Source organism: Furipterus horrens, unplaced genomic scaffold, assembly GCF_987537825.1.
Source record: "Furipterus horrens unplaced genomic scaffold, mFurHor1.1.pri manual_scaffold_7, whole genome shotgun sequence".
Taxonomy (NCBI): domain Eukaryota; kingdom Metazoa; phylum Chordata; class Mammalia; order Chiroptera; family Furipteridae; genus Furipterus; species Furipterus horrens.
In genome coordinates, this window is record NW_028327177.1 from 16,000,968 (window position 1) to 16,145,146 (window position 144,179).

Consider the following 144,179-nt stretch of genomic DNA (forward strand, 5'->3'; position numbering starts at 1 on the left):
CTGACAAATGGTGGCCTCAGCCGAGGGCACCAGGTAATTGGTTTCAGACCCCAGAAGGCAGCAGTTGCGCAGCAGGCACCGCTCCCCCAGAGGCCGCAGTTTCCGGAGACATCTCCATCTTCCCCTTTATGCTGGCCCTGACTCAGGGGCCAGATGTGCTTGCTTTCTTGGATTTCCCTGCAAGCACCAAAGAATGGTTCCGGTAGAATGGTTAACGACCACTTCTCTGGCTCTCCAACACCTCCTTCCTGGCCTTTATGGAGGCTTTGCGCTCGTTACTGAATTCTGCCTGGTAGAGGGTCTAAAATCAAAACAGAACATAAACATACAATGGATAAAATGAATAACCCACAGAAGTGACCCACTGTGAGAGACGATTTGTTAACGCATCGCTCAATGAGACCAAGTTAGTTCACCGTCTAGTTCTGTGACCGATTTGTTTCCTGAATAACAAAAATGACATCTACTATTTTGTGAATATTTATTATAACTCAGATATGGTATACTCGCTCTTTCTAATCATTTTAATAGTAACCTCTCAATAAAATTATCAACAATTTAGAGATAAAAACTGACGTTATATATGATTAAGGGACTTGCTTAAGGCTGAAACAGCTAGTAGATGCTGAGTCATGTCTGATTTCCTCTTGCTTTCTAATTGTTCTGCAGTATTTGCATTGCAATGACGATTCATATATAACACTGTCAACTGAAGGGGACAAACCAGGGATAATGAAATTTAAAAAATAATAAAAACAACCCTGAGTTCTTTCTGATTATAGGGAGCTGCTGATAATATTTCACCTTAAACATCTCTACTTAAAGCTTTCCAGTTATTTATATTATGCTTTTATTGTTCAAGGTTCAGTAGTTTGAATTAGGGTTGTTGATATTTGCAACCAAAGGCACCTGAACCAATATGTTGAATAAGAGAGTCTTAATCCGAAGAGTATTATGCTTAATAAACTTTCTCAACAGAAATAATTTACTCGCCTTTTCCATTGCCTGAGTTAGAAATGTCTATGCCCACCCAATTGCCCTTAATTTGATCAGCAAGCAAATTTCTTTTCGAGAACTTATTTCCTCAGATGGGAGGCAATTGCGTTTGATAATGTCGGAGAAAGAGAAACTTTCTTCTTACCCACTTAGTTCTCCTGGCTGGTGGGATAATTCAAATGACATACAACAGACTCACAGGAGAAAATCAAGTTTTAATTAATGCATCAGGGGAATACATATAAACATAAAAACTCTAAAGACAACAAGGCAAAATGAGGTTATGTGTCATTCTGGACTGAGGAGGGGAAGGTAGGCAATTCACAGGTAGAGGAGAAAGAGTAAACATGTGGTAAACAAATTATTTCAAGGCCACCCAGACACACTGGGACACAGAGGGAACCTAACAACAGATTTTTTGCTTGGATCCTCTCTGACACACTTCATATACTTTAAGGTAAATGCTAGGGTGAATATGCTACGCTTCCTTTGGGAAGCAAGCTTTTCTATATCTGAATTCTTTAGACACATAACGGGGAGGTTAAAAGCTCATTTTGAGTCTGAAGGGCTTTTTATTCAGCTCAAAATAATGTGCAATACCAGTGCAGCACACCCTGGGGATACTGGCCCCGGACCCCAAACAATACCTATTTCATATAATCAATCATTTTACAGGAAAAATCCAAGATGCTAAAATAAACCATGCTTCACAAATCCACAGTGACTTGAAATAACTATTTTTTCCTTTTAGACATGAGTTGTGTATCTATGTGTGTGGGTGGTTGGATGGGCTGGTTAAAAATAATGTAAAAAAAATCATTATGCAAAAGGAATATCCATGAAAAGAAATAGAAAATTACTCCATTGTCCTTATAGGCTATCACTGAATTTAAAAATTAAAGCTAACTTTAATCTCCAAAAATAATGAGGTGAAGGTGAACCGAAGAAATGAGTTAGATTCAAGTCAGGATAGTCACAGACCAGGAACAGATTAATGGCCTGTCCTTTGCTGAAGGCAACATACAGCCCTAGGTGATGTGGGGAAGATCGACACATCTTGATTCTTAATCACATTCGAAATTCAGTCTCCAAAGATAAATCCTTAATGACATCCATTCACTCCCATCTCCACCTGAAACCTGGCAATCTTTAAAGTCCACCATCTATTTAAAAGACAAAAGGGTGATTTGCTCTTTGTTTTTAATACAGTTTTTTTCCCTTCTGAATGCATTTAGTCTATTTGAGTACACTAGTAAACTCATTTATTAAATTTAAATATAAAAACACCAAAGAACCTTCCAGTTCCAGATATGGGATGAGGAGAGGGGAGAAAGAAAAATGCATTTCTGTTGATCATATCAAGTTTTATTTTTTTAAGTTTATTTTGGATAAATCTCTCAATAATGAAATTTTAAATGAGCAAAGCTGCAGGGTCAAGGAGTCTTCAAGCGAGTCTCCAGTAGGATGTACTCAGTGACCAAATCAGGCATGAAAAAGAGTTAGAAGGGTACAAAGTCAGAGTGATGTGCTGCATGCAGTGTTCACATGCTTCCTGAGCTTGTTTAACACACATATATATATGTTATACATATATATGTACATACATATATGTACATATATAAATATATATATTTCAAAATTTATAAAATTTCTTTTCCATGGCTCACCTGCGCTCAAAGATTCTCACTGACCTTTGCATGTAAGCACAACATGTATGAGAGCTTACTGGTGGAAAGAAACATCAGAAGGATGAAAAAAGGAAGATTCCCTAAAACCATCTCCAGGACATACTTTGTAACAGAAATCTACTTTGAGATACTAGTTGCAAATGAATATTGTAAATCTAGTCTAGCTCTGCACAAAACGGAGTTGAATGCAAGTTGGCTTCGAGAACCTCTTTTTCTTCTGAAAGCCCTTCCTAGTCTGCCACCTGGTCTCCATCTTGTTCTTTGCTTACTTTCTTTCCCAGTGCTAATGAGGACTGTTTCTGGGATCTGAAGAAGCTATTTCTTTTTTTTTTTCTTTTTTCTTTTTTCTTTTTTTTTTTTTGAGTCACAGTTGAAGGGTTATTGCCAGTGTTAGGAAGGATGGGGGAGTCCGGTGGCTGGGGAGCTCGGGAGGGTTTGTGATGACACTGTAGGGCCGTGAGTGAAGGGAGGGCTGCTGATCCTCTATCACCCAAGATGGCCCCAGGGCTGATGTCCCCACATCCTGCCTCCTTGCCAGTGCCTGGAAAGGGGTCTACTCACAGGAGGGGAGTTTGGGGGGCTCCCAGGAGTTAGCCTGTGCCAGTAAACATACCAAGGAGGCCAGGGAGCCCGTGTTCCTTGGGGGAAAGACCTCGGGTCTTGCCAGAGGAGCCCCAGCTCAGAGTCGGGTACATCATAGTAAGAGGCCCTGAAAGATTAAAGCAAGCTGATAATTCAAAATGGGGTTTCCCAATATAAACATGGTTATAGACATTATCATGAGTAACGAAGGAGATATTTTTAGCAATAATTTTGAAAATTTTGTGCTTCATTAACCACATTTACTGCTTATTGCATAAACAAAGAACCAGGAAATAACAGGATTTACTGAACAAAAAATGCATTGTGGGGGCACACAAAAACATAACTTCCCTCTCACCTTCTCAGTTCTTTGGGCTGGACTAATGATCAAATTGACATGAGACAGATTATTGGGACAAAATGTCCAAAGTTTATTAGGGAACCATAAGATATGAGCCCCCAGGATGCATTGGGCAGTTGACATTTATATGCCATTTTGGACAAAGGAGAAGGGGGGCAAGGGTCCATTTCAAAGGAAAAGGAGGCAATTTACAGGTAGATGGCAAAGAGCAAACATGTGTAGAACAAAGTCCTGCTGGGCCACCCAGAAACAATGGGGCCCAGAGAGAAGTCTAACAAACAGGCTCTGCTAGATTTCTTCCTGTCTGCCACATTTCCATTATATTGCTGAGCTAAGGTAATGTTCCTTTCCTTTACACAGGTTAGTTTATTCTGAGTTTCTTTAGGCAGGTAAGGGGTAGGGCCAAAAGTTCCTGCTGAGTCTTTTGTTTCTTAATAACCAGTTTATAATCAATATCTCCAAAGGCACAAATTAAGGTGACAAAACTTTGGTTCTCCTCAGCAACATCAGTGGCCCTTCAGAGATTTTTTAATGTACGAGTCCCCAAGAGTGGGTATATTTTATCTGTTTTGTGTTTTGAAATATCCCACTTACCTAGAACACTTCTTGGAGCATAGCATACCTTTAGTAAATGTTTGATAAAAGACTGACTACATAGATGAATTTATTTTTTATTTTTATTTATGTTTTTTTGGTGCATGAAAACTTAGAGCAAGGAAAAAAGCCCTTTAAACTTCCAAACATTCTCCTTTTGGGGGGATTTAAGAAGTAAAGGGGAATATATGGGTGATGTCTCAGGGATAACAATGTGGGAACAGGTAGTGAAGTCAGGAATTCACCCTGGGATAGGTCAGTGGAAAGGATCACAGGCACCTTACCTCATACCCCACTTTTGCATTCTATTTTCAGCCTTACACCCCAGATCCATGCCTCTTCCTACATGATAATAGATTGGAAGGTTTTCAACAGTGATTGCTTAATATAAATCAGGTAATTTAGATGGGTTCAACTATATTTATAAAGTCATAATCCTTTATTTAATCTAAACATTTTGACAAGCTGTTGACAATTGCAAACTCCAAACCTGCTCTGAATATCATAGATAGAGGCTGGGCAGTTTTCACATGTGCTACATTTAACATTGAATGATGGACACACAATTAAAAGAATGAATACCACAGTACAATCATATTAAAGAAATCACAGACAAGTGTAAACTTTTGTGAGTATTCATGCTTAGGGAAATAAATACAAATGAATTTTTATTTTTCAGAAGGAAAGAAAGGAAGGAAAGAGGAAGGAAAATAATTATGGGATAAAGATATATACCTGTGTTTTCAAGACCAGTCTTACTATTCAGAAGAATTCTACTGACAACATGAACTTTATGCTTCTCATATATAAGGAGCATTCATTCACTATTTCTAGGTCACAATGTCTTCATCTTTCAGGTTCTCAGCAGCTGCATTTTCACACAGCCCTTGACCTACCGCGTATGTGTGCATTTCCCCTGAATATGAGATGAGATACTCATTTATTTGCTCTGGTGGATTATCCTAAACCTTGATCCAATAAGCCTGCTAAATATACAGTCAAGAACACCGTGCCTCCTAACAAATGATAAAATGAATTCAGCCATACCAGACCTGGCAGCCAGTCAAAATCAGTGACCCACAGATACAAATCAGTTGCTGTAAGACAGAGGAAGACAGTTGTTAAGACAGACAGGACAGGAAGACTCTTCAAGGACACTGCTGAGGTCGGGGAAGATTTGGCAGTCACTGGCAAATTAAACTCAATATTTAGAAATGACCACAGCCTTAAGCACACTAGTTCATCACCCTCATCAACTTTCTTCCTTACTGTTACACTAACAAGTGTGCAGCAGACAAAGAGCAACCTGAAGGGATTGTTTCTATCCAAAGGAGAAGGATGCTTTATAATGGAGACCCAGTGGAGGGCCTGCAAGAACTCTAGTCCCTCTGTATGCCTTGGTCCCTGCCCGCATGAATCAGGCACTGTTTGCATTAAAGGTCAGGAAACTGAAGGGGAAAACTGGGAAGGAAGAGCAAAAGCTGTGAGCAGAAAGAGCAATAACTACATTATTTGAAAGTATTCAATAGTGGAAATCCACCTTCTTTGATCAACAAATATTTATTCATTCAGCAAGTGTTTGAGCTCAGAGTGTATGCCAAACACAGGGGCTATTGTGGATGAAAGTGATGGACAAGACAGCGCCTTTCCTTAAGGAACATACAACCTAGGGCAGATTTATGAGGAAAAGGCATTGGGTTTTTATTTATGGTGACTTAATCATATATATATATATATATATATATATATATATATATATATATATATATATTCACATAAACAGTCTGATTGCCTTAAATTAAGGGAATGGAGGACACTTTAAGGATAATTTTCCACTGATAATGTTACCATTGGTGTTTAGCTAGATATTGAGAAGGGTAGCCAAGGGGACTTAGTCATTGAGCTTAATAAAATGGGAAGCATGAGGCTGTTTGCTTTACCAGGAACCTACAGTTTTTCCCACTTCAGGGGACCACAGCATTGTGCTCTACCAAGGAGCTTAACACTCCTCCCTTCCCCCTCTCCAGTATCCGATTGTTGAGGGGGCACAGGGAGAGGTGCTGGACGATAGAACACTAGGGGGTGCAAACCCATGAAAAGCCTGTGAAAGCTTGAGAAGTTGATTGGCCATTTTAGAAAAGGCATCTGTTCTGTCCCAAGCCTAAACCAATATAACCCCAAGGAAACAAAGAAGCTTCTCTTGCCCACCTGGTGATGTACTCACCCTTTCGTTTGTATGTTCTCTTGCCTGGAAAGGAGTGGTGGTAGGGGTGAAGCATGGGGGGAAGATGTGACCATGTGGGTCTAGGAGGTATTGGGCCACAACAGATAGTGTGGACTCCAGAAGAACTAAGCTCACTCTCTCTTGTCCACCGGGAACACACTTGCCCTGTGGGCTCCTGCATTCTCTCTCCATAGTCATGTGGCCATAGCAGCTGCATGGCCAGCAGCCATGTGGACTCTGCCACTGGAATGGCTGGAAAAAACTAAGCTACCTGGGTGGGGACTTAGCAGCCACCTGTGGGATCCCCAAAACTAAGCTTTCATATGAAGCACAGACTCTGGACACTGGCTTTTGTCTTGACCTTGCTGAAGTCACAGTTGGACTTTTTCCATGGTGGGACAGAGGGAGACGAGAGATTGGAAACCCAGGGAGAAGCTTCTATTTCAACATGACTGAACCATGCCACATGCCAGTCTTCCATGTGTGTGTCCTTGGAGTGCTTTCCTTGTGACCCCGTGGAAGAGCTTGATTTCCGCCAACAATGATAGCAGAACATGTTACCACCAGTAACAGCGTTGAGGCTTCGATATATTGTGGGACAGCTTCCATTGGAGTATTTAGTCTTTTTTAAAAGTTGTCATAATTTTACCAGATACAGTTAATAAACTTGAAATTCTCTACTCATTTGGGACAATCTATCCCAGACTCTTGGGAATATATTATTCTGGCATATGTCAGGTCGTTTGCAGATACTTTGTTAATATCTTCTACGCAGACTAACCAGTTGTTTTTTGTCTATAAAAAAGCACCCACCCTCTTGCTTTAGGACAACACTCTACATTACTAAACAAAATACTTTACAATCCAACCTAAAGGATTTGAGTTTGCATCCTTAGATCAAAGCTTGGTGTTACCCCCAAGACCGTAAGAAGTTTTTAATCAATGTCCTCAGAAGTGATTCCTCCAAAAGTACTCTGTCCCAAAGAACTTTCTTCTTTTACCCCTAAACACCACAAACAAATTTACTCCATTAATTTTAGAATAGTCCTATTGACCCCCAGTTAATCATTGATGGTTTATAAATGTTGAGGTCCCTTCTCAAAGGATCATAATTTATAACCAAGACAATTAAAAAATGTCAAAGTAGAATTCTCATTTTTCTCTTTTTGTCGATTAAAATGTAAAATACAGAGCATCTGCTTCAAAAATGGGTATCTGGCAACTCTGTGCTCTTAGAATAACAAAGAAGTTTCTTCTTACCTGACAACTCACTGTGTCAGCACTGGCTGCCTGGAGTGCTGTGCTGAGGTTGTTAAGTGCAGGTAAAGGTGCTCTATTCCCAATAAGGGATGTGGTCTTGGACCTACAGAAGTAGCTATGGTTCTGCTAATACATATTGGATATTTACTGACCCAGAGCCCAGTTCTGCCGTTTACTGCTTGAGTGAACTTTGGCAACTCAGCCTCTCAAAATATAATCTCTCAGCTCTAGAATGAGGAGGAAAACTAAATCGGTGATTTCCTAATCCTGGCTGATGGCTAGAGGAGGCCAGAGTCACATAGGGACCAGGTCTGAAATCAAGATTCCCTTGGCGTGCCCAGAATTTCTTAATCAGAATCCCTTCGGGGCCTGAAATCTTCCATTTTTCACACAGATGTGGAGTGCTATCAATGTGCCACCATGCCTGACCAGCACCAGGTTAGATGATTGTAAAGTTTTTTTCAGTTCTAAAATTATTTCCCCATTAGAGCCTAGAAAGAATAGCCAAAGCATAACTGAGTTTAGTAGGTGGTCATATGAAATACCCCTAGTGGAGAAATTCCTCTAAAATTGTGAAGAACTCAGCAAGAGTTATGAGTAAGAGTGAAGACTGAGGAGATGGTCCTTGCCTCATCCATTGTGATGGTGGAAGAGGAGTTTCCAGCCTGACTTCTGACACCCCGTGCCTGTCCCATGTTACCTCTTCTATGGGCTCCACCCTCCCATCGAGTCAGAATATGCATATGGTTTGTTGATGACCATTAAACACATCACGACTGTTATGCTTGAAGTCAAAAGGAGGCAATGAACTGAAAGTCATTATCTTTTACCCAGAAGAAATAACATTAGAAGGGAGCACCAGATACATCTTAAGTTAAGAGATTTACCTTGCTTACCCCACTTTAAGAGTTAGCAGTAGAATAAAAAATAACTTTCTTTAAAAGATTTTTAAAAGTGTATTTGTTTTTAGTGAGAAGGTAAGGGAGGGAGACAGAGGAGAGAAACATCACTGTACAGTTGCCTCTCTTGTGCCCCACCCAACTGGGGACCTGGCCCACAAGCCAGGCATGTGCCTTGATTGGGAATTGAACCAGCAGCCCTTTGTTTTACATGCCAGTGCTCAATCCACTGAGCCACACACCAGCCAGGGCTAATTAAAAAAAAAAAAAAAAAAAAAAGATTTAGTGTTTGAGAGTAATGAGGGTATGAAAAATGCTGAAGGGAGCAGTTCTATCCCATTTAATAATGACAGTAGGGATTCTGACAGAATCTCCATTAGCAATTCCTCCTTAAGATAACTTAATTTCCTGATTAAACATGCATTTCTAAATCATATTGACATTTTAAGAGAGAAACAAATAATGGTGCCAATTCTCTTGGGCATAGGGGAAAATAATTATTTTTCTCTCTGCCACTACCACCTGGCCTTTCCCACTTCTTCCTTTCTCAGTGCCAGAAAGGACCACGTAGCTCCGAAACTGTGTGAATCTAGACACCGAAGCCTGACCGGCTTGCAGCATTGGAGTGGAAACTGGCCTTAAGCAGTGAAAGAATTTTCTGGGTTGACTTGAGCAACTTACAGCTGTGTGAGGTTGAGTCTATGCGTGTGTGCCTGAGTACTGTTTATGTAGGTGCTTGGTGGCCGAGGGGCAACAGAGCAGGAGAGGATCATGTTTTCTCAGACTAAACCAGGACCTGGCACACTATGACCCAAATATGTCCCAATGTCTGTTTTTGTAAATTTTTATTGGAACACAGCCATGCTCCTTCATTTACATGGTGTCTATGGATGCTCTCATGCCACGATGACAAAATAAAATGGTTGTGACAAAGACTGGATGGCCCACAATGCCAAAATATTTACTATCTAGTCTTTTATAGAAAACATTTGCCCACCACTGGAAGATGGATTCCCTAATCTGGTCAATCGTCGTCGGCATCCGTCCGTCTCGAGAGACGATGGTGTAGCTTCTACTGAAGCTACAGAGCCTGGGCAGGGTGATATGGAGGGTCTGCTGTTGCCCATGCAGCAGACCCCCCCTCTCTTCGCAGCTGAAGGGTCCAAGGGAAAGACGGAGTCAATACAGCTTGGCTTCAGGTGCGCCGCAGGAGTTGCCGGTGTTGACTACAACGTCAAACCGCCTTAGGGACTCCGGCTCCGGATTTTCTGTCGGGGTTTACTCCCTTAGCCTTTCCCCTGAAGAGGTATGCCATATGTTATGTAGAAAAGGAGGCCACAGTGAACACAGCAGACTAATGAATGCTCTGCTAATGGGGGGGGGGGGGCAAAAGACTCCCCAGACAATGCAAGGGAGGGTCATGGGCACAGGTGGGTGCTTCAGAGGCTCGGGCTCCATTCAGAGCACTGAAGAGCTGAGAAGCTCCTTCTCTGCTCATAAAAGTTGGGAATGACCAACTCTTTTACTTTAAACAAAAAGCTCTAATTTATTTATAACTCAGTTGAAGTTCTGTTTTCTCTCTCCCCACTAGGTTTGTTCTATAGGAAGTGATTATATAGTAAAATCTTGAGCTATCAGCAGCCATTAGCAAGTCTGGACTTTGTTTTTCATTTCCCAAGTCATCTCTTTTTAGACACAATGTCATAAAAAACAAAACAAACAAATAAAACAAAACAAAAACCCAATGCATCTAGGATATTCTCAGTGATAAAATTAAGAAAAGTCCCTTTGTAGACGGGTTTGAAATAAAAAAACTTTGTATTTTAAAAATTGACCTTAGCCCCTAATTTTTCTATAGCCTCAATTAGTATTGAATTACTTCATTAAAAAATGAATTTTGAAATCTGTTTATATATATCATAAAATTCACTATAGAGAATGAATTTACTGTTCTAATTCAAAAACGAAAGCTAGAGGCTTATACTATACTAAAGAATAGAACTGTGCTTTAAGAGTCCAGCCATGTGGCTTCTTATGGATATATAATGAGTTAAAGATGAAATTCCATTTCTAGTTTGCATACATCTTGTAAAGATTGTGCCCTGTAAAATGGTAATTGGAGACTTTTTTACAATAAATATTATAATTTTTAATCCTAATATTGTAAACTATGAAATGTCTTCCATTTCCCTAACATATGTTTTTCGTCCTGTTTCTCAGTCCAAGAGACAGAAAATAAAATAAACACCTTAATGAACTCAATGCCAATTCTCCTGAGACTGAGCCTATCTTATGGACATAACATGGACCAGAGATTTTGAAGCTTCTCCCTAGAGAGCAAAAGCCGGCCTCACTTCTCCACCCAATGTGGTCTGCAGAAGTATTCAGTCTGGTTTGCCGCTAAATTGCTACAGGCCCCCAATAAGTTGCACTGTGCAATTATAAGTGTATTTGTGAAGTGTGAGTTAATTTTCCCCTTTGGAGCTGACAGTAATGCATGCCAAGATGGCAGTGAAGCTAGGGTGGGATCGTTTTAGACACTGGGAGGCTGATCATGAAAAGACGGCTCTCCGTTGGTCTTTTTTGTTAATTACAAAAACATGAGGAGCAACTCCTGTTAAGGACTCATATTAGAAAAATAATATTTTGAGTATTTCTCCCTAGTGATTACAGACATGTTATGAGGAGAAATGAGACTTTCGGGAGGGGGGGGGAGATTTTCAGGCATTGGGTGTTTAAGTGATTACTTCTCTCCAACTTGCCTGGTCAGTGTACGGACTTATCAAATGGTCATTTATTTATTTATTTATTTTGTCAATGCAAACATCCTGACTGTCATACATTCCAGTGAGGGGGAAATTCTACTGGGATCTGGATAAACTCACTCCAGCTGCTCTACCATCTGACAACCTGATGGTCATGGGGGACCTCAATGCACGTGTTGGCCGTAATGCCAAAATGTGGAAGAAAATCATCGAACCACAGAGGATTAGTCTCTTCCTGCATGGTAAGCAAGCCAAGCAAAAACTAATCCAGACAACAGCTTCAATTATAAAGGTTAGGAGAAAAAGATCCTGGATATATCATAAGTCCAAAATAACGACCTCACCCCCCCCCCCCCATTCTGTCCTTGTTTCACAGCGTAATGACAAGGAGTGAACCATCTGAATAGGCGTGAGGCCATTACACAATAGGCACCAAATCACACTGGCATGAACCTGGGGGTTGTTTAGTACCCATGATATTGATATTTGAATAAACTGAACTCATAGACAATAATAATACCTATAAGGAATTTTTAAGGATAACAGAGCAACCATCATAGAATAGAAGATCCTTTTTGGTGAACTCAACATAAATCATTTTATGCCATTTTTTGCCTCTACACATACGCCAAATTTTAAACTGCACCATGATATCTTCTGTTCCACAACGTTGCTTTTCATGGGTTCCAAATTGTGAAATATTGTAATTCTCATCGTCCCATGAAATCCCCTTCTCCTTACCCATAATATATACATTTGCTGAAATCTTGACAACTTTAAAAGCTCAGCTCAAGTGCCACTCTAAAATGTGCTCTTTCCACAATCACTTGAAATGATCTTTTTCCTCAGAAGCCTATAGCAGATTTTGAATAAATGCTAGGGACTTAAAATACTTATTTTTATTACAGATAATTATGTGTATACCTCAACCAACCTCAAAGACATTTGCTTTGTTCATTTTTATCTTCAACAACAATGGTCTTTTATATAATAAGTTCCAATCAATAGCTGTTGAATCAAAGATCTGTTTGATTGATTTTAAAACTGATTTAGTCATTGTGATATGCTTTCCAGAATTCCCGAGGACTATGTTTTCTGGCCTGAATTTGATTTCATACTTTTTAGATATTTAGAGGACAAGTGGCCAGAGTATCTGTATAGTGTATTTCAAGGATTTTTAGCTCTGATTTGTCAGGAAAATATTGGCTTTACAGAATCTTCATGGTAAAAGCTAGAGGTAGATTTACTTTATGCCTCTTTGCAAACATTGGCTTTCTAAAATACAATTAATAAACTCATAATTTCTCTAAGGAAACAATTGTTTTATGATGTGAAATGACTATTTAATGATACCTTTTCCTAATTTTCTAGTTCTCAGGAAAAATCATGTCTACCAATTAAAATTAAAGTGTTTATACTCTAAAATTATAACAAAGTCATGTATGGTAGGAAATTTCATCATAAAAGAGGAAAAATCAGAGCCTAAAAGAAGTTTCTGACAAAACAGTAGTAGAAAATGTAAGAAAAATGGTATTGTATGAAATGGAATAAAGAGTTCTAGCTTTAGTGAGAGGTTAACAACCCTTCTTTCAGTTTCTTCTTCATCAATAATACTTCCCTCCATGGAAGGTTCTGTATGAGTTCACTTATAAAAGGTCATAAAAAGTGTTTAGCTCAAACTGGATATACATTTTATGTAAAAAATGATGCAAATGCACAAAAGTATGTTGGAACTAAACTATCTTTGGGGCAGGTAAAAAATCAGATAGTTAAAAAAGATGGAATTTAATTTCCAAATCATTTAAACATACTTCACTTTCTTTTTCTTTTGTGCCTTGTTGGGATAAAAAGAAAAGACTTATATGCTTTTAATGTTTTATATGAGATTTAAGGGAATATAGCTTCTTCTCTTCCAAGGTAGACACAGCTTGGAAAACTGCTAAAATAAGCAGTGTACACCATATGACAAGGTTGTGGTATGCTCTTTTCTCTAGTTGCCAAAATTTCAAAGGATAACTTCACTTTCACTCCTGAATACTCTGGGATCTTGATTTTATTAGACTCCAAATATTGAATTTTTCTCTGTGAGGTCAACACATTTAATGACCATGTTAAGAAAAATATAACATGGCCACCTTTGGAAAAATCCAAAGTTATAAGATGGGTTTTTCACTGGATCATTAAGATTTTTTCTTCTCAAATGAAAAATGTAAAGAATTGGGGGTGGGGGTTATTCTCCAGTGAGGGGAGCAACCATCCCTGTTGAGGCTCCATCCTCAGAAACAGCACCCCACACCACATCTTGCTCCCATTACTACTTTCTTCAATGTACGCTGACAGCTAAAGTTCAGAGGTTGCTTTGTTCCCCTTGTAGTTGATGTTAGTTCAATGTTAGACTCTAAAGGTGGAGCAAATGCAGAAATTGGGGCACAGGAATGGGAGAAGGACTTTGGCAGCCAAAAATAACACGCATTTTACACTTGGGGCAAGTATACAAATTAAAAATGGAAAAAGTGGGCAAAAGTGAGATAATTGGCTAATATAAATATCTGTCAAACCTGACTTTCTCACATAGATTCTGAGCTGAGAAACAAATAAAATTGCTTACCACCACAATCCCCAAACTCTGTGTCTTTCAGAAAACCTCAGGGTCCTTTTATGAGTTTTGGCTCAAGGAATCTGGCATGTGAGTGGGAAAGAGTTAAGGACTAAGGTTTCCTTAACTATTTTACTCCAAAAATTTGTGTCTAAGGAGAACTAAGAAATCCGAATCTTCACTCATTTGGAAATAACTACAGGCAGTTGATGGGAAACTAGAAATCACGAGAATATCATGTTTTCATATTTTGAGGACTCATAGTTGAATCTGCTACTTAGATTTAATGAACCACTTTGAGTCTGCAACAGTAAATAATGATAAGTTTATGATGAGGTAAAGAATTTATGTTCACTTCAAGTGAAACTGAAGTAATTACCTGTGGCAAGCGGAGGTTTGATAAATCGCAGTATGCTAAAACAGGTCAGAAGGCTATGTCAGATCACCTTATCTCTATCAGCATGCTCTGAAAGCTTTTGTACTGAGTTCTTAGGTGTTGCAGGGAAGCCTGTTTGAACTGTGCTTCATTGAGATTGCATAATGTTCACAGGATTAAAGACTATGCTTCTTTTCTAATTAGTCATAGAAAATGTGCATTAGACTTAGGACAATTATTTCCCCCTCAGAACGATAAGATGCTTTTGTTTTTCTAAGGAGATTTTTCTTTTAGATGATGTGAGTGAGACTTGTAAGGTTACCTGGACTCCAAAACAACAAAGAGATAGCTAACCTGCTCTACATAAAAAGGGACTAGAAATTTGACAATGGAGGTTAGCATTTTGAGAAGAAAAGATGGTGAAAGAGAGAAGAGGCTCAAGAAAAAGGCAGTGAGCAGGCTCTGTAAAAAGGAAATTCCTGGGAGCACTGGCCAAAACTCAATTAATAAGGATGCATAATGGAACATTTTAACTTTTTGTAACAACTGGGATGTACCATGCTCCTATGATAAATCCTATGTGAATGCAGAGCTGATTGAAGAGTTCAGTAGCAAGATGTAAGTCCATGTTAGAGAGTTCAACAGGTGCAGGAAATAGGAACTCTGGGTCACGTTAGTCCCCAAGATCTCTTTCAAATCCTGGGGACAGTATTATTTTTCCTATTGCATATGGGGTAGTAGCTTTAAGTCGATTTTACATAAAGCTAAGGAACTGGGGTGATCACAGTTGATACGTGAGTTATTTGAAGTGTAATACTTCTATTTTTCTTCCCTAAATGTCATAGGACCACCCATGATGGATATAGGATACATGACATTTGACCATTCATACTTAAGTACCATAAGAGCGCATCAAAATAAATGGGGCTAATACCATAATCAGAGGATCTATCCAAATCATTTCACAAAATCGGCAATTAACCACAGTTTTGGCACTAAGATAATAAATTAAATTTTGGACAGATTTTATATATTTCACTTTATCCCCAAGAAGATCTTCCCATGAATGTTTTCATGTTATTTTAAAATTATTTTAAATGCCCTAAAAACCTTGGTGCAGTAAAAACAGATCAATAAATAAAATAAAATTCCAAAGTAAAATGTTTGAGCAATTTCTGCAAACCCTCAGGAATGTCTTTTTCTCCATGGGGGACAGGCGATCCCCCAATAATATGCCTGTGAATCCACCACATAACCTCATAAGAATATTTCCAAGTTGACAGTACCTAGAATGACCTGGCTTCCTTCAAGTTCCCTCTGTGGAAAGACTTTCCAAGGAGTTCTAGGAAATATCTAATCCTGACAATGCCATCATTAGTGACCTTAGAGACTATTAGGACATTCTCTTATGAGAAATTTGGCAAAAATTTAGGCTGATTTAAACCAGCCAAAGAGCAGTACAAAATAGTCAGAAAATGATCACATCAGAGCCTTAAAAGTATCAGAGACATTTCTTGAAATTAATTCCTAATTTATATTTAATATATTCTTCCTCAAATTAGTTCATGCCCAATAGCCACCAACAAGGCAAAGAACATCTTTAACCCAATGAAAACCAGCATATTTTACATCTTTCAGAATACCATGGTTAGCAAGTGAAATTATTATTTTTTTACAGTGTGCATGGTAATTAAATTTAAGCTTGAATAGAAGCACTGCATTGAGTATTCTATTTCAGAATAGAATTTGTTTAAGAAATTATGACTGACAGCTGCAGAGACTAAAATTCTTTTGAGGGTAAAAGCTCCAAAAGTGATTCCATCTTTGAACCCCAGGAAAGACAGGTTTTCGGCATATTTCAGTTGCTTGAAATCCTTACTAGTAGTGCAGGTCAAAGATTTAGGAACTCTTATTGAGAATGCGGCTGATTTAAAATATAATCATAACTACGATATTTTTAACTTAGACTTATGACTTAATATTCACATAAGCCAAGAGGTATATGTAACAGTACATTATTTAAAACCCCCAAAATATTTGTGTAACTCAGAAAATCAGAAAACATCTAAATGTAAAAATCTCCTTAATATTTTGTCTCAGTTAGGATATAATGATGAATTAATCTGATTTAGTTCACTTTAACTCATACATTACTTTTTAATCATTCATTTTTACCACTTTCTAGTATATATTTTAGAATCTCTGATATCTTCTTTGACTTTAGAAGAAAAATATATTTTAATAGTTATATAACCATCACAAATAATGTATGTTTTTCATGAACATGTTAATCTCTGAAAATTTTCACAGTTAATACTGCACTTGCTATAGAAGTTATAGAAATACTCAAACTATTTATATCTTAATATATTGAATATTACACCACAACAGCAAAAAAACAGAAGGCTTTGCATGAAGAAAGAGTGTAGTTTTTCTACCCGAGTAGTGCTGTGACATTCTGTAGCAAATTTTACCATTTTATTTACTAATTGCTTTTAAATTTATTACATGTTTAAGTTGCTATGATCAATTGTCTACTAAAAACCAGTTGCAATGAAAACTCCATCCACAATAATATTTTTTGACAATTAAAATATTGTAACAAGAAATATTTTAAAAGTAAAAGTTCATTTAAAATTAAAAGTACATCAATAAAATACTTCAAGAATTAATTTACCTAAAATTTTCTCTAAGGATATTGGAATAGGAATATGAGTTCAAAGAAGAAAACAAGTAAAATACCTGACCGGTAAAAACCAGCTCTGCAATGTGACATTTGAAAAAGCATTAAGCATAGAAATCAAAGGACCATGGTATTTAGATTTTATTGGGTATCCTTTAACGTATGATATAACTGGGTAAGTTAATGATATTAATCTTACAATATAGTGGAAACTTCAACTTTTGTAATTATTTAAACTGAAGATGAACACTTCTTGATGACAATTTTAAACCATGTAAGAAGAGCTCCATTTAATATTTGTAAATATTCCCCAGTCTAGTAAGCAGAGATAAATTCACCTTGCCCCCGTTGAGGGTGACCTCGATTTAGTACTTCCTTCAAAAAAATCAGTATAAAAAAGGAACAATCAGTTCACCATGGAGAAACCTGGCAAACGCTGTCTTAACCAGGTGATGAATGTTGCTAGTGATGTCATACGGATACCAGACACCCGCGATTACATATGATGGGAAGGACATCTCACACTTGTGATAGTCTCTCCAAAACCCATAAAGGCAGACTGATCACAAGCAAAACATTAAAAATAAGAGTTTTACAGGATACCTTCCAATATTTCTCAATACTATTAAGGTCATGAAAAGAAGGAAAGACTGAGAATCTATCACAGATCAGAGGAGACGGAGGAGACATGGCAGTTAAATGTAATGTGGAAGCCTGGGTGGGAATCTTAAATGCACACACACACACACACACACACACACGCAGAGTGTAGATCAGGGGTAGAGATCTAGTTTTATGGATGGTAGCAATGGACCACGTGAGGAAAGATTGCAGTCCAACAGCAACTGGAATGCTAGGGGTTCATACATCAGGACGCAAAACCAGAATCTAGCTGTTAGAACTGAGTTTCAAGGTTAGGACCAAGACAGCAGAAAGCAGGAATTAAAACTGAGTTCCATAAATGGAAAAACGCAAATGGAAAAACAGGTGAACTGTAAATAAAGTCTGGGGTTTAGTTACCTAAAATTTGTAAGAGATTCAAAGGGATTAAAAATTCTTTGGAGGGCAGAAAGTAAAAAATTAAAGACAATGGACCACATAAAAGAATTTTACATGTATGCAAGTTGATATGAGTGTTTTTTTAAAAATTCAAATGTTGTTTTTAATTGCTACACCCTAAAAACAGGTTATCCTGAGTAACTGTAGTTTTTAATAATTGAAACTAAAGAGAGAAAATAAATGTATGGGAGTTCAGGTGAGCCATCAAAATAGGAGTCTAATAGAAAGTTAATGACCCGAAGCCCCTGGGGGAAGTGTGCTTACAAGTCCAAGTGATGGACTGTAATGACCAAACAAATCATTCCTCAGACACCTGGCCATCAGCAGAGTGTAGATCAGGGGTAGAAATCTAGTCTTATGGATGGTAGCAATGGGCTATGTGAGGAAAGATTGCAGTCCAACAGCAACTGGAATGCTAGGGGTTCATACATAAGGACGCAAAACCAGAATCTAGCTGTCAGAACTGAGGTTCAAGGTTAGGACCAAGACAACAGAAAGCAGGAATTAAAACTGAGTTCCATTGGGTTTGGCTAAGAAAGTACTTAGGCGGTATTTTCCAAAGCAGATGTTATTGCTAAATGTCACTTTGGTCAAGTTCTTAGTTCTTCCACTTCAGTTCTTAGTTGTTCCATTTATGAAGTGGAGATAAAAATAATACCTGATACATAGAGTGGTTATGAGTATTGAGTGAGTCATTATTTGTAGAACAATGCCTGGTACCTAGTTAAGTGTGATGTAAGTATTTATAACTGAAAAATAAATATCACCAGGTCTAATAGAAGTACTTCCCCTTAGCAGTGTTGATATATTCCACTCAAATAAATTAGTTGTCTCATTTGGCAAGAACTACATAATCATATGCCAAAGCTTGGGTTGACCTACATGCCTTTTTCTCTAAAAACTCCGGAATATATCTCATTTGTGTAAGTTGACAAGCATTAAAATGTGAAAAGGTTTTCTTCTGCTTGTCTTGCATGGCAACGCTCCTTGACCTACATGCTCTGGGTAGGCACAGTACAAATAAAGACTGCAACAGAGAGTGGGAAGTTTCCAGAAGAGGCAGGTGTGAGTCATTTGCAGTATATCAAGATATGAGCACTTCAGGTTTTACATAAAAATGAAACCACTGATTAACATAATAGAGCAACTTATTTTTTTTTAATTTATTTTTTCACCGTAATAGAATTAAAAACAATTTCTATCTGTAAAAACATTTTGAATGCTGGATGACATGTGATCTGGGCAAACTAGAAATAATATTTTCTCCTGAAACTTAGTAGGGTTCCTTCACTTATATTATTGCCTAAAATTTCATTAAAACAATTCTTCCTCTTTATGTCAAACAGAAATCTGTATCAGCTCAGAAACATTATGGTTTATTAAGTGATCTATTGTTCCATAATTGAAGATTTATAGATATTTCACATATTAAAGTGCTTCTAGCCTTTAATGTACATTGCATGTCAAAAATATGTAAAACCTATCTCCTGAGATATTCATAAAACATTCTGACAGTTTCAAATGCAGTTGACTGATGGCAGAGAGCTTGGATTCACTAATGTCATTGAAGGAAACCTAATGAAATAATATATTATTTAAAACATGTTATTGTTTTTCCTCTTTTTTTATTACAATATTATGTAATGCGGATGCATATGCCACTGCTTGTCAGTTAGAACATTCGCATCAGCACAAATCCATAGCTATGAACACTGGGGATTGAGAATATTTGTTTTAGCCAAGTTGCCCTAAGTAAGCCTACCTTAGATGTGAATAAAAAAGATACTTTACAAGAGTTGCAGAAAACAACTGTGTCTAAACTTCAGGAAATCCCTTGTTTTGCTTGCTATAGTACATAGAGTGGTTTTTAAAAAATTATTATTGCAATAATAAAGTTCTGAGCAGTAGATTAAATTATTAAGTGATTTTCCCATCTTGCTGTTAGGGGAGTGACAAAGAGAGAGAAAGAAGCCTTCGATGCAAAGCCGTATTTTGATTATTTGTAATGATCAAATAACACCAGTACTTATTCATTAAATTGTTCTATTACTCATCACTTAATTTGTAGTAATCATTGAATTGATTAACAAGTGACTCATCATAAAACCAACACTTTAATCTAATTAGCTTGTTCTTTTCACCAAAAAAACTGCCATGAGTTTAAAGAACACAACATCACAACATGTGAAACATATTTAAAAAATCCCTATATACCTAGCCAGATGGTAAGTATATATCAGGTTTGGCCCCATGAAACTGACATATATGTAAGTCAAAACCAGTCAAATATCAGCACCTACAGTTGGTTCAATCTGTTATTTACAGGTTTTAAATAGAAACGATCAGTTTGCCTTCCAAATAATTTTAAATATGTAGTTATATATTTGAAATGAGAAAATTGAATTTTCCTGAATAAAATAGAATGATTTATCAATTGAATAAAATAAAGATACAATCTGACATGACTTATCAAAAAGAAAGCCCACTATCCAAATGAAAGTTTAGTGCCGGTAACACTGCACTAAAACACTAGAGAGTTCGCTCATTTTCATTATAATTGACCTACCCTCCACTAAAAAATCACGTTCAATATATGATTCTACAAAGTAAGAGGAAAATAAGATATAAAGACCCCAAAGCAACAAAGGAAATCAAGAATATACAAAATAGAACTGATAAGTTTTTTTTTTTTTTAATGGTAACATTTCTCTTTTATTTTGGTCATGGAAACCTATTTTTAATGTAAAATTTATTTTATGTACTTCAGATAAGGTTATAGAGTACGTTCCTTAACAATCAAGCCTCTCCCTTGAGGAATGGGGTGGAAGGAGAGTAAAGGTGAGGCTGTATCAAGTGTTTAGAGCATTAAGCATTGGCATTGGTCATTGGCGTGGAAAGGAAGGACATAGAACCCTGAAATGAACCGTGGACAACAATGCTGAGAAAATGGCTGGGTGGGGATCATAGATGAACTTGACCTACTTGATAATTTTTCTCTGACCAGCCCTGCTTATGCATCTGACAGGCACTTGTCTGAAAAATATGCATAATCTGAGTTGTGGCTTGGGCGGGCTCCATGGGGAAGTAAGAGAAGTAGACAGAAAAGCCTGGGTGTAGCTATCAGGAATGAGTTGATTATTCTTAACCAAAGGCTTTGAAATCTGTTTCTACAGTTACTCTGTCCTAGAGCTTGAACTGGCCATGGTGTATCCTTTCATTATCATATCTACAAATATGTAATGTTGGTAGGGCTGAAGTGGTGGATTCATCAGCATGTCCTAGATGTATTTGATATGCAGATGCAAAAAATAAACTTTAGCGATTATAAAAGCAACTGGAATTACACAGGGTGGGGCAGAAGTAGGTTTACAGTTGTGAGTGTGAAACAGAGTTTATTCTTGTATTATTATTTATTAATTATTATATTCTTTTCATACAGACAACTGTAAACCCACTTTTGCCCCCCTACCCCCATAAATTAAAGCTAAGTATGACCACTGGGTATAAAAAGACTTACCTGTGAAACAGTTTTTCAAAACTATGTTTAAAAATTAAACTCTGACATTTATTAATACAGAAGTCAATGTTGTAGTGATGATGATTTAAAATTTAATGTTGAGGACAGGCTGACTTATGCTCAAGTCTCAAATCTGTCCCTTGCTATCTTGGGCAAGTTATTCAACCTCTCTGAACCTATTTCCTTGCTTTAAAGTAAGGCTTGTGATACTAACGTCCTAAGGTTGTGGGGAGAATTGGTTGAGATAATGAATATAAAGTGCTTGAAACCTGGACAGGACTCAACACATTGTAGCTGTGACTTTCACTACAGAATTAGAGAAACACGAAGACAATACCTGATGTAAGCTCTTGCCTTAACACTACAATCTTATGTATATAATATACAACATAGATAGTTGTTTCAACATCTTTGGAGATCAAGAGTCCATGGCCATGAGTTAGAATTCAATTTCTTTGAGGTCAAGAAAATCTTCTATATGTCAACTGACATGCTGACTAAAAACACCTAAACATTCCCTCATATTTTGTCTTTGCTGATTATCTTCAGTGCAATATATTTGAGCATCATTATCATTTTTTACTCCTTTCTCTCCAAGTAAGCAATCTTGATTTTTAAAATGTTGTTACAGCTTCCTTTTTTTTTTGTCAGTACTTTTACAAAGCCCGTGCTCATGAACCAAGCTGTAATAATTTCACCAAAAGCTGATAGGGTTGCCCACCACTTACTGAAATTTACCAAAGTTAAGGGAATATATTCTAGTGGCATTTATAATAGTTTTATGTTGTCAATACAATAGAAATAGTAAACATGTCCACTTACCCCATTTCTCCTGTTCAAATGAAGGAACTTTCTCAAAACCATAAACTGATAAATCAAGCTCCCATCAGGATAAAGTTTTATTGTTGGAAGAAAGAATATTTGGGCATTAATGAAAATAACTAAGCAGAGAGTACAAGAGCAGAACAAAAGAAAAATAGAAACCAAAGTTAGAATTAAAGAAAATCTGTCAGATTTATGTAATTGAACCACAATGCTATAATCCTCAGACTACCAATTCCTGATTCAGCAACACTGAAAAATTTATCGATGGCTCTTTTTGGCTTTGTTTCTCCTTTTCCTGCCACAGAGATCCTATTACTGGAAATTGCACATAAGTTTTCTTGACTTTGTTTCTACAGATTTATTCCTATGTCAGCAGGTAAGGATGGCAAGTTCTTTGGAATCAAAAACAGCATTAAGAAAATATTTTCTGTTTCATACAATCTAACAGAATTAGAATATCGTGCTTTGAAAATTCAGTGCCTAAATAATAAGGGCATAATGTCTCTCTGGTCAACTGAGAAGAATAGTGATTCAGCTACTATATATGCTGCTTTCGAGTCACCTGAGGGAAGCTCGTGTGCCCAAAGAGAAAATATTCCTGCAAAATGTGGAGAAATGATACATGCCTCTACTCTTTGCATTCTTCAGATAAACACATTGGACTGAATGATAGGTAGAATAGGGTATTTTTTTTAACTTAGTCAAAACATATCTTTAGCTCACCATTACCACAATTTCCCCATTCCAGAACCCTGTGAGTATAAAGTCTTCAGTTGTCAATCCTAGGATTTCCTCCCTTCCTCCATTCTTAGGTCTAATCTCTTTAATTCTTAAGCTCTTGCTGAGCAAGACCACATTAATTACAGTAGAATGGGACAGACAGAGAGGAAGGACCTGGTACCTGACCTACATATAGAAGTGTTATTCCAGAAGAAAAGTATAATTTGGAAAAAGAACATGGCACATGAAGGAAAATAACATAATAACACATTACATTATAAAATACTTAAATACAAATAAAAATTTAAATCTGTTTATACAAATTTCTAAAGAGAAATATGCTGCTACCATTTATTGAATATATATTGAATAACATGTTTACTTTGCCTATACTAACTAATTTAATTACAACACATTAGGAGATAAGACACAATTATTATTGCCCTCATCTTTTTTTAAACTAAATACACTGAGTCAAAGAAAGGAAACTAACTTGCCCAAGTCACCTGCTGGGAAATGGTGGAACTAGAAGCCCACAGAGCCTGAATCCAGAGCCTGTGCTATTACCCACAGACACCAATGCAATAAGACATGTGATATTCAGAGGTTGGGAGTGATATTCAGAAGTGTGTGGGTCTGCAGCTCTAGTCAGGCAAATGGTAGATATTGATAAATGATTCAAAAGACAAGAGGCCCACAGGCCCCTGAGATTTTTAAGAGTATAAAATTAGTGTCCGAAATTTTAAGAGAACTTCTAGTCTTACAGGTCCTGAAGAACTGGAATGGTTGCTAAATGTTAGACTCAGATACAGAAAAGACATAAATCTCAATGACCTGAATTCGATGCCAAGATGGAAACTGAGACTCAGAACTAAAGGAGAAACCTCTGTCCTAAGTAAGGTCAAGGCTAAACTTTCAGCAAGAGTAATTTGAGGTTGTTTGATGCTGTTAGAGTGGCATTTTTTAATCCCAATCTGTACTGCATAAAAATTGGTCCAGAGGTGGGTGGAGTGAGGGTCTATTTTAGCCTTCAGACAGTGGTCAAACAGTTCAGTCTCCAGGCCGAGCTTGGCAGTCTTTGCAGTGTGGGCCTCGTCATTTCGGGATGGGCATGTTATCGCAGATGAGGCCAGGATCTAAGCCAGGATTAGAGGAGAGCCAAAACTAGATCTCAGGCAGCTTTGAGGTTTATTATCTTGTTTTCTGCACAAAGTCTCACTGGAATGGCCCAGACCTGCTTGTGAATCACTGAAACAAAATGAATCAGGATACTCTCTTTGACATTGATGACTGGTTCAAACAACACGCCCACACATGGGAGCTGGGATTTTTTTTAGCTCTTCCATTAGATGTGGAGCCACCTGTCATGCTGGGGCTGGGCTTGGTTTCCCAGATTTTCTTGGCCTTCCTGATTGAGTCTTTATGTCTCTATCACTACCATTTAATCCTTTGCCCTTTTAAAGCTTAGGTCACCATAGTCAGTGGTGGGCTTTAGCTCTTGGGAGCTGACAAACATCTCTAAAACTTGGAGGGATACCTTTGCTGTAAATCACGGCATGGCTTCTATTTTTTCCCCAAGTGACACCAAGTTAGAAAATTACTTCATAAGTTTCTGCATTTCTTCTTGCATAGGGGTTTGTGGGGAACAGAGTGACCAGAAATAGTGTATCAGAGCAAGTGTCTAAAAAGTGTGATGCCGTAAAAAATGATTCTACTTATCTGGATATGGTGGATTCAGTGGTAAGGCAGATACAATTTTCTCATCCCTAATCAATAACCTAGTATAAGATCATAAAAGCAGTTTTGCTGAAACCCGTTCAGTACCAAGCACATTACTGAAGCAGAAGAGATAATACTGACTCTCTGCAGGGCTGAGAAAAATGGAATCTGGAACAGTAAAAAGATCATAAAAACCTACTATAATTGTTATTACAACAGCTACCAACTATTGGGGAAAAGTTAGATGGTTACTAGAAGTCTAAAGAAAGGCATGTATATTATTTACATTAAAGGTGCAGTGTAACCTTTCTGACAGTGAGGGTTGGTATATGAAAATTTCCCTGAGTTGTCATAGGAGGTTGTGAAAATGTTTTTTTTTTTAATCTATAGTATCATGATTAGAGTAGTGGTTCATGGATGTGGGACAGCAGAGGTCAGTTCTGCCCTGATAGTGTTATATGATGGATAAGAGAAAACTGGCACCAGTCAGACCAGCATTGACGTCTCCTCTCTAGTCTTGGGAATTTGATTACCTCCTACCTTCTCCAAACTTTATGTGGGGAAAAAAAAATAGGTCGATTGAGGAATATCCCTTTATCTGAAAAATAAATACAATGAAAACTGATAACAGGGATATATAAGGTTAAGACATTGCATATGGGAACTTCCCAGTGGAATCTATGACACAGCATGCATGCTCAGTAAATGGTTCTCTTATGGTTTTGCCTTTGTGTGAGGCAATTCTGTGCTGTATTCAAGAACATGAGACTTAGAATCAAACAGGCAGGTGTGGATTCTATTTTTCGCTCCACCCCTTGCAGTGTGCCTCTGGGCAGGTTACACAATTTCTTTCAGCCGAAATCACCACATACTCAAAGTAGCATTAATAATAGCTATCTGAGTTGTGAGAGGATAAAAATGAGAACATTTTGGTAAAGCACTTTGCATCCTACCTAGGATATGATAAGGACTCATTAAATGGTAGTGAAGTTATTGTTATTCTCATTTAAGATAGATTCTTTTCTCATTAGGATTATAGGTCAGTTCTGATATAGCACTGCGAGAGCACACTTGTGGGAACATTTTCTAGGTTGGACACCACCAAACTTTAATAGAGGTAGATTCAGGTTTTTGTGTACTTTTCAAAGCCACATAAACGTTATGAGCACAAGTCATGGTCTGGTTTCCAAAGCTCGTTCTATAGAATTCCAGCTGTGTGATTCTGGGATAACACTAGTAATGTTATAGATTAACTGAAAGCATTACATGAGACTAACTTCAAAAATTGCTTAGCACAGTGCCTGATAGGAGATTGTGTGAGCTGTTACAATCATTGACGGACATGACTTCATTCTTGGGAGCTGCTTTCTTGGAGAAGCTTTCAAAAGGAATAATTGTTAGAGTTTTAAAAAGATGGTTAAAAATAGAATGTATTCTTTTTCTCAAACTGCTACCATCATGAAGTATGTTATATGTGTTTTTAGATCATCACATTTTAAACTTATATCTTTATATCCTTTCTTCTGCGGCATGTCATTTTACTTTTAACTCTCAACAACTTTAAACTGAAACTCAGTCTATGTGAAGTTTACCCTCTAATCAAAATGCCAGTTCTCTTAAAAAATTCTTTGCATTTGAGGTTTAGAATCACAAAAGAGTGGAACCCTTTCTTCCTTTAGATAGTAAAGGAGCATGCTAAAATTTTTTTTTTAAAAGACAATATTGAGTTTTAAATTATTAACAATTCAAAGACGCTTTTTTTTTCATTTTCAAAAGCCCAAACCACCAAAGCCTCAGGCCAATCTAGACATGGTAAAATGCAGCCAGCCAAGCTGGCCAGTGGTATTACTGTGGATGAGTTAGAGGAGGAATCTCCCCCAAGCAATGGTAGCTCTCAGAAGGGGGCCTGCCCTTCACAATTTAAGCTCTTTGAAGCTGCTTTTCCTTCAAGCAATGAGAAGTCTTTGTGGTGATGGGAAACATACATTTATAATTATAGAAGAACATAGTGTACGCTAGACATGGTAGAAAAGAATGCGAGGGTTTGAAGGGAAGTCTTGAAATACACAGTCTCAGTCATACAGTGTCTTTCCTGAAACGCTGGTTATTTCAACTTGTACCCGATTGAAATGTCCAGGAGGCAGTGTTCCTGCCCAGCCTCTTCTCTTTCCAGCACCCATTTGGCTCTGACCCAGTCATGCTAGGATGGCACTATCATGTTCTTTTTGTAAATACAATTGCCAAAATAAGATGTGTGAAGTCATGAAATGATTTCAAAATGACATAAATATATTCACTTGTACAATGCCTGAGAAAATGAGCAAAATGGAATTATGACTATAATAGTGACTCCTTTAAGTAAAGTTTAAGCTAATTAGCCCATCCTAACCTAAGTCATTATTTTTTACTATAAATGTGGAACTGAACCCTGATATACCTAATTTATTCATTCAAATACTCCAGAATATGGGTTAAGAGATTTTCATGTTTGATTGATTGGGGAGGGGGAAACAAAGCAAAATGAGCAGAAATATCAGAAGAAATGATGTTAGTAAATCTATTAAAACATCAAAGTAGTTCTATATTTCTACATTACTTTAATTATTATAAATACATATTGTATTTTGAAATCTCAGTAAAGAACATACAAAAAAAATAAAGTCCACAATAGACTTTAAACATAAAATAGATTAAAAAAGAAAAAGAATCCCACAACTCACCCCACAGTGGGAAGACAAAAATAAAAAAAACAAATAGCTCCAGAAAATCCTAAAATAATTTTCTATTAGATGGCATGTTGTAGGTGAACTACTAGAAGCATAAGATATTTCTAAAGCATTTGTTTCTAAGCTGATAGTCAACCCCAATCCAATCAACAATGATAACAACAAAACCCTACAGTTTTGTCCTAAGAGTTGGTCATAATTAAACAATATGGTCTAATAAAAGCATGAGCTTAAGAGTCAATTAGACCTGAGGTGTGCATTCTGGGTTATTACACACTAGCTGCATGACTCTTAGCAACTAACCTTTCTGAACTTCGTAAACTCCTATGTACATACTGAAAATAAGAGTTACCACAAAGTAGATGAGAAGCTAAAATATAATAATCTATATAACAAGCCTAGCTCAAGTACTAGAATATAGTTAGTACTTTCTCTCTCTCAAGATATATTTTTCTTGAAATTTGAATATGCTCTGAAGAGAAAAGAGATTCTTTTTAATAGGAGAGCAGCCTAGGTCACTTGAAAGGCCATTTTGTTAGCCATCTGCTTCTTTATCTTTTCTTTCTTATGTGCATGTACATTTGTGCATGTGTGTGTGCGTGTGTCCAGCCAACTATCTCTTTATCTTCTTGCTGGCCATAAATAAGCTAAGTTGGGGCAAAGCAGAGTCTGTTTTGTGCATAAATTGTTCTAAAGTTCAGTAGGTAACATTATTTAATCCTGGTTTAACAGCCTATATAGGCCATGAAAGGTAAAACTCAAAGATAATGAAGCGAGTGATTCATTGAATTGACATTATTAAAATCATATATTTCAATTTCATTACGATGAAGTAGATGGCACATTTGACTGGAAATCTTGACTAGATTCTCTTCTTGACAACATTACTGATTTATCATATGATTTTAACAGTGGCGTGTCAACTTCTTATCTTCAAAATAGAAACCACAGAATAGTTGCTTTCTTCCCCACAGCGATTTTCATATATAAATTATAATTACATTGTAAGGGCACATCAGAGAAGGAAAACTCTGACTCCAAAAAACCTCCGCTGCCTTGTGGCATACCTCTTCAGGGGAAAGGCTAAGGGAGTAAACCCCGACAGAAAATCCGGAGCCAGAGTCCCTAAGGCGGTTTGACGTTGTAGTCAACACCGGCAACTCCTGCGGCGCACCTGAAGCCAAGCTGTATCGACTCCGTCTTTCCCTTGGACCCTTCAGCTGCGAAGAGAGGGGGGGTCTGCTGCATGGGCAACAGCAGACCCTCCATATCACCCTGCCCAGGCTCTGTAGCTTCAGCTTCTCTGGAGAGGACACTCCAGCATCATCATAAGATGTCGATTCAACACGGGAGGAGACAGATACCGTGTCACTCCCGAGTTGGACTGCACAGCCATTCTCGGCAGTGCAGATAGACTCTTAAGAAGCTACACCATCGTCTCTCGAGACGGACGGCTGCCGACGACGACGATTGTAAGTAATTTGGACACCCCTGATATCAGTTCAAAATGACAATTTGAGCATCTCAAATGTACTGTTAAAATTACCGAACAAAAAGGAGTGCTGATAAAAAGCCAAAAGTTGTGTGTTGGTGGGTGGAATGTATAAAATCAGCATGGGGAGGGGGTAATGCTATGCTTTGATTTAATCACCTCTAAGCTTGGTGCGAGAAACCAATGAAAATAAGTGCCAATGTCATATGGTGTTTAAAAGAGTTGACAGCAAAAGTTGACACCAAAATCGGTATCATAAAGGTACCGGGTTATTTTCCCGGTTATTACTAAGGTTGGTCGAGAAAAACACTGAGCAGAAATGGCTCACATTAGAAATGACAATTTCTCAGTTAGGTTCCACCTGTAATGATACAAGGATAGCCAGTACCCAATTACCAAATATGACATACATAGGGTGTCCTTTGGGGAGAATTAATCATAAAATAGTTATAGGGATCATGGATAGGAACTCTCTGGAAATGAGTATCAATCATAAAGAAGGTCCAGGAGAACAAACTCAATTGGAAACTCTATGAGGGAGGAAGATCATAATTCTTCTTTACATCATAGTGCCTGGCATAATGCCTGACTTTTGATAGGGAATCAATGAATCCTTGTTGAATGAATAAACAGCATTAAACAGGAGGTAACTTTCATACACTTTGTATGAAGAAGCTGGTGTTCCTATATAAGTTACAATACACATAAATGGAAGGATATTAATTTCTAAGGCTTCTCTCTAACACAGCTACCCTGACTCCTATAATCAGAAGCGATGACACATGAAAGTATGATTAATCAAGTTTAAACACCACCTCCCTCTCTCTCTGCTCCATATTTCCCAACACTACCCCATTGCAGCCTAACATTAGTTGACTTGAGTTGTATGGAGCACTTTTCCTGAAGGACTTACTGGCAGTTACTCCTCCATTCAACCAAAGGGAGAACACACAGGCTTAAACTATACCTGGATATTGCATCACTGAAGAGAGTAAAACTGACTGGCAACATGTGCTCCCATAGCTTTCTCAGAAAGGTTAAACAATAACAATGACTTCCATTGTTTAGCATTTACTGTGTACCACACAATGTCCAGAGAGCTGTCCGTAAGTGTCATTTCAACCCTAAAATAACTCTACAAGTTGGGTAGTATATTTGTTTCATTTAGAACATCAAAAAAATAGAAATACAGAGGTGATGTAACTTGCCCATAGTGGTCAGTTCCTAAAAGGCAGAAATGGGGCTTGACCAAGGTCCTTCTGACACTAGATCAAGTCAGTATTTATAATCACCTGTTTTTCCTTCGAGAATCTGTGACAGGCAGGCCTCTTGGGACAATTAAGTCCTCTTTATCTCAACAAATCACAACTTTTCTCTTACACCTAGCACCCTCTTGAATTATTGGTTCCTTCATTTTTATTTTATTCAGGACACCTTCATTATTATAAAAGCAACCCTACTGAACTAATCAAACTAAAAAAAGAATTCCATTCAAAGTACTTAAACTCTTTGCGCTATCACAACTTGAATTATTGCTCACTCTCCCATCCATGTTTCGTACTCTCAGTAGTCAAGTGTGGTGTGGTTAGGGCTTCTACTGTCTGCCTCAGGCCCAATCAGAAGCAGGGCACACGTAGCACTGGACCTTCTCCTCTATGTCCATCTCCCCTTTTCTGTGGATAGCTGATTTTGTTTTCAGGCTGGCTTCTTCCGTATTACACGGAGCATGGCCCCTGAAGGAGGCCTGCCTTTCTTCCTTTAGGTTCATTTGAAAAACATGGCAAAACCCTAGCGTTTTCCGCTTGAGCCTACATCTGGAGCTATCACTGCAGCCTAAGTAGCAATTCTCATCAAACTATAATGTAGCTTGGGGAAAGAAACAGTTTCTTAAGAGAAAGAGGGGACTAGGCAGACAAATAACAGATCTCATTACAGTCTCATTAGGTAATATGCTTAAGTGATAAAAATTTGTAGATACTTTCAACAAAAGAAAAAAAAAAACATAAGAAATACTTCATTCTAAAGTCAAATTAGAAAGATACAAGATGAGTCTTTGTTATTATCTTCTGTGGTCCCTTCGTTGAGGGGGAAAATACCTATGGACATACTTCCTGGGGTCAAAGAAAGGGTCTTACTACATTCCCCTAACTTTCCTCGCAGAGTCCTATACATTCATCTGTTAATACATAAGGAAGAAGAGAAAAAAGGAGGAAAGGGAAGAAAAGGAAAAGGATAAAAAACAAAAGAGGAGTACGGAAGGAAAAATAAGAGGGTTAAAAAGAAAATTCCATTGTCTTATAAATCCACTGATATTTGGCAGAAAGTAAAAATAGAAAAACAAGAAAGATATAGACATATAGAGATGGGGAATTTTAATCTACACCTGCACTTATTAATTAGAATTATGTAATATTTTATTTTTTTAAGATTAAATTTCATGTTATTTGAGAGCATCATGAACTGTTCCAGGGAGTCAATAAAAGTGTTAAATTGGATTACTTACGCACATCCCTTGTACCCTCTTTGTTCTAGCTCATCAGCTGGCATGCAATTGCAAAAGCTCAGCCAGGAACCCAAGTTCTGAACAGGAGTTGTCCTTATATTCTATATTTACCCTGCTTATTCTTAAGGATACAAATTAAGAAGTGTCACTTTGAGAAAAATGATGTTTTCTAAAAGTCCAAAGTTATCTGAACCTATATGAACCTATAAAAAGTCTTGGGTTGGGCTTATGGTTTGAGGTTTGAATTAAAGCTTAGGTTATTCTTATTTTATCTGCACTAGTTTTCCATCAGTAATTATACTGTTTCTATATCTCTGTCTTTCAAAGAAGGACATTATCATGGGTTTGGATACAGTAAGAATAAACTAACCAAGTTTTCTGCCCATATGTCAAAATGAACCTGGGCTAAACACGTCTACAGGTTCAAAACCCTTTAACTATGTGTATATTTGGTTCACTTTCGTTGGTTTCCATTTCTTAGTTTTAGCAGGCCATATTTATATACCAGAAATATAACAGTAAGATACCAGGATCTCTCAAACCTCAATATTACACAAATAGGTAATCATAGGATAAGGTCACTGAAGCATGTACTTCAAAAAGAAATATCTTCTGGAGTCTTTCTTGATGAATGAACTCAACGTGTCAATTAAAATCTGTTATACTCACAGTGCTCTCTAAGTGCAACATCCCTGTGTGAGACTTTCAGTAAAGGGAGAAATTTATGAGACTGTATTTTGCACTAATGATTGCATCCTTATCTCTACCTTTTCCCCACAGTCGTTAGGATAACACTGGAGAGCCAACCCCAAGACAGCCAACCTATAGGCTAGCTATATGTCTATAAAGCATCCTACTACTATGGAAGAGGATAGTCACTAGGTTCCTTTCTTGGGGACTTAAATGGAGTAGCATGGAAATAATAAAGAAGTGAACATGAAAGCCAAAGCTTCCAGTAATGCTATGAGTCACATCAAGACCATGATCATTCTTAGATGGAATAATAAAATAATGGCCTATGGTACTGACCATTTCTAAAAGAGCAGCTATTTTCTAGTATTATTTTATTTCATTAAATTTAAATTAGTTACTATTTTTATTTTATCCTTGATGTCCTGAAACCAAAAATTTAATAAGATGAGGTATATCACTTGTATCTGAGCAGTCAGGTTTTTTTTGTTTGTTTTTTTTTTTTGTTTTGTTTTGTTTTAGTTAGTTTGTTTTTGGAGCTTGTATTCAAATCTAGATCTATATCTCTTCATAAACCATGATCTTTATTGTCATGCTGTATAGTAAGCTGAAACAATGAAGAGGCAGAAGTTAAGAAATGACACAGAGTCAGGGAAAATTTATGCCAGTTGGTATTGAGAGGAAAATGAAGCTACAGGGTGGAAAGTTATGTTAATTTAATAGTGGGGTTTCTCATAGTTGATGTACTTATATTTTTCTATATTCCATGTGAATGGAAAACTGAATGATTGATAAGACAGCACCCATAAAGTAAACTTCTAGAGTCATTTTCATTAAAAAGACAGAGGTGATCTTACCACAGAATCTCATTGGCAGAAAAGAAAAATATTGCACCTCACCACAATAAAATAAATATTTCAACAAGATTAAAATCCATTAAAAAAATGAGAACTGCTGAACCATGGCAAGTAGAAGCCACTAAACATTTTAATAAATGTTTCTACCAGGTTCTAGCCAAACCACTGAATTGTCCTATAAAGTTATGGGCATCAAGCAGGAGCTCAGAAGGGAGGAGGGACTGGTCCCGGAATGCGGGAGAGAATAGAAACAGGTGTAGGTTTCCAAAAGAGCCCAGTAAGCTTTGTGGTTCTTTCTTAGTGTAAAAGGATCCTTTCCCACCTGCTTTAAAGCTCTTGGGTTTTATTTCTTTTCAGGTAGTTTACTTTTGCTTTGCTAACTGCCTGTTCTTGTTTTCTTACCATTTTTGCTCAGCATCCTTAGCCATGCCTACTTTTCTTTAGTTCTGAAGTTGCAGTCCACACTTCCTGTAACAGACAGAATGAAGGAAATGTCTGATCTCATTATACTGATTCTCACAACATTATCTTTTTGAGAAACAAGGAGCCATATGAAATAATTCAAAATTGCACTACAAAGGCTAACACATATAGTCTTGGTAGTAGATGCTTAACAACTAAAGTTCAAGTCTGATTTTATTCTTAATACAAAGCAGTAACTTAGTTAAAACTAAACATGAAATGAGATAATTCTATCAGAGTAAAATTTCTCTCCTACTATCCTTAAAGGAAGGCAATTTTGCACAAATGACAGTAAATCTGGATAAAGGGGAAAAACTCATAGAAATAATGTTTAATTGTCAGAGAGAACTATGTAAAAGACTAAAATTGTATATAAGTGAATATCAAAAATGATTACTTCCTTTAGCAAGTAAATGATAAAGACATCTTATTTATTTTTAATTTATGATAACTTTATGTTAGTAAAACTGAATTTTGTTTAAATATTCTCTAATTTGGATGTTACTGAATCAGGTTAACATTTATCTTAATAGTCAAAAATACTAAAGATTTACTACACAAAAGCATTTAATTAGAAAATAATGAAATTAGTATTGTTTTGCTTGCAAAATATACCACAGTCACTTAGGGAATGTTATATATTTTGGTTTTATATCTGAGAGAAACAAAAATCACAAAATAAGTATGTTAAGAGATATCTGTACTCCTCTGTTTATTACAGCATTATTCACAATAGCCAAAATATGAAAACAACATAAGTGTCTGTCAAAAAAAAAATGAATAGATAAAAAACATGGGCTATATACAGGGGTTAGCAAAGTAGGTTTACAGTAGTGAGTATGTAAAACAGTTTATTCTTATATTGTTATTTATTAATTATTGTATTTTCCATAGGAACAACTATAAACCTACTTTTGCCCACCCCTGTGTATGTGTGTACACACACATACACACACACACACACACACACAGGAATATTATTCAGCCATATAAGGAAGGAGAGCCTGCCATTGGTTACAAGATGGATGACTTGAAGGGCATTGTGCTAAGTAAAATAAGCCAGACAGAAGACAAATATTGCATGGTATCACTTATATGTGAAATCTAAAACAGAAAGTTGAGATCATAGAAACAAAGCGTAGAATGATAGTTGTCAGGGACTGGGGGTTGGGGGACATGGCGAGATATTGGTCAAAGGGTACAACCTTTTATTTATAAGATGAGTAACTTCTAGGATCTAATGTACAACACGGTGACTGTTGTTAATAATACCATATCGTATACTTGAAATTTGTTGAGAGAAGATATTGTTTTGTCCCCCCCCCCAAAAAAAAGTTTGTGAGACAATAGATGTTTAAACTTGATTGTGGTAATTATTTCACAATGTATATACATATCAAATCATAACACTGTACATTTTAAATATACAAAGTTTAAGATACACATTCTTCAAAATATCTACATATGTCTCATAAGACACATTTTGATTGGGTAACTTTACAATATATCTGATCTGAGAGAGATCAGAGCATTCGATATAGATAAAATAGTCTTTTCTTTTTTCAAAAGGTTACATAAAATAATTCCCCATGTCATTCTTGGTCCTGACCATAATCCCTTCACAAAATTTTGGGACCCAGATTATCTGATCAGTGGACTAACTAAAAACTAGGAGAGATGATCCAATCCTCTGTCCTACCAATTATCCTGATAAAAGAATGGGGAAATGGCCCCTTAGTGTCTTCTAAGAGAAACACAGAATGGTTATTAAAATTCTTTAAAATATTTATGTGAAATAACTTCTAGCAGATACCTGCTGAGGTGAAAAGAACATTTTATAAACCTGGAAATGTTTAGCTTTCAGATAGACACTGAAAGTCAAGTTTGGCTCTTCAGGGAAACTAGTTGTTCAAACTTGTAGTGGTGGGCCAGTTCACTAGGGTATTTTTTTTTTAGTTCTAGTGTCTGGAAAACTTATTTGCATGGATGATGAGGGTCAGAGATGGATTTTCATATTGGACACTGAGGAAGCATTTGAGTTCTGTCTTTGTCTTTGTTCTGTCTGAGAGGACAGTGAAGTCTCCGCTCTGCTCCACCTTTTGACGGGGCACAGGCTAAAGTGCAACAGGAACCAGATGGCCAGTGTAGGCAAGTGACTGTACAGCATTTGACCCTGCACTCTGGTTTCCTTTAGGGTTTCTCTGGTCAGTTTAACCCTACAATGTGACCGGTAAAGGAACGGTTTGGTGGGGAGTTAGGTGAACAGAGATTCAGCCCTGTCACTCAAATATAAGAGCCAGAAGAATAAATACTAAAAAGGAAGTTTGCTTCTCCGGTTCCTAGGACAGGTAAATTATTACTAGGAATATTTAAAGTTTGCCTTACCATTACAGTGAAAAAGGACAATTAAGATAATACCAAAGAGATTTAATATATTATGCATCTAAATTATGTAGGTGGTTTATATGTAGTAAACTTTTTGAATGTGTATCTATCCATCTATCATCTATCTACTTACCTATCTCATAGATCTAATATAAATTTTGGTTCTGAAACCTGTATTAAGATTAGAGAATTAATAGAGATTTTATTGTTATTGTGGGAAGAAAATGAACAATGAGTTGATGGGAGAATCCCAGGAAATACCAAGATTTTTTTTTCACCAAATTGTGTGCTCCACTCCCCACCCTCCCATTTGCCTAACAAGATCTACATTTCCAAGGTCCATCAGTGGGGCCATGTGAATGAGAGAACAGACATGCCTGTACCTCCCTTTAAGTGGGGGAGCCATGTCCACTCTCTGCTCTGCCTCTGGCCTACTGTGGATGATCATGAAAACCTTGGAAGCCTGGAAGATGCAGGAGCCACAAGCAACTTGGAGGTGAGCCACCTGCTGATTAGGAAGAGGCATTTGGGTTTTACATGAACAATAAATTAACTTTGATGATATTGGTTTCATTGGAAGAGTAGCTTGTTCTACTGTAATCAATATCTGAAACATCTTTTACTTGAAATTAAACTTGGCTTGACTCAGAATAGAGAGTGAACATTCACAATAAATTTCCTCTAAAATCAGAGAACATTCTGCCAGCAGAATTCTTGCAACAGTGACATTTCTTGTCGCTGTTGTCCCCATTTTCTATTTCTCTGAAGTTAGCCACCACACAGCACTATATTGTATGTTTGACACAACAAAACAGATAAAATTTTTGTGCTGTTTAAATGTAAAAAAAAACTTTACATTATTTATTTTTACTGATAGCAGTTTGTCGTCGTCGTCGTCGTCGTCGTCGGCAGCCGTCCGTCTCGAGAGACGATGGTGTAGCTTCTTAAGAGTCTATCTGCACCGCCGAGAATGGCTGTGCAGTCCGACTCGGGAGTGACATCGTATCTGTCTCCTCCCGTGTTGAATCGACATCTTGCGATGACGCTGAAGCTACAGAGCCTGGGCAGGGTGATATGGAGGGTCTGCTGTTGCCCATGCAGTAGACGCCCCCTCTCTTCACAGCTGAAGGGTCCAAGGGAAAGACGGAGTCAATACAGCTTGGCTTCAGGTGCGCCGCAGGAGTTGCCGGTGTTGACTACAACGTCAAACCGCCTTAGGGACTCCGGCTCCGGATTTTCTGTCGGGGTTTACTCCCTTAGCCTTTCCCCTGAAGAGGTATGCCGCAAGGCAGCGGAGGTTTTTTGGAATCAGAGTTTTCCTTCTCTGATGTGCCCTGACTGGAAGATCGAACCAGCGACACTTAGCTCGCAGGCCGATGCTCAATCCACTGAGCTAAACCAGCCAGGGCCCAGTTTGTAATGTGTAGAAAAATCTGAAGTTCATGGGACCTTGGTAACACATTTTCTTTGCCTTTGATTTTTTAACTTCTTTTTTGTTTTCCATAACTTTACTAGTTACTTTGATTCTTTTACTCTAGTAAACTTATAATGAAGTTGGGAAAAAATGAATTTATTACTGATACAAAGAACACGCCCAATTATTAGGCCATTAATGATGTCAAAGTGTATAGTTAGGAAGACAGTTATCTAAATTGTACTATCAACATGCTTTACTTCCACAATGACTATAATAAGAAAATTCTCGTTCTCAACTAGAAAAGTACACACATCTTGTGAAACAAGTGCACTTGAATCACCTACTATGGGAAGAGAAACTTCTGGATTAGATGATGAATATTAGAAATATCATACATTTGTAGTTTAAGCCAGTCCGGTGCAGTGTCAGAGTAGTTGAAATCAATTTGATTTGACAAGTCACTCCCTAATCTTCTGTTAAAAGATCAACTGAGGCATATAACAATATGTAAGATGTGTTTGAGCAAAAATATGTTAGAATTTGATAGGATCCAATCTAGTAGATAGAAAGGAGCTCCACAGAGCAGGACAAAAGCAAACTTTTATAGCCATAAGGGAGTGGGAACAAGGACATTCTACTAGGCAAAAAAGCAGGTAATTACAAAGTAATTTTCCTTTAGGGGATGGCAAGGTCCCCTGGGCAGATGGCCTCACTAGTGCTAATCAGGCCACTCCTGATTGGCCAGCTTACGATCCCGTTTGGGCGAGAGTTGAATCTATAATTAAGTCTGCATTTGGTGACATGGGACTTAGCATAACTGACTGCCTTTTGGGCCTGTTGTCCTGTTTTCCACACCTTTTTGTCCTTTTCTTCCTGGCCACATATATTCTTTATTCTCAGTGAAATCACTTCCTTACCTCTCAGTTCTAATGAACGGAAGCCCTAGGGCAGTGATTGCCAAAGGCACCTGTTCCCCTGGCCCACATTCAAAAGCAACCACCTCACCTTTCCTCTTCTTCTTCTCAAATGGTTCTTCCCATGAACACTTGTTTTATCACAGAGCCGAACAGTGGGAGGAGGAGAACTGTTTCGTATGGGAGAAAGTTAAAATAGCACAATGGTTCAGAACCCAGATTTCTTCTTATTAGCTGGATGACATTTAGGTCAGTCTTGAGCCCCCATAAAATTTAGTCATCTATGAAACAGGAATAAGTTACAGGGAAAGCACTGACTATGGTGACAGTATATAGTAACTCTCAATACACGGTAGCTGTTATTATCATTTTCAGGAAGCTTTGCTATAAGGAAGACCTTTCTCAAAGCCCACGTGAAACCTTTCTTGATGAATTGTGTATGGCTGGAGAGGCATGGAGACACAGTATCATAAAGTGAAGTAAAGGGTCTTAATCATTACAATTGGAATAGTTTTACTAGGTAAGAAAACGGGAAGAAGGAGATAGGTCATATAAGTGGTAACCTAAATCATGTTTAAAATATACTCTTCTGTTAGTGGAAAAGAAACTTGGTGGTGATCATAAGTATTTATATTATTGCATCTCAATTGTCTTTTCTATGTGTTTGGGAGAACTGGTGAATCTGCCTGGGACTCTCCCTGCTTCCTCCTTGAGCAGGTTAACATTTACTCACACTTCCAACATTTAGCTTCAAGTCACTTCCTTCACAGGCCTCTAGTGACCTTTTAAAACCAGTCAAGCTGCCCTGTCTATCTCCTGCCACAGAGTCTTCCCCTCTATGAAGTTCCAGTGCAAATCACACATTGGAAGGCTGCAAACTCATTGCCTTACACTTAGTAAATTATCAAATTATAGCTGACTGCTTCTGATAGTTTTGAGGATGTAAGAGAAGAGAAACAAGCTTTCTGACCTCACAGAGCTAAAACATAGTGGCTGCAAAAAGAAGATGAATGTATTGGCTCACAGAACTGAAGCACTTGGTGGATACTTCAGAACTGGTTAGGTCAAAAGGGTCAAATATTATTTTCAGACACTGTTTTGATCTCTCTCTCTCTCTCTATATATATATCTTTGCCTCTGCTTTATTTTGTTGACCTTTTATTTCTAGATTTTTACTCATGGAAACAAGACAATCACCAGTAGCTACATACACTCCTTCAGATTATCATCTCACATATCCTAAGAGAATAAGAAAGCTCTGCCTTCCTAAAAGGACCAATAAAGCCATAGAATCAAGTTACATTGGCCTGGCTCATAATATGCCCATTTCTTAACAAATCAGTGTGGCTGGAGAGGTAAACTGCTCTACTGGATGTCTAGAGTCATTTCTCCACCTCTGGAATCTAGGACAAGGTCAAAACTATTATTTCACATGGCCTAAGATTGGGGAGTTGTGTCAATGACAAAATAAGGGAGGAACTGATGCTAGAACAAGGCAGGCATTAGGTAAAGTGTTCATTACAGACGCACACACAAAACACATACGAGTGGATCTTACTTAGAAAATATCTCTTCCATAGGTTTGTCTCCCATAACAAACTTACTATCAATACTTTAGTATTATTTATATACACATATGCTTATATTAGAACACATGTTCATGTACATGAACACAAACACATGGTAACGCACAAATTTTAAAACATTAAAATTTAACAATGAATCCAAAAAAACTAATAATAACAACATAAAGCGATACTCGTATAATGCCATAAATATCAATATACTTTTTGGTAGAATCTATACTAGCCAAAGTGCTTTAAAATTTGATTATTCACTAACTGCATTATCATGCCTTATTAATGGTCTGTAGCTATCACTATCAAGTGTAGTACAGGCATGGCTTTTTCTCTGAGTCGTTGTGAGCATTCATTTCAATGGGATCTCTGCATTTGTCTTTAACTATAAAAGGCCTTAAAGACCATATGGTTTATCCTCTTACTCCATAAATAAGAAATTAAGTCTGAAGGCTTAATACTGTGCAGAAGTTAGAGATCTGACAAAGCAATCTGCTTACATAAGACCCCAAATGGCATTTCTCAAATAGAAAGATAATTGTGAATCAAATCATATCCACCCTCATTTTCTGCACATGAAAAGTGAAAGAGTAAAGCAGAACCAGATTTATTCTGGTGGATGGTGTAAGTTGGTGGTCTAGTATCATTTTTTTGCATGTACCAGTCTAGTTCTCCCAACACCATTTACTGAAGAGGCTATTTTTACTCCATTGTATGCTCCTGTTCCCTTTGTCATATATTAATTGACCATAGAGACTTGGGTTTATTGCTTAGTTCTTTATTCTGTTACATTGATCAATATGTCTGTTCTTATGCCAGTAACAGACTGTTTTGATTACAGTATCCTTGTAGTATAGTTTGATATGAGGTATTGTGATCCCTCCTACTTTGTGCTTCTGTCTCAAGATTGCTGTGGCTATTTGGGATCTTTTTTGGTTCATATAAATTTTTGAGATAGTTGTTCTAGATCTGTGAAATATGCCATTAGTATTTTAATAGGAATTGCATTGAATAAACTCAAAATGGATAAAAGACTTAAATATAAATTGTGACACCATAAAAATTCTAAAGGAAAACATAGGCAGGAAAATTGCAGATATCCCACATAGCAATATTTTTGCTGATCATCTCCTAACGCAAGGGAAATAAAGGAAAAAACAAAACAAAACAAAAACAAATGAGACTACATCAAACTAAAAAGCTTCTCATGGCTAAAGAAACCATCATCAAAATGAAAAAGAAACTGATGGTATGGGAGAACATACTTGCCAATGATATATAGGACAAGAGTTTGATTTAAAAAATATATAAAAAACTCATATGACTCAACACCAGGAAGAAAAACAATCCAATTTAAAAATGGACAGAAGACCTGAATAGACACTTCTACAATGAGGACATACAGAGGGCTCATAGCATATGACTAGATACTCAATGTCACAAGCCATTGGAGAGATGCAAATTAAAACCACAATGAGATATCACTTAACACCTGTCAGAGTGGCCATCATTAATAAATCAACAAACAACAAGTGCTGGTGAGGATTTGGAGAAAAGAGAACCCTCCTGAACTATTGGTGGGAATGCAGACTGGTGCAGCCACTGTAGAAAACAGTATGGAATTTCCTTAAAAAACTAAAAATGGAACTGCTTTTTTGACCCAGCGAATCTACTACTGGGAATATACCTTAAGAATCCTGAATCGCCAATTCAAAAGAAATTATTTACCCCTATGTTCATAGTGACACTATTTACAACAACCAAGTGCTTGAAACAGCCTAACTGCCCATCAGTAAATTAAATTTAAAAAACTGTGGTACATTTACACAGTGGAATACTACACAGCAGAAAGAAAGAAAGAACTCCTACATTTTGCAACAGCATGAATGGAACTGGAGAATATTATGCTAAGTGAAATAAGCCAGTTGGTGAAAGACTAATATCACACAGTCTCACCTATACCAGGAATCTAATGAACAAAATAAACTAATGAACAAAATAGAACCACAGGCATGGAAACATGGAACAGACTGCAAGTGACCAGAAGCGTGAGGGGAGGGGGGATAATGGTGGAAAGAAGGGAAAGGGACTAGACAAAGAACGTGTATGAATTACCTATAGACATGGACAATGGTGTGGGAATCAACTGTAGGAATAGGGGGTGTGATGGGCAGAGGAGGGAAAAGGGGGAAAACTTGGGACCACGTAATACAATAACAATAAAAATGATTTAATGAAAAATAGATAAATGTAGAGAAACTTTGGCTTTAAAAAAATAAAACGAACCAAGTGGCCCCTTTTCTGCTAATATCAAAGCCCTCTATTACAAAGCACTTAAAAATACTATAAAATACACACAAATTATATTTTAATTATTTTAAAGCAAGAGAAGACTTTATTTCCTAGTTTCATTATGAGTTAGAAAAGGCTGAGATCATTTTAGGATTCTACCAAGTAGCAATTTATGGGGAAACTTGACTACATTGGGAAGCAAGAACCAGTAACTGATTTTGCCCTTGCTAATTCTTGAAGAAATGTGACAAGGTTTTCATATGTTCCTAGCTCTGCTTTAAATACCAAAAGAAATGAGTGAAAAGTTAAAATGCAGCATTCGGTTTCTTTGTTTCAACCCTAATCAGAATATTTCATGTGACTAATTCAAATAAGCCTCTACACAGAGCTGTCATTGTCCCTGTGTTCTTAGCTATGCCAGGGAAGACGCAGTGTGGTAATTTACATTAATTTGCATTTATTCCAACACTAAGTGGGAAAATATAGGGGAAAAGTAAAAATCATTGCCATAGTGTAAAATTGAAACCAATAATAGAAGAAGTACCAGTAAAGTAAACAAAAAAATAAACCAGATATATATTTTATTGGTTTGATAATTTATACATATAAGGAAGTTTTGCAATTTTACAAGGCTATTACACTACCAATAATAGTTTACTCCTGAAAATTTTAGTAATACATTTTATTTTTCTCCCAAACTTACTTTTGAGCTCAAGAAACTTTCAGCAAAAATATCAGACAGACTTCTCCTACGGAAACTAATTCTAAAAATAGAATTAAATCTTAGATCTCTTTTGTTTCTTGTGAATGCTTCTAATTCTTGAGTCCCTGGATTACAGACCATCCTACTTATATTCCTCCCTATTTCTGGAAGTCATTTTACATTTATAAATGACATAGATAATAACTAGAAATTGATATGATAAATAACCGTATGTTTTTACTAGGGGGTTACTTTACCCTTGCTCAGGGATGAGCCATTATGCTTTGAGATGGGGTTTCAGGAGATCTTTGTTCTTCAGTCAAAAGCTTAAAATACTTGTTGGCATTGTTATATTTTGCTCTAATTACAGAATCTTCAGCAGTATCCAGTGCTCTGAAACGTTAAGTTACTGGAATAGATGTTTTTGGGGTAGTGACAACTATAACACTGAGTAGGACTTTGAAGTGTTCAAAAATACCTCCCCACAAGATAAGCCTGAAACTGAATTTCAGCCAAGAGTCTGTAACTGCCGGAAAGTGTGATGTTTTCCATTTGTTTCTTCAAAGTCTCTTCTATGTTATTCACAGAGACAGTACTTTTATTCCAAAACTCACCTTTTCCACAATGTTTTCCTTCCATAAAGAGATTTTTGAGGGTCTGTCTCAGAGAAGACTAATATGTTATGAGTGGGGAGAAGCCAGCCAATCAGTACCTAATTACTTACTAAGCATGTTTACAGTGCTTTTAGAGAAATATGGTTCCCACAGGTTAGCCATCCCTAGACAAGACAAACCGAACGAAACTATTAGTAAATAATGCAAGTTCAATGTGTTCTTAAAAGGCAAATTAGAAGACATGAAACAAAGAATAATAATTATAGTTATGTCAAAAATGGCAGTTGAGCCATGACCAGTGTGGGTTAGCTGGTTGGGCATCATCCCACAAAACAAAATGTTGCTGGTTTGATACCTGGTCAGGGCTCTTGCCTGGGTTGCAGGTTCCGTCCTGGTTAGGGCCAGGACACATATGAGAGGCAACCAATCAATATTTCTCTCTCATTGATCTTTCTTTCCCTCTCTTTCTCCCTTCCTTACCCTCTCTCTATATATAATTTTTTAAAAATTTTTTAAAACAAGTCTTTTTTAAAGTCAGTTGAAAGTCAGCTATGATTTATAATAATGCCTCTTTAAAAAAAGTTTTACTGAGGTATATTTTTCATATCATCACCATCAATTTTAGAACTTTTTTTTTCCCCTCAAGAAGGTCCCTCATGACCACTCACAGTTAATTCCCATTCCCACCCCCAGGCAGCCACTCGTCGTCGGCAGCCGTCCGTCTCGAGAGACGATGGTGTAGCTTCTTAAGAGTCTATATGCACCGCCGAGAATGGCTGTGCAGTCCGACTCGGGAGTGACACGGTATCTGTCTCCTCCCGTGTTGAATCGACATCTTGTGATGACGCTGAAGCTACAGAGCCTGGGCAGGGTGATATGGAGGGTCTGCTGTTGCCCATGCAGCAGACCCCCCCTCTCTTCGCAGCTGAAGGGTCCAAGGGAAAGACGGAGTCGATACAGCTTGGGTTCAGGTGCGCCGCAGGAGTTGCCGGTGTTGACTACAACGTCAAACCGCCTTAGGGACTCCGGCTCTGGATTTTCTGTCGGGGTTTACTCCCTTAGCCTTTCCCCTGAAGAGGTATGCCGCAAGGCAGCGGAGGTTTTTTGGAGTCAGAGTTTTCCTTCTCTGATGTACCCTGACTGGAAGATCGAACCAGCGACACTTAGCTCGCAGGCCGACGCTCAATCCACTGAGCTAAACCAGCCAGGGCTGACCAGGCAGCCACTAATCTTTCTATATCTAGTAACTTGCTTTTTCCAGACATGTCATATAAATGGAATCATACAATATGTGGTTTCTTGTGTCTGGCTTCTTTCGCTTAATAATGTTTTCGTGATTCATTCATGATTCAGCATCTGTCATTATTTGTTCCTTTTATTGATAAACAGTATTCCATTGTATGGAATGATTTTTAATGTCAATGATTTTACAACTGTGCTTTTCAGGGCTTTAAAATCTATAAAGATTGGTGGATAAATTAATCCTTGTTTCCCCCACAATCAGCTAACACAACAGATCCTATAACTAAAAAGGGCTCAAAAACCATTGACCATATGAGATGCTGCACAGTTCATTTGTGCAATAATTCAACAAATATTTGTTAAGCTCCTATTATGCAATGGGTTCTGAAATGACAGTGGGGAATAAGAGAGATGTAGTCTCTGTGCTTATGGGCCCCCATTATGGTTCCTTAGGGGAAATGGGCTTTAAACAAATGCCCATCTTTTGGTTATAATGGAGATAAGTGCTACTATGTAAAAGTACAGACGACTGTACTTCTGTAAGAATGAGTAATGGTGGCATTCAGCCTAGTCTGAGATTCATGAAAAATGTCCTTGTAGAAGCTCTATTGAAATTGAGATCCGAAGGACAAAATATTTGGACAGGTTTAGTAAAAATAAGGAAGAGAGGTTTCTGCTCAAAGAACAGGCATGATGCATTCACAGAGCTGAAAGGGTACAAGGTGGCAAAAGTGGGGCGCTGAAGGTGACGGAGGTGAGCATGATGCAGGAGGGGCTCAGGAAGCCGCAGAGGCTCACCTGGGCAGAGCTGCAGACGGCTACTGTAAAGGATTTATCTGGAGGGCAAGAATTGCACTGAGCTGTTTGAAGCATGAGAGTAAATATAAATGCATTTGTGTTTTCCAAAAATATGACTCTTACTCTTTTAAGGAGGATGGATATTTGAACAAACACAAGTTTGTAACAGATTGGTAGAATGAGCTCACTGCTGAGGGGTTTTGCATATAATTTGTTCCTTTATAATTAATGTATTTCTACCCCCCCTAGAACTATGCTGCCAAATAATAGGAGCTCTTCTAGGTCTTTTTCCAAAAGACTTGAAATCAGGATTTTAAAAAGACATCTGCATTTCAATGTTCATTGAAGCACTATTCACAATAACCAAGATTTGAAAACAATCTAAATGTCCATCAATGTATGATACATAAAAAATGTGTTTCATATATACAATGAAATATTATTCTACCTTAAAAAAGAAATCCTGCCGTATGTGACGATGTGGATGAATTCTGGAGGACATTACTCCTAATGAAATAAACCTATCACAGAAGGACAAATACTGCACAGTTCTACTTATGTGAGATAGTTATAACAGTCATGCTCACAGAAGCAGAAAATGCAATGTTGGTTTCCAGGGAGTGAGAGAAGGGGAAATGGAAGCTGTTGTTCAGTGGGTATAAAGTTTCAGTTCTAGAAGATTCGTTAGTTCTCGAGGTCTTCTGTACAACATTGTGATTATATCAACTGATAATGACACTGTATTGTACACTTAAGTAATTGTTGAATTGAGAAAAAGTAATTTCTTAATTTAGGACTAGCTTACTTGTCTTATAGATTAGAAGGGGTTCTTGATCACTTCAATAAGAAGTTATGTTCAATCATAGGCTTGCTAATATGTTTCACTGACTCAGATAGAAATGAGAGCTTGCATGCCAAGAATAATGAATAACCCTGAGATTGGGTGGGGAATGCATCCTGCTTCCATCCTGGGTCGCAACAAGAGAAAAGGTGAGGATTTTAAGGTAAACCCACGGGAGATCTATTTCACATAGGACAATGCTAATAATTCAACTAGATAATACTTCAACCAGAAGTACAAAGGGATTCTAACCGCAAAGCAGAATAAACCCACACAAGAGGCCATTGATATTTGAGGAAGAATACAGAGAGTCAACTAGACTTTCATCATGTCAAAACGATTCTGGGCTTCTGACTCTGGCTACTGGTAAGCCTGTGTGGAGGAATGTTATTACATGGTGGCTACTCAACACCTGCTGAGTGATGTCTTCCTTCGTCATCACTGAAATTGGTTCTTTCATCTCCAGGCTCTGCAAAATGTAAACACATTTCCCTCTGCTCTGGCCTATCTGGTTGCTAGGAGCAGACTCTGAAACCACCGTGGGCGTGTTTACCAGAAACACCAGTGAGGTTGGCTGTCCTCTCAAAACAGAGCATGAACATCTTTAGATGGCCAATCTGTGATGACCTTTATTATTAGTGCCAGTTTTTATTTTTTATTTTAATCATCTACAAGTCTACTTTTGAAACATCCATGAACTACTTTAGAATTTATTGTATGAAAAATCTTGACTACCTACTTGTCTCTATCCATCAAAAACTTGGAATGGGCTTATACTAGGCATGAAATGTCTCTTTGGAATTTTACTAATGGATTAATGATGCTAATAAACATTGGGGAAAACCAAGAAAAAAAATGCTGGGATATTTATTAAGCTCTCTTCTAAGAACCTGTTAAAAATAAATGGAATTATTTAATGATTGAATGTGCTTGTTTACATTTGAAAGCTGATTAACTTAAATTTAATCTTTGTTTTCTTTCATTAGATGCTCTGTAAGTTCTCTGTCATTACTTTAATTAGATGAATTAATACAGGTTTAAGACACTTAAGCACAGAACTATATGCAAATTCAGTAGGATGAACCCAAATCTGGTTAGGTAGAAGTCCTATTTCTAATGTGTTCATCGAAAGTCTGTGACAATTTTTCAGTCTTTTTAATATACATGTTTTCAATGTATGTATGTGAGTGTGACTAAAGTCAATAAGAAATCTTAATTTATTTGAGTTCTCCTTTAAATCTCTAGAATGTACAGAACATCCCCAAAGAAACTAGAGATCCTTATCTGCATTTCATATAATGAAACTAAGCACTATGGCGCTGAGACTAAAGACAAAAATTTAAACATAGATTTGCTCCTGTAGGAGAGAAAGAAGGCTGCATACATAACCATAACATAAATTCCTTTTTAAGTACATATACATTTCTCATGTATTGGACATAGAAGAGAACTGGGGATTCATTTTGGAATCAGCTGTCTCTTTAGAACTAGATGAGTACTTAGAAGGTCTTGAATTGCAAACAATGGTTAGCCCATTGAGAGCTGGAGGAGAAATGACTCCTTTTGCTCAAAATTTAAGATAGATGTGGAAAATTTGCCCAGCTAACTTTGCTGTGTGAATTACATTATATATGACCAATTGCTAATGCAAGAATTTTAGTAACACATAGAAATAATAGACGTGAATAGCATTTCAGCATTCAGTGTTTTAAGGTTTAGCTTGAGCCTGAACAAAGTTTCTAACTTTTATTTCATTAATGATAATGTTATATGCATCAACGTAATTTTCCTTCATTTAGGAATCATCTTTTTCTTATGCACTTGCATAACAAACCTTCAACACATACACTAAGATTTATAAATATGTAATTGGGAGCATATATCAACATGAACTATAAGGTTCTTTCCTAAGAAGCATTATATAATAAATGACACCTATTAAAATGGTCTAATTAGTTTTAGGTATTTAACCAGCATTAACAGAGAGAGTCAAAACCCAGCCTACCTATACTACATATTAGCTTAATGGCTTAGGAGTAATCAGCTTTCCCAGATGACTTCACAAGGAAGAAAAGAAATAAAACAGTTTTAGAACCAGGTAACTAATTATGCACAGATTATTTGTAAACTGCCTCTCTCCCATGAACAAAAAGAATAATCTTGGCCAAACTGAACTGAAGCTCTCATTACCAAACTCACAATAGAACCATTTTCTTAGAAGAATAGTCCTATATTGTGGATGTAGTGATGAGTAAGACAACAAGCTGGATAGTAATCAAAAAACAAACTGATATTTGCTCTAGCTAATTTGAATGGCTGGGCTTTGGGGCAGCTGGGATGAAGTGTTGTTGGTTTCTATAATTTTTTTTTTTAAAATTAAGAACAGAGACCTTTGTGTGAATTTCTAAATGTGATGCTGGATTATGAACAACTGCATTCTTCTGCACCTCCTTTCTAGTAAGGATAACTTTTCAAGGAGGTCTTTGCTGCTGTCATTCTTTTCTGTTTGAACGGTTCTTGGAATCAATAATAAATACAATTGGAGAAATTGGCTGAAAATTTAATGCCATGTTTCATGTCTTCCTTGGCAATTGACAGTGTTTCAAAGTTATTGGAGTAAAATCAGACCCACGTTTCTTCTGAAACTAATTGCGTGTTCTCTAAGTCCATTTCATGTCGCATTATCATTACATTGATTGCAGTTCTGCAGTAGTCAGTAGTGGCTATTGTATACCAGGTATTAATTCATACCCTTATGAAGTATATATTATTACCCACATCTTAGAGAAAAGAGAACTGAGACTTGCAGAAGTTCAGATCTTTTCCAAGTTAAATGGCTAGGGAGAAGGCAGGAATGGATTCATGTTTGCCTGACTGCTGTGCTCTGTGCTCTTAATTATTACACTACAGAAGGAAAAAACATCTTCATGATCCTCACTTCTATGAAAGAAAAGTTGGTTGATACAAATGATGAAGATCCTGAATACAGTGAGGGCTAGTTATGTGAAGGCCAAGTGCAAAAGGCCATACCCTGGGGTTAAAGCTACTCCAGCTCCACTATATCCACAACCTGCACTGTAACCAACAATCACATTTTTCTTCCTCAAAATATGGCATACAGATAGAGATATGATGTATCTTAAACACTATACAATCCAGAAAAATGACAAAATACGTTGTTAAATAATTGCTTGACATACATCTATGATGTTTTTTCTACACTTTGTTTGGCTGCACTCTTTGATTGTCTATTTATTGGACAAGGGTTTTATGTTTCCTGTAGTGAATAAAAATATATTTGCCTTTCTTTTAGTTTAGAAGATTTTGTTTCAGCTCTACTACTTGATATTGCTGATGTCAAATACCTTTTAGAATATATGTTAAATTTTTGAAAAAACTATAATTTTCTTCATATATTAGCTACAACATTTGAAATAACTTTCTATAGACTAGCTTCTGGCTCCAGCAAATTATTTTTATTTGGAACTGTTTATCCTATGTTATCAAATTTTCTAACATAACCCTAAAGTGCATATTTTATGGGGAATTTTCTGACTTTTAAAGGTTAGAAATTAATTCAGGTTTTTGAAAATCACTATGTGAATAAATAAAATTTGTCTGTTGGTCTACAAAAGAAAAATGAAGACGTCATAATTTTATTTCATTTTATGTTTTATTTCAGCATCTATAGTTCTCCTTTTTTCATATTTGCTACTAACAATTTTTAAAACAAAAATTATATTACTGTGTGTCAATATATAACTTATAAGAGTCATATTGTCATTTTATACATTAATAATGTTATTATTTTGATACCAAAATATATATGTAGAGAGAATAGAGAGGGGTGAAATATTATTGTTTAAATTGGGATATGGCCAATGTAGTTACCCACACTCTAGGACACAGATGCAAGAGTGGGGTCCTATTTGCCAGAGCCTAAGAACAGTACTAGATTTCCAGACCTATTTTTAAAAAGTATTCTTAGCAAACCAAATAAAACATTGAAGGCTTCTGTCTGATATTAGGAAGTGGGTAGGAATATTTTTTATCATCTTTTCTATTCAACATTGTACGGTGGACTCTCAAGTGGGGAGCCCATTCAATTCCTTTTCCCCATTCTTTTCCAGGTCCTTTTCCATCTTTTCTAAGGCTCCTAAAGAGACATATTGCTATGACTCTTATCTCATGGTTCCACAAAAGTTTTCATTTGAAGAAAGACTTTCTCAACTCAAACATAAAAATCTTTAAAATCATTGCTCTGATTGCCATTATTTTAATGTATGCCTTTTCCATTGAGACTAAATTCTTCAGTTGTTTTTATCTTTTTATATAAATCATCTCCTCTTTTTTTATATTTCTTTTAAATTTTAGTAATCAAATGCTCCACTGAGGCCCCAACTAAATTCATAAACAAACCAAATTCCAAAACTATATTTTATATTTAAAAATTATCTTTAAGATAATAATGTTTACTTATTATTATTCTATGTGGTCCAGCCACTGAAGTTTCCATCTCTCTTTTCTTGGCTTTATTAAAGGATGAAGAATACATATGTGGTAAACGAAGTGTCTTCATTCCCTGCAGTACTAATTACTTGCTGCTGTGTAACAAATAACACAAATAATGTGTAGTAGCTAAAAACTACAAACACTTATTAGCTCATAGTTTCTGTGGGTCAGTAATACAAAAGTAGCTTCGCTGGGTGGTTCTCATGAGATTTCAGTCAGGGTGTTGGCCTGGGTTGTTGTCACCTAAAGACTTGACCAAACCTAAAGGATCTGCTTCCAGGATCACTCACACGACAGTTGCCAGGAGGCCTCCGCTCCTCACAGCTGTTGTTTGGAGGCCTCTCTTTAGCACATGGCAGCTGGGTTTCCCCAAAGCAACTCACACAAGAAATAGAGCAAAATGAAAAGCAAGCAGAAAACACAGTGCCTTTTATGACCTAGTCTTAGACGTGACACGCCATCATTGCTGCTTTGTTCGATTGGTCATACAGATTTAGAAAAGGGCTACACAGGAGGACAAATACCAAGCTGGCTACTGCACCTGATAATGGGAATGCCTTTCACATTCCATCTTAAATGCTCATTTCATCCTGGACAGAGTTGGTGAAAACTAAAATAGGTAACTCCAGAAAGTCTGTTACAATTTGCATTAGAGTCAGCCATTTTCATAAACTTTTAACAATGATTTTCCAATTGGCAAAATATAGCAATACTTACATTTAAATGTGTCTAAGTGTACCTAGACAATTAGTAAATATATATCTTGACATGACAGATTTGATATTAGGGTCTACATAAGTTTTTGCACTAACATTAAAAATAAATAGATGACTGTTTAACCAACTTTCAGAGTATGCGAAATCTGTAGTGGATAGTATGTGAAATTTTCTCACTTTGCAATTCAAATAAGACAAAAAATCCATGTTTGTTTTGAGTGAGTTCATTTGCCCTGAGCCTATAGCCCAGCTACTGACTCGGCCATAATTAAGTGCTAATCGCATGGGTGTGCTGTTTTGTGAGGCAGTAAACCAGTTTCCTGAGTGGACGAACAGGAGGTTGAAAGCCTGTGAGATTAACCTATCAAGGAACTGCAATTTTCTTGTAGAGGAAAAGCAGACCTACCTGTTTTTGCTGTTAGAATAAGAGTAAGAATTCCTAAAAGGTGAATGAAGAGGTCCTTTTCAAAATTGGCTATGGGGGAGGGGCATTGCTAAATGTAGAAAAGTGCTTCGTATGTCCACAGTCACTATGTTAAGTACTTTAAAATTCAACAACAAACATATTTGTCTATTAGTCAAATATTGTCTACCTATCTTTTGTACAAGCACTCAAACTCCTAAGTGTTAGAGCTGAAATGAGCTAAAATTTCATCTGGTCTATCGCCACTTCCCTATCCCACTCACACTAAGAATTTTATAGATGAGCAACAAAAGAATCCAAGAGGTATAGTCCCAAGCTACATGTTTAATAAAGAATAATGATTAAAATTCAGATTGTGTTAGCTTGAAATTGAAAGATACTGCTTGACCCTGGGAGATTTAAACTCTGTATAGTTCAATTTGCTCATCAGTAAACCAAGGAAATAATCCCTACTACATTTATAGACTTTATAGATATAAGACCGACAGTGGGAAAACATTGTCCTCAAAGAGGTTTTGTCTTTGAACAAGATAAAGTCAAGCGTTATGGGAACACAGATCTCAAATCCAATTTTCTTTCCTCCCTTTAGAACCACAGATATTTTTGGATATTCAGAGAAACTTAAAAATATATATAGTTATTCTTTTATTTACAAGTGAGCAGCCTATGAAGTTTAGAGTGTAAGGACTTGCCTGAAGTCACACAGTGTATGGCAGATCTGGGAGAGGAACCTGGTTCTTGGCTCCTTGTTCTTTATTTCTTCTTAACAATACCATGCTATCCCTATGTAATGTGTCCAGCTTATTTATTTCTCCAATTTATTTTCTGATTTCAACAAAATGCAATAGAGCAGAACCAGCTCTTTTTCTTGCTGTGGTGAATAGAGTTAAAAGGTAACACATTTTTGAATTTTATATATAATATATTTTGGCTAGTCAGCCATTCCTATGTTACCTTTAAATATACCAGGAAGATAAAGTATATATTGATAGTAGGCTTCCCTAAGGGACATTGGGACAATTAGTTCATTCTAATTAACCAAACACTTTCAATTTATTTCTACTAAACAGACCTTTGATATGGAGAGATTTATTGCTCTTCTTCTTCTTTTTTTTTTTTTTCATCTAGAAGATGTATATAGTCTGAGATCAGAAGAGACTTCTTGTACACCCAAAAAGGTTTCTAGATTGATGGGATTTTATTTGTCCTAACTTGTACTGGGCTTTAGCCCTGACCAATCCAGTGTGTTCCAAATATATTTTATTTTACTTTATTTTTACATCTTTTTTTGGACAATTGACCTGTGTCCCCATTTGTTTCTTTAGTAATTTGTGTTAATGGCATATTGCTTAAACCAAAGAATTAAGTGGGGCAGTCTGTATTGCTTAATAAATTTGCCAGAAATTGGGTAGGCCCACTTGCCTCTGTTCACGGAAAGCATGAGCATTTTATAATTTATTCTGGGAAAACCTATGAACCCTTACAAAGGAACTACTTGCTGTCTTGGACTTTGGACACCACAAAGGACTATTTAATTAGACTTTTCATTCAGTTATAACTGAAAACAGTTTTGGGTAAGAATATGCTCACTTGCAAATGAGTAGTTGGGTAATAGTCTCTTGATAATCCCTTTTTGATCAGTTGTGTTTGTGCCTCATTTTTTAATTTCTGTCTTTAATATTTTGTTTTATTAATAAAGTCTAATTATAATTCAGTCCCACACTAACAGAGATCTTTTGAAGAATCCCTTTTTTCCCCCAAGGGTCTTGACCAACTGGGTTTTTGCTGTCATCTGTACTCATTTCATGTTTAATGTTGTATGTCTGTAGCTACTTCTTCCTATCGCCCCATCTTCCCTTCAATAATGTGAACTTCAGGTAATTAAGTATTACTTCCCTCTCTCATGTACTTTAGTTATAACTAATGTGAACTTATATGAAGACAATCATAGCCATAGACACCCACTTCTCTACACCTCCACTCCTATCCAGTATAAATTAGCATATTCTCTACCTCAGCCCATGAGAGCTTGCCTAAAAGTATTATTTATCTATTCAACAAACCAAGCATTTTCTTTGTACATAGAAACATGAATGCAAGGATACACCAGGTGTGGTCCATCTAGCATAGGACATATGTAGCTCACTGAGGATGGAGATAAAGCTAGAAGAATCTAGAAGACCAGAGTCATTTGTGCTGTACATTGTAAGTGTAGTGATCGGGATGTGTCTCCTATTTCTTTGTTAAATGTCATTCCTAGTCAGTTCTAAGACTCTACTGGGTGAAATATGGAGAGTTATTCCTGTTGTACTCTCTGGCCAAAATGCTAACACATACTAGATGGCTAAACATTTCTACATTTTTTTCTGGATAAATCACATTAGAAATATCTGTAAATTTGCCAAGAATTTTGCAAATGATACTTACTATTTGTTGTATGACGTGATCTCTGATCAATATGAAAGAGAATTATTTTAAAAACTATTAAAACAGCTCTCCACACAGCTTTCCATTTGGTGAAACAGGGAATAATGATAATGAGAAAAATAATGTATTGTTTTATTTTCTTATTTAACTTTAGTTTCTTAGCAAATGTGAATTTGTATGTTTCAGGGAAGGTGACCTAAGGTAGGGACTTTTCAAGCTGTTTCTGAAGACTGAGGAGATCTGAAGGGTTAAATAATAAATAAGTAAAGGCAACTAAGCTTAAGGCATTTTGTGAAATTGATCATTGTTTTTTACATTTTAAGTTTTACATGACGATTTGAATTATTGTTTCTGAATCCAATTCCTTTTTCTCCTTATTTAAGGTTATATTATTATCTCAACCAGTAAGAATGTATTTTCCTGAGCAACATTGACAACCATGCCAGAAACTGAGGAGTTCAAACGTTGTAACTATTAGGAATACATCGAACTAAATCTATCATACAATGACCAGGAGCATTTTTAAAGAGAGAACAATATTGCTACAATTCTTCACATGTCCATTCACTGCTCTCCCCCACCCCTGGTATATAATGTATTTTAGAATTACATTTACTGTAATTCTTAGGTCCAAAATTCCAATTCCAGGCTATGTTAGCAGGTTTAGACCAATCAAAGACTAAGATATTTAGGGACATATTTTTTTTAAAAGGAGTTTTTCTAACAAAGTTTTCCTCTCATTTCATTTCCTCCAATTTAGTTCTTGCCAAAGCAAGATGACCATCTTTTAGGAATTGGGACCTTGGGAGAGGAAGCAATAGGCTTCTTATAATTTCTCTTAGCCCTTCCCTTTCATATGTATGGCCTCACCAAACTTCTACTTATCAAAGATCCAGTGACCACAGAAAGATTTTTTATGTCACGTCTTATAGCAAGAATATTTATACTTCACATTTTCAACATCTTTCAGCACAGTGAGTTTTTACAAGATGTCATAGTTTACTGTAAGTGATGAGAAACAGAAAAATGAAATATGGATTAAATCTTCTAAGTTACTTTCTGAGTCATTTTCATACTAAAAAAAAAAAAAAAAAAAAGCAAATGGTTTCTGAATTGCTCCTAATTCCTCAAACATTGATGAGCATTTGTGATTAATCTCACACATTTTATCCAGCATGAACAGGAATTTGAAAATAAATTTGAGTTTTGCTTATTAAATGAGTGCAAAAAAAAACTTTTTTGATTATGCTAGTAATCAGGACATTTATTGCTAACTCTTAGTAGCAAATGTGAACTCAACTCAATCTAATTTCAGAGTAAAGATTTATTAGCTCATCTGATCAAAATGCAGGAAAGGCCTGGTAAGGTCTTGCAGACAATTAGGTCCACAGGCAAAAACTCCTCCCAATTTCAGACTTTTTAAAAAAGTGGGACAAGAAATGTTTGACATCATAATCGTGGTGACAGTTTTTCAGGTGAATACATATTTCAAAACAGATCAAATTATACAGTTTAAATATGTGCAGCTTAATGTACTTTAATTATATCTCAATAATTTGTTTTAAAAGGGGAAGGAAGGAAGGAAGGGAGAAAGGAGGGAAAGGGAGTAAGAAAGGAAAGTTTCCAAACTTATATTCCCCAATTTGGCCCTCCAAAAGGATGGAGAATTGTACCCGTTGGCCAAAATCCCAAATGCTCTACCTGGGGAAACTTCAGTCAAGAGCCATTGCTAGCTCATAATTGTGACAAGAGAGGTGATGTCTTTGAGAAGATGGCCTCCCCCATTCCATCCACGTAGGTAGAAAAACATTCCCCCCTCCTCCCACAAAAAGGAAGTGTTGTTATAACCAGAAAAAAAAATAATGTATGTGCCCTATGTTTGAATTATGATTTTCATAAGCAAAATATCCAAGAAAATGTCAAGTCAGCAGCACTGAAGAAAAGTTTTGCTAAGAGGAAGTTTAACAAAAGTTATAACCTCTACTTTTTTTTTTTTTTTTTTAATATATCAAAGGATTCAAAACCTAAGGTCAGAATTTTCTAAGTATGAGGGAGGTCATTCAGGGAAAAGCTGTCATCATTTTCTCAGGGCAAGACAGTTTGCAGGAAGAGACATGGTTGGAGAGTAGGAGGAAAGACCAACATTAGTTATGAAAATATATTCTTCTCAAGATTCATATTTAAAGATTAGTTAATTGTTACTTCTTAAGGGCCTCAATAATCTAAACAAATATTGCTATTCACACAATAGACAAGCTTTGCAAAGTGGCAGAACATGTAGATAAATAGCGTTACCATCTTTCCCTGACTTGATAAATAATAGTAAAATACCGTGAACATTAATTGTTGGAAGAAGATAACCATTCAATAGTGCAATGGCTTTTGGTTTCTTTCCATTATCTTTTCCTTGGGAGAGTCTGAGTCATTAGCTGGTAAAGGAAAAGGAAGAAAGAAAAAAGACATAAACAAGAACTAATGTATTGTTATCTATTATGAGATAGACACTATAAGAGTTTATATATCTCTTCTTTAATACTGACAACCCTATCTTTTTATCCCCATTTACATACAGAAACTGAAGCTCAGAGAAACGAATCCAATTACCTATATTTAATCAACATAGTAAATGCTAAACCTTTCAAACTTCAGAGCTCATATTCTTTATCTTATACCAAGGTGTTTACCACTCATAATCAGGCTGAATAAGGGGGAAAAGTAGCATTCAGGATCCCCACAACCCTGGAGGTAACTACCATTATTCCAATTTCATGTAAAAAGCACAAGCCTGGGGAATTTATATGCTCATGAGTTGGTGGATTCAAATCCTTATCTGGCACTAAAGCTCAGACTTGTTCCATCTAATAAAGAGAGAACATGTGTTCTATATATGAAAGATTGTATTGTCAGAGCTTTTGATGTGTAACCTACTCTAAAAGACTCAATTTAACAAATCTATAGTAAGGTCCCGATTTAAGCTAATCACTGGGCTAAATCCTTGGATTAAAAAAGATAAAGACTTTTCTTTTTACTATTCAGGAACTCATCATCTTTTGCAGGAGACAGACTGAGAATAACCTAAAAATATCAGTCAGGAACATAGTCTTTCAATAAGACAGGCATAAACAAATTAACACCAAAGTGTCTAATTTTGCAAAACAAAAACACAGGGGAACAATTTTAACAGAATTCTTGTTGAGTTCGATTTTTCAGCTGTTTTAGACTTAAATAGGTATGCTGACTTCAAAACTGCAGTTCTTTTTTGTCTAGCACATCAAGTTTTTTCTGTATATCTTATTTTAATGTGACTACCCTAGGCTGGATCAAAACTGGATCGAGGGAAGCACTAGTGCTCTCCTATTGGCTGAGAGCAAACCTCCCAGAAGTGAGGAGCGGTGGGGGATGACCTTGGAGACCAGCAACAAGTTCATACTTGTCTAGGTTATTCAGTTACACACGAGACAGTGTGGTGAGAGGTTGTGTGCCTCTCTATATAGTGAATCATATTCCGAAGTATAGTCCGAATTCTTGTCTGTACACAAGGAGTTAGCAGAACTTATTTTTTTATTTACATATGTACTTACTTCCTTTCCTTCAGATCATGTCTGCCTCTGCTATTTTTCATCATAAGTGCCTAAACAACCCTGATTTGTTTTGTTATATCTGTGGCAGTTTCACCATTCCCAAAGGACAAACATCAGTGCATTTGTCAGGCAAGCTTATTTTGAATATTTTAAAGTAAAACTTGGTGATCAAGATAAGCCTTGTGCCCCTCACAAGGTGTGCAAGCAGTGTGTTGAGAGTTTACAGAGGTGGATGAGGGGAACACATGATAAATTGCCATTTGGTATATCTAAGGTTTGGCGAAAGCCCAGAGATCATTCAAGTGACTGTTACTTTTGTATAGTGAAAATATCAGGATATAACAAGGAAAATAAATGTAAAATAGAGTATCCTAGTCTACCATCAGCTATACACCCAGTACCTCATTCAGCTGAAACCCCAGTGCCAGTTTTCATTGAACTACCCTCTTTCTAAAAACAGGAGTATGGTGAAGAACTAAGTGAAAGCAATAATGAAGATTTTGAAATTGAAGATGAGTCAGTTCATAAGGGATTTGATCAGCATAAGTTGAATGATTTGGCACAAGATTTGGGACTATCCAAAAAAGCTTCAGAACTCCTAGCATCAAGACTGCATGAGAAAAACTTGCTTGAAAAAGGAGCAAAGTTATCCTACTTTTGATCAAGAGAAAGTGCATTTCTGCAGTACTCTCGAAGTGACGGTGGCTTTGTGTATTGCCATAACATACATGGTTTAATGGAGGAATTGGGAATTCCAATTTATAATGCAACTGAATGGCAACTGTTCATCGATAGCTCAAAGCAGAGCTTGAAGTGTGTCCTCCTCCATGTTGGCCATTTATTTAGTGCAACCCCAATTGACCATTTGGTTTGTTTTCATGAAGAATATGAAGACATAAAGAGAGTCATTGATCTGTTGCAATATCACAAGCACAATTGGATCAACTGTGTTGACCTTAAAATGGTCTGCTTCCTTCTTGGTCAGCAATGAGGATACACCAAGTATCCCCGTTTTCTGTGTATGTGGGACAGCAGAGCTCGTGAGAAGCATGGGGTGGAGTCAAATAGGACTCCAAGCTCTGATCTCAAACCTCGTGATCTAACATTCTACATGAGCCACTTGTTGACAGAACATTCTATTCGCACCTCTGCACATAAAACTGGGTCTCATGAAGCAGTTTGTTAAAGCTTTGCCAGCTGAAGGAGACTGTTTCAAGTCTCTTATTTTGGCATTTCCTAGCCTGTCTTTTGGAAAGATAAAATACCTTAATATGTATGTTTGGTAGCAGAACTTTACTACTTGTACACAATTTGACTTACAGTAACAATATATAGCCTTTATATGAATAAAATAGCTCTAAATAAATGTATATTCAAGTAATTTTTCTTTATTTTCCTTTGTATGTACATCTTGTATGACTTTTGGGACAAAGGGAAGATGTTCAGTATCTTAAAAAATTGACGTGTTAGAGAAAAACTGGGGTCATTTTTGGATTCAGGTGCCAAAAGTTAGTCAAAAACAAGTGTTAGACCTAACTCAGCGAACATCGTGTTCCCCAGTGAAGTGCATATGTGTACATCTCCTTTTCACTTCTGTTTTGATTTTTAACCCTTTGAGTGCCATGCATAATTCAAAATTTGGATCAACATGAGAAAAATTATGTCAATATATAACCTGAAGTACAAAAAAAGGAACAAAAGATAAAATAAGAACTATTCCATTGTTATTTACATTTATAGCCGTTGAAAAAAGAGTCGCTGGGAGCGACACTGGTACATTTGGGAAAATCTGTCAGCATCGCTCACAGTAACGTTGGCACTCAAAGGGTTAAACTCCTATTAATAAACCTGCTTTCTGAATGATGAGACCCTAGGTTGTACATATCTTTGTACTCTTCATTTCAAAGTAAAAGTTTCCCCTATATCCCTTATAAGATATTTTGCAACTTCCTACGATTCAAATCTTTTTCAAAACGTTTTGTCACTTCAGAGAATCCTCTGGGTCTGAAACACTAATGTTCTTTGGTCTTATATTAACTGACATATTTTTCTGTAACTTTGAACAAAAGTGAAGTCTTAAGTGAAAACATAAAAATATATAAATTTCAAACAAACAATTTAAGCAGAAGTGTCTGCTGTTAGACTTGTGACAAATCTGGTTAGGACCTTACAAGAATGATAATTAGTTTCAGAATGGAAACAATTTTTCATTCATATAAACTAGCAAAAATATTTTTTATCTCCCCATCTCAACATGAAAATCAGCTACAGTCCTGCATCACGTAATGATGAAATGGATCATTAGGTAATCTTGAGATTGTGCAAGCATCATAGCGGGTACTTAAAGCTAGATGGCACAGCCCACTACACACCTGGGCTGGATGTATAGCTTATTGCTTCTGGGCTACAAGCCTGCCTGGCATGTTAATGTATAAAGCAGCAGGAGCTTAAACCAAGCACAAGAGAAAATGATGAGATCAAGAGCCACGGTGAGCAAGAGGTATATGAGATGCCTGGCAGCATAACCCGGCCTACTGCTTTGCAACAAACTTTGTTTTGTAGTAAGTAGAAAGAGTACACTCTGAAGCAATGATTAAAAATATAGTATAGTAAATACATAAACCAGTAACATAGTTGTTTATTATCAGGCATTATGTACTCTCCGTAATTGTATGTGCTATGCTTTTATATGTCTGACAGCGCAGCGGGTATGTCTGTACCAGCGTCGCCACAAACAAGTAAAGTGTGTGTTGTGCTACAGCATTAGGACAGCTATGTGACTAGGTGATGGAATTTTTCAGCTCCATTATACTCTTATGGGACCACTGTCACATATACAGTTGTTCTTGGCCTAACCATCATCATGCAGCATATAACTGTATAAGCAAAGCTAAGCTGGCTTCAGATGGTCCCCATGTGGTTTAGAAGGTCTCCTTGACACTCAAAACACCTCCTTGACAGTTTAATTTCACCATTAGAGATTTACTCTTAAGGCTCAAAATATCTTAACCCTTATCAAAATATAAATATACCAGAGAAAAATAATATTTTGAACTTTACCAATTTAGTATTTACTCTAAATATATGTCTACTCTTTGCTACTGCAATTGCTCTGGTAGATGTACAACAGAAATATCTGCATATGCTCACAGAACTAAAATGTTCTGACAGCACTGTTTGCAATAACACCAAATGAGGACTATTTAAATAATTATCAATAGAATACTGCAGCAAGTTTCAACCTTTTTAATCTTACAGCACACATAAACTAATTACTAAAATTCTGTGGCACAACAAAAAAATACATCATAATTTTGGCTGAACTGACAGAAAAACAGGTATAATTTTGATTTATTCCCACTGGACAGCAATTGTTGTGTTGACTGTTGTCATTTTTTCAAATTTGATAATCTAAGGGGAAAAGAGGTCAGTGGCCCTAACTTAATAGTCAGGTATTGTATGTTTAAAATTTTTTTTGCGCACACCAGTTGAAAATCGCTGGAATAGTGGATAGAACATTGCAGTTTATTCCACAATGGAAATGATATTGACTGTAATTATGACAACTGTATGTGTGACTCTCACAAACCTAATATTGAGTGAAAGAAGCTAAGCATAAGAAGAGGATCTAGATCCATCCCTTGGTATCAGCAGGGGATTGGTTCAAGGACCCCTGCAGACACCCAAATCCACAGATGCTCAAGTCCCTTATAAAAAATGCCTTAGTGTTTACATATAACCTACACATATCCTCCCATATATTTTGAATCATCTCTAATACAATGCAAATGCTATATAAATAGTGGTTATAGGGTACCGTTTAGGGAAAAAAAGTCTGTACATGTTCAGATACAACCACCATAAACCTAACTGCATAGTAGATGTCAGCAACAACATAATTTATTTTCAAATATTCTCAACCCAATGTTGGTTGAATCCACAGATGTAGAACCTGTAGATACTTAGGGTCAACTGTACTCTATGGCTTCATATATATAAAGTTCAAAGAGTTCAAAGTAATCTCTGATATTAAAAGTCAGAAAAATGATTACTCATTGTGTGGGTTGCATAATGAACAGAAGGAAATCTAGTTTCTTGTTTACTCAATACAAATATTTTTATGTCACTAAAGAGCTTTAGAAGTATATTTAATGAGTACTTTTCATTTCAACTTCCAGATTGGCCTTATTTCACTTAGCTAACCTCTACTGTTGAATACTGAAATTATTCTCAATACAAAAATCGACATAGGTATGTTTTGTACACCTTAGGGTAAATTTTTAGAAGTAGAATTAATGGTCAAGTGTTGTGTGCATCTTAAGATATTGGATTTGTACTATTAAGTTGATCAGGACTATTTCTGTTATTCTTTGGGTTTTCCAGAGGGATTAATTTTGCTTTAAAAAAATATCATCAGTCTTAATTAAATTTCTAAGTACTTCTCTATAATAAATGGAAATGAGTTAACAAAAACATTTTTAAAGATATAGACTATGACATTGAAGCATATTATAAAGCATCCTTAAAGATAAAATAAATAATAGTTCACCTAGGCAAATCCACAGATGATTAAACCACTGCATTCAATGTGACATCTTAATAACAGTCAATATCAATCAATAAGTACTGGCATGTCACAGGAGGCTCTCAGTTCTGTGTTGTCTAATAGTTTTATTAATGATTTTGTGAAGAACATCAGCTGTGTGTTTGCATTTGTTCACACATTTAGTTGACATAGTTTTGGGAGAAACACCTGAAATTTTGGAAGATAAAATTCTAAAGGGACTCAATAGATTAAAATGATAGACAAAACTTAACATGACAGTCAACTGTAATAACTTTGCAAATTATGAAGAATAAGAACAAATTACCATGTATGAAAATTAATAAGAGGTTTTATTTAGCAAAAAGTTCATAAGAGGTCATTGTGGTATAGATAATAAAGGTATTATGATTTGAGATTTTATTATTAGGTGTATTTTCTCTAGAATGAGGGAGGTGTTATAGCAAACTACTCTATGCATTTCATACCAAGGACATTGGCAGACCAGAATTTATTCAGAGACAAATGGTTATCTTAGCATGAGCCCCGAGAAAACGTATTAATATTTTATTAGGTGATGTAATCTCTAGGCAACAAGAGTGATGGAAAATGAAAAGTGAAGCAGGGAAAGAGGGAAAACTTGCAGAGTGGTTCAGAGCCTCATAAGAAACATGGTCACTTGTTCAGTCATATGGAATTCCTTTAGAGAGATACATAGAATTATTGGTAGAGGAGATAAAAATGAATTTACCTCTGGGATCATCCCCACCTCTTGCCTGTACTAGCTTAGAAGTAATCCTAGAAAACCATCAAGTGTTCTGAATTTCCCACTGGAATTTAGCTAGCCCTCTGGGCAAACACCGTGGAAGCCAGATACTCTATAGACCTGGTTACCGGGGGCTGTAAAGCTTCTGTGGATGATAAAATGAAACCCTCATTGAAGCCCAGACCTTGGGGGAGGAGAAGAGAGTTGGAATTCTTAGGAGGTAAGACGATGGTGACAGTGATGGGGCTCTCCACTGAGCAAATGCCCAAGACCCAGGAAACAAGCCATGCAAGTAAAAATGTGAAAGCACATAAATTGTATCCAATATTATTCACTTACTGGATACAATTTACCATTTGAGCCACTCGAATGCATTTCACCACAGTGTTATATTCCTATCCCAAATGGGAACTAAATGCTCTCGCGTCTTCCTGAGAGGGAACCTGCAAGAACATTTTAGGAAGATAGTGACTAATGTCAATCTCCTTAAAAGACAAGAAAGATTGGCTCCCCCTCAACCACAGCCCCTCACTGTTGTAGCCAGACCTGAGACTTTACTATCTATCCTCACCCTCTTTTATTATACTTTCCAAATGTCCTCACCTTTACCCAATATTTTTGTTGGTCTAAATATTTTCCAAGTGAAGTGGCACACAGCTTCATTTTTCAGAGGCTTTTCATGACTCATTCACAGTTATCATTGGTCATGATAAGAGGAGCTCCCTAGTGAATATTCTGGGTTCCAGACACAATTTTTTCTACCCTCATGTTGTAGTAGCAAATCTATTTCTTCATGATAATCATAATTGATTATCTTAATCAATACAGAATCTCCCATCTTTGCTACTGCTTCATTGGTATGAGGTGCAAAAAGACACCAGGGGGTAATGTCAACTTCTGCAGCAATAGAACCCTTATTGTGTCTGCTCATAGACGTTTCCACCATGGGAACTGGACTTATATACACCAATTGTACAAGTGGTCGCTAGAGTGATGGGCTAATTATCTCCTATTTTCACCACTTGGTTCCTACACCCACATACTTTTTTTTTTTTTTTTTGGAACATTGCACCACAAAACAACAGTCGATTGCTAGTCATATATGACATCCTGAGGCCAAGACAGGCAGCGGTCAGCTTCTTCCCAGCTCCTGCCTGTCATCACTCAGATTGGACCAGAGAATACTCTTTTCTAGTACTTTGAAGCCTGTCTGGGAATTCAGGGGACATCAGAGTTTCCATGGGTCCAGCAGAATTGGACCTGAGCCCTGTAGCTAATGAAGATAATAGCAGAATTAATATATGCTATATGAGGAACTTTGAAAGTACTAAGGTTATTAAACTCAAAGGGCAGCCCATTTCACATATTTAAGATGTTTAATCAGAAACTTGACAAGTATTTGGTGAAGAATTTTATAGAATAATTTCAATAGTAACTTGAAACATCTACAACTGATGCTAAGGACAGTATAATTCTATTTATTTGCTAATTTTCAACAGTTTAAAACAACCTAGAAAACCTAAACAATGTACAGAATAGCTGGACTATGTCCACAGATAGTTAAATCTGTTCCTGTGAAATGAGATTGGATATCTGATTTTTCTTCCTGGGATGTAAAAGAAACCAGATTATGAATGGGAACCTGACTGGGCCATAGGCTGAAAATGATAAGTGATGATAGGCAACCTCAATATTAGTGCCAGCAGTGTTGGGACACTTTGTATGGAAGTAACCAGCTCCTGTAACCTTCATTATATAACCCTAAAACACCATGATGAGATTAAATTCATGTTTGGCTTACTTTTCTTCCATGTGATAATGAATATTGCCATATATATTAGAAAAGTCTTTTTGCCATATTTACTTAAAATAAACTTACTTTTGGATAAGATTAATTCATCTTAGCAATTATTTGTAGAGTACTTACTTGGAATGCGACGTTGTTTCATTTGTAGAGCAGCAGATAGAAAGATACTGCAGGTCTACAATAAATATTTGTTAATTTATTGTGTATTTACTTATGGCAAGGTGTACCCAATAGTAATATTCTTTTTTTTAAATAAAGACTAACTTACAAAGCAAAAAAGGAATATTTTCTGTCTTTATATCATCTTAAAAGTGCTCTAAAATTGAAAGATCTAATTCCAAGAGTATTTACCACTGCTTTGTTTATCTAATTCTGTATAATTCAACATACGAGAACTTAGTGGCTTAAAAGAACAAAAATTATTTAATTATCGCTTATGCTTTCTGTGGCTCAGGACTTGGGCAGTGCTCTCAGCTGGGCAGTTTGTGCTCAAAGTTTCTCATGTGGTTACAGTCAGACATTGGCTGGAGCTAGAACAGCAGGGGGGTGGGGTGGAGTATCTAGAAATTATTTTAGCATATTTCTTTTTTTCATGTGATTTCAGGGCCTTTCTATACAGTCCCTTTGCATGCGCTAATGTGGGCTTCCTTATAGGATGGAGGCCTGAGGATAGTCCCATTGCTTACTTCGCTGTTGAAGCCTTCTGTGATGACTTAGTCTTAGAAATCACATAGAATGTCATCTGCCATAACTTAGTGGTCAAAATAGTCACAAAAGCCCACTCAGTTTCAAGAGCAGAGGGTTGATTTTACCTCCTGATGGAAGAGTGTCAAAGTCACATTGTAAGAAGAGAACATGTCTTGGGAGATATTGTTGCAACCATTTTTGAAAAATGCAGCCTACTACAACCATGTGCAATATATGAAAACTGAAAATTGTCTGCTAAATCATGGGGGTAATAATGCATCTATGAAAGTGGGTTTACATTATTGCATTTCATAGAAAAACACTAACACCCCTTTAAAGATTGAAATAGCGCCTTTAAAATGTGACAGTATATTATGTTCATATAAATTCTAGATGTTAGGGATTAAAAAGTAAAGGAATACCTAAAACCTGATATCCTTTTACTTTTTCCTTTTCCTTTCTAAATAGATTTCGTTCTAGAGAAAATGGAATTTAATCATATGTTTTGTTCACAACCAGTGAATCTGAAAAGCAAAGATGAACTCTTAGCAACCTTTCATATTATGCAGTCAGAGAAATGACAAATGCCTCCAAAATGGTGTCCTAAGATATACAAAATGTAAATGTTCATGAACAAAGAACCTTCACAGTGCTGCATCAGAAGGCTCTAAGGGTTTCTCATAGCTGCTGGGTTACAGATGCACCAATGTGATCATAGAGATTCCTCTTGGGATAATTATATATTTTTTAAAAAAATAGAAGAGGAAGGGAAAGAAGAGAAGGAGGAGGAGGAGGAAGATGCCAGGAAGGGAAGAAGTGCTCAAACCAAAGGTTATTTGGGAAGGAGAACATCAGCAAATATTCTTGGATCTACCTGAATGGATTCAATTAATGGATCAAATCAATATCTTGGTTTTAATATCTCATCTTTCTTTGTAACATGTCCAGCACTTAAAAAGTACTTTCTTCCAGTTTCCAAAATTTGACTACCATGTTGGGCTTTCAGCTATTGTGGATTTTTATGTACACAAAAATAAAAAAGAGAAAGAATTTTCATTTCATTAAATTCAATTATGTTTGTGTTCACATAGTAACAGACTTTTAGTGATGGAAGGGAGGTTTTGTTTTCTCTCTCATCTGTGACCCAAGGGTAGAGTCTGAAATTTGAGATCTTATCAGTTTTTCCTTTAGGATCAAAATATATAAACAAACATATTACTTTATAAGATGTAAATAAAGCACTAAAAATTTGGGTAACTTGGCAGACTCATTTTAGACTGTTTATTTCTGTGAGAAAGACAATGTTGTTATGTGCTAATATTTCCGGAAGGATATTTTTTAAAGCATAAGTTGCTATTTGGGGACCATTTCTACCTATTGTGTGGTGAGACTACTTTAGTGCATAGTTATTTCAAATTTTGATTTTTGTTCAACTTCAGTAAAGTGAATCTCAGCCTTGGTATAGATCAGCAAGTAAAAAATTAGTACTTAATGTGGATTTCTAAAATAAACCACTGAGAATCCCAAGTGTCCACATGGGAGAATTTTGACTCTGTCATATAGCCATAATGTTGAGGAATAATTCCTGAAACATTTTCAATCTGCACTACCTTTTTAAAAAATTAGTAAGAAAAATGGCCTCGCTTTTAATTTATTTTCCCAACACTGATGTATTTAACTTAACCGTGTCTGGATCTAAATTAAGATCAGTCTCTAAAGAACCTTTTGGCGAATGAAAACTGTAATGGTTTTATTAGTCTTTTACATGAACCAGGAAAGGGAATTTTACAAGCATGAAGAGGTTCTTAAATAGAGTGGGTAATGGAGGAAAAAGAAAGGATGAAAGGAAAAGGTAAAATCAAGATCCTTTCCCATTGCATTGTTTAACTTCCCTCGTCACAGAAAGAAGTAAGGCTGTTTGCTCACTTGGTTCATCTCATTTTTCCATTATCAAACCACAGGGTGCATTTTCTACCAGTTTTAAGTTGGAGTTGTGAAATGGACTCTAGAGTTATATGAGTGAGAACAAATAAAAGGGGCTATTCTCTCATCACCACCTGTGTGTCACCCCCATTACTGTCAGCGGGGATTATGTACTCACGTGTAGGAAAATGTCTATTTACAACTGGAGTGGATACATTACACCCTATTCCCACCATTTCCTTCATTGAAACTGGAATGGATTTGCACGGAGTGTGTTTGTGTTTGTGCTTGTGTTTGCGTTTGTTTCAAAAAGGCATTCTTTTAGAATGGGCTGCTAATGTTGTAAACCTAATCATGGCCTCTTTTTTTCCCTATATTCTAAAGTAATACAGCTGGCTTTCAGTATTTATTCTTCCTTTGCAATGCCCTACCACCTAAACTTTGAGAGAGAAAGAAAGAAAAAAGAAAGAAAGCAAGAAAGAAAGAGAGAAAAAAGAAAAGAGAGAAAGAAAGATAAGCAAAGCGACTGTTCAACTTCTAGCTCATCTACATTTTTTTTTAATTTTATTTTTTGGTTATTCAATTACAGTTGTCCCATTTTTCCCCCATTGCTCCCCCCTCCCAGCCCATCCCTTCTCCCACAATTATATCCCTCCCCGTTGTCCAAGTCCATGAGTCATTCATATACGTTCCTTGACTAGACCCTTCCCTTACTTATCCCCCTTCTCTCCCTCCCCCCTCCCCCCTATACATTTTTTTTTAAGGCAAGCAATTTAGTTGAGTGATGTTAAGCTCAGCAGATTGTAAACAGAACCCAAAGTACCTTGTTAAGACAGGAGGTAAGAGGGGGGACAAATGGTGATGGAAGGAGACTTGAATTGAGGTGCTAAACACACAATACAATATACAGATGATTATTATATAGTTGTACAACTGAAATCTATAACATATATAACTTTATAACCAATGTCACCCTGGTAAATTTAATTATAAATACACACATACATACACACATACATAGGTACATACACACTCACATATGTGTTTATGGTTCACGTCAGCACTTCTTGTCACTGGTAGTCTTCCCAAAATTATCTGGGTGTAAGTGATATAGGCAATGCACTTGTGCCATGGAAATTGCTGTGACCTATATTGTCATGCTTCAACTTAATTATTGTTCTTCTTAGGGTGAATAAGAATTGTTTCTCATTCTTTCAAAGCCAGTACTCTTGGCACAGAGCAAAGCAAGCTCTCTGCTAACACATAAGCTGTGAGTTTGTAAGCCTGCTGCAAAGATCTCTAACTTACCTTTGAGCAAAAAAGGGTGGTGTGATGAACATTAGTCTAAACCTGTTGGACCCCTTGTGTGCTTCAGCTTCTATTAGTGCACCAGTCAACAAGGCTGAAATTTTACAGTCAAGGGTTGTTTACTTTAAAGCTGCTTGTTGCAAAACATCAGGAGACTTTTCAAAGGGTTAGCAACCATTTTAAGAGAAAATGAGTGGCAGAGGGTCAGAAGGAAATATTTACTTTGGAAGGTCAATTGAATACTTGAAGAGAGTTACAGGTTTGGCTTCTAGGGTCATGTTAATGTACCTAGTTGTCTATTTGATCCTAAATAAGCTGTAGAAACAGGAGATGGCAAAGTTGTTGTAGGTTAGGTCCCCAGCAGGGACTATGCCTCAACATGGTTTGAACAAAAGAAGGGCTGAGTCTTCTGTGTAAATTATGGTTTGTTGCGAAGGCAGGTCTTAGCTTGCTGTTCTGGATCCTCAGTCTGGGCAGCCATAGCAGAGATCAGGGCAGTCACATGCTGCTGTGTAATTCCATGTAGGCAAAATTTGTCCTGTGATCTGTTGTTTATCTGTTACTGCCACAAATAATACTGATTCAACAGATGTGACAGCTTCAGAGAAATGTATAACCTGGTGGCGTTTGAGTCACACACACATTTCAACGTGGTTGGCTTTCTTAAAATTGAAGTACAACCCTTAATTATTTTAGTTAATTACAATTACAGCACTTGAATGACATCCATGGTAAATGAGCATTGGCATCTATCAAATTAACTTTTTTAATAGAAGAATCTGTGTCCTTGAAAGTGATAGTGTTATCTGCAAGAATATTTATGTTATAAAAATAAAGGGGTGGGAAGTGGGAAAGGATTGTGCTTTTCCAGTGGAAATTTTACTATGCTTATAGCAGGCATAATTCTCACAGATGGACGGCTTAGTTTTTCCTTTTACACATCACACACAAGGAATTGAGTGGTCACAAACTTAATAAAGATGAAAATAAACAGTATGTTGTACTTTCTATTTTAATATTAATTTAGTTATGTTTTTAAGTGTACCAGATCCAAAATCATTTTTTTGCATTATTTAATTTAGAAGTAAACTATTTAATTGGAAGCTAAATAATTTTTCAGCCTTTATTCCATGATTAAAGTAAGCTAAAACCAAAGGATTTATTCATTTCACAGATTTGGTTTTTAATATTAAAATTATATTTTTTTGCAGAAATTTTCATTGCTATTTCTATGCTCTGTACTGATGGATTCTTTTGGAAGGCTCAGAAAGAAATTTAAGACTATTTTCAGATACAAACCTTGCATGTACTTACCATGAATCTTGAAAGAAAAAAATACATTTCTTTGCAAACTGGTATTTCTGCCCAATTTTTATATAGTAGAGAGCTTTAGAAATAAGGGCAGAATTAATTTGCCAGATTAATTTCCCTCTTTTTGGTCAGTAAAATCAAACTTTGCCAACTCAAATTTGCTTTAATGAGTATAATTAATTATGATTAATTTGGGGTATTTGGTTTTATATAAAACAAAAATCAAAAACTCTACTGACCTCAAACTAATTCAGGTGAACAAAAGGAATTAAACAGGGTTGAGTGGAATGATTAAAATGTTTCATTTTCACTTCCTATCCATGGCTCTTAAAGCTGTTTCAAGATGTTAATATTTTAGGTATCAAACTCAAATATATTTTAGGTTTTGTAATAACAGGTATTGTCATCATATAATAGAAAAAATCATCAGCTAGCCTGGCTCTGGTATAATCCTAATATAAAGTATATTTGACATTTAATAAAGGTAAATTGTGTCTAAAGCTAGAGCAACCTATAATTAATAGTAACTTGGCTTGAGATAGCCAAAACACATCAAAGCTTGTGTTTTTATTGACTAATGTATGTGCTCTCGGCAATCCCTCCTTCCCCCACTCCCATCAGCTGGGATCTTTTAAGTTTAATAATGTAAGATGGCCATGGAAAGGTTAATTTTTTTTAAGTAAAATGTTGGCTTGTTATTAAACTTGATTAGTCTAATTTTTGTTTTTTACATATGAGACAAGAGGTGTGTGTGTGTGTGTGTGTGTGTGTGTGTGTAACAATTTTGCACTCTTCACTTGCAAGATCAACAAGGGCACAGATGCCATTACTATCAGAGATTAACAAAACACACATCTCCTTGAAAAATAATTTGCACTTGAAAATGGAAATAATCTTGATGTTGCATTTGACACTCTTCATGCCAGATAGAAGAAAAAATAGAAATAGTTAAGATACTAAGAAGAAATATATATTTATTTCTTCTGAACATTCTTTCCTGTTCAATTGTAAGGATTGAGTGCTTCATTATAACCTGAATTATCACTGTTTGTTTTTAAAGCACTTTAAAATGGTTTGCACTAAGACAGGTATTGAAAGCTTCAAAAACTAGAAGAAAATTATATCTTTCACATAAGAAACCGTAAATTTGTTTTTTTAAATAATTTCCATGCTTTGAAATGTTGCATTAAGGAGAGTGGAAAACCACGCTAGAATTTATTACAATAGTCTTAAAAAATAGAAGGTAAGCCCAAACTGCTCATTTTATTGTTATCCTAGTTGTAGTTGCTGCTGTTGTTTGTACAGAGTGCAGTCCTACTGTAACTTGGTCCATCATAGAACAGCATTTGCTGAAAGTCCTTGTTAGTTTTCAAAGCAATGATTTGATGAGTTATGCTAAAAGCGGGTTATGGGAGGAGTTTCTCAGCTTGCATGCATTTCCATTTTTAGAAACTGTGACTAAGGCTTTGCGTAGTTAAACGCTGCACAGGAAGTGCTCACAGACCCCCCAATCCTTCCTTGCTTCCCTAAAAGTCATTTGCTTCAATTCTGTCCAAGTAATACATCTATTAAATGTTCTTACTAGGACACAAAAACATTTTCCCTAATTTCTTCATGTTGATCTATTCTAGATAGATTTGTTCCATTTCTTTTAATTTTTTTGTTTTGCAGGATGCCTTTCTTAGTTTCACTTTATTTCTAATAACACTCGAGGTAGACAGAACAAAGGCAATATGCTGTGTATGTTAAAATCATCTAGATAATCTCTATTAGAGTCATCACATTTGGCCACAGAACGATTTCATTTCTTTTTCTCAAAAGCTGTTTTCTTCCAGATGATAATCCCCACACATGTCCTCATAACGCCTTACTGCTTAGTAAGAACTTCAAAAAGCATTGAGAGCAAGGCTTCATTTTCTGTGCATCATCACAGGGCAAGGGATTATTGTAATCTCCATTTTATAGACAAACCATATGAGGTTTAAGTCACTTGGCCAATGCCCGGGAGTAAGTTAGAAATGAAGCCAGAGAAAAACTCAAGAGTTTATGCTTTTGATCTCAGATGAACTTCTGTCTTTCAGCAAGTGGGTTTGTTTTCCAGTTTTCTAGCATGAAAGAACTAGGTTGTTTGGTGCAAATTTTATCAGTAAAAAGCAGAACTGAACTCGTAATGTTCCATTTCCTGACCCAGTTTTAATTCTCCTATAGCCACTGATATAATTAAAATCTTCTCTTCCAGCTTATACTTCAGTTTGCTTATTAATCAAAAAAAAAAAAAAAGCTTAAGTTAGACTTTTGCAAGGGCCAAATATACCACTGCCAACAGTTCTATCAGTGGAAGAAGTGCTGAGTATATCTTTTCTTCCTGTTTAATTAAATGTATGGATGATAATACCTGCATTACCATTGCCCCTAAAATGTAGCATGTGTAGTTTAGAATATACTCAAGATGTTTTCTTAAGTGATGGCTTCACAGTTTCTAGACTAATAATGTTAAGCACAGCTTTAATATCTCAGAGCCAGTATACTGAAATCTGACTCTACTATCCTAGAAGTATTTACTTTTAAATATTAATTTTGCTATATTACAGTAATGGAATTTATAAGCCTGTGATATAAAATGTGATTTTTTTATAATGGGGAAAATTCCATGTAATTGAAAGAGCTGAAGAGGTAGTTTAAGCATTTCACTAAAAAAAATAATAGCTCTGAAATTTTATAGGAAAATAGTCTGGGATTTCTCATGTCCATTACAATAGTTTCCAAGTCATAAAATGGTTTCTTAAGCAGATGACAAATTAATAAAAAATAGTAAAATTAAGCAATTTCTGGAAAAAAATAAAAGTGCTTCATTTTAATACAACTTGAAAATTAAGATTAGGATTTTAAAACTATAAATACTAACTTTTTCTCCATGAGACTGAGGATGTTACATAGTTGACCTAAAGATTCTCATTTGTAATTCTAATGCTTGCAACCTTCTGAATAATTTTCCTTTCAGTCTAAAACTTTCCATCATTAATCTCAGGCCAATAGTAACTTCTTGTAGCTTAAAAATATTTAAGGAAGAAATTAATAAAACTATTTTGGTCATCTTTAGAGGGAAATTGACATATCCGCTTACATGTAAAATATTATCCGAATAATTTAAAAATACATCCTCAAAATGTCAAACTTCCCTAAAGTCTTTAATTCAGCACAGAACTATTGCTCTTTGAAACTTTAAACATATAACACATTCATTTAGGTGCTAAAAATGTTTTTAATACATAAGTTATGTAGTATTTCTATGAATCTCTAATCTGTATTTTAGAAACATGCACTTAAACACTGTACATTTTATAATTTCATAACACTGTAACAGAGGATGTTACAAAGCTAGGAGACAGCATTGTCTAAAGGTAACGAACATAGTGAGAGAAAATTGTAATAAGTTTCACCAATTTGATTTTCTCTGATTAAAAAGAAAAATTTTAAGTTGAAACAGTAAACATCAAAGGCAACTTTACATTGCTAGCTTTAAGCAAATAATATGGAAATCAGAATTGAAAAATAATCTTCAATAATTCAGGCACATGTAGTATTTTCCTTAATATGGGAGACAGAAGATAATAGTCGCTAATGTATTTGGGATCCATATAAAGCACATAGTTGCTATATTCATATTCACATTTTATGCAAAATTAGTTTGAAACAATGCATGTCCTATTTAATTAAGGTTTTATCAAGCACCTTGATCACTGCATAGAAATAAAGCAGAAAAAATAGTCAGTAATTAAACTGCAAATTCTAAGGGGAACACCTTTCAGAAGAAAGCCACGGAAGCACCTGATTCTAAAAATGTCAGGCAATTTTCAAAGCTGTGAGTGCCATTTGTTAGCTGGTGGAGGTACAGATTTATAACAGCACCTGCCTGTCAATAACTTCATTACAAAGCTGATAATTTAATTAAATATTTAAAAGAAAGCTATTTGAATAATTGCTCACTTACTCTGGTAGCCACCATTTTAGTCACTGCCAAATGTAATATTTAGTGATTTTTGCTCTCTCAATTCTTCAGCATTTTCAACAATTAGTGATTTTTCTAATATGTTTCAGTGAAATGCTAACACGAATGGTCAGATGGAGGTCACCTGTTCTCCTTTAAGTATAAAATGACACTTCACACAAATGTGCATTACAGAGCAGTATAACAGGACTCACCACAGCAGCATTAAAAAATGGTTCAATTTTTATAAAAAGTGGTCCTTTCAGTCTATTTAGTATGTAGGACAACAATTTAATCTCCATTTGAAGATGAGAGAAGGCTGGAAAACCCTGCCTTCATTATTATTGTAAAACTATTAAAAATATTAAATAAAACATCTACTTTCTGATTTATTTAGTACACATTTATCTAAAATATTTTCTAAACAGAGGGATATTTAAAATGTTCTCTTTTCTACCTAAAAGTTTCTTTGATAGTTAATCGTGCTAGTCTAATGACCTTATTTTTAGAAATACCTCATTCCATGTTTACCCTAACCCCAAAACAAACCTTGACAGCTTTGCTCATTTGCTTTAACATTCCCTTGGTTTGTTCTAGGAAAGTTTGCCTTGAACTTATCTGAGCAACCTCCCCAAAGCTTTCACCTTCCTCTTGTGTGAACTATTTTTATCCCCCCACCCTTTCTATTGCTTCTAGTTCTTATTTTAGCATTTTGGAAACTTCTATAAAGGCTCTGTAAAAGCTAAATGTAGTTAGTAGCTGCCTAATGTTCATAGAGGCCAAGGGTAACTTCTTCCCTCAAATCTTTATGGAACATTTATTATAAGAATTTAAATGTATAAACCTCTTTGCCGTGGCCGGTGTAGCTCAGTTGGTTGGAGCATCATCCTGTAACCTAAGGGTTCAAGGTTCAATTTCTGGTCAGGTCACATACCTAGGTTGTGGATTTGGTCCCTGGTCCCGGGTCATACAGGAGGCAACCAATCAATGCTTCTCTCTCACAGTGATATTTCTCTTTCTTCCTTCTTCTTCTCTCTCTCTCTAAAAAGCAATTAAAAAATAAATAAATGTATAAATCTCTTTGCAATTTGCATTCATGCTCCTGATCACAAACCTATTATATGGAGATACATGTGCTGAATGTGTATAAGAATTGTCAGTTTGGTATCCCTTGTTCTTACTAAGCCTTGTGTTTGATACTCCATATGCAGACTCACATGTGTTCCTCAAAATAAGCAGACTGCAGTTTTCCTTGGGCCCTCTCTTTCCCATCTCATATCTGATTCCTCAACAACTGCTGTCTGTTGTACTTTCAAAAGTATATCTAGAATATGACTGTTTCTTACCACTTCCAATGCCACCATCTTGGTTCAAGCCACTGTACTCTCATGAGGATTATTGCAATAGCTCTCCAAGGGGTCTCCCTGCTTATGTTCCCTCCCCCAGCCCAAGACCATGCAGCAGCATGGTCTTGTTAAAACGCAGGTCAGATTATATCACTCGTTCCCTCACTGGCCTCCATGGGCTGTAAATTTCACTCAAAAACCACAGTTATTTCTCTGACTTGCTAGATGTTGCATAGTCATCCATTACTTCGCTGGCCTTTTCCAGTCCTCCAGGCCATCTTTCTACTCACAGTCCATGCCTCTCATCTTCCCTGTATCTTAGAGATCTTCCCTCAGATGCCAACTCGTTGGTGATGCCTGATCTGGGGCTCCCCACCTAAAAGGCACCCATTTTCCCCACCCAGATTCTCCTTGTCGCTCTTAATGCTTTAGTGTTTGTGTTTGTTTGTTTTTTTGCCACAGTACTTTAGCACTAACACACTCTATATTTTGCTATACATTTTAACATATATTAATCATGTCCAAGATCTGCCTATCTTAATAGAATATAAACTACATAAGGGTAAGGTTCAAATTAATGTTTCACTTTATAGACAAGAATGATGTGTAGCAAATGCAAAACACTCAATACATATTTGTTGAAGGAAGGAATAAACACCTGCATAAGATAAGCAACATTATTATTATTGACATTTTAGTGATAAGTAAATATGATGACTAGAGTGATCAAAAAATTTGTCTGAGGCCACAAAACCAGGCTTTTCTAACTCTAGAGTGATGTTCTTAACCACTGTTCTATTCAGCCTGTCAAACTAGAACCCAAATGCCTAGGACTGGTGCTTTTCTTTCCTTGTCATGCGATCTCCTACATGGCATGTTCCTGGAAGACATAAAGCCAGGCAAATTAGAAAGAGTGAGGTGGTATTCAGAGCATACAGAATAGAATGGCTTGCAGAGCGTAAGCACATGATGCGTATTTGAGAGAATGAGATAACCTGAAGGATTAAGAATGTTCATATGGGTATTTGCAACTTATTTGAAATTCAAGAGGTATAGTGTGTATCAGCAAATGACTTTGTTTCTTATGAGGCGGGTGACTTAGGGGAAGTCTCTCTGTGTTTCGTTTTCCCGTTTATGAAGTGCGGTGATGAGGAGTAGATGAGGTTTTGTGTAGTGCTTCAAGCCGTGCCTAGCACACCTTAAGCATTCAGTGAGCTCCTTTCTGCCCTTATGGTTATTGCTGTCATTTCAGGTTGAATGAGGTAGACTCCCTTCTGTGGGCTCAACAGCTCTAGGTGGTCTCACTTCTGCGCACCACTCAAGTTCTTCGTTCCTCCTCTCTTCCCCACGCGCTCAGCTCCAGCCACCAGGCTTTCTTGCTCTTTCCTGACCTGGTCATGTCCAGTTCAAGGTCCATCAACTGGCTGTTCCTCCAGGGGAAAAAAAAAAAAAAAGAACACTGTCCCTGCCTTTTCATTCTTGAAGCCTCACCAACTCTCACCTGCTCTGTGCTGCTTCTGTGAATGACCCACACTAAAGAAGGTCACATCTCCCTTACTAATCACTGTCTATCAGTTTCCTTTCCTGGTTTTTCTTTCCATATTTCGAGTTGCTTAATTCTTTTCTTTTTTCATCTGTCTGATCACAGGAACAAAAAAAATAGGAGGTCAATAACTTTATTTCTCTTCTTTACCTCACCTCCTTAGTATCTAAAGCAGTTCCCAGAACAGATATTGTAGGTTCTCAGTAAGTATCTATGGGATACGTACATGAGTAAATAAGTAAATAGATAAACAAACAATTAAGTAGAATGCCTGGTTCAGATTAGGACTCTCAAATGTAGGACTACGTGAAAACACTTCCCACAAAGAACAGTCTAAGAAGCAGAAATGAGGGCTTTAAAAGTAGAGACGACCCTTGGGCAAAGACATACTCATTTTTTAACTTCAAATCCACATATTTTATCAAACTCATCAGATACAGTCCTCATATTTCCTCAAAGCATTAAAGTGTGGTATTTAAAAATGGCCCAATTGCCGAACATTTTAAGGCTTGGTTCCCATCTGTCTTGAAGGGCATTATTTTGGTACGTGGACCACTTTCATAGGGCTCTTTTCTCTAATATAGGCAGCATATCATTTGACCCCCTAATTACTGAAGAGAATCTGAATCCCCATGCTTTTGAAGTACCTACAGGTAATGTGCCTTATTAGAAGCATATGTCATAAAAACTGAAGGCATTTTTCAAATCACTTAAATTATAATAATTAATTTAATATGCTTCATATGTTTAAACTATATTTAGTTCCAAGCCATATGCTTTCTTACATGAAATGGAGTTCCATATTTTTCTATTGCTTTTAAAATACAGTACCCAAATTGGAATTTGTCCAGCACATTAAGAGTTAACATGCCTACATTAGAGAAACACGTCTTAGGGTCTGTAATAAGTATTAAGAATGTTTTTAAAAACTTGCTTTAAAAGAAAAAAGAGACCAACTTGGAATAATACCGTATCCTAAGTCAATTGCTTCAATACAAGGTGGGACAAAAGTAGGCTTACAGTGGTGAGCTCACGAAACATAGTTTATTCTGGTATTGATGAATGTTTTTTGCACCCAGCAGTCAGAGCTTTCCGTTCACAGCCTGAGCAGCCAACTCCGCTAAGAATATTGATGTCACTGCCTAAGATATATGTTGCTGTCGCAGGCTCTTAGCTCTACTCTGCAGACATCATTTATCTCTCCCCAAACAATGTGTTTTTCAACATATTTTGAATTTCAGTTTTTTTGGTCCTCAGATCTTTCTTGTTTCTCTTCATTCTTTCAGAGGTGGGTCAGCTGTTTTGAAGTTTATCATTCCCTCTCCTTTATATTTTGCTTAGTTTACTTTTTAACTGTTACCCTCTCAAGACCATGTTAACAGTTAAATCATGCCCTTGTGGCTTCAATGATGAATCGAATACAAAGGAAAGTTTGCCGAGAATTTACACAGTGGCAAATAAGAGATTTTATGACATAAATATAACTTGAAGTGGAAATATTCGTCAACCAGCACTGATCTCTCTTCTTAGACTTGAAATGCCTTTTTCCTTTAAGAGACTATTTAACTCGTGGCTTATCTGGCAAATGTTAAGAAGTAGATTCATTTTAATTTGCTCTCCTTCCTTCTTTCAACAATGATTGGGTAATTGAGCTGCTGGTGGGATGAAATGAAGAAAGACTGCTACCTGCTACCTTGTGCAATGACAGGTCATGATTACAGGTCTTAGTAATTACTTAAATTCCACTGTGTAAGTTCTTTGCCTTTAGTAGACTTATATGCAGAGAAACAATGATATCATTTTAGAAAACACTTTTGATAGAAATGTATTTGTTTTCACCCTGATTCAGGACTACCAGGGATTCTCTGGTTTATTTAGAGAAAAGGCCTCTTTGTTTCAATTTGCATACTTTGGATTACTTTACTGAGTAACAACCTGTTGCCCTGTCTGTTGTCCAGAGTTGGGCAGAGAATCACCCTGATATTAATCTAGGGAGACTCTGACAGCCAGAGCGTATTGCCACCTACATAGCTAAATCTTGGAAGGTTCTCATTCCAAATACACGTGAATAATTGTTCCTTTTTATATGTATACAGACAAGTAGTCTTGTTACATGTGTAAATCCTGGGGAATCCAGTTGACAACATATGAGATTCCTTATTCGATGTTTGTAAACTCAAATTAGCTGCAGAAAGAGTGATTTCCAGGCCAGTGCGTAATGTTGGTAACCAGCTGTATGGACAGGGCTGGCTATCTGCTTCTGGACTTGCTTTAGCTAATGTCCACAGGAACATGAGAAGAAACAAAAATAATTTTTCTTTTTGCAAAGACAACTTCATTACAGGCCAGCTGTAACTTTAATGATCAACAGCTGTAAGTATGCCTTGGCCAAAAGCTGAGGATTAAAGCGTAATGGAGTTTTAGGAAATAGATGAATTGACAGGGGTTGGAAAGATGAATTATTGCTTCAAATAATAGATGATTTAAAGTAGGGTATTCTGACAAAATGTTTATAGGAAGAAGTTCCGAGTGTTAAAAAACTACCAGGGACCAGTACTTCAGCATGAAGAGTTGATTCTTGGCTCTTAATGTTTTATTCACGTGTTTAAGTCTCATGTGGTACCTTTCTACAAATGCTGTGTCAACCCAGTTAGAAACTAACAATGCATGAGCATAGGTTTTTATTTTTAGGTATGTTCATTTTGGAGGAAAAGAGACCACTTATTATCTTTGAATTGTTAACTATTTTCTGAAAAATAATTTCTGGTTTACTTTATTCTTAAAGTTTTATTTACTAATTAATTACCCATTTTTTTCTGCCCAGAAAATTTAGTTAAAACTACAACTTTGAAAGGTCTAATTATTTTCAAATAAAGGCCAAATTAATAGTTTCATGGTATCCTTCAGGATATTGAAGAGACCTGCTTCAGCAAGTTTTGAATATCACTAAACACTTTCATGATACATTTAAATTTTTGTTGGTCATCTTTTCCACTGTACTAATTATTTAATTAAAGAAATTGGGTGCAGAACATTAAGTAATTAGATCATTGTTTCCAAGAATTAATTTCAACTCTTAAATATTCTGTTTTGGGTTTTTAAAATGTGATCTACCTGTAGGCTCTACAATTCATTGGAGTTTTTAAAAGTTAACTGTCTGTATGAACTTTCAATATGAACATTTGTGTACTCTAAATTATTTCTCATCAATAAGTATTGAGGAGTTATTTTATGTATAACTTATTTAGGTCTGTGCAATAAACAAATTATGCAGTATAATTTCAAATAGCTCTTTGAAAACAATTCTTTAAATAATATCTTTAGGTATAAAGTGGTAACGTTTGGGGAGAGTCAGAAAGTAAGATGGAGGACAGCAGGGAAGAGGTCTTTGCTCATCAACTCTGTCCATTTTTATTCTCAGAACTGCCAAGTGATGATTTATACGTATATTTTCTGGTAAAACCACAATTCATTAATTTCCCTGAGACTTGCAGCTCTGGGAATTTGTTACATTAAAGCTGCGGCACCTGCTTAAACTTCTACAGTTTCTTTGCTGGTCCCCTGGTCTCTTTAGCAGACAGTAGAATTGCCAACGCTGCCTGCTGGCGCTCCAGTGATACCTTTCCACAGTGCAGAGAAAACACAGTCTACACTTGACTTCCAAAGCAGCATGGTGAGCAGCCGGCAGGACTTCTCTTTACATTGACGGTGCCAATTACAGCGTTCTCCAGGGCTACCACCTCCCCAAAATATCATTCACCTCTTCCTCATCGAAAGTGTGTTTCTGTATTGAAGACCTTTTCCTCGTCCCTTATTTTTGCTAAAATAGGTGAAAGGAGGCACACTGGACAGACACACACATTTGTTAAAAGCGCATCCATTTACTTCCCCCCGGCTCTTTCTTGTCTGTATAATGAGGCACATAATGTCTTCCTTGTTCTTGCTATCAAAAAAAAAAAAAAAAAAAAGTTTACAATTTGTGCAGCAAAATATCCTAGTAAAGCCTCTGGCAAATGCATACAGTACATCAGCCCTGCCCTTGCCCAAGTTGCAATTTGCATGCTGGGTCTCTGGGAACATTCCCGAATCTTCTAAGAAAGCATTCCGGTGTCTGCCTCTGTAAGACCGTATGGCAGATGCCTCTGAGATCACAGGACTTTTTGTATTTAAGGCCAAACATAGCCCGTTCATGTCTGGAGTTCTCAGTAGGACCCTAACAATGATTCTGGATATTGTGGGGAGAATAAAGGCAAAGTGGAGTCACGAGAATGAGGAAAGTATAATCCACTGGAAGACAAAACCTCTCCGTGCTGATTAAGCGGCACTCACATAATGCACATCTTGGAACGGGCACACTCTTTGCTTCAGGAAATGAGAGCGGGGAGAGCATATAACAGATGATGGAGTTGATTAGGTTAGCAGTTCAATTAAAAATTTTAAGTGATCTCTCTGATACATACTGATTTTACACTTACTTTACTCAGGGGACACCTGCCATGAATGTTATTTAAAATGAAAGAGCTAGAGGTTTTAAGAGCATTTGATTTTTTTTTTTTTTCAAACAGGCCACTTCTAAATGTCATGAGTGTGCAAACAAAAATTTAAGTGTGTGCTCACCCCGCCGATCCCTGGATGTAAAAGGCACTCAGTCATGCCTCTGGAAAAAATCAGTCACAACTGTCAGTTCTGCCTCTGAAATGCAAAACTGCAACTTTAAAATTACAACTTTGAAATCACATTTAGGACCTTGTGCTAACGATGATGGAATTTAAAGGGAATAATGAAAGGGAAAAAAAAAATTTAAGTGAGTCTTTCCCCAAGAAACTTCGGTGGTATCCATTCATCCCACAAACATTCACCCACTGCTTTCTCTGTGCTTGACACTCCCCTGGTTACTGGGGGCGGGGGGAGAATTTCACCCCAGTTCAGCCCTTTAAGGGACCCACAGTCCAGTGGAAGGACCTGACATATCATAGATGATTGTAAAACCATGAGACATGTGCATGTCAGATGGCTAAGGGTTAAATTCCCTCTTCCCACCATCGCCACTAACCTGATGGGGTCAAGGGTCTTAGAAAATAAATATAACCACCGAACTGAGACTTAAGGCCAGGAGTTCGCCAAGTAAAATGGTCTGGAATTGGGATGGCAAAGAAAAGAGCATGAGCAGTTTGAAGCGGGACAAGGAAGCCTGGAAACTCTCTTACCCACTGAGGTGGAAGGGTTGAGGTGTGGAATAGTGAAGGGTGAGGTATAAGAGGTGAGCAGGCACTAAGCAACTGAGGTAGGCTCTTTAAAGCTTACTAACAAGCTTGGGTTGTTTTTTTATTTAATGTCTGGGTATTGCAGACTCCACCATTTTTGCAATAGCTCCCTATCTCATTAAATACAGTACATGTACCCTTTATCCTATGTTTATATCAATACATTTATATATTTTTAAACCTGTATGTATGTTGGTCTCAGAATCATGGATGTCAAGGGGAGTGACTTGGATGTGCATTAGATGGCAGCAATGACGAAGACTGGAGGTGGGACAGAACTGGGTGGCATCAGCATTGGAGGGAGGTGAATAAGCTCTTGCCGTGGTGACTGGGAACCAGGACGGTGCTAAACCACACATCTGACCTGGGTCTGGCAGGAAGAGAAAGCTCTCCACAAGCCACAGGAACCATATTTTCAGGGTGAAACTAGGTTCCAGTTAAGGGCAAGGGAAAAAGAGTCCTCTGCCAGCATTTGGGAGGATATAGTAGAAACCGTTGAGAATAAAGGAAGGGTTTCAGAAGAAAAGAAGCCAAGGAGGGTGGCCTACAGTGATGGGTTCCAGGTGAAGGCTATTTACGGTAAGAACAGCATGAGGGGACTAGAGAGAATGGGAGTCGCCGCAGAGAACGTCAGGGAGATCCCTGAAGAGTCACTGAACTCAAACAGTCAAGTTTTTGTGCAGTTGTTTCCCGGGCAGACCTGGTTGAGCCACTGGAGGCCCGGGCTGGTATCACAGTAGATTGGAGATGGTAGCTTTTGACTGCCCTTTATCAGCCCTTTACTACGAGACAACCGAATTCTTTTAGCTGCTCTGCCATATTGACTCAGATTCTTGTTATGTGACCACGTGCCTCAGTTTTCTCAGGAGAAAAATGGGTATATTCATGTTGCCTTCACAGAATGGAAGCAATTGTTAAATGAATAAATGCACCAGAGTAAGTGCCCCCCCCCCCATTTTGCCTAGTGTTGTTTTGTACTTGAATCACCTGGAACAGAATATTCCCTTTCATTCTCACCATTGCTTAAAAGGTTTTAATGGAACAGTTTCATAGAGAAATACTTAGGACTCATATTATTCTTGGGTCATATACAGAATGCTGAAGACATTCCAGTAACATTCTTTTTTTTTTTTTTAACGCAGGCACATAATTTTATCATGAAAGATAAAAATGGATTAGACAGGCCATCTTCATGACAAGTAATTTAGTCTAAGATACAGGATAGGTATTTTACAGCTGATACACACACATGTGCCTGCTTGGTGAGAGCTCCTATTTGGCACATCAAACCCCCTTCTGCTACTGCTGCACTATGACTACCACTTCAGCTCTAGAGAAATACTCATTTTTTTCACTGCTTGCATGGCTTCCTATGCAAAGTCCCACCTAATATCTGTTCTCATATTATATATATATATGAGAGGAAAGTTTTCCATCACTCAGAAATACAGTAAATCCCTCAACCATTTTTCCATTATTCAACTCCTAAAGGCTTTGTAATGGGAACAAGCTATTGAAAGGGGAATGGATACAGCAGCTAGGCAGACAAGACACAAATTAATGATGGCTTGTTCCAAGGTTCATGTTAGTGGGGTTATGAAACCAAAAATAGAAGGATGGATCCTCCAAGTTTCCCTGCCCTCACACCCTACATTGCCTCGCCTCTCTCAAGTTTCTCCGCCGTCCTTGTTCCCACTATAAAATCACCAGGGCCAATGCTGGAAAGCATTTTTTCAGAACCTCAGGAGGCAATGCAGTTGGCTCCATGAGTATCACTAAGCTCTTAGCCCTAATGATCAAGTCCAAGGAGAGCTACAAGAACTGGCAGACCAGTCCACTGGACTCGTTTGTGCTTCAGAATACATCACAAGACAGCCTGGGTTTTCAGAAATCATAATTTCTTTGCAGATTCTTACTGTTCTCTGAGCTGGTGTCTAAAAAAAGTAGTACTGCTTACTGTCTTTGTGTTTACTCCTTCCTTTTCCAACTTCTGATAGCAAATGCTTTTCTGTCGGGACAAAGAGTGACTGGATCAGTTAATTAATATTGAAATAGCTGTGACTAAATAGTTTATTCTCCCTGGGGTAGGTATATAGCATTGTTTGAAACAAAAGAATGAATCATTAATAATACACCTTGACAGAAATTTGACTGAAAGGGGAATTTGAGCCCTTCTTCATTTTCATTTCCCCAGCCTGTCCATGGCACGTAGTCACTTTCCAATAGTTTGTTCCCACATAGTTCATCACCTGAATAATCCTAAAGATAATATTAAGTATATGTTTTCCTTTTCATTTACTACTTGATTTATGTGAAAATTATATAAATATAAATTATTATTTTTTCCTCACAATTACCCTCTTTTCCAAACATCATCACCTCTTTCTGAATGATTGCAAGGTTCTCCTAACTTGTGTCCTTAGCCTCTTGGACTTAATTTTCAAAACAGCAGCCAGAGTGACCCCAACATCACACAAATCAGACTCAGGTCACCCCTGCACTCAACACATTCCAAACGCTGCCCCTCTTGCTCAGAGTAACACCTTGAAGTGCACACGGGATGTGTGAGAGACCCTCACGAGCTGGCCCCTCGTTAAGTCTCTGGCCCAGTCTCCTATTTCTCTCCCAGCTTGTGCTCAGCGGCAGCCACTCTTAGCCTCCTGTGGCTTCTCCTGTAGCTCCCCCATTCTGGGCCTTTGCATTGCTGTTTCTTCTGTGGGGAGCGGCACTGTCCACTAGGACCTTGTGCGGTGATGGAAATGCCTCATATCTGTGCTGTCTTAGTTGGGGAATGCAGGTGTAGAGTCACTGTTTTTTAGAGAGCTGTATTATTTCCTCCTTTGGGGTCTTTAATGTCACCGCATGTAGAAGTTCAGCAGCATCCTTTTTGGCTTTTTCTATCCCCTGTCCTGATTTATATTTTCTTTTTGCATTGATCATTATCGGCTATACTCTACTTGATTAATTATCTGTTAGTGTCTGTCTCACAAAGGCAAGACATTCTTTTTATTGTTCATTTTGTTTTGTTTTTCTCATTCACTGTTGAATTCCCAGGAACCCAGAACAGTATCTGACACAGGTCAGGGTCCCCAAAATATTTTGCTAAATAAATGAGTAAATGATTGTTAATTAATACTTTATAAAACAGCCATCATGGCATCTGTTTTGGTAGCAATACTTGCACTTGGTGAAGATATTAAGGAACATGGTAGAATAATTCAATTCTAATATTAATCCTAATAATAATATGACTATACAATTCTCTACTCTTCTGAGTTTTGAAATACTTAAGCCCCAAAAGGAACTATTTCAATTCCAAGTACTAGACATTCCTGATGCTATAAGTTACTGTGCAGGTCTGTGCAATGCTAGCCAGTAAATTTTGCTCGAGCTGGGAACATATTCTTTCTCCAATTATTTATTTGTCAGTAAAACAAAACAAAACAAAAACAAAACACAACTTTCAAGTTAGGGCAAAACAAATTTCCATTATGAAACACAAAGAAATATTAAGACCCAAAGAAATGACTTCATAATCACTTGTTGTCTTGAAATATCACTTCTTTAGCTGCCGCCCCCTGGAAGTTTGCTGTGTAGCAGTATTATCTTCCCTTAAGTTAGGCTATGCAAGTAGATAAAAATCTAAAAGATAGAAGCATAGTTCTCTTACAGAAATGCCTAGAATTTTACTATATTCAATAGAAGCCCTGAATAGCTTTCAAAGAAGCCTGAAATAATATCTAAATGAAAATTTCAAAATAACTATTTTGGCCATAACAGTATTAGTCCTCACATGGGTCTCTAAGAAAAATGGAAGAATACCAGCAAAATACTACCAATTTCATCTGAGGCTAGAACTGATCCTGCTAAAGAAATATTAGGGGGCACAGCTTAAGTTTAATTTTTATTTAACTGAATATTGAATGCAGTGCCTTTTTGGGGGGGTGTTGGTCTTAGAAAAAGGTGCTCAGATATGTACTGAATGTGCCCATGATTGTAATAGGATATGAGGGCAACGGTATGTCTGTACTTTAACAACTCCCATCCCACCCTACCCCTACCCAGGAAAAAATAATAAGTCTGATTCACATCATCAAGCCATTTCACTATGATTACCTACAGGTTAAATACTATCCTCCAAGACAGATGGTCAATTGCTTGTCTAATAGAAGAAATTATTAGCCTTTCTCTCATCCATTGAATATACTTTTCATACTCTCCATGCAAGAAAATTGCTACAGGTTCAAATAGTGCCCTGCACATCATGGGGAAACTGAATAATTGAGACTGGCATCCTCTTTTTTCCCATCCTCTTTCTTTGTATAGGAAACTTGTTCTACTTTCATATCATTAACATTCAGGAACATAGCACATGAAAATAACATGATAGAATCTTACAACTTCATCAAATTTAAAAGCATAACAGCATGTAAGATAAAGAATTAACAATCAATGTAGAGTTCCCTGAGTAAATCATGTTTAGTTTTACCCCTGGGCATAACCTGGCATGAACCACGATCCTTTTCGGTTTGTCAACTACAACCACAAAAAAAGTCAACTTTGTTTTTTTTGTTTAAACTTTGCACTGCCCACCACAGTTCTGTCTCAGTGCTCTTTTGTGCTGTAACTTACCTTCGGGAAATTCGTACTTACAAAGAATAGAGAATGCTTGTAGACACAATGTAATTTATTTCCCATATTGAAGTTTAGATATCCTCAGATTAGATGGACAGGTGTAAGGATGTGGAATGAGCGTAGAAAAAGAGAACTGAGTTCAAGTGCAACTACGCCACTTACTTTGTCATCTTTGGAAAGTTTGAATTTTGTTTCTTCATCCTCCTACTTAAGATGGTTAATTTAGGAATTAAATATAAAGTAGATTATATACATGGTACATTATGGAGGCTAATCACTTATTAATAGCAGTATTATTATCATTATCATTGTCAAATTGTGCAAGCAAATGTAGTGTTCCAGAACAAGTCTCCCAGATGTGCCACCCTGACATGCACATTATTTTGACCTGAAAACAATGAAAACCCAACAGATTCAAGAAGATTTTATTTTCTTCTTCCTTTTCCCTTTATCTCCTGAAAGGAATTCAAATAGGAAAACCTGCTTCAGAAAGGGAACCTCAGAAAATCACATTAGCCTCTTTGAAAAAGTGTGGCAACCAGGGAGGATCTAAGCGGGCTCTGTGTTTCAGTGTCTCTGGATGGCCTTGCAAAAATGTGTTTATTTCATATTTCCTCTTTCTCATCTGCCTGAGAATTGACTACTTTCCCTTGTAAATCTTCTACCCTGCCTCCTTTTATTTACTCCAGAATGGCATATAAGCCTCAACTGCACAATGTGTCCTTGGTTCTCTTGTTCTTATAGGAGCCTCTCTCTCTAAACACACACACACACACGCACAATACACACATACATATATGTAATGAATTTGGTCATTTTCTCTTGTTAATATGTCTCATGTTAATTTATTAGTTCAGCTGGAAAAATATAGAAGGATAGAAGGGAAATTATTCTTTGTTTTTTCCACAAGTATACTTACAACTAAAAAAATTTAGAAGAATAAATTCATAGTAAGAAAAAAGAAGAGGATTCATATCAAAGTATAACTAGTGCTTGTGTTAATGTGATAGAGTAGCTTTTTCTTTCTTTCTTTCTTTTTTTAGTTTCCCATAGTTTTCTGAATTTTTAAAATAAATTTAATTTCACTGTTAATGAAAATAGTTATTTTGGTTTTATACTAAAAATCCCTTCTATGCTTATTAATATGGTCTACTAGGGAAAGATAATCAAAACCATATATTTATTTATATAAAATATGAAATTACTTTTTAAACATTTCATATTACTGAAATGTTCACCTTAATTTACAGATGTATCCCCCTTAACACTCTTTAAATCCTTGTGAATCTGAAAGGAAACTATTTTCAACTTATCATTTAACATTTTACAAGAATTATTTGATGACAATGTGTTCTGAAATTCTTATGAACTTTTCTTCATTGAAATGGGAAGTTTCTTTTTACCATGACTGAAGAAATTTCTATCTCGAAAACCACAAGATTTGAATAGGAACTCAGGGCAAACTAGCCTTCCTATTCTAGTTTCTGCCTCAAAGCAGCAACTCTCTTTCTATAGAAACTGTGTAGAATCACACACCTGGAAAAACTTCGGCAAGGGTTTAAAATTGCTTCATTTTTCTGTGTTTAGGAATCAGGAGTAATCTTTTTTTTTTTTTTTTTTTAGTGGGAAACTGCCCATATTGCATAAATGTACTTAAATGCATACTATCTCATAAGCTAGCGGTCGCTGGAGAAATTCCTCCTAATTTTCTTCTGGCCCTGTTTCTGTCCTTCCCCTCTACTCACTTCTCCACCCAAACACCTTTCTCTTGAACCTGCTTTTTGTTTGTTTGTTTGCTTTCCCATATATAAAGATGCTACAGAGTGTCTTTGAGTTTGAAAGAAAAAGGCATAGAAGGAAATTACAGAGAGAGAAAGGCAGGGGCAAAAAAAAGGAAGATAAAGGGAAGAGAGCGATCTTGGACAAACACTTTTCCCAGTTCATGCTTACCTCAGCCTTCAATACTGGCTAGCACAAAGTCACGTGCACACTTGAGAGCCTCAGTGCAAGGATTCAGGGAAAATTTGCCAGGAGGTCAGCAAAAAGGACTACCCTCTTTTACCCACGCAGCAAAAACCCAAACAGGCCTCCTTCAAATGTAAATCTCCCCAGTTCCACCATGCATAGGAGGTAGCAGTCTTCTTTTAAAAGATCCCTCCCCCTTGAAACACCATTCCTCTCTATGTGGCTTTTAGCAAATGATGCCTTGTTTTACCAATTTTTCAACTTTTGCATCAGGCTAAGACACTACGTAGACCATTCCTCAAAAGGTGGCAGGTCTCTCGTTAAGCACACAGAAGGGGTTGTATTTTCGCTCATCACTCAATTTATCATATCTCTCCTTGGGAGAGAAATCCAAATGTCCCTGGTCACAGCGAGTCTGCTACGGAATGGAAAGAGCTTCGCTAATATCCTCCACAGAACCCTCTGACTTCATTCACAACATGACCTAAGAGCCCAGAGTTGTACTTTATCTGTCATTAATCCTACCGCAACATGTAGCAGTCATTAAGGTGGTTACTTACCAGCTCTCTCACTGATGAATACACAGAAGGGAGGAGGAAGGAAAGTTGGCAAGGTCTGTGACAAACGATCACTACAACCAGGCATAAAGACCCAGCTATTGTGCCTTTCGGGGACCCACTTGCCCTGTGTCAGCACACAACCCACGGGGCAGAGGGAATTTTCCCGGTTTTATGATCTACTGTGCTTGGCGTCTGTCCTGGCGCTGGAGACGGCATCTATTTTGGGGATCAGTTGTATGTTCCCAGATTACCATTTCCCTCTGCCTTTTGCTCTGTTAAATATTCTACAGTATATTATCACTTCATTTTACTTCAGTTATTTCCTCTGACAGTGGTGCAGGGCAGTCTGGACTCAGAGTCACTTCCTCTCTCAAACCCAATCTGTCTAAATGTCAAAAAGGAAAAAAAAAAAAAAAAAGTAGAACTTTAAAAAACCCCAGCAATCTGTCTGGCATTTCTGCAGAAATATTTGATAGGTGTGTTTCTAAAACTCCATTTGCTGGAGGCAGGGGTAAGGAAGGGCTATTTGGGGTTGAAAATAGTGTTACATTCATGTTTAGCTTTTTCTGAGAAGTATATTTTGTTGTTAAAAGCTCCAGTATGAAGAACTCATACTACTCGATACACCAACAAAAACAAAAGAACAACAACAACAAAAAAGACAAAAAACAAACAATTTAATTAAAAAATGGGCAGAGGACCTGAACAGATACTTCTCTAAAGAGGACATACAGATGGCCACTAAACATATGCTCAATATAACTAATTGTCAGAGAAATGCAAATTAAAACTGCAATGGGATATCACCTCTCACCATCAGAATGGCTATAAGCAATAAATCCACAAATAAAAAGTGTTGGTGAGAATGTGGGTAAAAGGGAAACTTCCTGTGCTGTTGGTGGGAATGCAGACTGGTGCTGCCACTGTGGAAAACAAGTATAGAGATTCATCAGAAACTAACACTGGAACTGCCTTATGACCCAGTGATTCCACTTCTCAGATTTATCTGAAGAAACCCAATACACTAGTTGAAAGAATATGTGAACCCCTAAGTTCATTGCAGCATTATTTATAATAGTGAAGATATAGAAGCAACCCAAGTACCCATCAATAGACAGTTGGAGAAAGAAGAAGTGGTACATATATAGAATGGAATATTACTTGGCCATCAAAAAGAATGAAATCTTACCATTTGTAACAGTATGAATAGACCTAGAGAGCATTATGCTCCATGAAATAAGTCACTCAGAGAAAGACAAATACCTTATGATTTCACTTATATGTGAAGTCTAAAGAACAAAATATATAAACACACAAAATTGAAACAGGCTCATAGACACAGTGAGTGAACTGGTGGTTGCCAGAAGGGAGGGGTGTTGGAGGACTAAGTGAAAGAGATGAAGGGATTAAGAAGTACAAAATGGTAACTACAGAATAATCACCAGGATGTGAAGAAAGCATAGGGAATATATTTAATAATATTGTGATAGCTATGTATGATGCCAGTTGGGGTCCTGGAAATATCAAGAATACTATGTAAAGTACATGATTTTCTAACTGCAAATCTGTACATCTGAAACCAATACAAAATAAAATTGAAGAAAGCAAGCCCCAGTCACAAAAGTAGAGACTATGGTGACATAAAGATTTATTTGCTTTTGTATGGGGGAGGAGGGTGTGTGTGTGTGTGACTAGAACTTCTCCCAACTCTTGTCATATATCTGAGATATCTGGTGACAAATTTGGGCCAACGACATAGTCAACAATTTGATAACACTTACAAATGGAGACTTTCTATTATTTCTCCTCCCTCCTTCCTCCTCTTTTGTTTTCTTTCTTCCCCTTCCCTCCTCTTTTCCTTCTCTCTCTTTCCATGCTGAAAGATGTCAAATCTAGTAACATAAAAGGACATATCTCAGAAAAAAAAACCTTATTAAAGATTTTGCTCCTTGCTGTTTGGGGCAAATGTTGGCATTGACTATTTTTCAGGCTATTTTAGACCCTTCTAATTAAAGACTCTCAGGAATTAAATTAGAGATGACTTCATTAGGCCAAGAGAATTCAGTGATAACATATTCCTTTGTCATGGCGTATCTGGGATTTACCAAAAAGTACTTCTGTTGAGTAACATTCGGGAATGCTCCTGTACTGGGAAACAGCAATGGATCTAGTAATGCTGAATAACTCCTGCCACACAGAAACAGGATGTGTCTGTTGCACCACAGATTTCATAACTTTTAGAAGTCAGGGTAGCCTTTCATTCCTTTAGCTGTTTCAAAAAAAAAGGGAGGGTGGTAAGTCAGTATAGTCTGAAAGAAAGCATAGTGTGAAGGGGAGAAGAAGGAGAGAGAAATAATGTTGGTGACAGCCCATGAAATGTGTCAGGCACAAAGCTAGGTGTTTAATGTACAATAACTCATTTATTTTCAGGTCATCTCTGGGAGATGTTTTTTTCCCCTCCATTTTGAAAATGGAGAAATTGAGGTTCGGCCAAAAACAACAATTTGCCTAAGATTACAACATTAAGAAATAACAGAGCCAGGATTTTTTTTCTTCTCTCTTTGATACTAAAGACCTAGTACTTCTCATAATTCTAAAATGGGATCTCAAATTTGCCTTGCCCGGGCTTTTTTCTTCTTTCTTTCTTCCTTTCCTCTCCTTTCTTTCTCCTTCCCCTTCTCTTTCTCTCTCCCCTTCTTCTTCTTGAGAACTTGCCTGCTTTCTAAGACTTGCAACAGATTGTCAACCTTCAAAATAACTGCCCACTCATCTGGCTGAAAGGAAGATTTATGCTGGATTAGGAAAATCATCACTAATTTCATTTTCTATATCCTAAGGACAAAGGCATGTTGTCAAAAATATCGGTAATCTAATAAATCTTTTCAATTCATTTATGATTTGAAAACATATTGTGAAAAAAAATTGAACTCCAAGCTACTTTGCATTGAAGGTTATGATTATCACTGTAGTTGTTTATTTCTAAGCACTGAAGAAGAAAGACACTGTATCAGCCAAAATTTTGTATTATGTTTCAGATCACAAGCCTAGTTCTGAAACATCAAATTATTTCTTCTGTATTTTTTTTTTAATCTGTTGCCATAAAAATACTCAGGATCACCTGAGTTCAATTCATGGCAAGTGGGAACCTGATTTTAAATGTCATTCAAATGTGTTTTTAACATTTAATGAAATCTTCCAGATAGGATTTCATATTTTTCAAGTTAGCAGAGTTTTGATGAAGAATTTAGGGTCTCTTCCCATCCAAAGTGGGGTTTATTTTCCAGAGGAATTGCCAGTAATTCAGTTATCTTCTTGGAAGAAACAGGGCTGTCTGAGACATTGATTCCCCTGCTTCCTTATGAGTTATTCCCTGACTAGACAGGAACAAGCCTTTTCCATTAGACTCACATGGCAGAGGCTGGATATTTGAGCCTGATCTTTGGCTCTTTCATTGTGCTTTTTCTCTGTTGGCATGTCTATACTCTGGATGGTTCTTTTTCAGGGGTATTCTCTGTCTACATGCTCATGAGTCCATATCCTACATTAGGAATATTGGAGGAATGATCATGGAAAGATCTGACCCTTCTATAACATATACTCTATGACAAAACAAAACAAAACAAAAAAAACAACCTAACAACTTTAAGAAAGTTTTGATAACAGAGACATTTTGGCTGTAACATAAAGGGTAACGCAAGAGCAATAACAATATTACACCATATTACTTTTTTTTTTACACTTTGATTAAAGGTTGTCTCTTTGAATCCTCTTGAGATATTTTTTTCTTTTCCTCACCTGAAGACATTTTTTTATTGCTTTTAGAGAGGAAGGTGGGGAGAGAGAGCAATGTGAGAGAGATATATTGTTTCATTATGTTCTCATACATGCCCCAACTGGGTATCAAACCCACAACCTGGGTATGTGCCCTGACCAGGAATCAAACCTGCGACATTTTGGTGTATGGGATGATACTAACCAACTGAGCGGCACCAGCCAGGGCTGAAGGATTACTTCAAATAGAACACCTGAGCATTTTTTTTTTATTATTAAGAGAAAAAAATACATGAAGGAACATAGAGTCCTAGGACTTTTGGCAAAATAACTTCAGAAGATAAATGACAGCTATAGACTCCAATCACTATCATATAGTAAGATTATATCAATAGACAAAGAAATGTGACCATAGAATGTTGAATTCTCACTGGAAACATGGTGTGATATATTTTGGATAATCTTGGAAGCAGGCTGGGTTATAGTCATGGACACTCATTGTATACACATACACACATACAGTTTTAGCTACCACAAACACATATAAAATGATCACATATGTATGTGTATATTGTATATATACAATGTACTATCATTAAAGCAAATCTATTTAGGAGCCAAACAATGAGTTTATTTATGTGTCTGAAGACACATAGCTCTGTGTCAGATGTTCAGTTGGAATGATGTTCTCTTAAAGTCACCAGGAGGAACAATAAAGTTGTTTTTTCAAGCCATGACCAAAGAAGCTGCCTTTTTCATCTATGTGCTACTCAGATGAACAGTAGTAAAGGATTCCTGGTTTCTAGTTGTATCTCAGGAGTTTGAAAGCAAATCAGTGGTATAGGGGTACACCAAATTTCCATTTTGAACCTTTATTTTTTCAGTTTGCATGTTGAAATGAGAGGAATTTATGAAAAGATATTTATTATTGTTCCTAGTATAAATCTGAGAGAGATCATTCCAGTGGTATTTATATCTTACTTTCACCAACCCCTCAGAATTCTCTAGAAAAGCCACACTACATTCATTAAATAGCCTGTCGGAAGAAGAAGGAAAAAAAATCATGATTTTCTATCAGTTCATGGAAGAGTTTTTTTTTTTTTTTTTTCCCCAGAGAAGAACCTTGAAGTATCTGCCAAGAATGTGTGAAACTCCTGTTGTATCTAGAGTTCAAGTGCCTTGGTGATTCTTATGTAGAAAAAGAATTTGAAGTAGAGAGTGAAAGATTTTGTAAAAAGTGTATATATTCCAGGGGAGCTAGACCGAGAAACTGACAACCACAACGATCTTTGGAACACTTGGTGTTTTACCTAAAGATTGTAATTCATCTCAGATGCTTCTGAAACCTGGATTAAACCATTCATAATTGAAATTAACTGAATTTTACTCACTTCATTTATTTGCCAGTATCTACTAGCTGCCCCAAACTGTGATGTGTGCTATGGATACAGGAACACAGCCTCGTCTTACCAAGTTCATACTCCAAGGGAACATCATGATTAGAAGACACAAGTAATATAAGAGAGGTGTTATGAAAAGCACAAAGCAGGGTTTTAAGGGGATGGTCAAAGAGCACTTTCTGAATAGCATGGCACCACTCCTGAGTGTTCTGTAATGAGTGTAGAGGGTAAAGGTGTCCCAAACCTGACCAGGTGGAAAGATCATAAAGCTTCAAGCTATTTATTAGAACTAAGGTATGGGCTACTTGCTGGGGCAAAAGTGAAAGTTGATCCCCTGCGATAGAGATAAAATCTATTCCTTCCATACTCTAGTAATTGTATTTTATTCTCAAAGCTTCCAGGGTCTATTGAAGAATTTTAAATAAGGAAGTGGCATAGTCAGATCTCCTTTCTTCCTTGTGATTAGAGACAGGATGCTGTAGGTATTGGGGATAAGACTTTGTAAGATGGCACTAATTCTTCATAAGGGGAACATACTTATTTTCATATCCATTATTCAGAACACAGTCACTGAAAGGTGGAGACTCACAATTGGTTATCATATTGAGAGCATTTATTGACAGACAGAAAAAATATTTTTGCTCAGAAATTATTCATGAATGGCTGTGGAGGAATCACATTTATGTTATAATTTTTCAACATGGACTGTGATTCACCTCCATTGATCATTTGCCTTTGATTTTCTTTTTCTTTCTTTTCTTTCTTTTTTTTTTTTTTTGCAACAAAGACCAGTTCTGTCTCCTTGAGTCTTGTGTGACTCAGAACAAATATCTCATATCTCATGACACCTGAGTAAATTCAAAAGTCAAATGATTTTTCAGGAAAAATAAACTTTTAATTTAAGCTTCTCTAATTAAATCGATCATTTATTTAGCAGAGTGAACATAATGACTGATCTTTATCTATTTCTTTTCCTGTTTTGGGAGGTGAAGGTGGGATATATCATGCTCAAAATGGCTTCAGGCAAAGATGTTTCCACTTTTGGCCATCTGCCTGCTATGCCTCTAAGAGAGCATTTCTTTCTTTCTCACTGCCAGTTTAAGCATCATTAGTTGATAATATAAATGAATACTCTAAAAGTTTTCCATATATACTTGTTAAACCTGAAAAATGGGCTGTGCTGATTCTTAGAATGGAAGCCTCAATATAATTATTTGCCAAAATAAACCAATGTTCTTTTAATTCACCAGAAAACTCAGCATCGTTTTAAATCTGTAAACTAGTCCATGAGTTTGGACTGTTCATGGACCTTTCAAGGTACCCCTTTAATAAGAATATCACTTCTTTAGTTATGTTTAGGTCCCAGAAAATATATTTCCTTCATTTTTATGAGAACCTCATAAAGACTTTTTATACTGAGTCAGAACTCCTTGAAAGGACATTTAAGAAAGTAATTGAGAAGATGTGATTAAGTTTAAAGGCAGAAAGGTGCCTTCCAAAAGTCATATATTCTCAGTAATCACACTTTTTAATTAGTTTTACAAGTCATCTTCATTTGCATTAGAATACAAAGTATTGATATATTTGCGTCATGCACCAAACATGTTTCTGATTCCTGTTGTTTTTCCCTTTGATTCTCTCTTGGGTGTCTTTACTACCTTCATCCTATTACAGGCCACCTACACTTCCACATTTACTGTCTCTTCCCCTTTTTCAACCAGCTAGTAGTGTCCAGCTAGTATTAAAAATCACCTAAAATGTATAAGACTCTACTCTGGGAACTTGGCATATAGTTTACGAGGTCTGTCCAGAAAGTATTCAGCCATGTACTAGAAAAAAGACATTTATTGAAGAAGATACAAGATATAAGAAACACTGTACATAGGACAATGGCACCTCAGTCCCCTTCAAAGTAGGCATCCTGGGACCTCACACAGTTCTCCCAATTGACATTAGATGCCTCATCATATTTTCCTGAATCTCATCAATGGTCTGAAATCTCTTCCCTTTCAAAGATGATTTTAGTTTGGGGAAAAGCCAGAAGTCGCAGGGCATCAAATATGAGCTATAGCAGGGCTGAATCACCTGGGTGATTTGATGTTTCACCAAAAAACTCTGCACAAGATGTGATGCATGAGCAGGCACATTGTCATGATGAAGCTGCCAATCACCAGTTGCCCATAACTGCTGCCTTCTGAATCATCTGAATAGTTTCTGTGGAGGAATGCTCAAGCTTAATGCAAAATTTGATGCAGATTCATTGTTCTACTTGCTTAGTCATTTTGAATGTGACAGCCACGTAGTACACATTTTCACTCAACAGTGTCTACTGCCACCACTGACTAGTACAGTGAAGTCATCATTGTTCATGCATGTGCATTCCAGTCGACTCTCCTTGGCTTCCAGGTTACATTGATGTCACACAAACCATTCTGGTTATATTAACAATGGTTTCATTTTTTCGGACAAACCTTGTATCAGTTAATCCTCAATCTGACCCTACAAGATGGTTGCTTCATTTCCCTTTTTATGAAGAAAATGAAATTTAGGAAAGTTTAACAATTTTTCCATATAAAACAGACAGGCTCACCTGAATCCAAATTTGACTCACTGTTGGCTCCATCACTCAAACTCCCCAAATATAATTTTTCTTTACCACAGCATTTTTGTCATCAAGCTATCTTCATTAATTTATCATATCTGAATTTGTCTGCTTAATTTTGAAAAACCTTTTCTATTTTGTTTCAGTAATTCAGGGTAGACTGTTTGCCAAGCACCATTCAGGGTACTCAAGATGAAAAGAAGTACAATATGTTTAGGCTACGCATGCAAGTCCCTAACCTCTTCACCTCTGCTTTAGTCAAATCAATATTCTTGTTCTTCACTCATGCCTTGTTCTATTTCATTCTCACACACTTATTTTCCATATCCTAGCGTGAGTTTCTTTTTGTATTTCCAAATTATATTCCTCTTTCAAGGTCTTCTTTAAATTTCACTTATTAAATGAATCTTGCTCAGTTCTCGGTAAAATAGATAGCACCTCCTGGTTTTAAATCTTAGTGTCTTCTTGTTTCCTATAGGTTCTTTTGACCTTCACTAGTGAAGGTCTATAGGCTATGTTGAAACATAGAAACAGGGCAATCCTTTTTTGCAGTTCTCACAAAACCCCAAATCTGCAGTAATTGCTGAGTTAATCATCCTGTCTGCACCTTAGCAGGAGGGGGAGAAAGCAAAAAAAACTTGTTGGAATCAGACTCATTGCTAGAATTATGGGACCTTTCTCTCCACATTGCTGAGTAGAGAGTCTCGTCCACTATCAAGAATCACAGAATATCACCAAATTAATTATTCTTCCATATGAGAATATAATTTTTTTAATATTAAAAAATGTTATAGGCCACAAGATTAGACAGTATGAAATATGGCCCATATTTCTAGCTGTGACATTTCCAGACTTTTGCACAAGCTGATAAACATTGTCTTTGCCTAAGAATAAAAATAATTTTGTTTAGCTATTGAAGTTGATACGTGTAGGGCCAAGAATTAAATTTCTTAAGATTTAAGTTACTTTTCTTAAAAAAGAAAGAACAACAAAAATACACAACTCTTGGACTCTTGGAACCCTCACTATAATAAAAACAATTCTTAGAACCCTCACTATAATACTATTTTGATTCAAACCGATTTCTCTGTGAAATTCACTAAGAATATGGCTTCGGAAATAAAGCATGTTGCAATAAGCTTCAAGTTAAATAAGCAATACATGATTGTCCACCATGGCAAAACCCGTGCAAGGCTTGAGGGCATAAACTTGAATAAGACACTGTCCCTGTGCTGTAAGAGTTATAGTCTCAATGCCTCCTATTGACATGAGATATTTTGGGCTGAGCTGTATAGGGTTAGAAAGTGTTTGTGGTGTTTGGAGAAATGCCTGAAGGGGAAAGTCTCCACAGGTCTTCCCCAAAATGAGATCTCATGGTAAGGATTTGAGAAGGTTTAGGAATATTAAAATTTTATGAAACAACTAGTAGTAAAATTGTAAGACAAATAAGGTGTGCTATAGATAGAATTATTTTTCTACCCTCTCTCTTTAAACATGTTGAAACTCTGATGCTTTCAAAGTGAAAGGTTACTCTTTGATGTACTCTGCCATGGGCAAGGAAAAAAACAATCAAGTTTCCTGGTAGGTCAGGGAGCATGCTTTTCAGATTTTCTGATAATGTTATCAACTGAAATCTCAGTTCTAAGTACAGAATCAAATATTCTGTATTCCAATATCCTGCCAGGGTTATCTTTCACAGAATAAAAGAGACAGCAATCACACAACTAAGCCTCAGGTTAGAGCTAGGTCATATTCACCACCAGGAATTTCTTGGTAAGATGCGAAGACGGGCAAGATAAGCTCTTCCTCTTTTGGCAGTAGAGTTTTTGATGTACCCTTGAGGTTTCCCATGTTAAAGGCCAGTACTTTTTATTTCTTTTTTCTTTTGATTTAATCCTTATTGTATTTTTTTCCATTACCATTTAGTCCCCTTATACCCCTCTGTTCCCAGCAATCACCACACTGATGTCCATGTCCATGAGCCCTTTTTCCTTTTTGGTCAATCCATCCACCCTAACCTCTCCCCTGCCACCAGCTGTCATCCTGCTCTCCATCTATGAGGCTGTCTCCATTTTGCTTGTTAGTTCAGTTTGTTCACTAGATTCCACATATGAGTGAAATCATATGGTATTTGTCTTTCTCTGACTGGCTTATTTCACTCAGCATAATGTTCTCCAGGTCCATCCATACTGTCACAAAGGGTAAAATTTTCCTTTTTTTAATGGGTAGAATTCCATTGTGTCAATATCCCATAGTTGTGTTATGCACTCATCTATTGATGGACACTTGGGCTGCTACCATATCTTGGTGATTGTAAATATTGCTTCAACAAACATAGGGGTGCTCGTGTTCTTTCAAATTAGTGTTTTGGGTTCCTTCGTATATATTCCCAGAAGTGGGATCACTGAGTCTAAGGGCAGATACATTTTTAACTTTTTGAGGTATCTCCACACTGCTTTCCACAGTGGCTGCACCAGTCTGCATTTCCACCAACAGTGCAAAAGGGTTCCTCTTTCTCCACATCCATGCCAGCACTTGTTGTTTGTTGATTTATTGATGATGGCCGTTCTGACAGGTGTGAGATGGTATCTCATTGTGGTTTTAATTTACATTTCTCTGATGATTAGTGACATTGAACATCTTTTCATAAGTCTATAGGCCAACTGTATGTCCTCTTCGCCCATTTTTAATTGGGCTGCTTTTGGGAGAGGTGTTGAGTTTTGTAACTACTTTATAAATTTTGGATATTAACCCCTTATCAGATGTATTGGCAAGTATTTTCTCCCATTCTGTGGGTTGTTGTTTTATTTTGTTAATGTTTTCTTCTAGAATTTTTACGGTTTTGGATCTAACATTTAAGTCTTTGATCCATTTTGAATTTATTCCTGTGGTGTAAGAAGGTGTTCTAATTTCATTTTTCTGCATGTATCTGTCCAATTGTCCCAACATCATTTATTGAATAAACTATCTTTAGCCCATTGTATGTACTTGCTTCCTCTTGAATATTAATGGACTATAAACTATTCAAACTGATAAATGAATTCAGAAAAGTAGCAGGATACAAAATGAATATCCAGAAACCAGTTGCATTTTTATATGCCATTAATGAATAACAGAAAGGAAAATTAAGAAAACAATCCCACTCACAATTGCTTCAAAAATAATAAAATACCTAGGAATAAACCTAATCAAGGACATTAAAGACCAGTACATGGTAAATTATAAAACACGGAGGAAAGAAATGGAAGAAGACACAAATAAGTGGAAGTACATACTGTGTTCATGGATCGGAAGAATTATCATCATTAAAACATCCATTCTACCCAAAACAATCTATAGATTCAATGTAATTCCTATCAAGATTCCAATGACATATTTCACAGAACTAGAACAAATATTTCAAAAATTTATATGGAACCACAAAAGACCCCACAGAGCAACAGTAATCTTGAAAAAGAAGAATAAATTTGAAGAAACCACACTACCTAATATCAAGCTATACTACAAGGCCGTAATAATCAAAACAGTCTGATACTGGCATAAAAATAGACACATAGATCAATGGAACAGAACAGAGAGTCCCAGAAGGTCAGTATTTTTTATTGCCACTAAAGTCACACAAGCCCTGGCTGGGTAGCTCAGATGGCTAGAGCGTCATTCTGATATGCCAAGGTTGCAGCTTTGATCCCTGGTCAGGGAACATATAAGAAGTAACAAAGGAATGTGAACATAAGTGGAACAACAAACCAATCTCTCTCTCTCTCTCTCTCAAAAACCAGAATTAAGTAAATAAATAAATTCACACAAGATGTCCATTCCTTGTTTCTTTACACAGTCCATTAAACACAGGAGGTTTTCTTCTGGTTCTAGATTGTCAGGAGAAATAAATGTAATTGCCTCTAAAAGGAGCCAGAAATAAGGTTTTCTGTGATTGTTTTACCATTTTTTTCCTGGAAGGAGGGATTATTCCTTTTCATATGGCTGCAAAGTAGGTGTTATGCTTGAGAAGAAGTTCCAGCCATTTCAAAACATGTCATTTTCTTCACAGGGACTCTTCTGCTCTCTCCTGTTAATTCTAAAATAAGGAAGTTAACCAGCTCAGAGATTCCACTGTTTTCCTGTTTCTAGTTCCAATAATAGCTCTCAGGGATAGTTTGTCACCAAGACTCACATAATTGAATGTGATCGCAGCAAAAGGTACTATGAGTAGAAAATGAATTCCTTATGTTGAGAACAGAAAAATGTGGGGGTGCTTTAGGAATGACACTGTAGACAACAGTGGACTTTTCAACAACGTATTACAAAGGGATGGCTAAGCTGACAGGTGATTAGACAATCAACATAATGTTTGAAAATAATAAATCTGAATTTCTCAATTTATTATAGCTTTCATGCATTTTCCTTTTAGACTGCTGGTGATAATGCTTACAAAAAAGTAACATGTACAATCAATTTCGATGTGTTTTGTCAGCAAAAATTCATAAAGCAATATAAACTCATATAAAGTCTATTTATGTTATAGTTTTCTTCCAGAAAATAAGAGTCTTTGGCTCTAGTCTTGACAGATGATTCTTACAAACAAAAGGGACCCTCCACTTCATGGCTACTCAGTGAAAATGGAAATGGAGATGTCATTTGAGATTTGGATGCTCAGTGACCTAATGAATTGAGAAAAAAATTTTGGAAATTGAACAATAACCTATTACAGTGTGCCCTATATTTTATTCCATAGCGTGTACCCAGGGTACTTTGTTTCACCTTTCTGCCATAACCAATATTTTAAAAACTTAAAGAGCACATTCAGTGGCGTTGCATCCTATACAATGGTTAGGTTAGAAATTCAGCTTATAAAATCAATACTTACACAGAGAAAAACTACCAGGTAAAAGTTCTTGATTGAGCCATGAAGTATAATAAAGTGTGTATCATTTTATCTAAATAACCTATACAATATGTGTACATATGTAACATATGAAGAACAGTATTGAACCCTTTGAGTGCCATGTGTAATTTGAAATTTGTATCAACATGAGAAAAAATTATATCAATATATAACCTGAGGTACAAAAAAAGAGAACAAAACATAAAAATCAAATTAGTCCATCATTATTTACATTTATAGCCATTGAGAAAAGAGTTACTGGGAGCGACGCTGGCACTTTTGGGAAAATTCAAAGGGTTAAGAATAAATGCATTTTTAAAAATAATTGTGGCATTATGTACATAAAATTTACCCTTTTAACCATTAAATATAGTGTTCAGAGACATTAAATACATTCACATTATTGTGCAACCATCATATTAATCCATTGCCAGAATTTTTTTCACCTTCCCAAACTGAAACTATGAAGGAAACCCCCCCCCAAAAAACTGGAATTATCTCCTGGAGGGTGGGCCCCTCGTAGTACAGGCTTCCCCGCCCAGGTGAGTGTTCTAGGAACCCATCTGTATCAGTGCACCAGCTGGTGTTGTTGTAAGAGACTGTGTTTGGCTTCAGTGATTTTTCTTTTTTTGAAAGACTTTCAATGCATGCCCATGCCACACCGAGTGTTTGGCAGTTTTCGACCAAAAACCTCCTGTGCCCCATTCTCCCTATTCACCTGATCTCGCCCCCAGCAACGTTTTTGTGTTTTCCTGATTGAAGAAAGTCCTCAGAGGGAAACATTTTGCCGACATGGTAGAGGTAAAACAAAAACCAGCAGAAGCACTAAAAGGCATCAAAACTGATGAGTTCAAAAACTGTTTTGAACAGTGGGAAAAATGTTTCAGTAGGTGTATCTCCATCAAATGGAGAGTACATTGAAGGTGATCAAAGTTTAAACAAGTAAGAAAAAATACACAATTTTTAATAAATAAACTTCATTTTTGGGGGCTCCCCCATCATATATTTTTACTCTTCCTCCAATAAATTTCCATTTCTCCATCCCTCCTGGCAACCACCATAATACTTCCTTTCTCTGTGAATTTGATTGTTTCAGGTGTCCCCTATAAATTGAATCATACAGTACAGTTTGTGAATAGCTTGTTTTACTTAGCATAATATCTCCAAGATTCAGCCATAATATAGTATATGTCAGAATTTCTTTCCTTTTTAAGGCTGAATAACATTTCATTGTATGCATAGACCATGTTCTGTTTATTCATTCTTGTGTCAATAGACCTTTGGGTTTCTTCTATCTTTTAGCCACTGTGAATCACTTCATCATGAACCCGGTTTTTTTTTTTTTTTTAATGTGTTTTATTGATTATAATATTACATTTGTGCCAATTTCCCTTCCCTCTGCTCCCCTCCAGCCGGTGGCCCCCCTCCCTCCAGTTGTCCCCCCTTTTAGATCATGTCCATTAGTTGTGCATACAGTTCTTCTCAACCTCTCTCTGTCTATTCCATTCTCTCCTACCATGATCCTTAATTCCTATATCATCTCCCTCCCTCTCCCCATTCCCCCTCCCTGTTGACCTCCCCCCAATATGTTCCCTGTACCTATAGTTCTTTTTCCACTCTCGTTGCCTGTTTAGTTTGCCTTTGTTTCAATTCCCTAGCTTCTGTTGTTTCTTGTGATGCAGTTTTCATTTTAGATTTCATTGTCTTGATCCTCCTTTTTCTAAACCAGTCCCTTTAACATCTCATATAACAGTGGTTTGGATCTAATGAACTCTTTCAGTTTTATTTTGTCCTGGAAACACTTTCTCTGTCCTTCTATTCTGAATGACAATTTCTCTGGATAGAGTATTCGTGGTTGTAGGTTTTGGATTTTCATTACTTTGAATATTTCTTGCCAGTCCCTTCTTGCCTGCAGGGTCTCCCTTGAGAAGTCAGCTGATAGTCTAATTGGGACCCCTTTGTACATAATTCTTTTCTTCTCTCTTGCTGCTTTTAAGATTCTCTCTTTATCTTTAATTTTTGACATTTTGATTATAATGTGTCTTGGAGTGGTTCTCCCTGGGTCCAGTTTTTTTGGAACTCTCTGTGCTTCCTGGACCTGTAAGTCTATTTCCTTCCCCAAGTCTGGGAAGTTCTCCTTTATTATATTTTCACTCAATTTTTCAAGTTCTAGTTCATCTTCCTCGCTCTCTGGCAAACCGATGATTCTTATGTTGGGCCTTTTATAGCTGTCCCAGAGGTTTCTGATCCTCTCATCGTTGCTTCCCATTTCCTCTCGCTGCATTGGTTGACTGCTTGTTCCTTCTCCATATTCCGGTTTGCTGAAATGAACTCTGGATTTTTTTTCCTCACCATCTGTCTCGTATGTGGTTTTGTTCCTTTTGTTATGAGTGTTTTTCGCTTCTTTCTCATCTTTTTCCAGATCTTTTGTGAATTCTGTAAGCCACCTGATAACAATGGCCCAGAACTGAGCATCTGACAGGTTTCTTATCTGTTCATCTGTCAGGTCCTCCATCTGTTGCCTGGTGAGCTGTGCTACCGGGATTTCTATAGTTGTCTGCCTCATTTTGACAGATGCGTTTTGTTTTCTTGGGCCGGCTGTAGGGGGCAGTGCCTGTGTACTCGTAATGACCCAGCAACCGGCGCCGTTCGGCAGCCTTTCTTGTTGTGCCGTGGTGCTTTGTCGTCACAATCCAGCGACCGGTGCCTGTCCGTGACCTATTTCGCAGCCCTGTGGCGCTTTCTTTGGGGGCGGGGGTCCAAGATGGATTCACACAGTTATTCCGCTAGGAGACTGGGATCCGTCCTCCCACCCCCCCTGGGCCTCACTGTTCAAGGCGATGTGGTGGCTGCTTTCCCCAGCGTTGGGGTCGCGAGCTGCCGGGGGTTCGACTGCAGCCGGGGTTGTTCTCCCTGCCGCTGTCCCAGGTGCGACCGCAAACAGCGCCGCCCCCTTTCGCTCTTACCTGCCCAAAGGGCGCCGCTGGTTTATAACTTCATACGTTGGGCTTCCGTGTAGTTTTATTTTCTGGAATTTCTAGTTATCCTTTGTTTTGAAGTAGTTGTATTCCTCTCTAGTTGTAGAGGGAGACCTAGCGCGTCCGTCTAAGCCTCCATCTTGGCCTGAAGTCTTGAACCCGGTTTTAAAAATATCTCTTTGAGTCCCTGTTTTCAATTCTCTTGGGTATATACCCAGAAGTGAAATTGCTGGATCATATGGTAATTCTATTTTTAGTTAGTAAGAAGCCACCATTCTGTCTTCCATAGCAGCAGCACCATTTAACATCCCCACCAGCATTGCATAGGAGTTGCAATTTCTCTACATCTTCATCAACACTTGCTAGTTTCTGGGCTTTTAAAAATGTATAATAGCTATCCTAATGGTTATGAAGTGGTATCTCATTGTGGTTTTGATTCATATTTCCATGATGATTAGTGATACTGAGCATGTCTCATGTGCTAATTGACCATTTGTATATCTTCTTTGAAGAAATAGCTATTTAAGTCTTTCACCCATTTTTTAAATCAAGTTGTTTTTGTATCATTGAATTTTAAAGAAAATGGATGCATCTTAATTACATTATATACTCTTTAATAACTTGAATGAATAATGTGATTCCATTAAAATGTATTCTGAGGGAATTAATTCAGGACAACTTGAGATATAATGATTTAGTATAAAACAGTCAATGCTTTGACAATGTACTGGATATTATCAATAATAAAGAATACGCAATGGAGAAAAAGATATTTAAATAGAAGAGGACATAAGCAGGAACCACTGGATTGTTCATTTAGGTAAATTTTTCCAATCACTGTGTTAGTTTTGGTGAGTACGTTACAAATTTAGGAAGTAAGTGACTCATTTTTCCATTCCTGATGGTCGCACTACAAAAGGTATTGTGTGCACTGCTCACCTGCCATGAGTACCCAAACATAATAGGTCAGCTTGGTGAGTGGGCTTCCAAGTTGTCAAGCAGGGCCGACTTCCCAGTTGCTAGCTTGTGCAGAAACAGCCTCAGACTCTCTTTACAGAGTAGGTCGCTGTGACCTCCAGTGTTCTGGCTCCACCTCCAACATCCCTCCTCTAGCTATGGACGTTCTGCCAAACCCTCTTGACAGTAAAACCTACAACAGATCAGTCTGCCGCCAGCGCTGGAGCCTCTGGTACTGCTGTGGTTTCCTAGCTGTGTCCTACTCACCTGTATCCGGCCCAAACTTGTCCACGTTTTCTTCTGCCCACCCTGCCTCTGCTCTCCCTAGTTCTGCACCCCCTAGAGCGGTGCTTGCAAACTCTGCCATCATCCATCCTGAGCACGTGTCGCAAGTCAGGGAGACCTGTAGCAGCAGGCACTGTGGGGGCCGGGCTGTGTTCCAGAAGCTGGTTGTAAGGGCTCTTCTTGCCGTTTAAGATTAAACGAAGCCGGGACGGTGCTGGTAAGACTGTTTGGAAAAGCTGAATGGGGTGCCCCTTTAGCAGGTCTCGGTTCTGCCATCATTAGAAGGATTGGAGGGACTTGCCTTTCAAGTCTGGGCGGATGTGCCTTTGCAGGAATGCCCCGAGGATTTCTACTTTAAACACATGCAGGGCAAATCCCGTTTTGAAAACTCTAAGAGGTTGTTTGTTTTGCCAACACTAGGAAGGTTCTTCACTGATGCACAGACAGATATTTTTAACCACAGGGAAGTCATACAAGTTGTTTTATACTTCTCTCCCTCGCATATATTTGAAACACTCTTCATCATGCGTTCCTTTCTTTATTCAACAAGCAGTTCTTGAGCACCTAGCATGTATATGGCATTGTGCTAGGGAATAGGAGGAAGAGCATCACGGTGGAGGAGATTATATGCTTTGGAGACATTCATGCTTACATTGCATCTCGGTCCTGTCGCTCACTAATGGAACCCAGAGCAAGTGTCCTAAACCCATTTGTACTCATTTACCTCATTTGTAAAATGTTGAAAATGATAGTACTCTATAACGTAATATAACACAGCAAGGATTACCCAAGGTAGATGTTTGTCAACTGCTAAGCACAGTGTCTGCTACAGACTAGAAAGCCAATGAATATTTGAAATTATACTATTGCTACTACTCTTGAATTGAGAATTAGGATGTAAGGTTTTCACCCTCAAGTCATGCATCAGCTAGTATGGAGACAAGGATGTCATCAGTCAAAAGGCAATCTAAGTACACTATGAGGAAGATAGTGAGATAGAAGAAGCTCTAAGAGAAAAATAGTGCTAATTAATCTGCCTAGAAGCAGGGAGTATCTTGCAGATAGCATCTAAAGATTTTATTTGGAATGAAATATAACAAACAAAAAAGATTTTGCTAAATCTTTTAATGTTGTAATTTTTTTTTGTATTTAATGTTTTTCTTAACTTGTCCCTTCAGCCTGTAATATCCTTTCTCCCTTCTAGTCCAAAGTATAAATTTTATCAGTCCTCCAATCCTTTAAGGCCTTGCTCAAATGTCAAATCTCTCTTGATTCCTTCCCTGATGAGTGAATAAATTAAATATTACTTGGAAGTATACTTGTAGACTGGGGCCTGAAAATAATTTTTTATATAGAAATTTATTTTGGCAAGGGAATCGCTATAATGGAATATAACCTGTATTAACACGAGTGCCATCAATCATTCTCTGATGTGAGTATGGTAAACATTTCCATTTTTGACCCAATTAAAGCTAGTGGTGCTAGAAAAAAAACTATATGGGCTCCTTTTCTTCTTCTAAGTGGAGTAAATTTTTGTGGCATAACTACCCAGCTGATTCAGAGACAATAAAATGCTGATAGAGTTTGAATACAATCTGCTGATATGACATGAAGTTCTTAGAACAATAAACAATACCCACAATAAAGGGATCTGATGGCATCAAGATAACAAGATCAACTGGTACATTTAGTAACATAAAATGAAAGAAAACTACATCTCAGCAAACTAGTGGCCTATTGCTGGTTCTTTTTTGCTAAATAGCTCCCACTATATTATAGTCAGTGATAATGAAAATGATCAGTAAAGTTTATTGAGTAAGTAATCAAGGCAAATTATACCTATAATAATTTCAGAAAAATAAAATCTAAGAGGCAGTACACAACATACACTCACATTTCTCTCTCCCACAAAGTATTTGCCCAAATCCTAGTACTGAGAATCAAAACATCAGCTGAAACAGAGACAGGATCATCATTGATGAACATGCATCCTAAGGATTCTAGCAAAAAGCCATGAGAATCTGCTGTATCTAATGTTCAACAATAAAGAAGAATGAAAAGTGGGCTATTGAGATTAAAGTAGGCATAAAATGCAGAATTGGTATTTTTGCATTAAAATGAACGATAAGTTGGATTTGATAGAAGTCACAAACAGACTATCTGAACATATAAATGAGGTCTATTGATGTTTTGTTTGGCCCATCTAATGTTTAAAATAATTTGTAATTAAAAGATCTCAGTTGAAAAATCTAGATTTATTTTTTATTTTTTATTTAGAACTCAGGACACTCCAGATGCAGATATTTATAATGATCCTGTCCTCATCTCCTTTAAGTTTTCACTTCACAAGTCTTTAGCTTACCGATCACCTTATTTGCACTCTTCTTCTGACTATCCATTCAAAAATTGCACCCTGCAAGCTCCCTACTACTCTTCTCTGTTTTGTTTTTCTATACAACATCTTTGTTAGTATGGAACTTAATTTACTTATTTATGAAAGCCAATTGGGAGAGCATGGCTTTTGCTGATTTTGTTCATTGTCTAAAATGTGAATGTAGTAGCCACTCAATAAATATCTATTAAATAAATCTGGGGTCACTGGGCCTATATTTCTGCATACAATAACTGGCCCAATCTAAATAGGAGCTGCCTTCATTGGACAAGTCTACATTCTCCAACTTACTCTCAATTCCACAGTCCTTATACCTGAGCCCTCTCTTTCTCAGCACATAGTTTAAAAACACCAGTCTCATTCTAACCACACAGAAATCCTACAAGAAGAAATGAACATTAAAGTAAGTTTTAAAATATAATATGCCCTGGCTGGTGTGGCTCAGTGGATTGAGCGTTGGCCTGCGAACCAAGTATCGCTGGTTCGATTCCCAATCAGGGCACATGACTAGGTTGCATGTCAGGTCCCCAGTTGGGGGTGCGAGTGAGAGGCAACCACACAGTGATGTTTCTCTCCATCTCTTTCTCTCCTTCCCCACTCTCTAAAAATAAATAAATAAACAAACAAATAAATAAATTTAAAAAATAAAAAATAAAAATAAAATATAATATGCAACTCTCCTGTATTTAATGCTTTTATATAAATCAATATCTATTTTAGGAAAAGAAAATTTGAGGTTCCGGTAGGTAAAGTCAGTTGCCTAAAAAAGGAGCCTAGACATTTGAACCATGGTTAATCTAATCTCAAAGCTGTCTGCTTAACATCTGTGGGTCATAGAATTTATTAAGACATAAGATGAGCATTTTCATGTGTGCTAAAAAAATAGATTGAAACCTCTATCAAGCTAAGGCTTTATTCACCCTAAATCTAAAAAAAGAAAAAGAAAAGAAGAAAGGAAGAAAGAAAACAAAACAAGAAAAACAAAAAGATATCTGCTCTATGAAAGAAAAAAATAATATTTCAGGAGATTGTTCAACCATCCCTTAGTAAAACCAGAAATAATGTTTGAGGTGAGGGGGGAACAAAGACACCAGTCTTGTCCTCTGGGGGACATGCAATCAATGGAAACACCTTCAGATTCTTCTGCTAGTAAATTATAAATCTTTTGACCAGCCCCAGCTCGATGCAGTGCAATGGCTCTTATCTTGTCTCACTCTGGAAAGAGAGTACAGGTGGGTGATTTGACTGCCAGTCATGATCTGATTGGTGCTTTCACCTGATAAACAGAGATGTCAAATGTTGCATCCTCGTTTACTCTTCATAAGTTCTGTGACTTTGGGCACATTTCATTTTTTATTCCTGTTTGACATCAGGTGGACTGTAGGAAGGTAGCATTTTCTCTATGGACCTCATTGGTTGTGAAGAAGGAGAGGGGGCATGTACTTCTTGTGGCCATTGACAGTAAATAAATCCCATGACTCCACAGTGGTACTCTCCCTTCTGTTCAAACTTGCTTGCCAAAATCCCAACCCAGGCCACACGACTCTGATCATGCAAAGGAAATGTTAAGCTATCTCTCCTTTCGTTCAAGTATGGCCTTGGGAATCATGGACGAAAAAAAACAAAAAAAGATCACGAACATCCCTAACATTATTTTGCTGTGTTGTTGTCATCATTAAAATGCTTGGCTTATGAGCCCGGGCTGCTGTGGTTCAGTGGACTGAGCGTCAGCCTGAGAGCCAAGTGTCACTGGTTCGATTCCCAGTCAGGGCACATGACTAGGTTGCATGTCAGGTCCCCAGTTGGGGGTGTGAGTGAGAGACTACCACACAGTGATTTTTCTCTCCCTCTCTTTCTCCTTTCCCCTTTCTCTAAAAATAAAATAAACAAACAAACAAACAAACAAATAAATTCATAATTAAAAAAATAAAAATAAAAAATGCTTGGCTTATGTACAGGCTAATATAATAAGTTGATATTCAGAGAAAACAGCCACACCTCAGAGCTCCCCAGTTCTCTTCCTCTTCATTTCCTTCCTTACCATGGCCGAGGTAAGAGCTATTCCTCCCTATCACCTTATTGCTTACCTGTTGGGCCCCACAAATCCATCTCAACTGCCTCTTCAACTCTTATATGAGAGAAATAGTCATGTTGCTGCATCCCCCTTTATATGCATGATGTTTGTAGGAAGCAAAATAAAGTAATCACTTTGCTGGTAACTCACAAAGACCCTTTTTTTGTTTTGTTTTATGTGCGGTGGGTTGTTTGGTGGTTGGGAAGGAGTCATTTCATTTTTTTAAATTCTTTTTTTTATTACACTATTCTTTAATGTCTCTTAAGTACCATGATGGGGTATATGTTTATGGCTTAAAGCTTTACACACATCTGGTAAGAGATACATAATTTGGAGGAAGCCCCTTCGTTATTAAGCAGTTCAGGTCCTGGCATGAAATACCCCAAGCCTAAGCCAGAGGAAGCCTGGCATGACAGAGCCTGTGGTGCGTGCTGGCACTAGAAAGGGTGTCCACGCTATGGTGTTTTGTGCAAACAGGAGGCACACTTCAGATGTTACTGAGATGTGAAGACACTATAAAATGGAGCTTTCGAAAACCTGTACTTCTTTCTCAGGCTATTCAAGTCTGTACAGGACCTGTACGATCCCAAGTATCTTGATTTTTCTGTGAAAAATAATATTGGGGGGGTGTTGTTTACCAGATAATCAAATGATTAACTACTTGGTTGGTTGGCACAAAAAACAGTCCAATTGAGATCAAATGTAAAATGCTCTGATCTTCTGAGAGCATTAAACTGTGATCCACGCAACTCAGAGGCAAAGTGAGAGCGAATCAAGTTAACATCCACAGCATAAGACATATTTCAAGATGTTTTTCATGCTTGATGGCATGGAATATTCATTAGTTCATTAATTGCTGAAGGAGCGAATTGATTTTGATACGCACCTTTTTCTCATGGCGAAGAGAAAACGGTGGCTTTCCAACAGAAATATTTTTATATGCGGTCTAAGTAGGTTTCCTCATGAAAATTCTCAATTCTGTCGTGTCTGTGCCCACACTGTGTTTGAAGAGTGCCGCTGCCTTTGGAATCTGTGTGTTGCCCCTCTCTCAGCTGCCCCGTGTACTGTGATCATGAGGTACACTGCTCTTTGGGAAGGAAAAGTAAATATTGGGCTGCTCTAACTGAGGTCATAGTTTCTCCATGTCTAGACACCACGAGTAACCAGTGCCTTCTGGACCTGTTGAGCTTGCCATGAGTTTTTAAATGTATGAATTGCTTTATATTTGGTCGCATAAAATGTACTGCACTGCCAGACAAGTCTCAAAATGGAATTTTAGATCTTTCCGATAAGTCTCTGCTTAAGCTATTTTTCCTGAGAGCAAGCGATTCTACCTAATGAATTAATGAACAATATGATGGCCATTTTTTTTTTTGTATTTTCAACTCACCGGACAAATGGATTTTACTTTGTAAACTAGCTATATTTTTAGTCCACTGGTGCTATAGCTTCTTCAACCACTTTGAGTAATTTAAGTGAAAAAGGGGAGAAAAGAAGAAAAAATCTATTAAAAGTAATTGCTTGAAGCAGAAAAATATGTATAAAATTATTTTTTCTTTACAAATATTTTTTCTCCTTGTAGATAGTCCATTGTGCTTTGGTTCTTTTATTGCCTCTTACTATGTCACAATACATAAGAAAAATGAAGTATGAGAAAAGACACACTCATACACATGTGTTTTTAAAGATAGCCCAGGGAAATAAATCTTTATGAACAGGCCTGAACAATTCTACAAACTGTATGACTTTCGAATTCTATATAGTTACGTTCTTAAATTCACCAAATAATCACGAATGCAGATCCATAATATACTTCTGAAAACAAAAAAAATAATTTATTACTTGTTATGCCAATGTCCAAATAAAATGTAGGCTCTGTGTGTATGCCTGCTGGAGAAAAATATGCACTCTAAAAAATATCCTGTGGGCCTCCGTGATTGTTGCAGGACACAATGTAGTTTTTTTTTCAACTTTTTCCCTTTTTTTGAGCATAGACTATGCCATAATTTCTAAGTATTTAATTGATTCACATCACGCTATTTAGACAAACACTTATAATATATCCTTTGCAATGTAATTCCTGGTCATGTTTTTAACTTGAAAATAAGATATTAGGAGCCCACAGTAAAACCATAAAATATCTACACCTTATAGTTATTATCAATTTTTTTAAGTTACATTGATTTGTCTAAAGCTAGTTCTCTGTAGAAATGTCTTATCAATGATTAATTCTGCTTTGCTGGTTTTGTTTTGAGGTAAGAGCAAAAACTACCCCATGGGCAGCAGCAGCAGTGTAGTTGTCATAACAAATGTTAGTATTATGTCATTAACCCAAAAGTAATACAGCAGAGTATTATGCTTGCCCGAGTCTCAGGAGAACCGAGTCCTAATAGTGAAACTACTGTAAGTTGGCTTTGTTCTTGATGTGTGTGATGATTTTTGCTTTCTTGAAAGAACAAGGGGGTATATTTAGAGTCCATGTGTTGTTTCATTCATTCTTTTCACATTATTCTTTAATGTCTAACTTAAAGGCTATTCTACTTTTCCTTCTTGTCCCACTTCTACTTGCCCTTCAGTTTGTCACCTTATGAAGCCTTCCTCTATCCTTCAATTTCTGTTAAATAACCTCAGGGTGTCCTGGAACATTTTATTTGTATCTCTATTACAGCAGTGAACATGTTTTATTAGAGTGAGCTTTTCTACATCTCTTTCCTTCCCTGTGTGTTTTCTGAAAGTAGAGACCTTAAGCACCTTGCCCAGCTAGTCAATAAAATTGAATTAACTAACTGATAAATATCTATTTAATAAATGTTATTTAACTAGTTAACATTTTAAAAGGTAATTAAGTTGACTTGATTTTTTATACAAAAAATAAACTACAGTTAGAAGAAAGAGTTGAAATTAAAAAAAACTGTAATAAAAATATCAACGGAACAGTCAGGGGAAAAAATGTGTTTTTCATAGCAGTTGAACTTGCTCCTCAGAAATGACCATTGTTTGTTGATTAAGTGCATGAGGTAAGATGTAAAACACTAAACACAATATTGAGCAATAACAGGTACTTATTGAGTTTTGAGAAATCAAGATCATGGAAATAGAGGGAACATAACTCAACAAAATAAAAGTCATATATGAGAAACATACAGCCAACATTATACTCAATGGGCAAAAACTAACAGCTTTCCCCTTAAGATCAGGAATAAGACAAGGGTGTCTGCTTTTACCGCTCTTACTGAACATAGCACTGGAAGTTCTAGCCACAATGATGAGACAAGAAAAAGAAATTAAAGGTATCCAAAATGGAAAGGAAAAAATAAAACTGTCATTATTTGCAGATGACATAATAGTGTACATAGAAAATCCTATAGGCTCTGCCAAAAAACCTATTTGACCTAATAAGTGAATTTGGCAAAGTAGCAGGATACAAAGTCATTATTCAGAAATCAAAGGCAATTTTGTACACCAATAATGAAATATCAGAAACAGAAACTAGGGGGAGAAATCCCATTTACTATAGTAACAAGAAAAATAAAATACTTAGGAATAAAGTTAACCAAAGAGATAAAAGACTTGTACTCAGAAAACTATAGAACACTAAAGAAAGAAATGAAGGCAAATACAAATAAATGGAAGCATATACCGTGTTCATGGATTGGAAGAATCAACAACATTAAATTGTCCATACTACCCAACGCAATCTATACATTCAATGCAATTCCTACTAAAAGATAAATGGCATATTTCACAGATCTAGAACAAATATTTCAAAAATTTATATGAATCAAAAATGACCCCAAATAGCCTCAGCAATCTTGAGAAAGAAGAATAAAGTAGGAGGAATCACAATACTCAATATCAAACTATACTACAAAACTGCTGTAATCAAAACAGCCTGATACTGGCATAAGAAGAGACACATAATTCAATGGAACAGAATAGAGAACCCAGAAATGAACCCAGAAATATACCCAAGCCTCTACGGTCAATTAATATTTAACAAAGGGGGCATGAGCACACAATGGAGTGAAGATAGCCTCTTCAATAAGTGGTGTTGGGAGAATGGGACTGATACATGCAAAAAAAAAAAAAAAAAGAAACTAGACCACCAACTGACACCATATACCTGAAATTAAGTTCAGTTACATGTGGGGCTTTTGCTGTCCTAACTCAGACTAGTCAGGCAAAACTGGAGCAAGCTCTGAATTGTTTGAAAAAATGGAAAAGATTTCAGAGACTGAAAAAATAGGAGAGAAGAAGAAAGAAGAGTTTTTTTTAACATATACAAAGGGAATTTGGGGTGTGCATAGGAATATCTATTTGAAATAGGTAGTAGGTTTGGCCATGAAAAACTTTAGAATATTGCAATACCTTTGGTCCCCCCATGAAATTGTTAGCAAAGTCCATGTTACTCATGAGCACATTGTGGACTTGAAGCTATATTTTGAGGCATAGAATAAAATCAAAATACAGTTCCAAGATTGGTAAAGAGCAAGACGCTGTATATCTGTGTTTACACTGGTCAATCTAAGAAACATGTTTAGTGGTGGTGTAGAATATGGTAATGCTTTAAAATATTAAAGCATAGGAAAAATAGCAATAATATGAGCAGATTAAGTTGTGAGACATTTAAAATTTTACATCATAGAAAAAAACATATGAAATAAAAGTACACCAGGAAAATATTTGAAAGATAGGGTTAATTCATCTGTAATAGCTCATAAAAATTCATTAAAAAAATCAAGACACTACTATGGTAGAAATCATGAAGAGACAGTTGATAATTAGTAAACAAACATATGGGATAATGCGCAGACTCACTGGTTATTTACAAGAACTGTCAATTGAAAAAAAAACAAGTTGCCATTTATATTATTAAACTAGTAAAATTTTAAAGTGACATTGTAACCTCATATGAATGTATGTTTGCAAGTAGCACCCATTCATTCTTATCTGTCTGCAGTTTAAATTGAACAACTCAGGGAAAAATGTTACTATATGTTTCAAAAACTATAAATATGTTTATATTTTTAAGCTGGTATTTCTGGAATTTAGCCCAAGGAAATAATCCAAAGGCAGAATATATCATATAGATAAAGTTGTACAAAGCAGAGCAAATTAAAACTGTCAAATGTAATGGCAATAATATTTCAAATGCTTTTAAAATTTTTTCTCTATGTTATCCTACTGTTTCATTTGAATTTTAAAAAAGAATGAACTCTTCTTAAAACTTAAATTTTTAAAACAAGATTTTTATTTTCTTCTGTCAAAAATAATCAGGATCATCATTTATTTTTATTATGCAAATTTTGCTCAAAAATGGATTAAACATATACTATACCAATTAAAATTTAGCTTTTAGTAATTCTTTGGTTTCAGAATCACCATGATGTTAAAAGTACACGAATCTCTATTTTCTCAGTTTAATTCACATGTATTATTGCTTTTCTTTTAAATGAAACAAGATTGGTTTTGCACTATAGTACTTACATATTATTTTAGATTTCCAATAATATTAAGGTTGAACAAGCTTTTTTATATAGTCTTTCTTTTTTTTAATCAAAGATGAACACATATTCACTGTATAAAATTTAGAAAAATAAAGCAGGCATAAAGAAAAGGATAAAATTCTTAGTCTCTCACCACTTAAAGATAACCATTATTAATATGTGACCTCTATTAATTGTATATGCACAAACAAAAATTGAACCTTAATATTAAAAAAAACCCAAAAATGGTTTGTAAATCTTTTCTGACTTTATATTTATGATGAATTTATGCATTTCAATAGATATTTTACAGCATCACAATTTTTAATCTTTGTGTTGTATTTAAACCTGCCTTATTTAATTCAATATTAAGTGGCAAATTAGATCTGTTCTTCTAAAAGGAGAACCAAAAAGGGAAAAATCCTGCAAATACCTCATAAAGAAGGAGCAATAACAGTATTGAAAATGTTTTAATAAAGAATACTTCGGTCTACCCAATTCCCTAAAAGTCTGCTTTATGAAGCAGATGTGAAATTTTTTTTTTTTTAATTGTGATTTTCACCGTAGCTCAGAAGTCAATATTCTGCTGTCGGATGTGAGCTTACACATGAAGAATAGGAAAGGAACTTAACTAGGGAGCATCGGGATCAGGGAATTGAATTTGCATCTAATTCACTAAGCGTACATGTTTACATGACCTTTAGAAAAAGGAATCAAACCAGTTTTTCACTAGCCCTAGGCAATCTGGGTTAAAGAGGGAATGAAATCAAGAACCTAAAATACAGCCAGGCTAACAGAAAATTACTTTGATTAAAACATATTTCACTGTTAAATTCATAGTGATAGTGATACAGCATTTTGATCCTAGTAAGAAACTAGAGGTGTGAGTTTTAGTAATAGTTGAGATATTAAGTGAATCATAGCCTATTTAAACACAAAATAATCTTACCTCTTCCCCCAACTTTAAATGAAATATTTTGAAATCTCATTTTAAAGCATCGAGATTTCTTTAGGCAATTCTTGAGTCAGTTTCAGATCTATGATGAATGATAATGTCCAGTACAAAATTGATATAAAATCAGGAAGCATGGGTTAGGGACCAGTTCCATCATTAAATGTCTATATGATCATAAACTAGTTACTTCAGCTTTCTAAGACTTTTATCACCTGTCAATAAAAACCCTGGGCTATATGAGGGTTATATCATCTCTGAGATTCCTTCTAGCACTAATGCTTTCATTTTCTAGTCCATATACCCATTCTTTGTGGAACAATATCAAATGGAATCAGAATACTGCAAGAGACCTGCTGTATACCACAGCTTCAATGATAGAATAAAATAGCTAAATATCATCCCATTCTCAGGCTTCTGTACCAACCCCAAAGAACATATGATTGAATATTTATTGAATGAAAGGAATGAATATACAAGTAAACTGCTATAAATACATATGTAGGACAGGAAGAGAATTGGATTAACATGCCAATACAGTATTATCTATTGCCAAGCTTGTGTAAAGATGGAATACAATTCTTGTTTCTTTACTATATATTTAACCTTCAGCTTGTGTATACAAATGATTCTAATTTTAAAGGAAAAGCAGCAAGAAAAGGAAGTATTCAAGTTCAAACAGATGAAAGGGACTAAATATTTCAGTTTTTAAAAAATATTTCTTTGTCTTTTTTAAAAAATTATATTTTAATTTCCTTTAGATATACATGCAACTAAATATTTATTTTCCTTGGGAATAGGAAGAAGAGCTGAGACCTATGGTGAGTGGAAAGAGAGGTATCACTAATTTGGGGGAGATTTTTTAAAAAATAAAAACAATTTAAAAGCTTTAGGGATTTAATAAGAAACAATTAAAATAATTATTTGTAGCCTGACTGAGCAGAGATACAGAAGAGCAGCAGTATTCACCTAGCACTACCTGCGGATTTTAATGATGTTTTTGTTATCTAGGAGTTAGTTCAGCACACTGAAGTAAGAGTCGATATTAAGTAAGGCTTAGCTAAGGAAGTGGAACACCTTATGGAAAACAAACCAAATGTAAACATATTTTTATGATTAAGGGTTCATGTACATACTCATGGAAAGAATAGACTGAGAAAGAGTAGACTCTTTTGGATCCAAGGACATATTTAAAAGAAAACTGAGGAAATTCAATAAAATTTTCTCATACTGTTTTTGAAAGTAAACCAAAGAAGCCAATTTTGATTAGCTTTTCCCTAAATATTTTAGGGATATGCTCAGTCCTGCTCTTATAATGTTCACATTCTAAGAGGGAGAGAGGAAAAGCAAAGCAAAGAACAGATAAGTTGTACCATATGTCACATGACCAAAAAGTGTGTGGGGAAAACTAAAGCAGGATGAGGAAGAGAGTGACTGGGGAAGAATATTCAATAAAAAGAGTAATTAAAGCAAGAGCAAAGACCCTGGGGCAGGAACATTTTGGCATATTCAAGTATGAGCAAGGAGATCACTGTGTAGTAAGTACAACGTCACCAGAGTGATAAAAGGAAGAGACAAGTTGAGAAAGGTAGCAGATGGCAGATGACATTGAGCATATAAGTAAAGATAAGAATTTAAATGTTCCTTGGAGTGAGAAAAAAGCTATTGTATGGCTTTAACTAGCAAGGTATTAGTTGTACCTTCAATTTCAAAGAACCTATCTGTTTGCTTTAGGGAAATGACACTGTAGAGGGACAAGAGCCAAAACAAGAGAACCAGTCAGATTTTGGATTGGTTCACCTTGGAAACAATAGTTTGAACTACAGTGGTGAGAGTGAAATTGAAAGTAGTGGTTGGAATATGCAAGATGTTTGAAGGGAAAAGCCAAGATTTGCTGATGCATTTGGATGTAAGATATGTGGAGAAAAGAGAAAAGCAAGTATTAAACTTATGATTACTACTGAAAAGTAAGTAAGTAATGCAGAGGAAAAGATGTCCAACTCTTGTTCAGTGATGTGTTCCAAACACATAGAACACCATGTGAAAAAAGTATGTGCTCCATGAATGTGTGTCATTGAATAATGTGTGATCCAAGATAGTTGGAAATATGGATTTGCCATTTACTGAGATTGATAACACCATGGTAGGAGCAAGTTAATATTGGAATCAAGGACTTCGGTTTTGCACATATTAAGTAGAGATTTCAATAAGACATCCAAGTTCAGTGTAGGATAAGTAGTTGGACACACAAGTCAGATGTTCAGGGGATGAACAGAGCTATAGAAATTGATCCGAGAGTTCTTGTATTTAAATCTATAGAACTGGATGAAATCACTTAGTAACAGATTGTAGATACAGGAGAAAATACACCTAAAAGTTAAACTTGAGATACTCCAAGCATTTAGAAGGTGAAAAGATAAGAAAAATTCAGCAAAGAAGCCAAGAAGAAGTGCCCAGGAGATAAAGATCAATGCAAGTTGAAAATGCTAGAATTCCAATGAAGAAAATGTTTCAAGAAGGAAGGATCAATTAACTGTGTTAACCATTATGGAGAGATCAATTAGGATGAAGACTGAGAAACATTGAACTTATCATTAGTGACCCTGTGAAAAACTATATAAATTAGGACAAAAGTCTCCTTGGAGTAAATTCAATAAAACATGATGGGAAAAAAAGTGAAGTGACAGTGAGTTTAGAAAATTCTTTCAAGTAGTTTCACTTTGGAAAAAAAGTAAAACAGAAACAGAAAACTATGCAGAGGTGAAGAGTTATAGGAGGATTTTCATAGGATGCATAGTATATCATTTTTATATGTATGTTGTAGCAAAGAAGGGAAAAGCAATGAGGTATCAGATATAAGATAATTTCAGGAATAAAATCTTTATCACAATGGTGAGGTTCAAGTTATAAGAAGAAGAATTGGCCTTAGAAGCACAGAGAATTGAGAAGGAAAGCAAAATATATGGAAAGGATAGATATATTGGAATTTCTCCCTTGGAGAATTAAAAAGATGCTTGAAATAGTTCTTCATGAAATAAAAATTCATCAACTAATAATAAAAAGTGGGGAGAAGTTATAAGGAATTTAAAGAGAGAGAAGGCGTGAAATAGCCATGTGAACAGAAGAATGATTAGAGAAACGTATTAGTGGAATTTTAGGTAACACTAGGAACCTCTTAAACAAGATGATAAAGCTCAATAATTCTACAACCTATAGTCATAAATTTAAAGTGAGAATAATCAGTGTAATTGTGTTTTCCCAGCCATGTTCAGCAGCTTGGTGCAAGAACTGAGTCAGAGCACAGTTTTAAGTTTAATCAGTTTTGAGGTTTTTCTTCCCCAAAAGTTTTGACAGAATGAGGGAAAGTCAAGACATTAAGGGTATAATAAGGGAGTAACTATAATACTGGATCAGGAGATTTGACCTATATAAGAAGAAATGTGAGGTCATAGGAAAGGAATGAATAACAATGAAAAGCCATAGAATCAATGGATCAGAAAGTTCATGTAAAGTTGTTAGATTCAAAGTACCAGCAGAGTAAACTAAAATTTAAAAGGAGTGTTGGTCAGAGAGTCATATACTTGAACTTGAGGTTATGGGGTTTATCTATGGTAATGACCATGCAAATGAGTAATTGATCTGGAATGAAGAATAAGAACATTAGAAGCCTAAAAGGTCTGATTGTGAAAAAATAAGCAGATGGATACTAAAATAACAATGTCAAAAGTAAAAGTGTACTGAGATTAAGATGGGTAGTAAAATAATCAAGTAATAAGGTAGAGAAAGAAAAGGTGACTTATGGTAGGATACTGATAGGGTTCACTCATTGAAGGAAGAACTAGATAGCCAAGACTTGCAAAGGGCAGGATTTGAACAGCAGGCATCTGATCTTCTTTCTAAGATGTTGCCATGAGATGTCTAAGCTCCTACAACCTTCCATTTCTGGTTATCTCTGTGAAATATGAAAATACTAGAGAGAGCTTCTGACTGACCAGCTTGGGTAAGGAGTCCAAACCTTAGTTCAGTAACAATGTACTAGGCCTTCTCCTTGGTCAGTGATGTGGGGATCTGGTCTCAAAAGAAATGTAGAAATAGATGTTATGGCAGCATAAGAAATGGCCACTCAAAAGGATATCATTCAGTTAAAGACTAACTACACTTAACTTAAAAAAAAAAAAACAAGCATTTATTGAGCACTTATATTTTGAGTACTGAGTCACAAATGAAGTGGGAAGATGGGGAGCTGGAATCTTACTCCACAAGTTACCTAGGAGGGAAGAGAATATCAATGGCAACAATTGCTGGTATAGGTGACATTGATATAGATAGTTATAGATAGGTAAGAGACATAGATCTGTCACCATCAATTGTTGCCTATGGTTGTTTTTAAATAACACTAATATATGCTTATTGTAAAAAATTACAGGTATTTAGCATTCATAAGTGAGAAATCATTGTTCAGCATCTCCAGTTGTTCAACATCAGACTCTCCTTATCACTTCACCTTACCAATTCCTTCATCCTTATTATTTTATAAAATTAAAAATTTTTACCCATTCAAATGTATCTCTCTCTTGTGTAGCTTTTATGTTACTTAATTAATATGGCCTTTAATACTTCAATATCATACACACATTCCCTAATATATTTTAATTTTTCAGCTTTGTTTTGTCATTGTCATTATTATTAATATACTACTTAAATACTTAACATATTTTCGTGTGTTCTATAGGGTATGGACTAAACTTTTTTTGGTAAAAGCACCCAATTGTCCCAACAAAGTCGTAGTCCATCTTTTCACCATTAATTTGATTATACAGTATTCCCTCACTTACTGTGGGTGTTGCATTCCAGAACTCCCGCTAAATGGGAACCTTACGTTTATTCTACACTCTTAAACCTACATAACTTTAACAACATATGTCCACAGTACCGCAAAATCCTGCACTATAGTGAAAAATCCACGATAAATAATTAATTATAATATTTTTTAACATCCCGCGATGCAGTGAGGCTGCGATAAATGAACCATGATATAGCGAGGGACTACTGTAACTGTTTCATTGTGTTGGATAGCAGTTCTTTTTACCTCGTTCACAACCCATCTAACTATCTTCTACTAACAATATCTAACTTTCTTTAGGAAGTACTGTCAATCCTTTATTCCACGGAGTTCTCGTGGGGCTGCCAACAATATAATTCAATCTGCTGAAGCAAGAGGGATGGTCACATCACCTAGTCCAGGTCAGTCCGATTGTGTCTGTCTAGAATTTTAATCATAAAAGCAGACTCAACATGACAAAAGACAGCTAATAGAACCAACGGTCTGTATTTTGCCAAAGTCAATAATCATTCTTTTCCTTTTCTCTCTTGACCTCTCAGTAGCACAAGACATAGTTGACCACTCTCTCCTTAAATCCTTTTCTGTCGTCTTCCACATCTCTCCTTAAATCCTTTTCTGTCATCTTCCACATCACCACACCCGTCTAGATTGCCACCTGTCTCAATGGTAGCTGTTCTTCAGCCTCCTATGCTCACTTAACAACCTATATCATTCCTCTACATTTTATATAATGCTCTGAACTTGGCCCTCATCCTTAATCTATCTGTTCTTTCTGAAATTACTTTATTATACTAATGCAATTTTGAAGGATTTATTGTTTGCTCTCACTAGAATGTAACATCTTAAAAGGCAGGCTTTTGTCCATTTTATTCACTGCCCTATCCACCACACCCAATATAGTGTCTGGCACATGGTAGTTGATCCATAAATATTTGTAAAATACCTGGAAAGGAATAGCGCTTGTTTACAAACTTTATTTTTAAGTATACATTTTTCTACCTACATTTCTTACATGCCTCCTGAGTATTGGGTATGGTGTCTAAAGTTGAATGGAATAGCATCTCTATACATAAAGAACTTATAATCTAGTCGGTGGTTACCAGAGATAAGAGAGGAGAGAGACAGAGAGACAGAGAGACAGAGAGAGAGACAGAGAGAGAGAAATGCCTTGGATATTTTGGACAAAACCTCAGAAGCAGATGAGAAAAAGATAGGTGAAAAACTTATCAATAAAATATGTAGAAGTTAGCCCCTGAGATTAATAAAAAACAATAAAACTTAAGTCTTTTTACACACACAAAAAAGGTAATATCTGAGAGAAAAGTATCATCTGGAAACATAGCCATGGATGGAAGCCTCCATAGCCGAGTTCAATGACTTTAATCTCACATGACCCCATTTTGGCAGCCATTAGTTAGAACACTCCAAATGATCTAACTGGGAGGGAGAAAAACCATTTCCAAAACCACCCAAATCACATAACACTTCATTACTCAAAGATAACATCTTCAGTCATATTGTGAGTAGTAAATCAGCAAAGTTATAGCAACAGGCTTGCAGTATATTCAGAAACTACAGTAGAATTTGTCTTAAGTTTCATTATGGACTTCAACTTTTAATATATGACAATATTTATATATAGAAGTTTTGACTCCTGGTCCCAATGAGAAGAGAATACAAACTATTCAGCACACCAGATGCTGGCAAAGAGCTTTACTAGGTCTTTCTACCACTCAGCTTTAAGTCTCTTTTTCAGGTCCAGACCAGTTCCCCTTTTCATTCTTACCTTCTCTTCAATCCAAGAGTCTTCAACAACTCAGCCAACTTCTCTCTAATTTTTAAAACAGTTCCCACTGTATGCCAAGTTGTATGCCAATGGGAGTATTATTTCAGAACTTGAAAACTTAAAGTTATCTGGAAGTCTTTGCGAAAAGAGCCAAAGATAATTTTGGAAGGTTTTTTCTTTTTTTAAGAACAAAAAGAGGAAATTTGCTTTCTAGCAAACAAAATCTCACTAAATATTATAATACAAGTTGTGTAAAATTGGTTTTTGGAGTAAATAAATGGAACCAAGGAATAGACTGAAAAACAAAATATAACCCACAGATGTAAGAATTTACATATGATTTTATGTTAGATTTCATTGCTTGTAAGAAACAGCCATGAACAAGGATTATTTCAGATATTTTCTGAGTAGCTCACAGAATAGAGGGCATTTGAAATAAACAGATCCCAAGAAATGCAGGGATAAGGGAAGCTTTAAGGATTTTATTATTAAAACAAAACGAATGTAAAAACAGCAACACCTTGTGGGTTATGTCTAGGTGGTGCCAATATATATCATTCATGACCACGATAAAGTCAGTGAAGTGGTGGAAAAAAATACCAGGTTGGTATTTGTTAAAGAGAAAATGGAAAGGGAGAAAAAGAGAGAGGGGTATTATAGACAGCTATTGGAAGACTTCTGTTTGTGAAGAGTTACAGAACAGTTGAGTAGTAGCCAAAAAAACATTGGGTTAAGGCAGGTTATTGTTTTTGTTTTAAGATATATAATATTAAGGTGGGGTTGTATGCCAATTAGAATGAGCCAGTTCATAAAAAGAAATTGGTAATGCCGGAGGGAAAGTGTACTGTTGTTGCAACGAATTCCTTAGGAAGACAAGATGGAAGTCAAGATTTTTAATACTACAAGGGACATTTATTTTACAAAAAGAATATAGAGTACATAGAACTTGATGCAAAAGGGTGGTGAAATCAATAGTGGAAAGATACGTTAATTCTATTTTCTTCTGTGAAATATGCAGTGAAGTTATAACCTGAGTGTGAATCAAGGATGAGAGATTGGAGATTTTAACAGAAAAGAGAAAGATGAAATAATCATCCCAGATGGGAAACGTGAAACCAAGTCAAGGGAGTTAAGTGCAGTAAGATCTCCAGACAGTGCAATAGTGTGTAAAGTAGTGTTGCATTAACTGAAACTTAGTTGTGCATTGAAAATGCTCTGTTCACTACGTCCTCATTAAGTAAGGCTTGATCACTGTCCCACATCTTATATCTCTCAAGGTCTTGTGTGCCCACTCAGTATAGATATGCAATTTCTTCCCCAACAATATTTAACTTCTTTGGTATAGAAATGAGAGCACCGATAGTTAGATTTTGCACAAAATAGTTAGGTTTGGATGTTTTCCAGATAAGATGAGAGGAGAGTGTTTAAAGGAAATCAAGGTTATTTGCAATGAGATGTTATGTGCTGAATCACAGAATTAAGGCTAAGTAAAGTGGGGGGAGGAGGACATGAGGATAATGACACTGAGCAAAAAACAGCAGTCCACAGATTGGAGGTATCAGTGAGGTTTAAGACTTGCTATAGGAGGAAGTAAGATTCAAAGCATAATAATGATGTTTGACCCAGAGATTCTGGATTTTCTTCAAGTTTTGATGTTGTTAGGAAAAGGGCAGGGCAACCTGAATGGATGGCTGAGGTCATTGAAACTAAAAGGTCACTAATCAAGGAGGTCGGAATGATAGGTGCATCAGGAACTGTGGACATTCAGATCACCAATTATAGGAATAGTGACAGTAGTGCTGCGGGAATCAGTGAGTTAGATCTAAGGAAACTAATCAATGAATGAGGATGACGCAGAGGAATAAGGGGTGACGCAGTTCAAAAATGTTTCTAAGGAAGGAGAATTGGGGAGCAATATGGAGGAAGGAGGACACTAATACACACCAAGGTCTGGGGGGATATACGATGTGGGACAATAACCAAGCTGTAGTTAACAAGGAAGTAGTGAAAAGAGCATTTTCAATGCACAACTTGGTGTCAGTCAATGCAATAAGATGAAGGGAATATTCATAAAATAAGTAGAAGATTGAAATGGCTTGTTGATGATGAATCATGAGTTTCAGAGAGTCAGGTGGAAGAGCACTGGCAAGAGAGAGGGAGATTCTGATTACTAGCCCACAGAGAAGGATGAGGATGAGTTGTTCACGTCAGGACATGGCTTAGCCTAAAGCACTAGGCAACGATGACCTCAGGGTAGCCAGCCGCTCTAGAGAGGAAGGATTGAAGCAGAATGGAGCATGTTGAGGCATTTTTCTTTCATTTTTCACTAGAAATTCAATTTGGGATCTTTAGATTCATGTTGAATGAATGCACTGTTAACAGCCCTTACTAATCTGTTTTAAATTATGATATTTTTTTTGTAAAAATATTCATGGTTGTGGTTAAAGAATTCAAATAGTGTGGAATATTCTAAGTTGAAATGTAAATGCCCTCTTTCATTCCAACTTACCTACAGGTATACTTCCTTAAAACAACTATTGTTAACAATTTCTTATGTGTAATTTCAGAAATATGAAATCCAGAAACACAAATACAATATTATGCATATTATGCTATAATTGCTTTTTCTTCTTTAATTTAGTAAGATCAGAGATAATATTCTCTAAGAATCTACATACATCTACATATCTCATTTTTCTTTAAAAGCTGCATAGTATTCCATTATGAGATATACCATGGGTAAGGATACATTTAATATTACCATACTGCTCACCATTATGCCTGAAGACTTAGAAGCATCAGCACTAATCCTGATGAAGAGTGTCATTCAAGTATCTTAGGAAAGATCAATAAAGAATCAACTCCGAGCCAAAAAATGAGTGATAAGACCAGAAGTATTGCCCTTCAACAAGCATCTAACCTGTATCAGTGATTTGTGACTCTCACATATGAAACAAGCAGTGGGTCAAAGCCTTGACGGGGACAGGGGTCCTGCCACTCTGAAGGAAACCCTTGTGCTGAAACCACTTTTTATTGAATTAACTGAGAATGGGAATATGATGCTTGTGTAAGCTGTGACTATTCATTGATTTCCCAGTGCCCTAGGAGACAGTATACTATTATCCTCTTTCTATGAAGAATTCTATTTCTCTTATTTAGCTAACTTTATTTATTTTATTTACGTATTCATTGCATTGAAAAGCAATACAAAAATAGTTATTTCACAGTGAAAGGCTCAGCTTCTGACACATTCAAGAACCAATGCTTCTACAAACTATTGTTTATAGAGATAACACCTCAATTTATAGAATAGGTGCACCCTTGAACATTTTACTTTAAACAGGAAATGTATTTTCCCATTGAATATATGACAGAATGGAAAATATGTTGCCTCACAAAATCCATAAATCCATTGAAATTTGAAGACTTTTTACTTAAACTCCCACAGTTTTTTCCCCCTTTTTATCGTTGTTCTATTACAGTTGCCCCAGTTTTCCCCTCATTGCTCTCCACTGCCCCACCAACCCACCATCCCCTGCCTCCACTACCACAGTCAATACCCACCCTGTCATCCATGTCCATGGGTCATTTATACTAGTTCCTTGACTGAACCCTTCCCCTCCTTTCTCCCCCCATGAGGAACATACAGAGATTTTCCATAAGCCCCCAGCCCCCCTGCTGCCATAGCCTCACCCATTACCAACATTTGTTACAGTTGATGAACCTACATTGCCACATCACAATCACCCAAAGTCCACAGTATACATTAGGGTTCACTCTTGATGTTTTATAGTCGATGGGTTAAGACAAGTATATAATGACATTCGTCCATTCTTATACTATCATACAGAGTAGTTATTTTTAATGCCTTAAAAATCTTCTGTTGATACATCTGTTCTTCTCTCCCCTTCCCGCACAACCCCAGGCAACACTGATTTTTTTTTTTTACTGCCTCCATAGTTTTGCCTTTTCTAGAATGTCATGCAGTTAGAATTATAGAATGTCATGTAGTTGGAATTATGCAGTATGTAGCCTTTTCAAATTGGCTTCTTCCACTCGATAATATGCATTTAAGATTCCTCCATGGCTCTTCATGGCTTGATAGCTCATTTCTTTTTAGGGTTGAATGATATTCTATTGTCTAAATGTACCAGAGTTTATTTATCCATTGAATTAGTGGAGAACATCTTGATTGCTTCCAAGTTTTGGCAGTTGTGAATAAAGCTGCTATAAACATCCACGCACAGGTTTATTTGTGACTAAAGTTTTCAGCTCCTTTGGGTAAATACCAAGGCACATAACTGTGGGATCATTTGATAAGAATATGTTTAGTTTTGTAAGAAAGTGCCAAACTGTCTTCCAAAGTAACTGCACTATTTTTCATTCCTACCACCAATGGATGAGTTCCTGTTCTCCACACCCTCCCCAACATTTGATGAATTTTTATAAAAGTCATAAAAGCAATTAATTTTTGGTAGTAGTGGAAACTCTTTTGCTCAATCTCATAACAGAGCAGCCATTTCCCAATTCTAAGATATTCCACCACTTTCCCTTTGGGTCCTCTTTGATCTTTTTATCATTGTTTTAAGAACATTTTTAGTTAGAAATCTTCAAACTCTATATTTAATTTCTATGGCTTGGCTTCTCTCCTTTCTATAAGAGAATATACTTCCTTGATTTTGACTATCAATATTTACCATTTAAAAAAAATTCTTTAATATCTCCATTGAAGTCTACCCACATTCTATGTCCATAAATTTGAATATGTTCCTTCTATGGACAGTTCTCAGTGTGAAGCATGTGATTCTGCCCTGGCCAATCAGCATTTTGAGACCCCCTAACCATATTGACTGGAATGGGGATAATGATCTGGTTGGCTCAATAACAAGCTCATCTTAGACCTTTTGTGACATCTCCTGGGAAGGGGTCTTTTTTTTTTTTCCTTTTGACTTGGGACAGTGAAGATGTTGGCTTAAAATTGCTGGTATCATTTTGCCACTACAAGAAAAATGATAATGTGACCAACACAAAGTAAGCAAAATCTAGGAGACAGATACAAAGAGACTAGGTTACGATGATATCATTCCTTTCTTTGAACTGCATCTATCTTCATCCATTTAGGCAGCCATAACACAATACCACAGACTGAGTACCTTATAAGTAACAAATTAATTTCTCACACTCTTGAGGTTTGAAATAAAAATTGGGATGACAGCAGGGTCTGGAGAGGGCCCTCTTCAGGTGGAAGGGGCTTTGTGGGGTTTCTTTTATAAGAGCACTGATTTCATTCCTGAGGGCTCCACCCTCATGACTTAACTACCTCTCAAAGGTCCCACCTCCTAATATTACATTGGGCATTATGATTTTGACATACGGATTTGGGCGGGTGAAACATTTAATTATGCAGAACCCCTCCTGGGTATAAATTCCTTTTTTATCATCATCACCACCATTATTTTTCTCAATCCACTTTGAGTAGGGCTTTCTGCCACTTGTAACTTAAGCATTCATAACTGATAAAAGAAACATGTGGGAAAATTCAGTCTTTCTCAGCACATACCTATACTGGTGTTTAAAAAAATCATCATAGTGAAGCGAGGTTTGCCAGTCTTCACAAGCTACATGATGTGTTTAGGGTTATATTAATGGTACAGCAGGAATTTGTTGAAGAGTTAAGAATTGAGAGGTGATGTAATTGGTACAGAAGAAAAGAGGTAAAAACATGTGTGGCTACAGGGAGATCGTGATAGATGACAACAGCTTGAACCAAGTGGTGTCATTGGACATGGGGAAAGTATATGGACTTGAAATATTTTGTAGAAAGATTTATAGGCTATAAATCCTAGGCTTCTTCAGCTCTCACATTCTACCATTTATTTGATCAAAAGGCACAATTGCTAGTTTAATCCAGTAGGCTTCCTTGATGTTTGGGGTTTTTTTTTTTTCCCAATTCTGTTTTTATCAGGCTCTGGACATAGCACTGAAATATCATAGATCATTCTGTTTTTCCCTCCCATTATATCCCCTGCTCCTTCCTCACCCTTCCTTCCTCCAAAGGAATGAGATATAGAAAATAGTGATCAATGAAATGTACATTCATTATCTTAATAGTCAATAATACTATTTAATTGCTGCAGTGGGTTTTTTATTCAACAGTGTATTTAAAAAGATAAGTTAATCCAGCTGCCCAGACGACATGAAGAAAGACAGAAAAGTTATTGCTTTGGGTGCTGCTTTGAGCAACCCTCTTTCATTTTTCTTTACTGCCTTCCTATCTGTTGGAAAGGGGAAAACTATCTTTGCTGTTCACTGATCTCTTGCACTGTCATACACAACTAAGACTTAATATTTTTTTCTAGGTAATGTACTTTCACCTTTGACTCGATGGAATTTCATGAAGTCTTTCCATGGTTTTGAAGTAGTCTTTAAAGATCCAGTGGATTTTGCATTTACTGAACTTTGCCTTATAAAAATGCATTATTTCACCCCCCACCTCACCTCCACCCGCTGTCTCAAAATCTACAATAGCATTTATCACTCTACGCATCCTAAACCTAAATAGGCCAACGGAGTAAAAGTGAGCCGCTTGGTAGATTGTAAAGTTTGGGGCTATGCTCTACAGACTTGCCTCACTTTACAAAAAGATGTGTTCCTAAAAGATGATTGGTTTTAAAATAAATTCAGTTCTATTTTTAAAACTCTGGAAAATAGACTATTTAAGGGAATTCAGCAGCTAATATTTCTTTGTGGGTAAAGCTGTATCCTTTTGTAATGCAAATACTCATGGCTGAATTTATCTATTTTATTATCTAAAAGATTTGTATTTGACTTTCACAAATGGCACATTTATATAATTACTTTTGAATGACCAGTAATTAAAATGACAAGAATCTCTTTCTCAATCAGGCACACAAGCTTAGCACCAAGGTATAATAATTAATTCCCAAGAAAGGAGCACTTTTTATATATTTCTGTTCTTTCTAAAAGAATATCTCCATACCAAATTATCCACGGTGGAGAAAATATCAATAATATTAACATTGGTCATAAGAATAAACAAATAATTAGTGTCTCTTTTTAACATGACTATTGTCAAATTAAACTACTTGTTTTTCATTCTTATGGTTCTCTTTATTTAAGCTCTTACTATCCGTCAACAAACAAAAACATTTTAAAATTTAAGTATCTTAGTGGGTTTTTTTTTTCTAATTTCATATGCTATATATTTGAGAGCAGGAATCCATATTCTTGAAAACATATCCATGTATATATTCCCCAATCAAGGCATCATGTCACTACTTAGATAACAAATGTCTAGAATGGAAAGAAAACAGACATGTGGAAAAAACATCTTGTGTAGTTACATGTTACAAGAATGTTTGTCATGTCAAAGGATATGAGGCATCTCATAGTGAGTGGGTACAAAGGAAATGCTGCCTGTGGTTCACAGGAGAGAACTTCTTCTTCACCATGCACAGGAGGGTCCATCAAAGTAAGGGAAGAAGGGTGGTCTCCATGAGCCAGGGGAAAACTGTGTGAGCGAGGGAACATGGTGTGAGCTTATAATTTTGGAATTACTTAGATACAGAAGAATGTGTTAAATAACATGGGTCCTACAAGACAAGTAAGTGAAGAACTAGAGAAGCAGCTATAAGAGCATGCTGCCACGGAAACAAAAAAATTACCACAACTTCTGCAGGGGAGTGGGAGTGGGGGTCCTGAGGGGCTAAAACAAAATTGCAGAACATTTAAAGATTGATTATTTAAGAAAATCTTTCTGAATAATATTTTCCTTCAACTGAAATTTCAGGGTCTTGGATTAGAATTCACACAATAAAGACAAATTTAAGGGATAATAAAATCATTAGAATGATGTATATCTAATAGTCTACTAATAATGCATCTAGTACTCACACTTATAGAATCATCGTATTTCCCTGGCCATTGTGGCTCAGTTGGTTAGAGCATCATCCCATAAACTTAAAGGTCACAGGTTCGGTTCCAGGGGAGGCAACTGATCGATGTTTCTCTCCCATTGACGTTTCTCTCTCTTTCTCTCTCTCACTTCTTCTCTTTCTGGAATCAATAAATATATACTCAGGTGAGGATTTAAAAAATCTTCATGTCTCCTTAACACAAATAATGTGGATTTTCTTTCTAATGAGAAGGCACTGAAGAGATTTCAAGTATTCCTAGGCAGAAACTCCTCTGCCTTTTGAGGTATCATCAGCTTCTTCAGTGGTGCTTCAGAAGCCCAGGAACCATTTCCTTCTCCTCCACTGTGCATTTCCTAACCCCTCTGGCTCTTAGCTGGCTTTATCTCACTAAGTCTACAAATCTTAAGGAAATTTCATATTTCATAAATTGGAATTTAAAACAAAAATGAATATCTGTTTTAAAAGAGTTGTTTTAGACTAAGTACAACGTCTCATCCTTGTTAACATAAGGCGTGCAATCCAACGACGGCAGATATCTATAAAGTGCTTGGAATAAATGTTATGATGGCTATCAGTACAGGGCATGGATGGTCCTCAAAAGGAGCTGCACCTGGCTCTTTCTGTGGAAGTTACTTGTAGGCTTGGGAAGATTATAATTTATATCACTGCATGTTGAACAGAAATAATGTTTAACTATCAACTTATTTCTATTTGAGGCAAAACCAGTAAAACTGAAAAGAAAGAGGAGGGATAAATTTAACACATGGATCTATTAGAAGAAGTTCCCCCCATTCTTTTTCTTCAAGCCAGTCTCTTTAATACTAAGATGGGATTATTTGTAGAGACTGTGACACTCAATGACTTAAAAGATGGAGTAAGTGATATCTGGGGTTGTTTCTCAAGGATCCTGTTGAGGTAAGAAATTAATAAAAAATGAACTCGGGCAAGAATAAAGGCCTGATTTTGATGTTTAATGGAGGAGAAAAGTTATAACATGGGTAGAATAGAGACTAGATACTATCCTTGGTACATTCATGTTTTTATTTTTGTCCTATGACTCATTCTACAACTGCTGACAATGACTTGTAATTTCATAAACACAATGAAGCATCTTGCTAATGAGATGAAAATGGGTGCTTTGGGATTAGATATATTTAATTAGATTCAATGTTTTATAATGACAGGGAAATAACAGATTATCAGATAATAGACGTAGAGCAAATGACCTTTATTTTACAAATAGAGTAATATGAGAATATTGATTTCATTGGTTTACACACACACAACAAACAAAGGAAGATGATTTCCACATTATTGGTCTCAGTAACCTAAACATTCAGTAAGTAAAATCCAATTAAATATAGACAATGTAGAAAATATTCACTCCAGAGTGGGGAGAGTTTTTTAGTTGTTGACTAGTAATCTAAACTTTAGTGAGACTGAGAAATTTCCTATTAGGAAAACTGTAGAGAAACTGGTTTTAGCCAAACTAATTTTAGAAAAAGAGCATGCTTGTAAACCAAGTTTTTGCTCTTCATTTTTGCGTTCATCTCATCACAGGTCATGATGTGATGTAATGAATTTTGTTCATTGATTTTTGCCTTTCATCGTCATCTTTACCACTTACACTACCTGAATGCTTACTTATTTTTCTCTAGTGTGAACCACCTTTTATGACAGTAGAATGAGCCGGTAATACCAGCTTTGCATATGGTTTGACTGGTTCTGGAATAATCCACTTACTTGATTTGTCAGAGCCAGGATACCATGATCCTTGCGGAATCAACCATGGGATTTACTAGCTGAATAAAAGAGACGCTGTTCCCTCAGTGGGAAGGCTTCCCCTGACGGAGATCTGCAGCTTGGCACCCCTCCCCGGGAATGCTGTAATGTTAACTCACACTTCCCTCAGAGCGAAAGCAATTCAAAGGTAAACAATCAGCTACCTCTCCCAGACATCTGACACATTATGTACAAAGTACCCTCAGTCCTGGAGGCTATTCTGTCAGCCTCCATCTTTCAAGTGTATAGCATAACGATTTAAAAGAGCCACCCCGACGAGGGCATGGACATGCCTCAGCCCTTCCTTGGCTACATTTCAAAGAAACCGCACTGGCCATCTGAGCAGCTCTGCTTTATATTTCACAGAAAAGACACATCTTCTGAACAAGAAAAAAAAAAAAAAAAAAACTCTACCAGATAAGAAAACATGACCAGCATGGTTGTGTAGCACAGCACACCCAAGCAGTAATAAGCCTCATTCTCGTGATGTGTGAGTGTGTTCTTTTTTTCTGGTTTTGTTTTTTCTCAACCTGGTTTTTGATTCTGTAGGAGCAGAGTCTGGCTGTAATCTATTTGGAAGCATATGGTGATGTGACATCAAGCAATTTATCCTTTGGATGATTTGATAAAGATCTGTCCTCAATAAGCTTATATACCTATTTTCTTACATTGAAACACTGTTTTGTATTTTAAAATCATCCTTTGTTGTGACAGATGCACTGGGAGGGTTTTTATTGGTTTGTGCCAATTGACACAACTCACAAGAAACTGGTTAATGGTTTGGAGGGTGGTTTCTTCAGCGTTTAAAATCATTTTCAGGGAATCCCACTATGTAATTATGAAAAAACACTGTATTTTCAATTTGAGTCTATTTTTCCCCCATGGCCATAAATGATCTCTCTTACAGGTTTTTACCTATGAAGAATTCTTTTGGAGTAAATTTTGTTTGAATAAGAAGGGGCACGTAAACTATACAAGGTTTTGGCATTAGCCTCTAGCTCTTCAACCAAAGAGGCCCTGACAGCCTTCAGCAAGTAAGGCCAAGCATGTTTTGACCTCCCTAAGTCTTCTTGTGTGTATCCTGCTTAGATCTTGTTCCATGCTGTTGGTCTGTGTTACAATAACTTCTCCTTACTTCAAGGCCTTAAGTATCCCTTTTGGTTTTAACATATGCACTTGCTTAAAAAAAAAAAAAGTCTTCAGTAGTTAATGTCACTGGAAAGCTTAGCCATCAGCAGCATTCTGCAAAGCATTTGAAAATAAGCCATTTGATGAGGGCTTGCTTCTCTTTCTCTCTGTGAGCTCATAGATCCTTTCCTCTGCCATTGTACAGTAATCCTCTGAAATGTAGGCAATGGAATAGATGCTCTAAACAACTTTTGCCCCAAGGCTTATTTCTTATTTAATGTCAACATTAAAATGAGCCCCTTCATAGGCCCAATATCCCCACTCCAAGCCCACAAAACTAGCAAAAAGGCCATCATTAAAACAAATAATAACACGATTCTGTAGATTCAGAGAAGTACATTGGAAAACATGTAGATTTTGAAAGCTTAAGCTTGATTCAAATTGCGGTTCCTCACTTACTCTCTATGGTGTCTTAGACAAAGCATGCTTTAGATTTCTGAGCTCCTATTTAATGGGGATTGTGAGAGACAGTGTAGGCCAAAGTACCTGGCACATTAAGCCGTTTGGAAATGCATGGTATTTGTGGTAGTGAGCTGAGAATTAGAAAACTGGCAGTGAGTACAACATAAGCTCTAACTACCCAAGCATGGAAGAGGAGATGAAAACCCTGCCTAGGTTTGCTGCGTAGCTAGGTGGCCTCATGTGAAAGCACACATCCCAGGTAAGTACTGTCACTCAGGGTGTTGGCTCTCCAACTCCTAAGGCTGGGCTGGAAGTAGCCATAATTCCTGACATGCATGGTTGCCTTCAGCCATTGCAGTTCAGATAGCACTTCTTATCTGTTCTGTTCTACTTCCATCTGTAGCTGGGTGAGCTCTGCTACTATATGTCTAGACAAAAATGATTGGAGATGTGGGTAGAGTTCATCTTTTATGCATCTTCACACAAGCAGACCTTCGCTTCGGCCAATCCCTTGTCATGCCTCTCTACCTTCACCTTACCGGTCCCTTTAACATTTCCTCTTCAAATACTATTTTGTTTGGTGAGTCTTCATTTGTGGATTTAAACAATACATTGCATTAGTTCTTACCTCATTCCCAACTTTCCCACTGTTTCCTATGATGGTTCTTTCTTCACAACTTTTTTCTTCACTTTCAATTTCCATTTTTAAACTTTTGTCGAATAGGTTTCTGTGTCAACTGCTAAGGCATCCAAAACAAAACTAGATCAGCTCCATGCTCTCAAGTTCACATGAAATATAACATCATACAGTTGAAATCTATTTATTAACATTATAATGCATTTGTTTATTCAAAACCATATTGAGTTACTGCTAGATGTCAGTCTCGCATTTTACCGCTGGTAAGATAAATGAATGTTTTTCCATCATGGACTTACAGTAGAGTGTGGGCAGAGTGGGAGGGATTGAGAAAATGATTATGCAAATAAATATATAATTGCAAATTTTGATTAACTGATATAAAGAACAAAAAGCTAGTTTTGAGTAAGTTAAAAAATAAATTTTAACCAAAAATTTTATATCTAGAGAAACTGTTTCTCAAAAGATAAAAGTGAAATAGAGATTTTCAGATAAAATAGATTGATACCATTTGTAACTAGCCAATCATCCTTACAAGAAATACTAAAGGAACCACAAACAGCTATTGAAATACATACATATATACCTATACACACACACACACTCAGAGAGAACTGACAAAGGTAAATATTTTTTCTTTCTTTTATTAACTGATTAAAAGGCAATTTTATAAAATTATATATTAACTGTAATGTGGTTCTATAACATATAGAAATACAATATCCTTGATAGTGATAGAACAAAAGAGGGGGCTGTATTAAAGAAGATCATTAACAACAGATGGTAATTCAAATCCACAGGAACAAATTAAGAGAATCACAAATCATAAATCAAAGGATACTATAAAAATTCTATAAATTTATCTTTGTCTTCCTTTCTCATCTGAGTTTTTAAAAAAGACATACAAGTTATAAAATAATACTTATAATAATGTATCATTACATTTGTCATATGTATAATAATAATAGTAAAAAAAGGAGAGACAGAAAACTGGAATAACATTTCTCTCTCTCACTAGAATTAAGTTAGTATAAATCTGAAGTAGATTCTGATAAGCTAAGTTGTATATTGTAAAGCCTATAACTACTACAAAAATAGGTTTTAAAAAAGAGTAAACAGTTGTTAAAAGAATTTAAGTAGCAAGGTATAAAATAATCAGTTAATGCTAAATAATTTATCACAATCTACCTTTGAGGAATAAGCACCATTTTATGTAATCTAAGAATCTTATAGCATTATACTAATATTCCCCCGTCACCATTTGTGCATTTGTTGTAGATTATAATTCGAAGTTATGAACCCCATGATTCATTCATCTTATTTTGCTTTAAATAATTAATTATTTTTAATAAATTAGAAATTAAATGAAAAAATATGTTTTTGCCATCTTTACTGTTCCATTTTCCATTCCCTTTTATACTTATATGTTTTCATCTAATATTTTTCCTCCTGCTTTTAGAATTTCTTTAATATATTTTGTAGTTCAGGCATATCAATATTAAATTATATTATATTTTAAATCTTAAAAAAGTATTCCCCTTTTATTTTGATATGTGTACTCTTATTATCACTCAGTCTGAAGTATTTTGTAAATCAATGTCTTTTTTGACACATGGGTCTTTGAAACTGTATTATTTAATTTAGAAAAAATAGAGATTTTTCTTAGATATTTTCCTAAACATTTTATTAGTTTTAATTTCTAATTTTATTTTCTTGTGATCATAGAACATTCTTTGTATGATCTTTTTCCTCTTCCAATTTATTAGGAATTTTTTATTACCCATCATATGATTTATCTTGGTGACCATATGCTATACTCTTGATATAATTTGTTTTCTGAGTTGTTATGGGATAGTGCAGTATAAATATTAACTAGGCTAAGATGGCTGGTGCTATTCTTTATATCATCCATGAACTTTTCACTTAGATGGTCAGTTGGTAAGAAGGACATGTTAAAATTTGTTATTCTGGTTTTGGGACTTTTTATTTATTTTTTTCAATTTTTGTTTCTTGTGTTTAAACTTTGTACTTAAACACGTTCAGATTTTTCTTTATTTCTTCAACAACTTTTTCTTAACACATGTATTTCTAAATATTAAAATAGCTACACCACCCCTGGCTGGTGTGGCTCAGTGGATTGAGCGTTGGCATGTGAACCAAAAGGTTGCAGGTCTGATTCCCAGTCAGGTCACTTGTCTGGGTAGCGGGCCAGGTTCCCAGTTGGGGGCTTTCGAGAGGCAACCACACATTGATGTTTCTCTCCCTCTCTCTCACCCTCCCTTCCCCTCTCTAAAAATAAATTAAAAAAATTTTTTTTTAATTAATTAGTTTGTTTATTTATTTATTTATTATTTTTAGAAAGAGGGGAAAGGAGAAAGAGAGGGAGAGAAACATCACTGTGTGGTTGCCTCTCACTCGCGCCCCCAACTGGGGACCTGACGTGCAACCTAGTCATGTGTCCTGACTGGGAATCGAACCAGTGACACTTGGCTCACAGGCTGACTCTCAATCCACGGAGCCACAGCAGCCAGGTAAAAATCTTTTAAAAAATAAAAAATAAAATAAAATAGCTACACTAGCCTTCTAATGCTTAATGATTTTTTTCCTACCCACATACTATCAAGCTATCGGTACCTTTTTATTTAACTACATTCCGAGTAGTTAATTCTTCTTTTTATGTCTACTTTGATTATCTTTGCCTTAACATGTAATAATTATACTCTATTAACATTTAACATAATTATTGATATAGTTAGATTTCTGGTCAACTATTTTATTACTAGTGTTCTGTTGTTCCTCTGTGCTCCATTACTCTATTTCTCCTTTATGCCTTATTTGAGATTATTTAAATATTCTTCGAAACTTCATTCTAATTTATAATCTTTCTTTTCCCATAAGATGGCTCTAGTAGCACTTAGTTGTCTTTAACTTTCTTTAAAATAATTTTGTTGTATTGTGACAGCTGTCCTATCATCTTGCATTAAAAAAAAAAAAAAAACTTACCAAAATTGGTGAATGTTTGTGTAACGTTTAACATCGAAGATGAAGAAAATACACAACATTTTTGGCATGGTACATTTTATTATTGCAAAAAAAGTAAAAACACAACTCAAATGCAAAAGAGATTTGTGCAGTGTATGGAGAAGGTGCTGTGTGATTGATTGAACATGTCAAAAGTGGTTTGCAAAGTTTCTTGGTAATTTCACATTTTGACCAACTAATTCTTTGCTGTGGGGCTGTCTTATGTGTTGGAAGATGTTCAGCAGCGACTCTGGCCTCTACCCACTAGAAGCCAATAGTGAGAGATAGCCAACATATTCAAAATATCCAAATCAATAGGTTTTGGTGAAAATGAAAAATGTGTCTTTTAGTTACAGAAAAAAACGAAATGGACTTTTTAGCCAACCCAATAGTTCTTAATCCTTTCCTGTCTTTCACTCAGTCCCCCAATCCCATCCCACCTGACAACCATCGCCATTATCAGTTTATCTTCTATATCTATATGTCTGTTTCTGTTTTTGTTAGTTTGTTTATTTTGTTCCTTAGATTCCATGTATAAGTATAATGTGTCCACTGATGAAAAATTGGGTAAAGTAAATGTGGTGCATGCAGACAATAGAATATTACTCAGCCATAAAAATAATGAATTCTTACCATTTGTGACAACGTGGAAGTACCTGGAGGGTATTATGCTAAATGAAATACGTCAGTCAGATAAAGACAACTGTAATATATATCCTTTTTATTTTTATTTTTTTAATTTTAAACAATTTTATAGTTCATTTTTATTGTATTTTTTCCATCACCATTTATCCCCCTTACGCCTGCTTCTACCCCCTCCCCCACAAAATCACCACACTGTTGTCCATGTTCATGAGCTCTTTTTCTCTTTTGCTAGATCACTCCACAAACTTCATAGTCCAGCTACAATGAATATTGTACCACTCCACATAAAATATAAGAAATTTATTTATTCCCTCTACTTTAAAATTTTTATTCTATAGTTGTCATATGTAATGAATTTAATATATTACCCAAAAGAAAATATAAATTTTGCTATAAATAATTTCATTAAATTTAAATAAATTTAGGGTGAACATGTTCTTTTATATTTACACAGATATTTGTCACTACCAAAGCTTATGTTCTTCTTTGAAGATCAAATGTTTCCTTTCATTAAATTTTTCTTCAGGCTAAAGATCTTTTATCATCTCTTCTGTCAATTTGCTATAGATAACTTATTTTGTTTTCTATTATTTGAAAATGTGTTTATTTTTGCCTTTGCTTTAACTATTGAGGAATATTTTTCAAGGCTATAGATTTCTGGATTGATAGATTTATTTTTTTCTTTCAACACTTTAAAATGCTGACCCCCCAACCCCCGCCCTCCCATCCTCTTGTTTTCTGACTTACATAGTTTCCAATGAGAAGTCTTTAGCCATTTGAATCACTTTCTCTTTATTTATATTTGGATTTCCCCTGGGTGCTTTCAAGAATTTACCTTTATCTTTAGTTTTTATCAGGTTGAATATGATGTGCTTAAGAAGGCATCTTCTCATAATCTTATCTGGGATTTGCCAAGTTTCTTGATATTGCACATTTATATCTGCCACCAAATTTTAGAAGTTTTTGTCCATTACATATTTAACTAATTTTCTGTCATACTTTCTCTTCTCATTCTAGGACTCCAGTTACATATATGGTACAACGTTTGATACTGTTTCACTTGTGTTTGAGGCTGTATATTGTTTCTGTTTTTTTTCTGTTTTGTTTTGTTTTAGTTTTCCTCCATTTATTCCAAATTATATAAGTTCTAACCTCCATCAAGTTCAATGACTCTTCCCTCTGCCATTTCCATTCTCTTAAGGCCATCTTATGACTTTTTAACTTAAGGTACAGTATATTTCATTTTCCAAATTTCTTTGCACAGAGTTCCTAATATCTCATTTATTATAAACACTTCTTAAATATAATTGATATTTAGATTAGACACTTTAAAGTCCTGTATGATAATTCCAACATCTGATTGATCTTGTACATAGCCTCTATTGCTTGTCTCTTGCTTTCCAGGTAGTTCACATTATCTCAGTTCATTAATTTTGGATTGTTTCCCAGGCGTGGCAAATATTAATGTTGTTAGACTCAGAATTTGTATTTTGTTATATTCCTCTGAAGAAGGTTGACAGTTTTGTTTTAACAGACAATTCACTTCTTACACTTAAAATGCAAACTTTCACTCTCCAGTGACCCAACTCACATCTGTTATTCCTGTTGTCCTAATTTGAAGTGTTTGAAGTCTGCCTTGCACAGGTATGTTTCTAAGTATAGCCAGAAACTTGGACAGAGTTGAAAAACATTAACTGGGCTACCTTTCCAGTGATCTCTCCTTCCCAGAATTCCATCTTTACATTTCTGGTGCTGTGACAAGACTGGGATTTTTCCAGTTTCTCAGACTAGTACAGACAGAGTTTTCTATCAGATCTTGAAGTTGCACCTCACACACCGAGACTGCAGTACACCTGCAGGCCAAAGAAAGGAATAGGTTGAATTCCCCCTGTGCCAACCACTTCTGATTTGTACTCCCCTCTACTATATTTAATGTGTTTTTTCCCCTTGACTTCTCATTAAATTTTCTCTTTATCACTTGGTTTCAGAAAATTAATTATGATATTATTGGCATGATTTTCTTTATAGTTATCTTGGTTGAGATCACTGAATTTCTTGAATCTGTAGTTTTATATTTTAGTCAAATATTGAAAAAACCCACCCATTTGTTTTTCAAATGTTTTTTTCTGCCTCTCCTTTTTATGGGACTCTGAGTATGCATGTTAGACGTCTTTATGTCATAGCATAGAGAACTGATATTTAATTCTTCTTCTTCAACTGTTTTTGTTTCTGTGTTCCATTTTGGATAGTTTCCATTCTTTCTCCTATCAAATTACAAATCATTCTTTCTTTCTTTTTTTTTTATTACTTACTTCTTTAGAATCCCAAACTCTGGAGGGATCAGATAGGGAGAAACATATACAGTGTGAAGGAAAATCCTTGTCCTTCTGATACTCACTGAACTGGCATTTCCATTCTTCATATTTTCATTTTTCTCCCACTAAAAATTTTTGTTTGTTTTTCCATTACAGTTGTCCCACTTTTTTTTCCCCCTCTTGCTTCCCTGCACCCTGTCCCCTCCTTCTCCAACATTTAGTCCCCACTCAGTTGTCCATGTCCGTGGGTCATTTATACATGTTCTTTGACTAGACCCTCCCCCTTTTTACTCCCTTCTCTTCCTCCCCCCTCCCCCCTTGTTACAGTTAGTCTACTCCTTGTTTACATACCTCTGGTTCAATTTTGCTCATTTGTTTGTGTTGTTCATTAGTTTCCTGTAATAAGTGACAGCATAAGGTATTTTTCTTTCGCTGCCTGGCTTATTTCACTAAGCATAATTCTCTCTAGTTCCATCCATGTTGTTGCAAATGGTAGGAGTTCCTTCTTTATTTCTGCTACATAGTACTCCATTGTGTAAATGTACCACAGTTTTTTGATCCACTCATCTACAGATGGGCACTTAGGTTGTTTCCAGCACTTGGCTATTGTAAATAGTGCTGCTGTGAACATAGGGGTGCATAGGTTCTTTTGAATTGGTGTTCCAGGATTTTTCGGATATAATCCTAGCAATGGAATTGCTGGTTCAAAAGGCAGTTCCATTTTTAGTTTTTTGAGGAAATTCCAAACTGTTTTCCATAGTGGCTGCACCAGTCTGCATTCCCACCATGCACCAGGGTTCCCATTTCTCCACATCCTCTCCAGCACAAGTTGTTTGTAGATTTGTTAATGATGGCCATTCTGACTGGTTGAGGTGGTATCTCATTGTCGTTTTTATTTGCATCTCTCTGATGGCTAGTGATGTTGAGCATTCTTCCATATGTCTATGGGCCCTCTGTATGTCCTCTTTGGAGAAGTGTTTGTTCACGTCCTTTGCCCATTTTTTAATTGGGTGGTCTGTCTTCTTGGTGTTGAGTCATATGAGTTCTTTATATATTTTTGGAGATCAATCCCTTGTCTGAGATATCATTGGCAAATATATTTTCCCATATGGTTGGTCTCCTTTCCATCTTGCTGATGTTTTCTTTAGCTGAGCAGAAACTCTTTAGTTTGATGTAGTCCCATTTATTTATTCTTTCCTTTATTTCCCTTGCCTTAGGAGATATATCAGTGAAAAAGTTGCTACGTGGGATATCTGAAATTTTCCTGCCTATTTTTTCCTCTAAAACTTTTACGGTGCCACGGCTTACATTTAAGTCTTTGGTCCATTTTGAGTTTATTCTGGTGTATGGTGTAAGTTGGTGGTCTAGTTTCATTTTTTTTGCATGTCCCTGTCCAGTTCTTCCAACACCATTTGTTGAAGAGTAAATCATTCTTTCTATAGGGAATAATATGATGTTAATCCTACCTAAGAAATTATTAGTCTGAGCTGTTGTAATTGTATTCTTTGATGTTCCATTTGCTTCTTTTTATATTCTCTAGTCCTCAATTTGCTGTTTTCCTTTAAATACTATTATACAATAAAATTACAATAGCTTTTTAATATTTTTTCTATTATCTTTTTTATATTCTAATGACTTTCTTTTTTGTCACTTAATTATGGGTTACCTTTTCCTGCTTCTTTGAATAGCTGGTAATCTTTCATGGGATACTTAAAACTGAATTTTTAATGCTATCTTTCTGGATTTTGTTGTCTTTCTTTAATAGCTGTTGGCTTTGTTCTGATAGACAATTATGTAGTCACAGATTAATTTTATCTTTTGAGGCTAATTTCTAAGCTTTGTTTGTTTGGGTCTTAATAGCCTTTACTCTTGGGCTATTTTAGCATCACAACAAGATCCAGCACTTCTATAGTTTCTACTACATTTTCTAATTGGCTATTAAGAAATGTCCATCCTGATTGGTGGGGAACTGATTCTTTGTCCTGTGTGAGCTCACAGAATAATTTAACTCACAATATAGTAGCCTTTCTGTTGCACAATCTTATAGATTCTCCCATATATATATGCACGTTAGTGTTCAGGAGAGTCATGGAAATTTTTTCATCATTCCCTTGTCTCCAGAACTGTGACACACAACTTTCCACCAGCTCAGACTTGCTGA

At 36.4% G+C, this 144,179-nt stretch overlaps 1 long non-coding RNA gene across 1 annotated transcript; it reads right to left on the reverse strand.

Moving 5' to 3' along the window:
• Positions 1–3,176: 3,176 nt before the first annotated feature.
• Positions 3,177–89,936, reverse strand: LOC150004073 (uncharacterized). Its single transcript, XR_016512269.1, has 3 exons — positions 89,684–89,936; positions 75,305–75,411; positions 3,177–3,393 (listed from the first exon to the last, which is right to left on the reverse strand). It is a non-coding gene; the product is annotated as an uncharacterized LOC150004073 (long non-coding RNA).
• Positions 89,937–144,179: the final 54,243 nt, after the last annotated feature.